The sequence below is a fragment of the Ceratotherium simum genome, chromosome X (assembly GCF_057802395.1).
Source record: "Ceratotherium simum simum isolate JZ-2026a chromosome X, ASM5780239v1, whole genome shotgun sequence".
NCBI lineage: Eukaryota > Metazoa > Chordata > Mammalia > Perissodactyla > Rhinocerotidae > Ceratotherium > Ceratotherium simum.
This window is the reverse complement of record NC_141940.1, coordinates 70,952,400-71,060,827: the sequence shown is the minus strand read 5'-3', so window position 1 is coordinate 71,060,827 and position 108,428 is coordinate 70,952,400. Positions and strand designations below refer to the sequence as shown.

The 108,428-nt window shown below is 36.1% G+C and overlaps 2 long non-coding RNA genes across 5 annotated transcripts; both read left to right on the top strand.

Moving 5' to 3' along the window:
- The first annotated feature begins 29,306 nt into the window (after positions 1–29,306).
- Positions 29,307–57,883, top strand: LOC147911884 (uncharacterized). Of its 3 annotated transcripts, XR_015550448.1 has the most exons (5): positions 29,307–29,465; positions 30,538–30,597; positions 37,978–38,145; positions 52,134–52,224; positions 53,044–57,883. It is a non-coding gene; the product is annotated as an uncharacterized LOC147911884 (long non-coding RNA). The 3 variants fall into 3 exon arrangements; XR_015550447.1 differs by lacking the exon at positions 30,538–30,597 and having other exon boundaries at positions 29,314–29,465; XR_015550446.1 differs by lacking the exons at positions 30,538–30,597; positions 37,978–38,145 and having other exon boundaries at positions 29,315–29,465.
- An 11,647-nt stretch (positions 57,884–69,530) lies between these two features.
- Positions 69,531–94,039, top strand: LOC147911883 (uncharacterized). 2 transcript variants are annotated; one of them, XR_015550449.1, is made up of 3 exons: positions 69,531–69,902; positions 79,746–79,781; positions 90,436–94,039. It is a non-coding gene; the product is annotated as an uncharacterized LOC147911883 (long non-coding RNA). The 2 variants fall into 2 exon arrangements; XR_015550450.1 differs by lacking the exon at positions 69,531–69,902 and adding an exon at positions 72,161–72,394.
- Positions 94,040–108,428: the final 14,389 nt, after the last annotated feature.

The window sequence follows — 108,428 nt, the reverse complement described above, 5'->3', positions numbered from 1 at the left end:
CCCAAAGAAATGAACATCTATGAATTGCTGGACAAAGAATTCAAAATAATTGTTTTTCTTTTTTTTTTTTTTGAGGAAGATTAGCCCTGAGCCAACATCTGATGCCAATTCTCCTCTTTTTGCTGAGGAAGATTGGCCCTGGGCCAACATCTGTGCCCCTCCTCCTCTTACTTTATATGGGATGCCACCACAGCATGGCTTGACAAGCAGTGTGTCAGTGCACGTCCAGGATCCAAACCTGCGAACCCTGGGCCGCCAAAGCAGAGCACGCGCACTTAACCACTGCACCACTGGGCCAGCCCCTAAAATAATTGTTTTAAGGAAATTCAGTGAGCTACAAGAGAGCAAAGATAGATACTCGGTGAAATCAGGGCAACAATACATGAACAAAATGAAAAGTTTAACATAGGGATAGAAATGATAAAAAGAACTAAACAGAAATTCTGGAGTTGGAAAATATAATGAATGAAACAAAAAATGCAATAGAGAACATAAAACAGTAGACTTGATCAAGCAGAAGAAATAATCTGAGAACTCAAAGGATGATCATTTGAAATTATTTAGAGGAGAAAAAATAAAAAAGAATGAAATAGAGTGAATAAAGCCTTGGTGAATTATGGGACATCATCAAACAAAACAATAGTCACATTATGGGAGTCCCAGAAGAAGAAGAGAGACAAAGAGGTAGAAAGCTTATTTAAAGAAATAAAGGCTGAAAACTTCCCAAATCTGGGGACCGATATGGACATCCAGGTACACGAAGCTCATAATTCCCCATACAGATTCAACCCAAGGAGGACTTCACTGACACACATTAAAATAAAATTGTCAAAAATCAAAGACAAAGAGAGAATTTTGAAAGCAGCAAGAGAAAAGAAACTCATCTCATACAAGGGAATCCTCATAAGGCTATCAGCAGATTTCTCAGCAGAAACCTTGCAGGCCAGGAGTGAGGGGGATGATATATTCAAAGTGGTGAAAAAAAAACTGCCAACCAAGAATACTTTAACCCAGCAAATCTGTCCTTAATAAATTAGGAAAGATAAAGACTTCCCCAAACAAATGAAAGGTAAGGGAGTACATCACCACTACACTTGCCTTACAAGAAATACTAAAAGGAGTTCTTTAAGCTGAAATGAAAGGATGCTAACAAAATGAAAACATATGAAAGTATAAAACTCATTGGTAAGTAAGTATATAGTAAAATTCAAAATACTCTAAAATTTATTGGTGGTCTAGTATAAAGGTTAAAAGATAAAAGTATGAAAAATAACTATAGCTACAATAATTTGTTAATGCATATACAACGTAAAACAACACTAGAAATCAGCAACAGGAGGAAAACTAGAAAATTCACAAATATGTGGAAATTAAATAATACACCCCTGGGTAATCAAGGAGTCAAAGAAGAAATCAAAAGGGAAATTTAAAAAAATCTTAAGACAAATGAAAATAGAAACAACATAGCCGAAATTTATGGGATACTACAAAAGCAGTTCTAAGAAGGAAGTTTATAGTGATAAATGCCTACATTAAGAAAAAAGAAATCTCAAATAAGCAACCTAATTTTACTTCCCATGACACCAGAAAAAGAACAAACTAAGCTCAAAGTTAGTAGAAGGAAGGAAATAAAATTCAGAGCAGAAATAAATGAAATAGAGACTAGACAAACAATAGAAAATATCCATGAAACTAAGAACAGATTTTTTTTGAAAGATAAAAAAATTGACAAATTTGTTAGACTAAGAAAAAACAGAGAGAGGACTCAAAATCAGAACTGAAAAAGGAAACATCACCACTGATATTGCAGAAATGCAAAGGCTCATAAGAGACTACTATGAACAACTATATGTCAACAAGTTGCATAACCTAGAAGAAATGGAAAAATTCCTAGAAACATACAACATACTAAGACTAAATCATGAAGAAATAAAAAATTTGAATAGAACTATAACTAGTAGGGAGATTGAATTGGTAATCAAAAGTCTCCTAAGAAAAGACCAAGACCAAATGCTTCACAATGCCAATTAATGCCAGTTGAAGAGGAAGAAACACTTCCAAACTCATTATACAAAGCCACCATTACACTGATACCAAAGCCAGAAAAGGACACTACAAGGAAAGAAAGTTACAAGCCAATATCCCTAATGAACATAGATGCAAAAATCCTCAGCAAAATACTAGTAAATCATATTCAACAGTACATTAAAAGGATCATACACTATGGTCAAGTGGGATTTATCCCTGGGATACAAGAATGGTTCAACATACGCAAATCCATAAATATGATACACCACGCTAACAGAATGAAGGCTCAAAATCACATACTCATCTCAATAGATGCAGAAAAAGCGTTTGACAAAATTCAACACTTTCATGATTAAAACTCTCAACAAATTAGATATAAAAGGAGGGTCGGCCCCGTGGCTTAGCCATTGAGTGCATGTGCTCCGCTGCTGGTGGCCCAGGTTCGGATCCTGGGCGCGCACCGACGCACCGCTTCTCCAGCCATGCTGAGGCCACGTCCCACATACAGCAACTAGAAGGATGTGCAGCTATGACATACAACTATCTACTGGGGCTTTGGGGGAAAAAATAAATAAATAAAATTATAGATATAAGAGGAACTTACCTCAACACGATAAAGACCATATATGAAACACTCACAGCTAACATCATGGTGAAACACTGAAGCTTTTTCTCTAAGATCTGGAACAAGGCAAGGATGCCCATTCTCACCACTTCCATTCGACATAGTACTGGGTGTCCTAGCCAGAGCAATTAGGAGAGGGAAAAAAAAGGCATCCAAATCAGGAAGGAAGAAGTAAAATTGTCTTTGTTTGCAGATGACATGATCTTATATGTAGACAACCCTAAAGACTCCACCAAAAAACTGGTAGAACTAATTAACAAATTCAATAAAGTTGCAGGCTACAATATCAGCATACAAAAATTTGCATTTCTATACACTAGCAACAAACTCTCTGAAAGAGAAATTTAAAACCTAATCCCATTTACAATAGCATCAAAAGCAATAAAATACTTAGGAATAAATTTAACCAAGCAAGTGAAAGACCTGTACACTGAAAACTACATGACACTGATGAAAAAAATTGAAGAAGACACAAATAAGTTGAAAGATATCCCATGTTCTTGGATTGGCAAAATTAATATTGTTAAAATATCCACCCTACCCAAAGTGATCTACAGATTCAGTGCAATCCCTATCAAAATTCCAATGGCATTTTTCACAGAAATAGAAAAAACAACTCTAAAATTTGTATGAAACCACAAATGACCCCAAATAGCCAAAGCAATCTTGAGAAAGAAGAACAAAGATGGAGGCATCACAATTCCTTATTTTAAACCATATTACAAAGCTATAGTAATCAAAACCGTAGAGTATTGGCATAAAAACAGACACATAGACTAATGGAAAAGAGTAGAGAACCCAGAAATAAACCCATGCATATTCAGTCAACTAATCTTTGACAAGGGGGCCAAGAACACACAACAGAGAAAGGATAGTCTCTTCAATAAATAGCATTGGGAAAAACGGATATCCCCATGCAAAAAATGAAGCTGGACTCATGTCTTGGACCATTCAAAAAATTAATTCAAAATGGGTTAAAGACTTAAATTTAAGATCTAAAACCATAAAACTTCTGGAAGAAAACAGGGAAAAAGTACCTTGACATTGTTCTTGACAATGATTTTTTGTATATGACACCTAAAGCATAGGCAATAAAAGAAAAAATAAACAAGTGGGACTACATCAAACTAAAAAGCTTCTGCACAGCAAAGGAAACAATCAACAATATGAAATGGCAGCCCTTGGAATGGGAGAAAATATTTCCAAACCATATATTAGAGAAGGGGTTGAAATCCAAAATATATAAGGAACTCATACAGCTCAATATAAAAAAAACAAACAATCTGAATAAAAAATAAGCAAAGGACTTGAATAGACATTTTTCCAAAGAAGACATACAAATGGCCAACAGGTGTATAAGAAGGTGCTTCACGTCACTAATCATCAGGGAAATGCAAATCAAAACCATAATGAGATATCACCTCACACCTGTTAGGATGGTTATTAAAAAGATCGAAATAACAAGTATTGGTGAGAATGTGGAGAAAAGGGAACACTTGTACACTGTTGGTGGGAATGTAAATTGGTACAGTCTTATGGAAAACAGTATGGAGGCTCCTCAAGAAATTAAAAATATAATTACTGTGTAATCCTGCAATCACACTTCTGGGTATATATACAAAGGAAATCAAGCCCATTTCTTGAAGAGATCTCTGCACTCCCACGTTCATTGCAGCATTATTCACAATAGCCAAGATATAGAGACAGCCTATGTTTCCATCAACAGATGAATGGATAAAGAAAATGTGATACATATATATATAATGGAATATTATTCAGCCAAAAAAAAAAAAAAGAAATCCTGCCATTTGCAACAACATGCACGAACCTGGAGGGCATTATGCGAAGTGAAATGAGCCAGATAGAGAAAGACAAATACTGTATGGTATCACTTACATGTGAAATCAAAAAACCAAGTCAAACTCTGAAACAGAGAGTAGAATGGTGGTTACCATGGGCTGGGGGTGAGGGAAATGGGGAGATGTTGGTCTAAAGGTACAAACTTTCAGTTATAAGATGAATGTTGTGAGGATCTAATGTACAGCATGGTGACTATAGTTAATGATACTGTATTGTTATACTTGAAATTTGCTAAGAGTTGATCTTAGGCATTCTCACCAAAAAAAAAAAAGGTAGCTGTGAAGTGATGGATGGGTTAATTAACTTAATTGTGGTAGTCATTTCACAATGTATACATATATCAAATCATCACATTGCACACATTATATACAATTTTATTTGTCAATGATACCACAGTAAAGCTGGAAAAAACAAAATAAAATAAAATAAGGATGCATTACATTTTTAAAAACCCAGACACTTGCATTGGTGTGTGTGTGTGTCTGTCTGTCTGTCTCCATGTGTATTTGTGTCTGTGTACAGGCAGAGTCAAGCAATTGTATATTAGTGTAGTTTTAGGATTCAGGGCCCTGAAAGGAAGAACAAGGCACTAAGAGAGAAAGAAGGTAGGCACCAGAGTGAACATCTTATCAGTGCTTGAAAATGAGGCCCACTCAAAAGCTACCCATCTTAGCATTCTTTTTATCCACAGAATTGAGAGGAAGAAGTAGAGAGGAGATGTACAACTATGAGGAGCATTGAGGGTTGAGGCAAGGTTGGAACTATGAATATTGACTTCTCACTCCTGTTTTCATGTAGTTACTTCAGGATTTAAGAATCTCAGATATGTTCACCAAACCCTGAAATACTTGGCCTCAGTGGCCTTAAAAACCTGTATATAAGGAAAAGTGCATCAGAAGACTATGCGGTATCACAAAGGTAGTGAGAAGGGAACTTGACCCTCTCTATGGGCTTCTGTCTCTCTCTACTGGGGCTCCTCTATCACACCTCCTAGGATTCCAAATTTCAGAGTTCTCTGCCCATTTCAAATCCTGTCTTTAAATAAACACATCTGCAGCATTGGCTTCCTGATCACATGATATTCTAGGTCCCTGAAAGCTAGCTCAGGTTTAGACCTAGTAGGCAAACCCAAAGAACACTTCCAGTGCAGGTCCACTTAAATCTTCTTGTACTCTAAAAGGGCTTTTGTTAATTAACTGAGTGGCTTTAAGCATAAACGCCCTGGAAACATGACAAACTTACACTCTGTCATGCAGAAGTCTTTTTCCATTTTCCATTTTCAAAACCAAAACTATCTGCAAGCCTCAAAGACAGGTACACATTGTTCAAGCCTTGTGCACCTTTCCTTGGCAACTTACTTCCTGCCTCGCCTTTTCACTGCTCTTTAGCATCATTCATTAAACCTGTCCTTAGTTGCAAGAGTAGCTGTTCTCAGAATTGAGTGCAAATAAGAGTCAATTGACTTTTTCATATCAAATTTTTAATTTTGAGATCATTGTAGATTAATTGACATGGAGTTGTGAGAAATAATACAGAGAGAGACCATGTACCATTTACCCAGTTTCACCCAGTGGGAACATCTCACAAAACTATGGTAAAATGCCACAACCAGAAACTGACATTGACATAGTCAAAATACAAAACATTTCCATCACCTAAAGGATGGATCCTGCCATCCTTTTCTATCCACAGCCACTTCCTTGTCCCACCACTCTCCCCAACACACACACACTCTGAGCCCTGGCAACCACTAATCTGTTCATTTCTATAATTTTGTCATTTCAAGAATGTTACATAAATGAAATCAAACAGTATGTAACTTTTTGGGATTGGCTTTTTTCACTCAGCATAATTCAGTGGAAATTCATTCAAGTTGTCATATGTATCACTAGTTCATTCTTTTTTCATTGCTGAGTAGCATTCCATGTTATGGATGTATCACAGTTTGCTTAGTCATTCACCTGCTGAAATACGTCTGAAGTGTTTACAATTTTTGGTTATTATGAATAAAGATGTTATGAACATTTGTTTACAGGGTTTTGTGTGACCATAAATTTTCATTTCTCTGGAATAAATGCCCAAGAATGTATTTGCTAGGTCATATAGTAGTTGCATATTCAGTCTATAAGAAGCTGCCAAATTGTTTTCCAGTGTAGATTACTATTTTATAATCCAACTGCAATATATGAGTGATCCAATTTCCCTGGCCCCTTATCAGCATTTGGTGTTGTCACTATTTTTTATTTTAGGCCTGCTGGTAGGTAGTTTTAATTGTGGTTTTGATTTGCACTTCACAATTGGCTAATGATGTTGAACATCTTTATATGGATTTATTTGCCATCTGTATAGCCCTTGAGGTGACATGTCTCTTCACATCTTTTGCCCATTATCTAATTAGATGTTTGAGGGGTTTTTTAGATTATTTGTTTTTACTGTTGAGTTGTGAGAGTTCTTTATATATTCTAGATACTAATCCTGTGTGAGATATGTGGTTTGCAAATATTTTCTCCTGATCTGTAGCTTGTCTTCTCTACAGGGTCTTTTGCAGAGCAAAAGTTTTAAATTTTGATGTGGCGTAACTTATTAATATTTCCTTTTATGGATCATACCTTCAGTGTCAAATATATGAACTCTTTGCCTCACCCTATATCCCAAAGATGTTCCTTATATTTTTCTAAAAGTTATATAGTGTTTTACAATTAACTCTGTGATCCATTTTGAGTTCATTTTTGTAAAAGACATGAGACTCAGGCAGAAGTTCATTTTTTGGCCTACGCATGTCCAGTTGTTCCACCACCATATGTTTAAAAGCTTATTCTTACTCCATTGAGTTGCTTTTGCAACTTCAATAAGAATCAGTTGGACATATTTGTGTGTGTCTATTTCTGGGTTCTCTATTCTCTTCCACTGATGTGTATCTATTCCTCTGCCAATACCTCATTGTTTTGATTTCTCTACATATATAGTAGGCCTATATAACTACTTGTAATCTATTCTTTTTCAAGATTGTTTTAACTATTCTAGTTCTCTGTAAGATATGTGGTTTGCCTTTACCTTTCCATATAAATTTTAGAATAAGCTTTTCTATGTCTACAAAACATGCTGTGATTCTGATAGGAATGTCATGAAACCTATAGATCAGTTGGAGAAAATTGACATCTTTACTATGTTAAATTTTCCAATTCATGAATATGGTAAGTTTCTCCAATTATTTAGATTTTCTTTGATTTTTTTCATCAGCATTTTGTAATTTTCACCATATAGATCCTGTACATGTTTAGTTAAGTTTATACCTAAGTATTATTTCATTGTTTTTGGAATGCTTGTAGATGCTATTGTGTCTTAAATTCTGTTTCTAAATATTCATTGTCATTATATAGAAATTCAGTTGATATTTGTATGTTGATTCTGCAGCCTTTGGCATTGTTGAACTCATTAATTCTATGAGATTTTCTGTAGATTGCTTGGGATTTTCACATAGACAATCATGTCTTCTGCAAAAAGGGACAGTTTTATTTCTTTCTTTCCAATTGGGATGCCTTCCATTTCTTTTTCTGGCCTTATTGCAGTGGCTTGAACTTCCAGTAATATGTTGAATGAGAGTGGTAGGAGCAGGCATCCTTTCCTTTTTCCCACTTTAAGGGGAAGTGTTTGGTCTTTCACCATGAAGTATAATGTTATCTGTAGGTGTTTTTGTAGACGTTCTTTACCAAGTTGAGGAAGTTCCTCTCATTTTCTGACAATTTTTATTAGAAACTGACGATGGACTTTATTTTGAAGGCATTGGAAACGTATTAAAGAGTTTTCTTGCTTTGTTTTTGTTTTTGTTTTTTGAAGGAATTTGTGCAAATGATTCCAAAGTTTATTTACATATTTTTCATTGTGAAATTTTTGTTGTACATCATTGTTTGTCAGTCACCATGTAAATGCATCCCTTCACCCCTTGTGCCCACCCCCGACCTCTCTTGCCCCTGGTAACCACCAAACAGTTCTATCTGTCTGTGTGTTGGTTTATCTTCCACATATGAGTGAAATCATGCAGTGTTTGTCTTTCTCTTTCTGGCTTATTTCGCTTAACATAATGCCTTCCAGGTTCATCCATGTTGCTGCAAATGGGATGATTTTGTGTTTTTTTTTATGGCTGAGTAGTATTCCACTATATATATATACCACATCTTCTTTATACAATCATCAGTCGAGGGACACTTGGGTTGCTTCCACGTCTTGGCTATAGTGAATAATGCTGCAATGAACATAAGGGTGCATAAGCCTCTTTGGATTGTTGATTTCAGGTTCGTTGGGTAGATACCCAGTAGTGGGATAGCTGGATCATAAGGTATTTCTATTTTTAATTTTTTGAGGAATCTCCATACTGTTTTTCATAGAGGCTGCGCCAGTATACATTCCCACCAGCAGTGGATTAAGGTTCCCGTTTCTCCATAGCTTCTCCAGCATTTGTTATTTTTTGTCTTGGTGATTATAGCCATTCTAACGGGTGTAAGATGATACCTTGGTGTGGTTTTGATTTGCATTTCCCTGATGATTAATGATGTTGAGCATCTTTTCATGTGCCTATTGGCCATCTGTATATCTTCTTTGGAGAAGTGTTTGTTCATTTCCTCTGCCCATTTTTTGATCTAGTTGTTTATTTTTGTTGTTGTTCAGTTGCATGAGTTCTTTACATATTATGGAGATTAATCCCTTGTTGGATATATGGTTTGCAAATATTTTTTCCCAGCTGGTGGGTTGCCTGTTCATTTTGATCCTGGTTTCATTTGCTTTGTAGAAGCTCTTTAATCTGATGAAGTCCCACTTGTTTATTTTTTCTTTTGTTCCCCTTGTCTGAGTAGACATGGAATTCGAAAAGATCCCTTTATGGCTGATGACGAATAGTGTACTGCTTGTATTTTCTTCCATGAGTTTTATAGTTTCAGGTCTCACCTTCAGGTCTTTGAATCATTTTGAGTTAATTTTTGTGTATGGCGAAAGGAGATGGTCTACTTTCATTCTTTTGCAAGTGGCTGTCCAGTTTTCCCAGCACCATTTATCGAAGAGACTTTCCTTTTTCCATTGCATGTTCTTAACTCTTTTGTCAAAGATTAGCTGTCCGTAGATGTGAGGTTTTATTTCTGGGCTTTCAATTCTGTTCCATTGATCTGTGTGTCTGTTTTTGTACTAGTACCATGCTGTTTTGATTACTATCACTTTGTAGTGTGTTTTGAAGTCAGGGATTGTGATGCCTCCAGCTTTGTTCTTTTTTCTCAGGATTGCTTTAGCTATTTGGGGTCTTTTGTTTCCCCATATGAATTTTTTTTTGTGACAATTTTTTTTTATTTTTTTATTTTTGTTTATTGCAGTAACATTGGTTTATAACATTGTATAAGTTTCAAGTGTACATCATTATACTTCTATTTCTGCATAGAGTACATCATGTTCACCACCCAAATACTAACTACAACCCATCACCACACACTTGTGCCGAATTATCCCTTTCGCCCTCCTCCCTCCCCCCTTCCCCTCTGGTAACCACCAATCCAATCTCTGTCTCTATGTGTGTGCTTGTTGTTGTTATTATCTACTACTTAATGAAGGAAATCATACGGTATTTGACCTTCTCCCTCTGACTTATTTCACTTTACATAATACCCTCAATGTCCATCCATGTTGTCACAAATGGCTGGATTTCATTCTTTCTTATGGCTGAGTAGTATTCCATTGTGTATATATACCACATCTTCTTTATCCATTCGTCCCTTGATGGGCACTTAGGTTGCTTCCAAGTCTTGGCTATTGTGAATAATGGTGCAATGAACACAGGGGTGCATGTATCTTTACGCATTGGTGTTTTCAAGTTCTTTGGATAAATACCCAGCAGTGGAATAGCTGGATATGAATTTTAGTATTCTTTGTTCTATTTCTATGAAAAATGCCCTTGGGATTCTGATTTGGATTGCATTGAATCTGTAGATTGCTTTAGGTAGTATTTACATTTTAACTATATTTAGTCTTCCAATCCAAGAGCATGGAATATTTTTCCATTTCTTTATGTCATCATTGATTTCACTCAATAATGTCTTATAGTTTTCATTGTATAGGTCTTTCACTTTCTTGGTCAAATTTATTCCCAGATATTTTATTCTTTTTGTTGCAATTGTAAATGGGATTGTCTTCTTGAGCTCTCTTTCTGTTAGTTCGTTGTTGGTATATAGAAATGCAACTGATTTCTATAAGTTGATTTTGTACCCTGCAACTTTGCTATAGTTGTTGATTATTTCTAATAGTTTTCCAATGGATTCTGTAAGATTTTCTATATATATGATCATGTCATCTGCAAGCAGCAAGAGTTTCACTTCTTCGTTGCCTATTTGTATTCCTTTTATTCCTTTTTCTTGCCTAATTGCTCTGGCCAGAACTTCCAGGACTGTGTTGAATAAGAGTGGTGTGAGTGGGCACCCTTGTCTTGTTCCTGTTTTCAGAGGGATGGCTTTCAGTTTTTCCCCATTGAGTATGATGTTGGCTGTGGGTTTGTCATATATGGCCTCTATTATGTTGAGGTACTTTCCTTCTATACCCATTTTATCCTAAATGGATGTTGGGTCTTGTCAAATGCCTTCTCTGCATCTATTGAGATGATTGTACGGTTTTTATTCCTCGTTTTGTTTATGTGGTGTATCACATTGATTGATTTGCAGATGTTGAACCATCCCCGTGTCCCTCGTATAAATCCCACTTGATCAGGGTGTATGATCTTTTTAGTGTATTGCTGTATTCGGTTTGCCAACATTTTGTTGAGGATTTTTGCATCTATATTCATCAGGGATAGTGGTCTGTAGTTTTCCTTCTTAGTATTACCTTTGTCTGGCTTTGGTATCAGGGTGATGTTGGCCTCATAGAATGTGTTGTGAAGTGTCCCATCTTCCTCAATTCTTTGAAATAGTTTGAGAAGGAAACGTATTAAATCTTCTTTGAATGTTTGGTAAAATCATCCAGAGAAGCCATCTGGTCCAGGACTTTTATTCTTTGGGAGGTTTTTGATTACTGTTTCAATCTCTTTACTTGTGATTGGTCTGTTCAGGTTCTCTATTTCTTCTTGATTCAGTTTTGAGAGGTTGTGTGAGTCTAAGAATTTATCCATTTCTATTGAAGAGTTTTTTATCAGCAGATTTTAGCGCTTGGGGTGAACAATCTGGCAGTTCTGTTAAGATGACTGATTGGAAGTAGAGATACCAGGTAGGAGGTTTCTGACTTCTCTTGTGGTCACTTTTCCCTTCTAGTCCTACTCTTATTACCTTAATTCAGATCATAGATGAATGAGGAGGGCCCAGGAGGTTAAAATCTGACAGAGAGTAGATGGTAATAAGCACCTCTAGGAAGAGAAGTAGCCATTTCCAAGCCTGCCTACAAGATGAAGTACAAGCTCCTTAGTCCATGAAACATATTCATGACTGGCTCTCAGAAGTTTATCTCCTAATTCAGGAGCAGCACTTTGAGATAACATATTAGACACTTGGTGGAAATAGCCACGAGCATACTAGAACCTCAAGTTGCTCTCAGCCCAGCTGGGAAAACAGTCTACAAAATTAACTATAATGTTATGCAAAAAGAAATAAGTTCTTCCTTTATTGCCTGGGGGGAACCCTTCCCTCCCTCATGCCATTTTGCACTCTGGCATACTATCCAACCCAGCCAGTGCCCCATGTTTCAGAACCTTTCAGACATTTCTTCAGCCCCAACTCCCCTATTAAATTGTATCTTCCCTTTCTGCCCCACTTCCTCCAACCAAGTCAGAGAATTTGAATAGAGCTAAGATTTTGATGACTAAGCATTAATTAATAAGTTTGTCCACCACTCTCAGATAAAATATTTGCATTTGGCAAAACCTGATTGAGATGAAATCCCAAACATAGGTGTCGTATATGTGGCTGCTTATTCCTCCCATATGTAGGGCTGACCTAGGATGATATACCAGATCCATCTGGTTCTGGGGATCATGCTGAAGTCAGATAACTCTCCATCGACTTGTTATAACAAGTAGAGGGATTGATTGGATCACAGAGAGGACCAGGGCTAGATTTTTAACTTGATGTTTGACTTAGCGCACAGACACTTTCATTTCTGAGCTTGTTGGCCCCCTCTGTGGTGCTCCCTGCCCCTTGAGCCCCACAGACCCCAACATCTTGTACCCATCTCTCTCTTCAAGCAGTGTTTCAGGAAAGATTCTTTTGACATTAGCCTTATATGATAAGGGAATGGAAGGCTTTGTTGCCTGTAAAAGAGATTTCAGGCATCAGGGAATGGGGGCCTTTCTGGGCTGCTCCATCCCATCCTATACTCTCTTTGTAGACAGGCTCAGCCTCCATCACAACTCTGGGCTCCAGCTATCCAACAGCATAAAAATTCAAAGTCAGATACTAGACTCTGAGGCTCAAATAAAAGGAAAACAAGAAAGTGAGCCCTTCCTTTGGGTACTGTGTTGGCAAGATCAGGGAACTGCTAGTTCTGAAGCCACTGTTTTTCATTTCTGTACGCCCTAATGCTCAAGCCATTCCCAAAAACTTCTGACTACTCACCTGACAACAAAGAACAAAACCTAGTCATACCTTCTACCCTTCACAGACCCATGGCTCACCTCACCATTGGGATTGCAGTAGTGGCCATTCTGGTATCACATGCAATCATAGAATTATAAAGAATAAAATGTCAAAACTGGAAGGTATCGTAATGATTACTGAATAAATTCCTCTTTCCTTTCACAGATGGGGAAACTGAAACCAAGGTAGGAGCAACACCCTTCCCAGGGTCATGCAGCAAGTTCTGGCAGAGCCAGAACAGTGATTTTTTCCATTACCCCTTAGACTATCTTCTTTGCTGCTTCCATTTCTGTATAGCACTGAGAAAATTTGTGTTTCTTTTGCCTCTAAGCCCCTGCTCCCATTCTAGTTTTCAGAACTCTAGGCTCCAATCAGTTTATCAACTAGCCCAGATCAGGTGTCCTCTTGCATGCTGATACCTTTCTTCCTTACCCTCTCCTCACCCCTACATATTCCCCTCCCTCAGGTCATGCCAAGGGGCAGTTTCTGTCACCTGTCTGAGCTGGACAAAGATTTATGTTGATAAAGATAAAGCCTTAGGGCCTGTCTAACCAGGACCTGCCACATGAATAAGACAGGCCTTGGGGCTCTGAGTCTCCAGCTTATGCTCTTTCTACCTTTTTCACCTATCACCCACTTTCCACATATATGTGCTTTCTACTTTAGCCAAACCTTGCATCTTCCCACCTCTATGCTTTTACATGAAATGTGCTCCCTCTCATTTCAATATAAAATCCAATTCAAGTCTTACTTCCTCCTTGTAGTATTCTCTGATGACCACGTCATGGGTGATTGTTTCCTTCTCTCAACTTTTCTAGTATTGTTTTAGTTCTCCTAGGATGCTTGCAGTGCTGTATCTTTGAAAGCAGGGGCTATGGCTTATTCATGTATGAACGTATCCTTGGTTCCAGTCCCAGTGGCTGGCACAGAGCAGGAGCTCTTTAATAAATAAATGGACCCTATTCAGTATCTTTCCCTTCTTATTTTTTACCAGGAATGGAGATTTTATGAGTTTCCATTAAAACAGCACTTCAGTCAAACTGACAGCCTCACTAAAAAAATAGTGGTCAAGATATAATGTATTTTACTGAAAAACAAGATGTATTTGCCATTTAATGTGACTCCTCCTCTGGCATCCACTTATCTGAGAAAATATTGAAATTTAGGAGCCAAACACTACTTTACGTAAATGCACACACATACACACATTTACAGAAATTCATCTGTTACCACGCTAGAGAATGATATCAATATGCTGCCTTGCATTTAGCTTTCCTCTTCATTTTATCATGCATATCCCATAGAATCTAAAATGGGAGGAGTGGTAGGCAGGAGAAAAACAGCTAAGAAACAGAAGCAAGAAAATACAACAGAGGTTTGGGGGAATGGGGAAAACATGAGTTCAGAAGCATTAGACCATGACACTGAGTTGTTTACCAGTTTGGGAGAGGAGACCCCTGGAATCACCTTGAGGAAAAGAAGAGGAACTCAAATGAAATCTCAGAAGCAAGGTCATATCTTTGACTTTAAAAATAAATGAATAAGATGGAGAGGAGCAACGAAAGACCTAAAGACCAACCACAAGTAAGGTGTTCCCTGAAGTACTGAGCAGTACTGACAATTTCAGGGTACCCAATTCTACCTTTTCCAAGCTAAGGACAGATGTGGTCTGATGGAGAGGCTATCAGGTGGTATGAAGGGATGGATCTTCTCAGAGAGCTTCTGCTTCCATAAGAAATAACCAATAAGAGCAGAAAACCACAAACTTAGAAATCAAGACATTCAGTAACACAGGAAGAGAAACAAAAATGCTTCAATTCTCAGCTCACCATTTCTGACTCTTCAGGTATGGGTAGTAGATGCCCTGCTCTTAGAGGTCAGGGCCTGCTTGTTTGTTGGGAGACTTGGAGAGAGAAAGGAGCCACCTCCTGTGTTTTTCCCCATTGCCCCTATTGCTGCTGTTCACACTGTTGGTGCTGCCCCCTCCCCCACTGACCTGAGCTCTGTTGTTGGCCCTGTCACCAGGCTGAATATGCCTGTGGTCCACCTCATGACATAGCTTCTGGAAGGTATCAAACATACTCCCTGGCATAGAGCTTAGAGTAAATGCTATCCAAGTCACTGGGAAGCTGCACAGTCTCTTCTGATGACAACTTGTGATTCCATAGCAGGTCACCTTTGTTGGCTACCAGTGGCATGGGGATGTTGGGGCTCAGGTCAATCAAGTGACTATTCTGGAACAGGGGGTATATGAGGTGGTAGCTTTCATAGTCAGTGACAGAGTAGACACAGACAAAGCCATGAGCCCAGGAGAGGGAACAATTGATTTGCTTAGGGAAGATGAGAACATTAATGTTCTCCTGCATAAATAAAAGAAGGTAGGGAGGAGAAGCAGAATGACATATGGTTGGGCTCCAGAGAGAGTTCGGTTTATAGGAGGAGACCCTGAAGCAGCATGATGCTGGCCTGGAGCTCTTATAGGCAAATATGTCCAGAGACCTGAGTTGGAATAGTAGAGCTGAAGGTAGGGGCATCCTGGGTGGGAATAGTGGGGAGAAGAAAATCTATTGATAAGACAATGGTGAGTTTATCCTTCCTTACCACATTAAAGAAGAAAAGTACCTGACACGTCCATATTCCATGATTTTGCCTACTCTCAACCTCCCAAGTCCTTGGCTGAGGGAGGTGAGAGGTAGCTGCTGCTCTGATCAAGCACTGAACAACTTCCTCTCTGCAAAGTCCTTGGGGCTACATTTACTAATGGAATATTTTCCACCACAAATACTCTGATCAGCTGTGCACCATTTTGGAAGTTCTTGGGGCAAATCCCAAGTAGAAATCTCTATTCAAAAACTGCAAAGATCCATTTAACTCATTTTCTCTTGTTTTGCTTCTTGGAAAAACATCTGAATAGAGATTCATTTCTGAGTGTGCCAGCAATCACCTCTGAATTCTAGGATGCCAGCCATTGAACTGGTCCACACACATACACACAAACACACACACACACACACACACACGAACACACATACTTCTGAACTGCAGTGGCTCAAACGTGCAGCGCTTGCTGTGGGACTAAAACCTTAGAGCTTCTCCCTCAACACTTCTCTCTCCTTGCTCCCTACCTCCCCTTCTACTCCTAACACTCGCTTCAGCACTAGTTCCTATCATTCTACTCTGCTACTTGGACCCTGCTACTCCCCACACTCACCTATTCCTGATGTTCACTCATGCCTCTTTTCTTCCCTATCTTTTCTCATCCTTTACTTTCCCCATTGCACAGTCCCAAATCTCTAGCCCTATGTGGGAGCTGACCTGAGTAGCAATTTTTCTCTTTATCAGAAAAAGTTCAGTCTAAGAAGAAAGATAAACACATTCCAAATTCAGTCTCCTTTCCTTCCATCTTCCCACTTCCTCATTTCTTCTCCAGGTCTCATTTAGAAGTGGCATTGTTTGCTAAAATCAGGGTTGTGCCATTAGAGACTAAGGAACAATCAAAGGTCTTTTGATGAAAATTATGACCCACCTACTCAAGCCAAGTGAAAAAATAGCTGGAGAAATAGAAGTCAAGGCTGGTAGAACAAACATTCAGACATGCATCTCAACCTTTTTTGGTTAATGAGTAATGAGTAAATTAGGAGGTAAGCCTGGAGGGAAGTGTGAAGTAAATTGGGATTCAATAGGAATTGTAATTACATTATGTGCCTGTGGACAATATACTGAAACTCTCTTGGAGCTTATTTTGTCTTTTGTAAAATGAGGTGCACCATTTTTACACTTTGTATGACAGGCATAAAGGATAAGCAATGCGAAGGAAGTTTCAAACAGAAAATATCTCCTGCTCCCCATCTAGAATACCTCACCTTACTGCTCAGTTCTCAGCCTTAATATTGAGGTATCTGGGCCTCTATGTGTGGCTTTCAACTGACTATCACACTTTTTGTAGTTTCAGAACCAGTTGTTCTTCCAGGGGCCAGTCCATTAAATCCCTAGGGAATCAAACCATGGGAAGAGTTATATAGGGCAGAGTCCCTCGCCCAGGTTGCCACTGAGAAGTCCCTTTCCCTCCTCATACTGGGCACTTGGGACCTTGACAAGGGAATGAATTTTGTTGGAGCCAGTGTGACATACATACAAGTAAACCAATGAGGAGACTAGTAAAATTAGCTCTTATGTGTAAAGACAAAAAGGGAGTATCCTGAACCTGGAAATAGAACTGTTCTCCATCCCTGGAAAGCCAACAGGAATATAAGGCACCTAAGAAACAGAACAGAGATCAAAATTCACTGCGTTGTAGTAGAAAACATGGGTCAAGGAATCAGGAGACATTTCCAGTCCTACGACTTGCTGTGTGACTTTGGGCAAATCACTTCCATATTATGGAACTCAGTTTGCCAGATGAAAATTGAGAGAGCTGGACACAGAATCTCTAAGAGCCTTCAGAACTGAAATAGCTGTCTAAGTGGGAAAATGGCCCACAATCCATTTATCAATAGCCAGGAAATGGGTCAGGTTTTAGATGTCAGATGAGGAAGTTGGGATGGGGGTGGACAGGGTGCCCGAGAGGGATGCATCTCCCTGGAAAGGAGAGATACAAGGATTCAGCTTCACTTCCTTTCTAATTTTTCTGAAGGCTTACTTCTCCTTTCCTACCCAGTGCCACCAACATCTTGTCTTTCGTCTGGTCTTATGGGTGGACACCTGGCTATCCCCTGGGGATGTAAGGTCTAGGCTGATACTTCTCAAAATGGCCTCTAAATAATTGAGCTACCCATGGATCTGTCACAGAAAATTCAGTGGATCTTGCTGCTGTAATCAGACCAGAGCAAAGATCCAAAGGAGAAAGCCTTCATAAGAGAGAGTGTTGGTTGAGCTTGGCTGCAGTGAGCCTACCACTCACCGCACTTGGGGCTTCCAGCACAGCACCTCTCTTGGCTCTTGGCAATGCTAGCACATCTTCTGCCAGCTTGCCATGGTACCATCCTAGAAAATCTGAGAAAAATAATTCTTGGAGCCATTTAATTACTTCCTGGAAAAATGATTGGCATAACTCCTAGAGTGCCAGGAAAGCAATGCTATGTGCAACTTAGTTTAAAATTCTTGTCTCATAACCACATACACTATACTTTAAATACACACATATATACACATTACATACATATTCACACACAGCAGATAGAGACACACACAGAGGGGAAAACTGTGTATGTGTGTGTATATATACATACACATGTATATACCGTGGCTTTCCTAGACAGCCCATTCTGACTGAAAAAGTATACGTTTGCCTAGCCTTACCCTTACTCTCTCAGGAGATTTTTCTCCTCTAACTTCAAATCATTGGATGAATTTTCCGGGAGAAGGAGGCCTATGGAGATCTGGGGAGACTGCTCCTCTCTTAGAAGGTTCAGGCTTGAATGCCTCACCTCTTTTGATGCTTTGCCCTCATCTGAAGGAAAGAGACAAAGGCTGAAGAGAAAGAATGGTAATAAATTGGAGAAATTCCAGGATGGGGAGTGGGGAGAGGTGGAGAAGGAACTAAAGGGAGTTCTTATTTCTCCACAAGGCATCTGTTCCCTATTTTTTGAGGAGGGCAGTGGTGAGAAGAGCCTCTGGAGCTACACTCACCAGTATTGGCTTCATATTCTCCATTGAAATGGTGAGTGAGGAAGCTGATCACCAGAGCTCTACAAGGTAAAGACAACACCTTATGCTACCCTACCATCCTCTTGACTTCTCTCTGCAGGAGCCCTTGGAGTGGGGACAGTTTCTTGGGTTTAAGGATTGACTTGTTTGATCCTGGGTAGAACTTTGTTCCTTCATAAGACAGGCAAGTCTTGGAGAATGGTGATTTTCCTAAAAATTTCTTAGCCAAGCCCCAGGAGAGAGCAAAAGGAGAGCAAGGCAAGTGACAGAAGCAGTAGGAAAAGCCACACATCTCCCCTCTGTGGGGAGAGGGTGCCTAGGGATGGAGAGCACTGCTGAGTTGCAGCCTTCTTTCCCCTAGGCAGCTGAGCCACCTGCTGAGTGAATTTGGAGAGGAGGGGCTGCTACTCCATGTCCCAGAGCTACTGCCCCTTGGACCAGGCTCAAATACCTAAGTCCCCTCTTTCAGTCCCAAACCCCCACCTCTCTGTGTTTCCTGCACAAATAGACCTATCCACAGGCTCTGGAAACTCACCACTCCCTTCAACCCGACTGGAGGCATCCTTCTCAGTGAAATTCCTTTCCCTCCCCTCTCATAGCCTCCTCACATCAGCCAGACCTCTCAGTTGTCCACTGTGTGGTGAGGAGAGGTGACCCCAGATTCCACAGCCCTCTGTCCCCCTACCCCAAACACACATACTCACAAGGCAATCCCTACCTGGCTTCCCCTCAACACTACCATCTTGATGCTCCTGCTGGGCGGGCTATCCAGGCACCAGGTGAAAGTTGATAGAAAACTAGGACATGGCTGAGGTGGATATGGGCCACATGTCTGCAGAGCAAAAGGGGCCAAAGGCCAAAGATCTCTCAGAGATCTTTGCAGCTGTCACCACCACTAATTTCCTCAAGTGTCACTTCTTTGCTTTCACCTCCTGTATCCAATCCCTCTCCCTTGCTTGCAGTGGCAAGGGATCAAGGACGTATTGATTGGTCTCCTCCTGCAAGGGTAGCCCTCTTCTCTGACTGATGGCAAAGTAGAGAGGAAAAAACTTTTTATCCAGTGAAAGCTGACTCCTCTGACTCTGAGCCAGTCCAAAGTTAAGTTGAGCTGTTCCCAGGATGAAGGCCAGGAAGGAATGCTGGGCATCGGTAACAAAAAATGAACTATCAGTACTCCATCTTCCTCATCCCAAACTTAAATACAGAATGTCCCAGCTGAAGAGCATTTAGGGATCAGAATTCAAGTCCTTTATTTTATTTATTTATTTATTTATTCTTTCTTTCTCTTCTTCTTTTTTTATTGTGGTAACATTGGTTTATAACGTTATATAAATTTCAGGTGTACCTCATTATATTTAGATTTCTGTGTAGATTACATCATGTTCACAACCCAAAGACTAATTACAATCCATCGCCATAAATATGTGCCTAATCACCCCTTTCGCCCTCCTCCATCCCCATTCCTCTCTGGTAAGCACCAATCCAATCTCTCTGTGTGTTTGTTTGTTGTTGTTTTTATCTTCTATTTATGAGTGAGATCATACAGTATTTGACTTTCTCCCTGACTTATTTCGCTTAGCATAATACCCTCAAGGTCCATCCATGTTGTCCCAAATGGCCAGATTTCATCCTTTTTTATGGCTGAGTAGTATTCCATTGTGTGTATATATATACCACATCTTCTTTATCCATTGGTCCTTTGATGGGCACCTAGGTTGCTTCCAAGTCTTGGCTATTGTGAATAATGCTACAGTGAACATAGGGGTGCATATATCTTGAAGCATTCATGTTTTCATGTTCTTTGGATAAACACCCAGCAGTGGAATAGCTTGATCGTATGGTAGTTTTATTCTTAATTTTTTGAGGAGTCTCCATACTGTTTTCCATAGTGGCTGTACCAGTTTTCACTCACACCAGCAGTGTAGAAGAGTCTCTTTCTCTCCACATCCTCTCCAACACTTGTTATTTCTTGTCTTCTTAATTATAGCCATTCTGACGGGCGTGACATGATAGTTTTTATTTGCATTTCCCTAATAATTAGTGATGCTGAATATCTTTTCATGTGCCTGTTGTCTGTATATCTTCTTTGCAAAAATGTCTGTTCACATCTTTTGCCCATTTTTTAATTGGATTGTTAGTGTTTTTGTTGTTGAGATGTATGTGTTCTTTATATATTTTGGGTATTAACCCCTTATCAGATATATGGCTTTCAAATATCTCCTCCCAATTGTTAGGTTGTCTTTTCATTTTGTTGATGGTTTCTTTTGCTGTGCAGAAGCTTTTTAGTTTGATTTAGGCCCATTTGTTTATTTTTTCTATTATTTCCCTTGCCCAGTCAGACATGGTTCTTGAAAATATGCTGCTAAGACCAATGTAAAAGATCATGCTGCCTACGTTTCCTTCTAAATTTTTTATGGTTTCAGGTCTTACATTCAAGTTTTTAATCCATTTTGAGTTAATTTTTGTGTATGATATAAGATAATGGTCTACTTTCATTCTTTTGCGTGTGGCTGTCCAGTTTTCCCAACACCATTTATTGAAGAGACTTTCCTTTCTCCATTGTATGTTCTTAGCTCCCTTGTCGAAAATTAGCTGTCCATAGGTGTGTGAGTTTATTTCTGGGCTTTCAATACTGTCCCATTGATCTGTGTGCCTGTTTTTGTGCCAGTGCCATGCTGTTTTGATTACTATAGCTTTCTAGTAAATTTTGAAATCAGGGAGTGTGATACCTCCAGCTTTGTTCTTCAAGTCCTTTACTTTATAGTTAAGGAAACTGAGGCTCAAAGACATACTATCATTTGCTGGGCAGGATATTCAGGATAGGGTACTTGGGAATAGGCATGTGGGAAGTCAGGGTCAGAGCTGGAGCTAAAACCCAGGTTTCCAGTTTCCCTATCCAGTATGGTCCTCACTGCCCCTGCCAGGCTCCACTTTCTTTAAGTGGAAAATTTGTAGAGAATTGGAAAGAGATTAGGCTGGGTGGGTGCCAGTCAGCCAAGAAAGAGATGAAAGAGCAACCAAGTGCCTTTTTAGGGTAATCTTTTGGGTAAGTGGACAGGTCTTTTGAGGTTTAGTGTTCAGGTTCACTGTTGCGTCAATTTTTAAATAAAAATTTCATCATATGGAGCATGCATTTTCTAGTTGCCCACAATCTCTACAACTCCCTACTGTTTTTTGTCTGGTGACTTAAGTCATATATGTTACTTCTCTGGCCCCGGGGAGATATTTGATTGGACAACTAGGGTTATTTGAGGGCAGGGACTAGGCCAAATTCAGATCTCTTTATCTCCAAATGGGAAATAGTAAGAAGAAGTCATTGGGAATTCCCATCCACATACCTCAAGGTATCTTTTTGTGACTGCCTTTCACAACTTTTAAAGACTACCCTTGATCTTCAGTAAAAATTGATTTCATTTGGATATAAATATGTGTATGTGTGGAGAGAGGCTGCCAGGAAAGAGAATGGAGGAGACGGGGAGCAATTTGCTCATTAAGAATCAAATCACCAGATGAGAGCATAAATTATTATGGAGAAAATGCATATCAAATAGAAATTAAGAAAATTATAGATGTCCTAATTTCACATTTAAAGTGGAGATATGAAAAATTCAATGAGGTGCTCTCACAATTTTCATTTTTAACCAGAGAAAAGTTATTTTCTACAAATCTGACTTACAAAAAGCAGCCAATGACTTGGCTCATAAATATTCTGATGACTTAAATACTGTAGAAATTTCATCTGAAATAGTTTTAAGTAGCATGCAAAATTAAAACAACACAAACTGTCAACAACTGACTCAAAAAGAAATAGAAAATCTGAATAGACCTTTAAAAGTGAAGAGATAGAATTAGTAATCAAAGAAAAGTCAATAAGGAGAAGCCCAGGCCCAGATGGCTTCACTAGTCAATTCTACCAAATGTTTAAAGAAGAATTAACAGTCCTTCATAAACTCTTCCAAAAAATAGAAGAGGAGGGAACAATTTCCAACTCATTCTCTGAGACCAGAATTACCCTGATACCAAAACCAGACAAAGACATTATGAGAAATGAAAACTACAGACCAATAGCTCTTATGAATATAGACACAAAAATCTTCAACAAAATACTATGAAACTGAACGTGGAAACATATGAAAAGGATTAAACATCATGACCAAGTGGGATTTATTGCAGGAGTGCTAGGTTGGTTCAACATATGAAAATCAATCACCCTATTAATAGCATAGAGCACAAAAACCACATGATCATCTTAACAGATGTAGAAAAAACCTTTAACAAAATCCAAACCCTTTCATGAAAAAAAGAAAACACTCAACAAAGGAGGAATAGAAGGGACCTTACTCAAACTGAAAAACAGCATCTTTGGTAGGCTGACTAATGGCCCCTGTCCTAATCTTCAGAACCTGCGAACATGTTACCTTACATGGTAAAAGAGACTTCACAGATATTATTAAGATCTTGAGAAGGGGGAGATTATGCTGGATTATTTGGTTGAGCCCAATGTAATCACAAGGTTCCTTATAAGAAGGAGGCAGGGGATCAGAGTCAAAGAGAGAAGATGAGAGGTGGGAAGCAGAGGTGAGAGATTAGAGATGATGCTACATGGATTTGAAGATGGAGGAAGGGGCTCATAAGCCAAGGGATGTTTGCAGCCTCTAGAAGCAAGAAAATGCAAGGAAACAGATTCTCTCCTAGAGCCTCCAGAAGGAGCACAGGCCCACTGAAACCTGGATTTTAACTAAGTGAAACTGTTTTCAGATTTCTGACCTCAGAAGCGTTAAGAGAATAAATTTGTGTTATTTTTAGTCACTAACTTTGCAGTAATTTGTTATAGTGGCAATAGGAAGCTAATAAAGCACCTATGAAAATGCTTTCTTCCTGAGATCAGGATCAAGCCAAGGATGGTTGCTCCTACCACTTCTATTCAGCCTCGTAGTGGAGGTTCTGTCCAGGGCAATTAGGCAAGAAAAAGAAATAGAAGTCGCTCAGATTAAGAGAGAAGTAAAACTATATCTACTTTCAAATGACATAATCCCGTATACAGAAAATCCTAAGGAATCCGTAAAAAACTACTAGAACCATAATTATTAAACAACTTTAATAAGGTTGCACAATACAAAACCAATACACAAAAACCAGTTGTATTTTTATACACTTGCAATGAAAAATCTGAAAATGAAACTAAGAAAATACTTCCATTTAAAATAGCATCAAAAACACTTAGGAATAAATTTAACAAAAAAGCACAAAATTTGTACATAGAAAAGTACAAAATGTCATTGAAAAACATTTAAGAAGAACTAAGTAAATGAGAAAACATCCATTCTGTGTTCATGGATTGGAAGACTTAATATTGTTAAGATGTCAACACTCCCTCAAATTTTCTACACATTCAACACAATTCCTATCAAAATCCCAGCTTCATTATTTCAAAAATTGTCAAGTTGATCCTAAAATTCATACAGAACTATCAAGGGACTGGAATAGCTAAAACAATCCAGAAAAAAGGAGTAAAGTTGTAGCACTCACACTTCTTGATTCCAAGACTTACTTCAAAGTTACAATAATTAAGACTTGTGGTACTGGCAAAATATTAGACATATAAATCAATGGGATAGAATTGAGAGTTCAGAAATAAACTCTAGGGCCGGCCCCGTGGCTTAGTGGTTAAGTGTGCACGCTCCGCTGCTGGCGGCCTGGGTTCGGATCCCGGGCACGCACCGACGCACTGCTTCTCGGGCCATGCTGAGGCCGCGTCCCACATACAGCAACTAGAAGGATGTGCAGCGATGACGTACAACTATCTACTGGGGCTTTGGGGGAAAAAAATAAATAAATAAAATTAAAAAAATAAAAATAAAATAAAAAAAGAAATAAACTCTACATTTATGGTCAACTAATTTTTGAAAAAGAAAGATTAGTCTTTTAAACATATGGTGCTAAGACAACCGAATATTCACATACAAAAGAAAAAAGTTAGATCCCTATTTCCCACAATATACAAAAATTAACTCAAACTAGATCAAAGATCTAAGTGTAGGTGCTAAAATTATAAAACTCTTAGAAGAAAACTTAGGTGAAATCTTCATGCCCTTAGGTTAGGTGATGGTTTCTTAGATATGACATCAAAAGCCCAAGGAACAAAAGAAAAAACAGATAAATTATACTTAATCAAAATCAAAAGCTTTTGTGCTTTAAAAGACACATGAAGAAATTGAAAAAAACCATAGAATAGGAGAAAATATTTTTAAACCATATATCTGATAATGGACATGTATCCAGAATATATACAAAACTCTTACAACTCAACAGTAAAAGACCAATAACCAATCGAAAAATGGGCAAAGGATTTGAATAGACGTTTCTCCAAAGAAGATATACAAAACACCAATAAGCACATAAAAAGATGCTCTACGTTATTAGCCATCAGAGAAATGCAAATCAAAAGCACACTGAGATGCTACTTCACCTGCTAGGCTGGCTATAATTAAAATGACAAATGTTGGTGAGGATGTGGAGAAACTGGAGCCCTGATACATTGCTGGTGGGAATGTAAAATGGTGCAGGGCCTTGGAAAACAGTTTGGCAATTCTTCAAAGGGTTCAACATAGAGTTACCATATTACCCAGCAATTCCACTCCTAAGTATATTCCCAAGAGAACTGAAAATATATGTCCACACAAAAACTTGTACATGAATGTTCATAGCAGCATTATTCATAACAGCCAAAAAGTGGAAACAACTCAAACATGAATATTGGATAAACAATGTATTGTATATACATACAATGGGATATTATTTAATCATAAAAAGGAATGCAATACTGATACATGCTATAACATGCATGAACCTTGAAAATATTATGCTAAGTAAAAGAAGCCAGTCACAAAAGGCCACCTATTGTATGATTTAATTTATATGAAATATTCAAAAGAGGTAGATCCATACAGAAAAAATAAATCAGTATTTGCCAGGGACTTGTCTGGGGGAAGAGGGAATGAGTGATAATGGGTACGGGGTTTCTTTTTGGAGTGATGAAAATGTTCTGAAATTAGATAGTGATGAGATTACACAAATCTGTGAGTATACTAACAACCACTGAATCATACTCTTTGAAATGGTGAATATTATGGTTTGTGGATTATATTGCAATAAAAAAAGAGAGGACAGGTCAACTTTACACATAGTGTAAGCAGTTTGATTACATATGTCTTATGATATAGCTTTCATTCTAATATATTGCCATCATTGGTTAGCAGTACATTCATAGATCTCTTTTTGTTGTTGTTGTTGTTCTTCCCATTCTCTACAACACTTAGTACAGTGCCTTCCAAAATGTATGAGTTTATAAATCATTTTAGGTGTTGAAATGTATGTATTAAATACTTTTTCATTTTCTTGAGTCCCTTAATAAAAAATATTACCCAACCTTTATGTTTTATTTTTCCCCACTAGTCTGTAAATTCCCTGAGGCTAAGAATCATGGTGGATTCATCCCCATATTCCCTTCCTACACCGAAACCTCACTTTTAGTCCCACCTTGTACCTAGTACAGTGCCTGATACAAAGATACTGCTTATAATTCTTTTAGAACTCCTCTTATTTTCCCCTCCCCAACTTGAATCTAATCTCCTTCAGGACCAATACTGGGTTTCATTCATATTTGTACTCTCTGCCACCCCCTTGTGTAGCCCTATTCTTTACATGTAAGTTCTTGATGAATGAATAACTTCTATATCTGATCTCCCTTTTGCCACATGAAATTGTACTTTCTCCCCTCATGTTTCAAATGAATATGTTCTAGTTTAACTCTGCATGCATCTATTATTTTGACTGTCATTTATAGGTCCGTTATTCATTTGTCTTAGATTATGAATGCAAAAGTAACAGAAACTCTTGTCCCAGAGGTCATTGCCCGTGCAATTATCTTTGTAAATTCTGCAACTGAGAGCCCTTTGTAAGTAAGAACCTGCTAAATATGGCCAGATGATGGTGAAATCCCAACTCTCCTTTTGCCTATTTGGATTTTATACCCTTGCAAAAGATAGTTTTCTTACGTTTGGAATAAGTACTTATGCAAGAGGAAAACTGGGCTCTCATAGAAAATGGAACAGGTACTGACTGGACCAGTAGTCCAGGAAGCCAAGAGGATCAGCCTTGAAGAGTAAATATTGTAGCCTGACCACCAGACTCTGTTTCTGGTGTTTTCTGGAAGCACTTGGGGGGTTGGGGTTAGAATTAAGGCGGGTACACTAGGGGAAATGTGAGTGGGTGAAGGCAAGGGTATAAAGTTTCAACCTTTGTGGTGAATTAACAGAGCTTTTCTTCCCCTAGGTCTCTTGGTCCAGCACCTTTAAATCTGAAACACCACTAAATAAAACCAGTGCATCAGGGCTTTTTTTTTTTTTTTTCCTAAAATTGACTAGCAGCTTCACAACCTATTGTTCGACTAACAATTCCTGCTGATTATTTACATGTATTTCTTTAAAATCCAAATAGTCATTTGTTCCTGACAGAAAAAGTCCTGAGAATCATCAGAGCAAAACTGCAATAGGTTTCACTCATTTTTCTCCACCTTTCTACTTACCATTAAATCACTGCAGAGAGATTTTGTGTACCTAGCTCAAAATAAATACATTTTGTAGTACAATTGGCACCAACTAGCCGCCTGGAGAAACTCAAAGGTGCGTTTGGAAGCAATTAACTATTTTTCCAAGTTGTTTCTTTCCCTTAAGATGTAAGCACCAACCATCCTTAAATTGACTAAGCCTCACCACAAGAGCTATGCCCTTATTTTTAATACAAAGATCTCTCCAGGAGGAGCTTAGGCCTCATTATGTGGAAGCATGTTCTCCAACTGAGCCTGTGCAAGCAAATACTCGCCCCTCCCTCTTGAATATTCATTACCCAACTGAAATAAAAGTTCCTGCTTCCTTTTGTTCGGGGATACCATGACTTTGGAAATGATTCCTTATGGCCTCCTATTTGCTGCAAATACACTTTGTGAGACAACTTCCACTGGTGTAGAGTCTTATTTAACTGACCAGGAAGCAAGCCCACTTGGTTCGGCAACACAACCAAGAGAATTGCCACTTGATGGGAAAAAATGATTGAAGTCACAGATCCCCTGCAATACTCAGAATTGATCCTTCATTTACTCTAGGTTGTCTGCCTGACTCCTTCCTCTCTTAGGATGAATTCTTTCTTTCGAGTTCAGCAGTTCCTTTTGCAACTGACTTCTGGTGTCTGCCCTACCACTAAGAAGTGCTCAAACATGTCTAAACCTCAGGAAATGACACACTTTAAGCTTAAACTAAGACCTCTTCACCTCACTACACTCATTGCTGACAACACAGATTGGCTCCATGCAGTGTTTCACACAGGAATTGCCATACATCAAGGCCCAGATGTTTACACAATTCTCTACCATTACCCTCTATTTGAGTGTGACTATCAAAATAAAGAAAGAAAAAGTAATGATGCAAATGAATACAATAAGAGGTGTTCTATGCTGAGTTTTGTAGAAAGCTAGAGATAACATTAGACCGTAGAAAGAAACTATACCTTTGGAAAGGGATTAGGACCTCTAATTTGTCTTCTACTTACTGTGCAGCATGAACCTTCTCCCACTAACCGTCCACACCATTCACAAATAGTGCTTCACAAACAAGTTTCGGCCTGGTTTTTCATTTTGTTTTTGTTTCTTTTTAATGTTTTGGGGGCTGGCATCCAGCTAGTGTATTTTCCCTCATGGACAGGAACCAAAAAAGATATTCGTTTTGATAAATATAGAGGCTTCTTATATGAGTCAGGACTTGAGCTGAGTCTAAAAGAGGAAGGACTTGTAGGCTGAAGAATAGCATCCCAACTCCTTTATGAAGATGCTTTCTGTTACCAGATTAAACAAGGAAGCAGCCTGTTTTGAAATCCAGTTTTGTCATTGATTCACTGTATGAATTTAGGTCCAAACCCTTCCCATCTCTGTCTTCAGTTTTCCCATCTTTTCAATTAGTTGGTTTAAGTAGACCGTCCTCTATAGGGGCCGGGCGGGGCGGGGCGGGGCGGGGCGGGGCGGGGGTGGGGGGGCTGACCGGAGTGAAAATAATTTCTTGTCCACTCTAACACTTACTGGCTGTTGCAGCTTTTGGGAAATTGGTTCATCTCTCTGGGTCTTAGTTTCCTCATTGATAAAATAGGGAAAATCAGTCCTCAGCTTACCTTATAATTTTGTGATAAATTGGTAAAATAACATAAAGACAGGTTTGTCTATTATAAAATGCTGTACATTTGTGAGGAGAACGAGAGACATCTACGAATGTGGAAAGAAGAAAGGTGTCGGGGCAGAAGTAAAAGAAATCTTGGATAGAAAAAGAAAAAAGAAATGAAGGGAAAGAAAAGGAGGAAGAACGAGGGAATTTCAACAGAGAGAACGGCTGTGAGAGGAAATGCAACCGGTCAGGAAAACTGGGGGAGGGGCCGCAGGGCGGCTGGGTCACGTTGCCGGCGGAGCCATTTGAGTAGTGCACGGCGGCTGGGCGCGGGGCCTATTTGGCTGTGACGCCCACCAGGCTTTTATCGCCCAGGGCTCATCTAAGAGCTAAGATGGCGGCGTTTGCACAGGAGGCAAGTGCTAGCGGCACACGAAGTGTGGAAAGGCTGCCAAAGGACGAAACTACTAAAGAAAGTCCAGAAACTCGCCAATTTTTTGTGTTGTGGTGAGTGCAGCACCTCACATCGGCTAGAAAAGTGGCCGTTAGCAAGGCTACGCACTTGGGGATCGCGTGGCCAGCCTGAGTGGGGGGAGGAGCCGGCCTGTATTTCATTTTTCTGTCTCGCCTCTCTTCAAAATATCGGAAAATAGTTTCTCTCTCCTTAGTCACCTTACCACCACTGATGAGGCTAGGTGGTTGCGGAAACTGGCTCCTAGGAGGGATTCTGGGTCGTTTTCCTTTTTACATGGGTTTTTATTGACACCGTGCTGCCCAAAAAGGAAAGATTCTGTCTCCCCAGAGCGCTTTCAGGACCAGCCTTACCTGTTAGGCCTACTCTTCCTTATTTCCTTCCTGCTGCCTTTCGCGTGCAAACTTTGTAGTTTTGATAAACTAATCAGTTTGTAACATTCATTATGGGCTAGATTAAAATTTTTTTTTCTATGCCCTTTATGATAACCTTTCTATACCCCAAATGAGGACTTGTGGGCATATAATAATTAATATATGTTCCGGAAGCATCTCAGAGGTAGAGGTGTGTGTTTGTGTATGTATGTATACAGGTAATCATTGGGAAAATTGCTACATTATTTTGTGAATTCTCAGCTTGATTACTTAATGAGTAAAAAAAGAGCTAGATTTCCCATGTTAAATCTCTTGGTGAAAAATTTATGTTAAGCGTAACGTGTTTACTATATGGAGAAGACAGTAAAAAATTACATCTAATCTATTGTTAAATGCTTATATGGTTAAAAGAAATTTCAGTTAAGAAGTGGCCATATCTCACTCATAAGTTGCTGGAGAGTATGAATTGCTGCAACCTTTTGAAAAAGTAATCTGGCATGATTTAGGGAAATAAAAAATACAGATATCACTTGACTAAATACTGGAAACTAGTAGTATGACTTTTTAGAATCCATCCTACAGAAATAAAAGTACCAGTATATAACGGCACATGTACAAAGATGCCTTTCCAGCTTTGTTTTTGTGATAAGTAACTGGAAACAACCTCTATATCCATGAATAGGAGAATGTAGGAATAAATTGTGGGACATTTATATTATGAAATATTTTGCAGCTGTGGAAACATTTACCTCGTTTGATCTAGAGAATGCTATAATGGATTGTTATGAGAAAAGTAAGTTGCAGAGTACTCTATCTAGTATGATCCTATGTTTTTGGTGGTGGGGGGGTGAGGAAAGCATGTAAGATTAACTGTCTTTTCTTTGTCTTTTTTGGGGGGCTTTCTATATATGTTATGAAATGCTTAAGACGTATACAGACATATAAAGAATAATACAATGAACCTCTGTTCTCACCAACGAATCAAAAAATAAATAAATAAAACATTACCATTATAGTTGAAGTTCTTGTGTATGCGTCCCTGATTGCATCTCTCTCTTCCCTCATCCCCAGAGGTAACTATTTATTTTAAACAGTGGTTATTTTCCCCAGGCATTTCTTAAACTTTTGTGACATATGAACTTCTTCTGACATGTGTTATTTTTTATAAATCTTGAAGAGTAATTTAAAAAAGAAAAGTCAATAAAAAATGAATTTTTAAGTGCCTGTTATCTGGATTACAGTAGTGGCGGCCAATTGAAATTTCTTCTAAATTGAGGGCAAAATCTAATTTTTAAAAAAACCAAAGCCAGGAAATAAGTGTTGGCAAGGAAGTAGAGAAATTGGAACCCTCATACGTTGCTGTTGGGCTATAAAATGGTGCAGCCACTGTGGAAAATATTTTGGCGATTTCTCCATAAGTTAAACATAGAATTACGATACTTCCTTGTCAATACTTGTTATTTCCTGGTTTTGGTTTTTTAAAAAATTACAACCATCCTAGTGTGTTTGAAGTGGTATGTCACTGTGGTTTGGATGTGCATTTCCCTAATGACTAATGATTTGGGGCATCTTTTCATGTACTTGTTGGCCATTTGTATATTTTCTTTGCAGAAATATCTATTCAAGTCCTTTGCCCATTTTTTAATTGTGGTGTTTGTCTTTTTGTTGTTGAGTTGTAAGAATTCTTTATATATTCTGTATAGTAGACTGTTAACATGTGATTTGCAGAATTTTTTCCCATTCTGTAGGTGTTTTTTACACTTTCTTGATAATGTCCTTTGGTGTACAAATTTTTTAAACTTGAAGTCCAAGTTATCTATTTTTTATTTTGTTGTTTGTGCTTTTGGTGTCAAATCTAAGAATTCTTTGCCAAATCCAAGGTCATGATTTATTTCTATGTATTCTTCTAAGTGTTCTATGGTTTAAACTCTTATATTTATGTTATTGATCCATTTTGAGTTAATTTTTGTATGTGATGTGAAGTCCAACTTCATTCTTTTACATGTGCATAGCCAGTTGTTCCAGTGCCGCGTGTTGAAGAGACTGTTCATTCCCCCATTGAGCGGTCTTGGCACCACTGTCGAGATCAGTTGGCTATAGATGTATGAGTTTATTTATGGTCTTTCAAGTTTATTCCATTTGTCTCTGTGTCTTATCCTTATGTCAGTACCACATTGTTTTGATTACTGTAGATTGTAGTAAGTTTTAAAATTGGGAAGTGTCAGTGCTCCAACTTTGTTCTTCTCTTTCAAGATTGTTTTGGCTATTTAGGGCCCCTTGCAATTCCATATGAATTTTAGGATCAGCCTGTCCATTTCTTTTAAAGTCATATAGAAAGAAATAAGAGGAGTTACAAACCAAAAATACAGTAACACTGGCTTTTATATTTATCTGCGTAGTTACCTTTACCCATGTTCTTCATATACTTTTGAGTTACTATTATCCTTCCATTTTAGCCTGAAGAACTCCCTTTGGCAGTTCTTGTAGGGCACGTCTATTAGCAATGAACTCCCTCAGCTTTTGTTTATCTGGGAATGTCTTAATCTCTCCTTTCGATTCTCTTGACAGATTTATTGAAATATAATTTCACATACCATACAAGTCACTCATTTAAAGTGTACATATCAATCGTTTTTAGTATGTGTGCAGCCATCATCACAATCAATTTTAGAACATTTTCCTCACCCCGAGAAGTCCATGTGCTTTAGCCATAACCACATACCCCCTGGAACTCCACTTCCCCAGCACTGAGCAACCACTAATCTACTTTTTGTCTCTGTAGATTTCCTAATTTTGAACATTTCATATGAATGTAATCATATAATATGTGGTCTTTTGTGATTGGCTTCTTTCACTTAGCCTAATGCTTCAAGGTTTATCCATGTTGTAGTATGTATCAGTACTTCATTCCATTTATGGCTGAATATCGTTCCATAGTACCACATTTTGTTTATCTGTTCATCCATTGATGGACATTTGGATTGTTACCACCTTTTGGCTATTATGAATAATTCTGCTAAAACACTTATGTGCAAGTTTTTGTGTAGACATGTTTTCATTTCTCTAGGTGTATACTTAAGAGTGTTATTGCTGGGTCATATGTAACTCTATGTTTAATTGTTTGAGAAACTGCCAGACTCTTTTCCAAAGTGGCTGCACCATTTTACACTAACACCAGCAATGTATGAGGGCTCTAACTTGTCCACATTCTCACCAACTCTTGTTATCTAAATTGGCTAATTTATCCAATTATAGCCATCCTAGTGGGTGTGAAGTGGTATTTCATTGTAGTCTCCTTTCCCACAAGGTTAGTCCCCTGATGTTGCTCCTTAGAGAGGTGCAATTTGAATATGCCCACAATTACTGTGGGGTCATAGTGGTTTTGTTAAGGCTGTCTTTCTCTGACCACACCCAGCAGCCAAACTCCATTTACTGTGAACTGATTGTTTAATTGTTTTCCACAATGCCCTGAGGCATAAACTACTCTGAAAACTAATGCAATCAAATTGTGGGTCTTTTGAAAGAATGGTTTCTGAGATTAGTGTTTGATATTTGTTCTGACCCCGGGAGGGCTCCTGCCCGTTGCTTTATTCTCCAGTTCTCTCCTGCAAACTAACTGACCTACAGTTTAGCCTGTGTTTTGAATCTTCTCCTAATTGCCTGTCCCTCCAACCTCACTGTTTTTTCAGGACTCCTCTAGGCTTGACTTTCTCCATGCTCTTGCAAATGAAGTCAGCTATCTGTTTTAATGTCTGCTTCTTCCCTCAAGCAAAAGCTCTGAGCCTGGTCTCTGGAGGTGGGGTTAGGGACAATGGCAAATTTCTTTCTGACAGTTCTGCTCTATTAGCTGAGTGCTTGGTGGAGGGGAGGGTGCAGGGAGAGGTCTTCTCAGTTTGACTCTCTCTCCTCACAACCCAAGGCAAGGGTGATCAGAGCCCCAGTCATCTCCATGCACCACACTCAATTAAAGCCCACATTCCACCAGTGAGGGCTAGGCAGCAGAAGGGAATCCTTACCTATCAACCACACTTGCCCAGGACTCAGCCCTAGCAACAGGCAGCTGGGGGTTGGATGAGAAACTGTTACTTTGTTTCTCCTGGGAAGAAAGCCCTCTGAATGGGACCTTGGGGGAGAGGGAGCCCTGTGTTCTTGGTTGCAGGAATCTTGAGTGGAGTCTCCCCCTCCTTGAGTTGAGATGAGAGAGGGAGGGAGTGTGAGTGGTCTTGGTTGAAATGCCACAGACTCACCTTTCTTAGCAAATTTTTGAAGGTGTTCTTGTATAGATATTTCATCATTTGCTATTTGTCCTTACAATCATTTCTAGAGGCTTTAAATGGTTGTGGGTTTTTTTTTTTTTAAATAGTTTTCATCAGTTTCAGTGGGGAGCAGGTCACTCAGACTCCTCATACTGTAATGCCATAAGTTGATCTCTTTCTTTATTTTTGAAAGATAGTTTTGTCAGATGCAGATTTGTTAGTTGACAGCATTTTTCTTTCAGCACTTTATGTCATTCCACTGCCTTCTGGCCTCTATGGTTTCTGATGATGAGTTACTTTTCTTTTCTTGCTTTAAGATTTTCTTTTTTTTCTTGGGTTTCAGCAGTTTGATTGTACTCCATTTCAGTGTGGATCTCTGAGTTTATTCTCTTTGGGATTCATTGAATTTTTAAGATATGTAGATTGACCATTGTTTCTTCAAATATTCTTTATGCCCCTTTCTCTCCCTCCTTTTCTTCTGGACCTGTCATTTTGCATGAATTGGTACACTTGATGCTGTCTGTAGGTCTCCTAGGCTCTTTTCATTTTTCTTCATTTTTTTCTCTTCCACTCCTCACACTGGATAATCTTAATTTACCTATCTTCATGGTCATTTATTCTTTCTTCTGCCTATTGAAATCTTAAGTTGAACCCCTCTAAAATTCAGTGATTTCTTTATTTCATTTATTGTACTTTTCCGCTTTGGTTCCTTTTTGTAATTTCTATCTCTTCATTGATTTTTCTGTTTATTGATACACTGTTACCCTGGTTTCCTTTAGTTTCGCCTATGGTTTCTGTTAGCTCTTGGCATATTTATGAATGTTGATTTTTCTAATAAGTCTATTGGCTGGGTTTCCTCAGGGACACTTTCTGTTAATTTCCTTTTCTTTCTGTGCATAGACCATACTTGCTTGTTTCTTTACATCCCTAATAATTTTTTGTTGAAGAGTAGGCATTTTGCATTTTGTAATATGGTGGCTCTGGAAATCAGAGTATTCTTCCCTTCCTCAGGGTTTGCTGTTGTTGCTTATTGTGGGCTGCAGTCATCCATTTGTTTAATGGCTTTTCTAAACTATTTTTTTGCAGACTGTATTCCTGGTTAAATATGGTCACTAAAGTCTCCATTCCATTATCTCAGTTGTCAACCAGTGACCTGATAAGATTTCTTTAAATGACAAAATTTGCAGCCCTTTTCTTTATTAAGCACTGTCCTGGTTGTAGTAAGTTTCTGATTAGATTCTAGAGTTCTGAAAAAGTTGATTCTTATAGTTTTTGCCAGCTTAATCGTTTCAGTGGAAGGATGGATCCTAGGAGCTCCCCACTCCACCATTTTTGGTGTTGCCCTCTCATCCCATACATTTTGATGCATTGTGATTTCATTATAATTCAGTTCATAGTACTTCCTAATTTTGCTTGTGATTTCTTCTTTGACTCATGGGTAATATAGAAGTGTACTGTTTAATTTTCAAATATTTGCGGAGTTCCAAATTTTTCTTTTTCTTTTGATTTCTTTTTTAATTCCACTGTATTGGAGAACATACTCTGTCTGATTTGAGTCCTGTTAAATTTGAATTGTTTTTTGGCTTAGCACAAAGCTCTTCAAACTGTGGCTTGTGGGTCAAATCTGGCGTGTTATCTGACTTTGTATCACCAACAAACTAAAAATAGTTTTTACATTTTTAAGTGGTTTAAAAACATTCACAAGCAGAATAGTATTTCTTGACTCATGAAAATCATGTGAAGTGTAAATTTCAGGGTCCATAAATAGTGTTACTGCCACACAACCATCCTTATCTGTATGTGTATTGTCTGTGGGTAATTCATGCTACAGCAGCTGAATTGAGCAGTTATGACAGTGACTATGTGGCCTGCAAAGCCTACAATATTTACTAACTGCCTCTTAGTGAAAGAGTTTGCTTACCCCTAGTTTAAACAAACATCTGTTGTATCTATATCTCTAAATTATGCTACCACCACTGCCTCATTAACAGTCATTGAAAAAAGATTTTATGCTATAGCTTTTCTCTTAAACATGGGATAAAATTATTCTTTTTGCATCTTACCATTTCACCAAGTTGAAAGGCAGAAATAAAAGGCCACTGAACAAAAATATTGCTTACTGATTTGAGAAAAACTATAATGATCTTATGCCAGTAATTTTTTTTTTTTTTTTTTGTGAGGAAGATCAGCCCTGAGCTAACATCTGCCAATCCTCCTCTTTTTGCTGAGGAAGACTGGCCATGGGCTAACATCCATGTCCATCTTCCTCCACTTTATATGGGACACTGCCACAGCATGGCTTGCCAAGCGGTGCGTCGGTGCGCGCCCGGGATCCGAACCGGCGAACCCTGGGCCGCCGCAGCGGAGTGCGCACACTTAAGCGCTTGCAACACCGGGCTGGCCCCTTATGCCAGTAATTTTTTGTATTGAATCTTTATGCACATCTCTTTCTTCTATTCTAATTTTCTTCCAAACTTAAATTTATCAAAAATAATAAATATTAAACCATTTTTATTATTCAAAATAATCTCTTTACTAATGTACATATAAGCGTTCTGCATAGTTACAGTTACTATAATTAATCTGTTACTTAAAAATATGATTTTATATTTCATTTTTCCTCTCTAATGTTATTTCATACAAACAATTTATTTTATATCCGTCAAGATGGCCACAGAGCTGTGGTTTCAAATAGGTTTTCAGTATTGAATTTCTTTTTTTTCCTTTTTACCTTTTGACCCTCTTCACCCATTTCTCCAACCCCCCCCTCCCCCCACCTCTGGCAATCACCAATCTGTTCTCTATGAGCTTGGTTTTTTTGTTTTTTTGTTTGTTTTAGAGTCCACATATAAGAGAGATCGTATGGTATTTGTCTATCTCTTTCTGACTTATTTCACTTAGCATAATGTCCTCAAGATCCATCCATGCTGTTGCAAATGGCAAAGTTTCATTCTTTTTTTTATGGCTGAATAATATTCCATTGTGTGTGTGTGTGTGTGTGTGTGTATGCCACAATTTCTTTACGCATTCATCCATCAATGGATACTTAGGTTGTTTCCATATCTTGGCTATTGTAAATAATGCTGCAATGAACATGAGGGTGCATGTATCTTTTCCATTTTCTTTGGTTAAAATACCTATAAGTGAAATTGCTGGATCATATGGTAGTTCTATCTTAATTTGTTGAGTAACATCCATACTGTTTTCCATAGTGGCCGCACCAATTTACATTCCCACCAACAGCGCACTAGCGTTTTCTTTTCTCCACATCCTCGCCAACACTTGTTTTTTCTTGTCTTTTTGATAACAGACATTCTAACAGGTGTGAGGTGATATCTTATTGTGGTTTTGATTTGCATTTCCTTGATTAATAATGTTGAGCTTTTCATGTACCTGTTGGCCATATGCATGTCTTTTTTGGAAAATATCTATTCAGATCTTCTGCCTATTTTTTAGTTGGATTGCACAACTATCCCATGCCAATAATTTTTGATTACCAATATGTTGGAAAAGAGTGGGATGGTAACAAAAGTTTTACTTTGAATAGTGAATAAAGAAGATTTGAAAAAAAAATGTCAGGCCTGCAAAGATCTGGAAAATATGAGGAGAAAAAATCTATCAATTGAAGCTGACTGTGAAATGACAAAGATGATAGAATTAATGGTTTAAGGACTTTAAAACAGTTATTATGAGTGTAGAGCAAAGACTGAAAATGTTAAGTTGAAGTATGAAAGATACAAAAAAGATTTCAACTTCTGAGAATGAAAAGTATAATTGATTTTTAAATTTTAACTTATTTAGGGAGTTTCTTATCATCTTTCTGGTATTAATTTCCAGTTTAATTATATTATGATTTGAGAAAATACTTTTTATACTTCCAATTTTTTTAATGTATGTTATGCTTTGCTTTATTTCAGTGTTCAATATGTACTTAAAAAGAATGTGAATTCTGCTGTTATTGTGTGGAGTGTTGTATAACCACTGAAAAGATTTCCTTGGTTGATGATCTCATTCCATCTTCTATACTTTTGCTGATTTTCTGCCTGTTAATTCTGTCTAATACTGACAGAGAAGTGTTGAAGTCTGTAAGTATACTTGTTGATTTGTCTATTTCTTATTTGATTTTGTCACTTTTTGTTTCATGTATTGTGAAGCTCTGTTAGGTGCATATGCTGTGCATTTAGCATTGCTGTGGCTTCTTGTTGAATTGACCATTTTATCATTATGTAATTCCCCTTATTATCCCTGGTAATTTTCTTTGCTTTGAAATCTATTTTTGTCTTTAATAAATATAACCAGTCCTGTTGTTTGGTTGGTGTTTGCATGGTGTATATCTTCTCATTCCTTTACTTTTATTCTGCCTGTATCAATATAGTTGAAGTCTGTTTCTTTTAGACAGAATATTGTGTCATGGTTTAGGGTTTTTTTTATCATTCTGACAATTTCTGTGTTGAATTTTGGTGCTTAGGTCATTTACATTCAATGTAAATATTGATATGTTTGGGGTTAGGTTTGCTACTTTATTCTTTGTTTTCTATTTGTTCCTTTTTTGTTCCTCTTCCCCCTCTTTCTGCCTTCTCTTGGGTTATTTGAATACTTTTTAGTTTTACATTTTAATTTTATTGTTATTTTTGACTATATCTTTTTATATAGTCTTTTTTAGTGTTTGCTTTAGGGAGTTACACAATACATGCTTAAGTTTTCACTGTCTGTATTTTACCTGGTAATTTGGAATACAGAAACATTAACATCTTATAGGTCTCTTAACTTTCTCTCTTTTATAATTGTCATATATTGTATTGGCATACATTGAAAAGTCTATCAGAAAATGTTTGTCTTTTGTTTTCATCCCTCAAACAATTTTAAAGAATTCAAGAGAGATAAATAATCTATTGTATTATCCAGATAAATATTTCTATTGCTCATTTCTGATGATTCAGGTTTCCTTCTGGTATTTCCTTTCTACATGAAGAATTTCTAGTAGCAGTTCTTTTAGAGAAGATTTCATGGGCTACATACTCTTAGTTTGCATCATCTGAAAATGTCTTTATTTTACTTTCATTCCTTCAAGTAATTTTTCTGGGGAGATTATTTCAGGTTGACAGTTCCTTTCTTTCAGCCATTTAAATTTATGTGCCACTTCCTTCTGGTTTCCATGGTTTCTGATGGGAAATCGGTTATTTGAATTATTATTCCTTTATGTGGTAATATTTTATTTGTCTCTGTTTGTATAATATTTTCTTTGGCCTCAGTTTTTGGCAATTTTATTATGTATCTGGCTGTGGATTTGTGTTTATCTTCTTTTGAAGTATTTTTAGTTTTTTGAATCTGTAGGTCTGTGTTTATTGCCAAACTTGAGAAGTTTTCAGGCATTAATTTTTTCAAATATTTTCAGTCCCATACTCTTTCTCCTATCCTTCTGTTATTGTCTTGAAGTTCCCTGAGCCTTTGTACATTTATGTTCAATATTTTCTCTATTAGTATTGGATAGTTTCTATTTATCTTTTTAAGTTCCTTTGCCATCTCCATTGTGCTGTTGTGTCTGTCCATTTATTTTTTAATTTTAGTTATTGTATTTTTAACTGTAAAATTTCCATTTCTTCTTTATATCATATTTATTAACAAGATTTTCTGTTTCAGTGTTTTTTGCAAGAATATTTGTGATTGAACATTTTTATAACAGTTGTTTTAACATCTTTATCAGGTAATTTCAAGAACTGTCGTCTTGTTGACATTTTTTATGACTTAATTCATGTTGTGCAATCTTGGCAATAATGCTATGGAAGTAATGCTGTGCTATTCTCTGTGCATCATATGTACATGATGTGAGTATGTCTTAATATGTGTGATGATAACTTTGATCCCTTGGTTCAAGTATATTAGTTTTCCATGGTAAAGGTACTGTTTTTCCCTTTCAGTTTTATATGTATCTTGTGGGAATATACTTGAGATTATGCAAATGTCATGTTTCTCATCATACTTTCACCCACTGACTTTATCCATCCATGATTCTTACCTGCCACAGTGATTACGTTAGTGTCTGTCTCATGGTTATTTTGACTTTCCATTATTCCTTCTATGTTTATTAATTGGAATTCTGCAAGGAAGAGCTGTCTCTTCTCCCCATTTTGTTTATTTAATCAAATATTTATGTTGGTATGGACTCATCAATATTTATTTCATTCTTTTGGTTATAATTCAGTACTATCATTATTTTGTTGCTATGGCTCTCAGGTTTGGCCATTGGACTTTCCTTCAGGTTGGCTCCTGTATCCTTTTACTGTGCCTCCATGCTTTTTGAGCATTGCTCTACTTTCTAGCACCACAGTATTTTCTAGGCACGTCTTGTTTTTTCCCCACCCCAACTCTGGAATCAACCATTTCTCTAAGGAATCCTGGTTCCTGTTGTTAGAGAATGGTTTTTAGAAAACAATATTTGTGTGTTCATTGTTACTCTTTCCAGGCCTTCTCAGTCAACAGAGTTAGGAAGTATATGTTTATATTCATATACATAGATGTTCCTGTTTCTGTATGTATCCTTCTGTATGTATGTGTTTATGTGCGATTGTGTGTGTTTCATGTAAAACCATGAATTCATATTAATATATCTGATTCCAATGAAAAGCACAGGGTTAATTCTCTTCCAGTCTTCCTGTCTTTCTTAATTGTAGTTCCTTTTTTTGAAAGTGAGAAACTTGACTCTCATTATCCTTAATATATATACTTCTTTGCTCAATTTTAGAATGTTAGAATTTTTTTTTGTTTTTATATTTATGTCTGAAACAAAGAATTTCAGAATTACTAAGACATACCCCTCTGAGAAGCATATTTCCTAACTTGAGTACAGTATTTGTGTACAGTTCTGTTTGTCTTTAGTCTTACAGTATATAGTCAAAAATACTGTTTCTAAAGTTACTTCAGTCAATTCCTTTCTTATCCACTCAGTTCAATTTGTTTATGTTATCCATTTGTTTTACAGTTAGTTTTGTTATTCTTTGTATTCTGTTTTGGGGTTTACCCCATATTCTGGTTAGGTTGAAATATATATTTATTTTTTGGTTATGTGAAACATTGCCATGGTTCCAAGTGTTAGGCCTATACAAAAAAGGTTTCCAAAGAGAAGTGTCAGTCCCTTCCTCATCTCTAATACCTTTTCCCCATTCTTTGATTCTTATTGCTGCATTCCCAACCACCTCGAGGAGGTAACCCGTCTTAGTAGTTTCTGCTTTATCATCCTTGCAATTCCTTTGCAGAAATGAACTGATACATGTATATTTTTGTAGACTCCATTTTTTTCTTACGTGAAAGGTTGTGTACTATAGCTATTCTTTTGGAATTTGATTTTTTTTTCATTTACAGTATATCCTGGAAGTTACTCCATATCAGGTCATAGAGATCTTCCTCGTTCTTTTTTTACTGCTGCATTGTACTTCATTGTTTGGATGGACTATAGTTTATTTAACTAATCTCCTGTGTATGGGCGTTTAGATTCTTTCCAGTGTTTTCTAATTGCAAACAAGGCTGCAGTGAATAACTTTGTGTAGACATATTTTTGTATTGTTGAAGATATATTTACAGGCTAGACTTCTATAAGAGTTATTAATTGCTTTTACTGCTTTGTAAAATAATGCCAAATATCGCTCCAAAACTACTGTACAATTTACGTTCACTCCAGCCATGTATGAGTGCCTGTGTTCTCACAGCTTCATCAACTGAATGTTTTCCTTATATATATGCACATATGTGTATGTTAAACAAATGTAGGATCTTACCAAATGTGCCATTTGTGTTTTTTGCATTTAACAACAAACCATGGTCATAAGTGCCTGTATGTGCATGTGTGTATATATATATATACACACACACATGCATACATAATGCATAGATGCACGTATATGCATATATTTGCAGTGACTTCTTATTTTTCCCTTATACATATTTACCATATTTAACCAAGCCTCTCTTAATGAAACTTTTTTCAGTCTTTTCACTGTTATATTCAGTGATGTGACTAACTTTATAGTACGTGTATTTTTGCATCATTGTTGGAGTCATATCTGAGATTAAATCTTTTTTTAGTTGAAGTATAATTGAGATACGACCTTATATTAATATAAGTTTCAAGTGTACAACATAATGATTTGACATTTGTATTCATTGCAAAACAATGACCACATTGTCTGTTTACCACCTGTCTCCATACAAAATTACAACATTTGTTTTTCCTGTGATGAGAACTTTTAAGATTTACTTTCTTAGCAACTTTCAAATTTGCAGTACAGTATTATTGACTATAGTCCTCATGCTATACATTACATCCCCATGATTTATTTTGTAAGTGGAAGTTTGTACCTCTTGATCCCCTTCACCCATTGTGCGCACCCCCAACCCTCTTCCTCTCTGGCAACCACCAATCTGTTCTCTGTGTCTTTGAGTTTTGTTTTGTTTGTTCATTTGTTTGTTTTTTTAGATTCCAGGTATAAGTGAAATGATGCAGTATTTGCCTTTCTCTGACTTATTTCATTTAGCATAATATTCTCAAGGTTCATCAATGTTGCAAATGTTAAGAGTTCATTATTTTTTATGGCTGAATAGTATTCCAGTGTGTGTGTGTGTGTGTGTGTGTGTGTGTGTGTATCACATTTTCTTTATCCATTAATCCATTGATGGACACTTAGGTTGTTTCTATACCTTGGCTACTGTAAATGATGCTGCAATGAGCATAGGAGTGCATATGTTTTTCAAATTAGTGTTTTTGTTTTCTTCAGGTAAATACGCAGAAGTGGGATTGCTGGATTATATGGTAGTTCTATTCTTAATTTTTTTGAGGAACCTCCATAGTGTTTTCCATAGTGACTACACCAATTTAAATTCCCACCAACAGTGCACAAGGGTTCCCTTTTCTCCACATCCTCGCCAATACTTGGTACTTCTTGTCTTTTTGACAGTAGCCATTCTGACAGGCGTGAGGTGCTAGCTCATTGGGGTTTTGATTTGCATTTCCCTGATGATTAGTGATGTTGAACATCTTTTCAGGTGCCTGTCGGCCATCTGTATTTCTTTGGAAAAATGTCTATTCAGATCCTTTGCCCATTTTTAATCGGATTGTTTGCTTTTTTGTTATTGAATTATATGAGTTCTTCATGTATTTTGGATATTAACCCTTTATCGAATATATGATTTGCAAATATCTTCTCCCATTCAGTAGGTTGCCTTTTAATTTTGTTGATGGTTTCCTTGTTTGTGCAGAAGCTTTTTAGTTTGATGTAGTCCCATTTGTTTGTGTTTGCTTTTGTTGCCATTGTTTATAGAGTCAGATCCAAAAAGATATCACTAAGACCAATGTCCAGGAGTTTACTACCTATGTTTTCTTCTAGGATTTTTGTGGTTTCTAGTCTTATATTCAAGTCTTTGATCCATTTTGAGTTAATTTTTGTGTAGGGGTAAGATATTGGTCCAATTTCCTTCTTTTACATGTGGCTGTCCAGTTTTCCCAGCATCTTTTATTGAAGAGACTGTCCTTTCCGCATTGTATATGCTTGCCTCCTTTGTTGTTAATTGACCATATATGCATGGGTTTATATCTGGGCTCTCTATTCTGTTCCATTGACGTATGTGTCTGTTTTTATGCCAATACCATACTGTTTTGATTACTATAGCTTTGTAATCAGGGAGCATGATGCCTCCAGCTTTGTGCTTCCTCAAGATTGCTTTGGCTATTCAGGATCTTTTGTGATTCTGTGCAAGTTTTGGGACTGTTCTATTTCTGTGAAAATGCCATTGGAATTTTGATAGAGATTGCATTGAATCTGTAAATTAGTTTGGGTAACATAGATTTGTTAATATTCTTCCAATCCATGAGCACAGAATATCTTTCCATTTATTTGTGTCATCTTCAATTTCTTTCATCAATGTCTTATAGTTTTCAGTGCACGGGTCTTTCACCTCCTTGGTTAAGTTTATTCCAGGGTATTTTATTCTTTTTGATGCAATTGTAAAGGGGATTGTTTTCCGAATTTCTCTTTCTGATAGTTCATTGTTAGTGTATAAAAATGCAACAGATTTTTGGGTATTGGTTTTGTACCCTGCAACTTTACTGAATTTATTTTTTAGTTCTAACAGTTTTTTGGTGGAGTCTTTACAGCTTTTTATGTATAAAATTATGTCATCTGCAAATCGTGACAATTTTACTTCTTCCTTTCCAATTTGGATGCCTGAGGTCAAATCTTGATCAGTAGAAATAGGGTCTGTGTCTTCTTTTAAAAAAATTAACTTTTTTATTTTGAAATAATTGTAGATTCACATAGTTATAAGAAATAATACAGAGAGAGCTCAATGTATTGTTTACCCAGTTCTCCCCAGTGGTAACATCTTGCAAAACTGTAGGAAATATAAGAAAGAAATTGACATTGATACAATCCACTGATCTTATTCAGTTTTCCCAATTTTCATATTTTTGAAATATTGCAAATGTGGTGAGGAATGGCATCCCAGTGATTTTTAAATTTGTATTTTTTAGAAATTTTGAGTGAGTTTGAACATTTTCTCATTTAAATATCATCTTTGTAGCTTTTTCTTTTGGAAGTAGCTACTTGTTTTCCCATTTATCTGTTGGACTTTTGGTAATTTTTCCTGCAGTTTTAAAGAATTCTTTATATGTCTAAAGGGATATGGCCCTATGTGGAAATAAATTAGAAATATTTTCTCCAAGTTTGTTAGTTGTCTTTCTTCCTTTTTTTCAATTTAGATACAATATACAAATAATTTAAAACTGACAGCACTATAGTTTCTTTGTTTATTCGTTCACTGGTTGAATGACTTTTTGGTTTTCTCCAGTTTTTGGCAGTGAATAAAACCTCTATGAATATTTGCATACCAGTTTGGTGTACAGATATATTTTTATTTTTTCTTGGGTAAATGCCTAGAAATAGGATTACTGGGTCATATTGTAGCTTTCCAAAAAAGCTTTACCACTTTGCTTTGCCACCTGAAATGTATGAGAGTTTTCAGATGTTCTGGATCTTCACTAGCACTTGATTTTTTTAAAGCCATTCTAATAGGTGTTTAGTAGTATCTTGTCATTTTAATTTGCATTTCCCCAGTGACTATGATGTTGAGTATCTTTTCGTGTGTTATTTAACATCTATATTTTCTTTGGTGAAATGTCTGATCAAATAATTTTAATTTGGTTGTTTGTCTTAATATTGAGGTAGAATGTTTCTTTGTATTTTCCAGATACAGGTCCTTTGTCAGATATATGTATTGTGAATATTTTATCCCATTCTCTGGTTTTCCTTTTGGTTTTCTTAAGGATGTCATTCAAAGATCAGGAATTTTTGTATTGAAATTGTATGAAAAAAATTTCATAAATTTTTTCTTTTATGGTATGTGCTTTTTGTATTTTATGTAGGGAATATTTACCTGTGCCAAGGTAGGAAAAATATTCTGTGTTTTCCTCCACGAGTTTTATAATTTTACTTCTTACATTTAAGTCTTTAATCCATTTCAAGTTAATTTTTATATTGGGCATTAAGTAAGGGTCAATGCTTATTATTTTTGCATATGGGTATTCAATTGTTCCAGCATTATTGCTTGAAAAGACTTCCCTTTTCTTATTGAATTGACTTGACACCTTTGTCAGAAATAATTTGCCTGTATATTTGTTGCTCTAGTTCTGTTCCATTTTGTTCCATTGATTTATGTTTTTTTTCCTTTTACTAATACCATACTCTTGATTGCTGTAGCTTTTTAGTAAGTCTTGAAGTCAAGTAGTTTATGTCCTTCACCTTTATTTTCTTTCTGAAAAATTACTTTAACTATTCCAGGTTATTTCCATTTTCATATAAGTTTTAGTAGCTATTTCAATTTCAATTTCAGAAGTGATGTCAATTTCATTTTCTTTCATAAAATTCTCATAGATCCTCTAGTTTCTGAGTATTTTAAAGTTGGATAATGACTTTCTTTTGTGTTTATACTTAACAACTTGGTTGGGCATAATTTTAGTTCACACTTACTTTCCCTCAGAACTTTGTTATACTTGCTCTGTTTTTCTGTGGCATTTCAGTATTGCTGTGGATAATTCTGGGGATAGCCTGTCCCTCTCCTCCCCACTAGTTACTTACTTCTCATTTTTCTTAAACTAAAAACATTTTTAAGTAATAGATTTTATTTTATAGAACAGTTTTAGATTTACAGAAAAATTGAGCAGGTAGTACAGAGAGTTCTCATAATACTACCCCTCCCCTAGAAACACACACAGTTTGCCCATCTTGCATTAGTGTGGTACATTTGTTACAATTAATGAACCAATATTCATATATTATTGTTAGCTGTAGTCTTTATAGCTAAAGACTACACATTAAGGTTTACCTTAAAGTTCACTTTTTGTGTTGTACAGTTCTCTGGGTTTTGACAAATGCATGATGTCATGTATCCAATATTACAATATCATATAGAATAGTTTCCCCTGTGCTCCCTTTATTCATGCTTCCCTCTCCTCTGCCCCCCCAGCCACCCAAGCTCCTAGCAACCACTGATCCTTTTACTGTCTCTCTAGTTTTGCCTTTTTTATGTCGTGTAGTCAGAATTATATAGTACGTAGCCTTTTCAGACTGGCTTTTTTCACTTAGCAATATGTATTTATGCTTCCTCCATGTCTTTTCATAACTTGATAGCTCATTTCTTTTTAGTGCTGAGTAATATTCCATTGTCTGGACATACCACAGTTTATTTACCATTCACCTACTGAAGAGCATCTTTGTTGATTCCAATTTTTGGCAATCAATATATTATTATTAACTAAAGTCCACAGCTTTATGAATAAAGCTATCATAAACATCCGTATGTAGGTTGTTGTGTGGATCTAAGTTTTTAGGTCCTTTGGGTAGATACCAAGAAATATGATTGCTGGATTGTAGGGTCAAGAGTATGTTTAGTTTTGTAATAAACTGCCCAACTATATTCCAAAGTGGCTGTGGTATTTTTTATTTTCACCAGCAATGAATGAGAGTTCCTGTTGCTCTGTTTCCTTGCTAGCATTTGGTATTGACATTATTTTTTATTTTAGCCACTCTAATAGGTGTGTAGTGGTATTTCATTTTTTTTTATTGAGGTTATAATAGGTTATATATAGCATTGCAAAATTTCAGTTGTACGTTATTGTCAGTCAACATATAAATGTGACCCTTCACCCCTTGTGCCCACCCCCAAACCCCCTTCCCCCGGGTAACCACAAAACTGTTGTCTCTGTCCGTGTCTTAGTTTATTTTCCATATATGAGTGAAATCATATGTTGTTTGTCTTTCTCTGTCTGCCTTATTTTGCTTAACATGATACCCTCAAGGTCCATCCATGTTGTTGTGAATGGGACGATTTTGTCTATCTTAATGGCTGAGTAGTATTCCATTGTGTATATAAACCACAACTTCTTTATCCATTCATCAGTTGTTGAGCACTTGGATTGCTTCCACTTCTTGGCTATGGGGAATAATGCTGTAAATGAACATAGGGGTGTATAAGTCTCTTTGAGTTTTTGATTTCAAGTTCTTTGGATAAATACCCAGTAATGGGATAGTTGGGTCATATGGTATTTCTATTTTTAATTTTTTGAGAAATCTCCATACTGTTTTCCATAGTGTCTGCACCAGTTTGCATTCCCACCAGCAGTGTATGAGGGTTTCCTTTTCTCCCCAACCTCTCCAACATTTGTTATTTTTTGTCTTGGTGATTATAGCCGTTCTAACAGGTGTCAAGTGACATCTTAGTGTAGTTTTGATCACTTAGCAATATGCATTTAAGTTTCTTCTGTGTTTTTTGCTGGCTTGATAGCTCATTTCCTTTTGTTGCTGCATAAAATATCATACTATTTTATGGTATTTTCTATACTATTTGGAAGATTTACCAAGATAGATTAAACCTTAGCCATAAAAAAACCTCAATAAATTTAAAACAACTGAAATTATACAGAATATGTTCTGATTATAATTGACTCAAACTAAAAATTAATAATAGAAAAACAACAAGGAAGTCTCTAACCACTCGGACATTAAGCAACACTCGTAGATAATCCCTGGGTCAAAGATAAAGTCTCAAGGGTGAAAATTATGTATACGTGTGTGTGTGTGTGTGTGTGTGTGTATGTATATCTGAAAGAAAATGTAAGCACAGCTATCAAAATATGTAAGACAGTATTAAAACGTTGTATGGAGGGGAATTTATACCACTAAATACTTTCGTTAGAAAAGAGGAAAGATCTCAATTCCATAATCTACTTCCTGCCTCAAGAAACTAGAAAAAGAAGAGCATAATTAACTCAAAACTAGCAAAAAGGAAGAAAATAATAAGGAAAGAAATTAATGATTTTTAGAATAGGAAAACAATGGAAAAAGAAACTAGAAAAAGAAGAGCATAATTAACTCAAAACTAGCAAAAAGGAAGAAAATAATAAGGAAAGAAATTAATGATTTTTAGAATAGGAAAACAATGGAGAAAACCAGTGAAACAAAAAATAAGGTTGGTAAACTTCTAGCAAGAATAACAAAGAGAGAGAAGACAAGTCATTGTCTTGACATGAGTACAGCCATGTTTGGCTGCTCCATTGACCTACAGCCACCAACACAAAAAGAAATATAAAAGCTGCTTTCTCTGTGGTGGGAACTGGCCCTTCTCCCATGGAGATAGTTGGAATGTGTTAAAATTCCAAGGCTCTTTGGGCACCACAGCCTGGGACATACTGGCCATCTATGCTGGGCTGGGACGATAACCAGGGTAAACAATGCACGTACACAACTGCTGGGTTGGGGCGACAGCCAGGAAGCTCAGTGCACGTATGCCACTGATAACCATTTGTGCATGGGAACACTGAATGCTTGCTCTGTAAACTCTGTAACTGCTTATATAAACTGCTGGAAACTGAGGCCTGGTGAGAGTTCCACCTGTGGAAGGGATGCCTTGCCCAGGACGTGTGATTCCTGCCCAGCCGTGTCAATTGAAGGGACTCTCCCGACAGTGGGGCATGAATGTTGTGAGTAACCGATCTGATGTGTTCTCTTTTCAGTCAACCTGGTGTTTCTCTTTCTGGTTGATTTGTGTCATTTCCCTTCAGTTGATCTGGTGTTTCCCTTTCCGATCAATCTGATGTTTTTCCCTCTCATTATATGACCTATTTGAATCTGCTGCTATCTCAACCGATCTGGTGTTTCCCTTTCCAATCGAGCTGGTGTTTTTCCCTCTTATTATTTGACCTATTTGGATCTGTTTGTGGACTGTCTATCGCCTTTACTATCCTCTATATAATAAAATATACCTTCGGTCCATTTGTTTGGGGTGAAAAGTTTCTTTTACATCTCTGATCGAATCCTCGAACCTCTCATAACATAATTGGCGCTGTGAGCAGGATTTGATTAAGGAGATGGCTTTCTTGTTCAAACAAAGGGTAACTGAAGCCAAGGTGGAAGAAATTCCAGGATGGGAGGACCCTCCCTCTTGCACTCTGGCTGGGGAGTGAGCTCATAGGTCAGGATTATGTGAATCTTGGGATGTTCGTCTGCGAGATATGAATCATTGGATGTGACCAAAGCTTTGCAGATGGTGGGGAAAAAAAAAAGAGAGAGACGATGTTTCTTTTCTGGCACGGGGAGATTGATGTTTATTGACTGCTTATCGTTGGGCTATAGAAGATAAGGATAAAATACAAGGGAGAAGGTGCTTTTGAAAAAAGAAGTTTCAGATTTACAGTCCCAGCTGATGTCACCCAAAATAGAAACTCTTTCCTTGCCATGAGCCTGGAATTCTAGCTTTATTTGGCCTCTCTTATGTGACAAATAGCCTAAATATGTATCCAATAAGAATTTGGCGAGCCAGCTGGGAGGCTCTTTGCCCGTGGCTCAATGGCCCTGGGCCCGGTGGGATGTCCTGGGAAACAGTCCAGCAGCTGCCTAGGTGATTTGCCCTAGGGACTGCTCCCAGTGCTTTCCATCTAACCTGGCACTGCTGACCCTGGGCACATTTTCTTATGACAGGGAAACAGGCTCTAGAATTATTTGTTTGTTTGTCTGTTTGTTTATTTTTGCTTACACCGAGAACTCCCTTCCCCTCCATCTGGGATCCTATCTCTTTAAGAGGCAGGGTTATCCCTACTGGAGTGGGAATAATTGTAGGACTTTTACCTAGAATCTGTTAGATGCATCTATCTGTTCTGTTTGGGATCCCATTTGACTGTCTGTTCTGTATGTTTGTAATTTTGAAGGGGGGGAATTCCATCTGTCCCCAAGAAAAGCCCTCTGGGCCACCTCTTGGCTAAATGGGCTGACTTCAGCTAGGAGCCCATGTCCAAGAAGATAGTTTTTTCTTGTAACACCACATGGCCACAATATTCCATAGACTCCAGAGAAAATGACCAAAATGGGGCAATTTCAGTTTACCAAAACTGATATATTTGCTTATGCAATTGGAAAAAGCCAACTAAAAAGTTAACCAATGGAAAGCCTATTTTAATCTTTTGAGGTTTCTAAATAAAATCAGGAATACTATACTGCCTCTTTGAAAGAGAGTTACTAGACATGCCAGCAGCTGAAGCTGAATCTGCTGCTCCTCTCTCCTCTCTTGCTGAGCTTCCCCACTTCAACTCCCCCGGAATTCCTGATCTAAAATTACACAAGTAAAAATAAGTAAACTTTCTAAGTAATTTAAAATTGTAATGGCTATTCTGGAGAATCTCTGTTTCAGATGAGTCCACCTTAAGTGTCACCCTTAAAAGAGAGGATTCAAAACCTCTCACGATGAAATGCAATCTTTAATTAATACACAGAGACTTCTAAAAGACAAAGTTATTTCAAAAACAGCTTCCAAAATCTTTTTGGTAACTTGAAGCTTTAGAGTTTTACTAAATTAAGTTGATAAAAATTTATTGAGTCTCTGGGTCATTTCCACATAAGATAAAACATTAAAAGTTGGTTACTAGCATAGATTTGTCTGCCTTTGGTTTCTTATCTCAGAAAAACTGAAAGATAACTTGGGTTTATTGATAAACATGTTCTATACTACACATGTTGAGGAATTTTCTATGAGAAAGTACATATTTCTGACAAGTCTATATACAAAAAAAACAAAATGTAAGTTGTCCATAAAAAAGGTATACAAAATAGAGATATTTTTGTTTATTTTATTAGAAAGATAAATTTGTCCTAAAGTACTAAGAAAAAAAAAAAGGCATGGGACAAATTCTAAATACAAAAAGTAAGTGACAGAAGGTTTATGAAAGTAAAACCCTGAGGAGTTTTATACATGATCAAATTGATCAAATTGGCTAAAGTAGGCTGATGAAAAATTAGGATTTGGCTTTCTCTCTTATAAACGTAATTGTCTTAAACTTTTGGTCTGCTCTTTATATAAAAATTAAAAGGTGTTCCTTTGAGTAAGTCTATATAAATAAAGACAAAACACCTATGTTTTGTTAAGATAATTTCCTATGTTCAAAAGGACTGAAGTCTCTCTCTTAAGGTTTTTGTTTTTGTTTTTTGACTGTTTTAACTCTCTCTTTGCCTTTGACTGTTTCTGTTGTCAACTTGATTAAATAAATAACTAGGCATTATTTCCCATTTGACCAAATATTTTAAAATCTTTTGATATTTTTGATAAACTTCTGCCAAAATTAAAGTTTTTACAAAAAGACATGATTATGGTGCCAAAATACAATTGTTACTATATTTCATGTTGATGCTCACAGTTCTTTAATTTCTACAAAACAAAAGTTATAATAACTCTTATGCTGATCAGCTGATACAAAGTCGTGCAATGCACAACCCAGGCTTAACATGATGGGTCCATAAAAAGAGTGGACACTTGGGAAAACAAACTTCATACAGGTGGGCACAACAAAGGGGAATCCTTGTCACCTGTGATGATATTGCCACTGCAATACAACAATGTCAATCATGCCAACAGTTAAATCATATTCAAAAGGGATTATTTCCCGCCCATACCTTGCAAATAGATTTTATTAGACCATTGCCAAATTCTTGTGGATATGTTTATGCCTGCACTGCTGTTGATACATATTCTGGTTATTTATTAGCTACGCCGGCTAAAGCAGCCACCCAACAGAGTGCCATAATGCTGTGAAACACCAAGGCAGATTCAGAGTGACAGCAGTTCCCACTTTATAGGTAAGTTGATTCAAACTTATACAAAAAAAAAATCATATAAAGTATATTAATCATATACCTTATTATCCCCAAGCTGCAGACCTCATAAAATAAATAAAAGCATTACTTAAACAAAAATTGAGAAAACTCAGTCATGGCTCATTAAAAGGGTGGCACAACCATCTAAGTACTGCTCATCTATCAAGGTTATTACCAGCAAACATTACAGAAATGGCAGCCACCACCCATGAGCTTATAACCTTAACCTGTTGGCCCTTGACTCAATCTGCTAAACCATCTTTCGTGCCACGGCTGAAGTGGCTGGATTGAATTTATCTACTGTTTATTCTATTCAATTGCCCCCTAAGAAGCAATCTATAATCCCTACTGGGATAGGGGTACAATTTACCAAAAACACTTTTGGTTTGTTAAAAGGACACTCTGGACTGGCAACAAAAGGTATTGATGTACTAGGAGGAGTTGTTAATCCAGATTACCAAGAAAAAATAAAATTTATATTATATAATGGTAGTGACACAGTGCTAACTAACTATAAAGTCTAAAAAATAAATGGCACAATTATTGGTACTTCCCCTCCTGACTCCAAATGTGTCACAAGGGCAACCTCCAACTAAAGTAACTGAAAGAGGAATACAAAAATTTGGGTCTACAGATGGATGGAAACCTGGAGCAAAAATGTGGGTGACACACCCACCCAATGCAGCTCCCCGTGCCGCAGAAGTAATGGCCCAAGGGCCCACTGCAACACTCATAGTTATGTATCCAGAAAATAAACAATTATATCATGTTCCTAAAAATTCTGTTTCTTTACGTAAATAGATATTCCTGCTGTGCTCACTATGCTATGCTGCGACTCCATGTCTGCTGCAGACCTACACACCAACTAATGTCTCTGTAGGACAACCTTTGAACCTGCACTGTTAGACCAACTGCTCGACACCAGTGGGACCTGTAACCTAGACTATGAATGGCCGAGAAGTTTGGTCTCAGAAACATCAAGCAACTTCTCAATATAAGCCTATAGCTGATCAATTACACAAAACTAACTATAATTTCTCTATTACCCTGCCTTCTGCTACCCTGTGTGATGGGGGCTGGTCTGGACTTCTACAAGCTAATTTGTTAGGCCTAGGTGTTACCTTATCTAATGTTATCTTTGATGCTGTACGTGATTTGCAAGATCAAGTTAATAATATTTCATATTCTAAGGGATTATTTGATTGGTTACCTTGGGGTTTGGGTCCTTTATTGCGAAATAGTTTTGTAATTATTGTAGTCATTGGATTTGGGGTTCTTGGATGTGTCTTGTATACTTGTGTACCAAGTTCATTGTCTATACATATGGTGTCTTATGGTTAATGGAGACGGCCACGGCCGAAAATGTCTTGACATGAGTACAGCCATGTTTGGCCGCTCCATTGACCTACAGCCACCAACACACAAAAAAATATAAAAGCTGCTTTCTGTGTGGTGGGAACTGGCCCTTCTCCCATGGAGATAATTGCAATGTATAAAAATTTCAAGGCCCTTTGGGCACCGCAGCCTGAGACAGACTGGCCATCTGTGCCGGGCTGGGATGATAACCAGAGAAAACAATGCATGTACACACTGCCGGGCTGGGACGATAGCCAGGAGGCTCAGTGCTCGTGTGCCACTGATAATCATTTGTGCATGGGAACACTGAATGCTTGCTCTGTGAACTCTGTAACTGCTTATATAAACTGCTGGAAACTGAGGCCTGGTGAGAGTTCTACCTGTGGAAGGGACACCTTGCCCAGGACGTGTGATTCCAGCCCAGCCGTGTCAATTGAAGGGACTCTCCCGACAGTGGGGCATGAATGTTGTGAGTAACCGATCTGATGTGTTCTCTTTTCAGTCAACCTGGTGTTTCTCTTTCTGGTTGATTTGTGTCATTTCTCTTCAGTTGATCTGGTGTTTCCCTTTCCGATCAATCTGATGTTTTTCCCTCTCATTATATGACCTATTTGAATCTGCTGCTATCTCAACCGATCTGGTGTTTCCCTTTCCGATCAAGCTGGTGTTTTTCTCTCTTATTATTTGACCTATTCGGATCTGTTTGTGGACTATCTATCGCCTTTACTATCCTCTATATAATAAAATATACCTTCGGTCCATTTGTTTGGGGTGAAAAGTTTCTTTTACATCTCTGATCAAATCCTCGAACCTCTCATAACAGTCATTAATATATGATAGATCCTCCAGCCATTTAAAAGAAAATAAGGGCATAATATGAACAACTTTTATAGTCATAAATTCATCAACTTAGAAGTAAAAGATCAGTTCTTCAAAATCGGAAAAATACCAAATCTAAACCAAGATGAAATGGACAACTTGAATGGTCCCATAGCTATTAAAGAAATTGAAAGTGTAATTTGGAACATTCTAAAATAGAAATCTCAAGATCCAAATGATTTCACTGTTATATGCTACAAACTACTTAAAGAATAAATAAAACCAACTTTACATAATCTCATTCAAAAATAGAACTCCTTTTGACACTAGTATTACCCTGGTATGAAAACCATTCAAAATTAGTAGAAAACCCCTACAAAACTACAGACCAATATCTTTCATCGTCTTAGACCAAAACACTTTTAACAGAATAGCAAATTGAATCCAGTAGTGTATGAGAAGAATTATACACCCTAAGCAAGTGGAATTTTCCCAGATATGCAAGGCTGGTTCAACAATTGAAAATCAATCAATATAATGCACCTTTAGCCTTATCAACAGGCTAAAGAAAAAAATCATATAGTAATTGATGCCAAAAAGGCATATGACAAAGTCAAATACCCATTCATGATAATAATTCTCAGAAAATGAGGAACATAGGGTAACTCCCTTGACTTGATAAAGAGCATCTACAGAAAGCCAACATCTAACATCATATATAATGATGCAAGAGTGAATACTTTCTCCCAGGGTCAGGAAAATGGAAAAGATGTCCACTCTCACCCCTCTTATTCAACATAGTACCATAAATTTGAGCCACTCAAATTAGTAAGGTAAGAAAATGAAATAAAAGTTATCCTAATTAGAAAGAAAGAAAGAAATTTGTCTCTATTTGCAGATAACTTGTTTGTCTATGTAGAAAATCTCAAGGAATCTACAAAAACCCAAAAAAACTCCTAGAATTAGTGATTTCAGCATATCACAGGCTATAGGATCAGTATACAAAAATCAATCCCATTTCTGTATGCTATCAATAAATGTGTGGTAACTGAAATTTATAGATATAATTTACAACTGCTCCAAAGAAGTATAATACTTAGATATAAACTTAGCTAAACATGTACAGGCTCTGTATTCTGGAAATTATTGAATGCTGATGAAAGAAACTAAGGAAAACCTAAATAATTGAAGATATTTACCATGGTCATGAGTTGGAAAACTCAACATAGTAAAGATGTCAGTTGTCCCCAAAGTGATATAGGTTTAATGGAATTCCTGGTTAAATCCTAGTATGTTTTTATAAATATAGACAGAAATTATTCTAAAAACTTATATGGAAAGACACAGGCCCTAGAATAGCTAAAACAATCTTGAAAAAGAATAAATTGGTAGAATCATTCTATCTGTAATTAATACCTACTGTATACCTGCAGTAACCAAGACAGTGTTATATTCGTGGAGGGATAGACACATAGATCAATGTAACAAAATTGAGAACTGAGAAATAGGCAAAAACAATTATGCCCAACTGATTTTTGACAAAAGCTGAAAAACATTTCAGTAGGGAAAGAGAGCCTTTTCAACAATGGTGCTTGAGCAATTGGACATTCTTAGGCAAAAAAACGAACCTTGACCTGAGTCTTACACCTTATATAAAAATAAACTGAAAACAAATTACAGACTTAAGTGTAAAATGTAAAACTTAAAACTATAAAACTTCTAGAAGAAAACATAGAAAATCTTCTGAATCTTGGGCTAGGCAAGGAGTTCATATACTTGACCTGAACAGCATGACCCATATAAAGAAAAATTGATGAATTAAACTTCATGGAAATTAATAACTCTTATTCGGGCAAAGACGCTGTTAAGAGGATGTAAAGAGAAGCTACGGAGTGGCAGACTTTGTTTGTAAACCACGTATCTTGCAAGATACTAGTATTTGGAATACATAAAAACCTGGAAACCAAATAGTAAAGTCCAAGCAACTAATCCATTTAGAACGTGGGCAAAAGAAATTAAGGGATATTTCACAGAATAAGATATGCAGATGGAAAATTAGAAAAGGAGAAGATGTTCAACATCATTAGTCATTTTTGAAAGGCAAGTTAAAACCACAAGGAAATATAACTACCTGTTAGAATGGTAAAATGAAAAATAGTAACAATTATTACTACTTGTAACAATCTTAACAAATACTTGTAAAGGTGCAGAGAATCTGGATTACTCATATATGCTGATGGGAATGTAAAATGGTATAGCCATTCTGGAAAAGTTTGGCAATTTCTTATTAAACCAAACATGCAAGAACCATGTGACCCAGCAGTTACACTCTTGAGTGTAAAAAATACATCCCAGAGAAATGAAAACTTATGTTCACAAAAAAGCCTGTACATGAATGTTCATAGTATCTTTATGCACAGTAGTAACAATGTAGAAATGCCCAGATGTCTTTTAATGGTTGCATGGCTAAACAGATTGTGGGACATTCATTACATGTTGTTACTTTGTTAAATTAACATTTGTTAAGTAGAGCCCCTGGGGGGTGTTGAATGGTGAGCCTAGGTTCAGCAAGAGACCACAAGGGAAATTGAAATAGAGGAGTGTATGAAGGGAAGTAAACAGCACATCTTGAGGGGCCACATGGGGAGGTCAAAGCAGGGTGCAGGCAGAGAGTGGGGCAGGACTTGGGACACATGTGTTTATTAGGATCTATAGGTGGAGTGCTTTAGGGTTACTCCAAGGCAGGATTGGTCAATTCAAACCAAAAAGAGCGGGGTTTTGGTAAGCTTCTTCTGGGTCTAAGGGGTGCACAAAGGAAAGGCCCTGGGAGGCAAGGGATACTGTTTATCACAAGGGCTGTTGGGGAATTTATATCAGGACTTAAATTTACTTGTGACTCTGTGGGGCTGTTCTCTAGGGCATGTGCTTGCATGAGGGGCTAATGTTAGTTTAAGGCCCCCTCAGGCCCCTTGGCCAAACAAAATGGATACTGAGACAGCAATACCATGGAGTATGTTAGCTAATGCCACTGAAAAATAAAAAAGAACAAAGTTGATACACAAAACTATCTGGATGAATCCCCGGAGAATTATGCGGAGTGAAAAAATGCTATCTCAAAGGTTACATACTGTACAATATCACTTATATAATATTCTAAAAATGACAAAATTAATGAAATGGAGAATAGAGTAGTGATTGTTAAGTTTCAGGTGTGGAGTTGGCTGCAGGAGGGTGTTGGGTGTGGTCATAAAAGATCACATGAAGTATCTTTATCTTTGTGTTAAGGGAAATGTTCTGCATTTTGACTATCAATATCAGTGTCCTGGTGGTTATGTTGTAGTATAGTTTTGCAAGCTGTTACTGTTGGAGGGATGTGGATGAATAGTAAGAGTTATCTTTGTATTATTGCTTACAACTGTATGTGAATCTACAATTATCTTAAAATTAAAAGTTTCGTTAAAAACCACTCTGGTCATGAATTGTTGATTTGTCAAACTTTTTGTGTGGATTTCAAGTTATCTGGATAAGACTGCATTTTAAATGCAAGTACAATATTATTTTAAGTCTGGAACTAATCTGTTTAGCCAGTTAACTTGTTTTGAACACAACTGAGAAGTAGAATAAAAAGGATTTTAAACTAAATCCTTTGTACCACTAAAAGAGGTACAGCAATGTCTGTGCATTAGAACTCACATTGAATTCATTTCAATGTATCCCTCACTTGGAGCCTTTAGTATATAATTCTAATAAATCTGGTTTCCAAGTCCATGGCAGATTTAGAAAGTAGAAGAGGGGTGATAGCATAATATATTGATCGTTATTACAAGTGGCAGCTCATAGCATGACTGCAGGTGAGGAGACATATATAAAATAGAGTAGTCTGAGGCAATTTAATGTAGAGGACATCCAGAAAAGGTTAAGTTATAGTTATATCTTCTGTTTTGTTAGGCAGAAATGTACGTTTAATGTAAGTTTAAAAAAAAGTTTGCTTATGATCTAAACCCTCAGCTAATTGACAAAACTCAACTATTCAGAAGATACAGCTTTTATAATTCCTGGGAGAGGTGGAAAACTCGTATTGATTTGGAAATGAGGTGGGGTTTTTTTTTTTTTTTTTGATCCCTTGTTTTCCACAAGACATTTAACAAGGTTAAATAATAGTGAAGTTGTCATTGCTTAGACTGGTATAGACATCAGTAAGTACTGTTGAGAAAGGACAAGAAGCCATAATAGGGTGGGAGCAGATCTAGGGGAACATATTATCTTAGGTGGTGGCCAACATTATAAAACAGTTTTCAGTGTGGGCTTTTCAAGGGATCTGCAAAGTGGAAAATATTTTCATAATAGTTGTTACTTTCACTTTGTGTTGACATCTGCACTGATGGTGTCAAAGCAGCAGAAAATAAATCTGCTATGGCCTGGTACAAATCAAGATAGTGGCATCAAACTGTACCAGTAGTCATTGTATTCTTCACCATGTACCTGTAGTAAAAACAAAACAAAACAAAAGGCCAGTTTCTCTTTAAAAATGTCTTTGAGCAGTAAGTGTTACTAATTTTATTAAATATGGGCCTTTGAGTACGTCTTAATATTGCGTGATGAGAAGGGAAGTATGCATAAAGATGCAAGCTGAATTTTGATGATTATTACTATAATAATTGTCATGAGGAAAATCACCTGTAACATTGTCAGCAAACTGTGCTACTCACCTTTTTCACTTACAGCCTTTTACTTAGAAGAATAACTGATAGACAAACTATGGTTTTTCATATTTGGGTATTAGGCACATATTTTTTCTAAATAAACGAAGTGAGTTTATCCCTTCAAGGAAAACAACTGATAGTATTTGTTGCCCATCTTAAATTAGAGCTTTCAAACAAAATTTAGAATTTTTCTAAACTTGTATCCACCTGTGTGAGCTTTATAGCTTCCCAATACTTAGAAGATTTTCTGATGACATGAGAGATTTTAATGTGTGATTTTCAAAATATTGTTTAATGAATATGCCAACATTTTGAAGATCTGCATTACCAATCTGTTAAACCAATATTTTCCACATGACCTCTGTAGGATGTTCCAAAGTCATGCATGGGTCAAATATCCATTGAAAAGGCAAGACAGACCAGTGGATTTTACTATAACAGAGTATGAAAAGTTTGTTGATATGTTTTCAGATTCCTACATATCAACTAATATTTGAGAAACTACCAATTGTTGAGTTTTGGTGTAGTATCAATGAAGAATATTCATAATTATCTGAAAGGATATTAATATATTTTTTCCTTTTTAAACTATAGATCTGTTAGGCAGGATTTTCTTCGTCTATTTGAACCCAAGCAAAACATTTCATAGTAGCTTGAATACAGAAGCAGATAGGAGGCTCCAGCTGTCTTTTATTACGCCAGACATTAAGGAGATTTGCAAAAATATATAAATATATATAAAGCAATATAACTCATCACTAATATTATTTGGTTTTGAAAATACATTTTCTGCAAAAATTTATGTATGTTAACATGTAATATATGTAATATTTTTAAATGAAAGATGGAATTTTTAAATTAATTACATTAACCAATCAAGTTAATTACTAAATTAACAATTCTTCATTAATAAGTATTTTAAATATTTAAAAAGCTTTTTAATTTACTTTCTGATGTAGTGAATAAATTAACTAAAACTCTTTGGGCCTTCAGTAGTTTTAAGAGTAAACTATTATGAAAGCTTGAAAACCACTGGTCTGAAGTGTATATTTGGGGGTAGGGGACAAAGCAGATGTGTGCTGGATCTGGGCTGGCATTCAGAGGGTTGGGATCCAAATTGGTAGGTAGAGCATTTCAGCAGGAAACTTCTAGGTAGTTTAGCATGGTGATCTCCTGTTGGTTGGGTCAGATTGGAGCAGGACCCGAACCAAAGGTGTGAGGTACAAGGGCAAGACTCCTGTTCTAACAGGAATGAAGCCTAGTCATATAGACTGACAATAGTAGGTTAGAGGAAAGCTCCAGTTTGGTGGAAGCATAGGTAGTCAGGGCCCACCTTTGTCATAGTAATCAGGTTTTTGTAGTGAAATAGTTTGTCTTACCCATTGGTAGGGGTGGAACTCCAGATTTACTCCTTCTGTAGTCAGTGCCCAGCCTCAGAGACTCCATCTGATCAAGTTGCAATTTTATACTAGATGGCTGCCTAGCTGTTTACTTATAGTAATGTTGGACTTAGAGAATATGCTATTCATTCATATTTAGAAGTCTCCCCATCCCCATCTTGGTGCTTCTTTTAAATGATTCTTACCTTTATATAAAATGTAGTTCATAAGTTAACTGAATAATAGTTTAATGTACCAGTGAACTAGTGGCACATAGTACACAAGTAGATGTACTTTTTAAAATTTAAATTTAAAAATAAAAGTTTTATATGCATATAATAGAGCTGTATAGTTTTATGAGGTTGTTTAAAAAAAAAAACACAATTGTCTGATTTCCCTCACCCCTTGATTTTACATTTTCAAAGACAACCAAATTACTTTGAATTTTTAATTGATTCTTCTGTTACTTAGCTCCATAAATCTAAATAATATGCTAGTATAGCTTTTTTATTTTTAAGTTTTAGCCATTAGCTGTTGACTGCCTGCCTTGAATGATGAAGATTTAACTCTCCTTCATACATATACCCTTCTAACCCCCACCCTGAATTCAGCTATATTATATACATACTCACTGCTGGTCCTTCCCATTATCTTAATATATTTATATCATGATTTTGATTTTCTCACTATGTAGTGTCTAGTTTTTAAAATTTTATTTAGGTATATTGAAGTGTAATTTAAATAATGTAAAATTCACCCTCTTTAATTTACAGTTCTGTAAGTTTTCACCAAGGGATTCCATAGTGTAAGTACCACTACAGTCAAAATATAAAATTGTTCTATAACTTAAAAAATTTCTCTCATGCTCCTTTGTAGTCAGCCCTTTACATCCATCCTCTAATGATTATAGTACTGTTTGTTGAAAAGCCTGTACTTACTTCCTTGAATTGTCTTTGCATCAGTGCCAAAAATTAATTGACCACATTATATGTGGGTCTATTTCTAGATACCCTATTCTGTTCCACTGATCTGTGTCTATCATTTTGCTAATTCTGCATAATAAATCTTGCAGTAAGCCTTGAAAACAGGTAGTGTGAGTGCTCCAACTTTATTCTTTTTTTTCCAAAACTGTCGTGGCTATTTTAGTTTCTTGGTTTTTCCATAACTGCCCTAAAAATCCCTTGTGCTCTGCTGATTCATAATTCTCTCCCCCTTAGCCCCTGGCAACCACTGATCTTTTTACTGTCTCCATGGTTTTATCTTTTCTAAAATGTCAGATAGCTGGAATCATACAGTATGTCGCCTTTTCAGATTGGCTTCTTTCACTTAGTAATACGCATTTAAGCTTCCTGCCTGCCTTTTCATGGCTTGATAGCTCATTTCTTTTTAGTGCAAAATAATATTCCATTGTCTCGGTGTACCCAGTTTACTTATTCGCTTACAGAGGAACATCTTGGTTACTTCCAAGTTTTGGCAATTGGTGAATAAAGCTGCTGTAAACATCTGTGTGCAGGTTTTTGTGTGGATATAAGTTTTCAACTCCATTGGGTAAATACCAAGAAGTGGGATAGTGGGATCATATTGTAAGAGTATGTTTAATTTTGTAAGAAACTGCCAAACTGTCTTGCAGAGTGGCTGTACCATTTTGCATTTCCATTAGCAATGAATGAGAGTACCTGTTGCTCCACACCATTGCTAGCATTTGGTGTTGTCAGTGTTCTGGATATTGATTGTTCTAATAAGTGTATAGGTGTATAAAATATAGTTGTATATTTTAATTTGCATTTCCCCCATGACATATGATATGGAGCATCTTTTTATATGCTTTTTTGCCATCTGTATATCTTTGGTGGGCTGTGTCTGTTCAGGTGTTTTGCCCATTTTTTAATCAGGTTGTTTCCTTATTTTTGAGTTTTAAGTGTGTTTGTATATTTTGGATAACAGTCTTTTATTGGCTGTGTCTTTTACAAATAGTTTCCTCCAGTCTGTATCTTTTTTGACCGCATCTTTTGTAGAGCAGAAGTTTTTAATTTTAATGAAGTCCAAGTTACCAATTGTATTTTCATGGATCTTGCCTTTGATGTTGTATCTAGAAAGTCATCACCATACCCAGGGTCATCTAGAATTTCTCCTATGTTATCTTCTAGGAATTACATAGTTTTTTGTATTTTATGTTTAGGTCTGTGATCCATTTAGAGTTATTTTTTGTGAAGGGTTTAAGATCTGTGTCTAGATTCATTTTATTTTATGTGGAGGTCAAGTTGTTCCATCACCATTTGTTGATAAGACTCTCTTTTCTTCTATTATATTGCCTTTGCTCCTTTGTCAAAGGTCAGTTGACTGTATTTATTATGTGCGTCTATTTCTGGGCTTCGGCTCTCTTTTCTGTTCCATTTATCTGTCTATTCCTTCACCAGCAGCACAGTGTCTTAATTACTGTAGCTTTATAGTAATTCTTAAGTTGGATAGTGTCAGTCCTACGACATTGTTCTTCTTCGATATTCTGTTGGCTTTTCTGGATCTTTTGCTTCTCCATATAAAATTTACAATCAGTTTTTTGATATCCAGAAAATAATTTGCTGAGTTTTTTAAAAATTATTGTTTATTTAAAAATAGCTTTGTTGAGGTATAATTGACATTTGATAAATTGCACGTATTTAAAGTGCACAATTGGATCAGCTTTGATATAGACATACACCTATGAAACCGTCACAACAATCAAGAACATATCCATCACCTCCAAAAGTTTCACTGTTCCCTTTGTCATCCCACCCTCTTGCCCCTCCTCTCCCAGTCTCCCCACTCTAGTCATCTCCAGACAATCACTGATTTGCTTTCTGTCAGTACAGATTATTTTGCATTTCCTAGAATTTTATATAAATGCAGTAATTTAGAATGTATTCTTTTTTGTCTGACTTCTTTCACTGAGCATAATTATTTTTATTGTTATTTTTAATTTTTTGTTTATTGCAGTAACATTGGTTTATAACATTGTATAAATTTCAGGTGTACATCATTATACTTCTATTTCTGCATAGATTACATCATGTTCACCATCAAAATACTAATTACAACCCATCACCACACACATGTGCCAAATTATCCCTTTCACCCTCCTCCCTCCCCACTGCCCCTCTGGTAACCACCAATCCAATCTCTGTCTCTATGTGTTTGTTTATTGTTGTTGTTATCTACTACTTAATGAAGGAAATCATACGGTATTTGACCTTGTCCGTCTGACTTATTTCACTTTGAATAATACCCTATGTGTCCATCCATGTTGTCACAAATGGCTGGATTTCATCATTTCCTATGGCTGAGTAGTATTCCATTGTGTATATATACCACATCTTCTTTATCCATTCGTCCCTTGATGGGCACTTAGGTTGCTTCCAAGTCTTGGCTATTGTGAATAACGCTGCAATGAACACAGGGGTGCATGTATCTTTATGCATTGGTGTTTTCCAGTTCTTTGGAAAAATACCCAGCAGTGGAATAGCTGGATCATATGGTAGTTCTATCCTTGATTTTTTGAGGAATCTCCATACTGTTTTCCATAGTGGCTGCAACAGCTTGCACTCGCACCAGCAGTGTATGAGAGTTCCCTTCTCTCCACATCCTCTCCAACACATGTTGTTTCCTGTCTTGTTAATTATAGCCATTCTGACGGGCGTGAGGTGTTATCTGATTGTAGTTTTGATTTGCATTTCCCTGATAGTTAATGATGTTGAACATCTTTTCATGTGTCTGTTGGCCATCTGTATATCTTCTTTGGAGAAATGTCTGTTCAGGTCTTTTGCCCATTTTTTAATTGGGTTGTTAGGTTTTTTGTTGTTGAGATGCATGAGTTCTTTGTATATTTTGGAGATTAAGCCCTTATCAGATGTATGGTTTGCAAATATCTTCTCCCAATTGTTAGGTTGTCTTTTCGTTTTGTGGATGGTTTCCTTTGCTGTGCAGAAGGTTTTTGGTTTGATGTAGTCCCATTTGTTTATTTTTTCTATTGGTTCTCTTGCCCGGTCAGACATGGTGCTTGAAAATATGTTGCTAAGACCAATTTTGAAGAGCGTACTGCCTATGTTTTCTTCTAGAAGTTTCATAGTTTCAGGTCTTACATTCAAGTCTTTAATCCATTTGGAGTTAATTTTTGTGTATGGTGTAAGGTAAGGGTCTACTTTCATTTTTTTGCATGTGGCTGTCCAGTTTTCCCAGCACCATTTGTTGAAGAGACTTTCTTTTCTTCATTGTATATTCTTGGCTCCTTTGTCAAAGATTAGCTGTCCATAGATGTGTGGGTTTATTTCTGGGCTTTCGATTCTATTCCATTGATCTGTGTGTCTGTTTTTGTGCCAGTGCCATACTGTTTTGGTTACTATAGCTTTGTAGTATATTTTGAAATCAGGGAGTGTGATACCTCCAGCTTTGTTCTTTTTTCTCAGGATTCCTTTACTTATTCGGGGTCTTTTGTTGTTCCAAATAAATTTTAGGATTCTTTGTTCTGTTTCTGTGAAAAATGTTGTTGGAACTTTGATAGGGATTGCACTGAATCTATAGATTGCTTTAGGAAGTATGGACATCTTAACTATGTTAATTCTTCCAATCCAAGAGCACGGAATATCTTTCCATTTCTTTGTGTCTTCTTCAATTTCTTTCAGCAATGTTTTATAGTTTTCCGTGTACAGCTCTTTCACCTCTTTGGTTAAGTTTATTCCTAGGTATTTTATTCTTTTTGTTGCAATTGTAAATGGATGGTATTCTTAATTTCTCTTTCTGCTACTTTGTTGTTAGTGTACAGAAATGCAACTGATTTTTGTATGTTGATTTTGTATCCTGCAACTTTACCATATTCGTTTATTACTTCTAAAAGTTTTCTGGTGGATTCTTTAGGGTTTTCTATATATACAATCATGTCATCTGCAAATAGTGACAGTTTCACTTCTTCCTTTCCAATTTGGATCCCTTTTATTTCTTTCTTTTGCCTGATTGCTCTGGCTAGGACTTCCAGTACTATGTTAAATAGGAGTGGTGACAGTGGGCATCCTTGTCTGGTTCCTGTTCTTAGAGGGATACCTTTCAGTTTTTTACCATTGAGGATGATATTAGCTGTGGGTTTCTCATATATGGTCTTTATTATGTGGAGGTACTTTCCTTCTATACCCATTTTATTCAGAGTTTTTATCATAAATGTATGCTGTATCTTGTCAGTTGTTTCTCTGCATCTATTGAGATGATCATGTGATTTTTATTTTGCATTTTATTAATGTGGTGTATCACATTGATTGATTTGGGAATGTTAAACCATCCCTGTATCCCTGGAATAAATCCCACTTGATCATGGTGTATAATCTTTCTAACGTATTGTTGTATGTGATTTGCTAGTATTTTGTTGAGGATTTTTGCATCAATGTTCATCAGTGATATTGGCCTGTAGTTTTCTTTTTTTGTGTTGTCCTTGTCTTGTTTTGGTATCAGGGTAATGTCGGCTTCATAGAATGAGTTAGGGAGCTTCCCCCCCTCCTCAATTTTTTGGAAGAGTTTGAGAAGGATAGTTATTAAGTCTTCTTTGAATGTTTGGTAGAATTCACCAGGGAAGCCATCTGGTCCTGGACTTTTATTTTTGGGGAAGTTTTAGATTACTGTTTCAATCCTTACTGGTGTTTACTCTTCAAATTCTCTACTTCTTCTTGATCCAGTTTTGGAACGTTGTATGATTCTAAGAATTTATCCATTTCTTCCAGATTGTCCAAGTGGTTGGCATATAGCTTTTCATAGTATTCTCTTATAATCTTTTGTATTTCTGAGGTGTCTGTTGTAATTTCTCCTCTTTCATTTCTGATTTTACTTATTTGTGCCTTCTCTCTTTTTTTCTTGGTGAGTCTAGCTAAAGGTTTGTCAATTTTGTTTATCTTTTCAAAGAACCAGCTCTTGGTTTTATTAATTTTTTCTCTTGTTTTTTTAGTCTCTATTTCATTTATTTCTGCTCTGATTTTTATTATTTCCCTTCTTCTTCTGATTTGGGGATTTGTTTGTTCTTATTTTTCCAGTTACTTTATGTGCATTGTTAGATTGTTTCTTTGAGATTTTCGTTGTTTGTTGAGATAGGCCTGTATTGCTATAAACTTCCCTCGTAGAACAGCTTTTGCTGTATCCCATAAATTCTGGCATGTCGTATTTTCATTTTCATTTGTCTCCAGGTATTTTTGATTTCTTCTTTGATTTCTTTGTTGACCCAATCGTTGTTCAGTAGCATTTTGTTTAATCTCCACGTATTTGTGGCTTTTCTGATTTTCTTCCTATAGTTGTTTCTAGTTTCATACCGTTGTGGTCAGAAAAGATGCTTGGTATTATTTCAATCTTCTTAAATTTATGGAGACTCGTTTTGTGGCCTAATATGTGATCAATCCTGGAGAATGTTCCATGTGCATTTGAAAAGAACGTGTATTCTTCGCTTTTTGGATGGAATGCTCTGTATATATCTACTTGGTCCATCTTTTCTAGTGTATCATTTAAGGCCAATGTTTCCTTATTGATCTTCTGTTTGGATGATCTATCTGTTGGTGTTAGTGGAGTGTTAAAGTCCCCCCCTATTATTGTGTTACTATCTATTTCTCTTTTTATGTCTGTTAATAATTGCTTTATATATTTAGGTGCACCTACATTGCGTGTGCAGATATTTTTTTTTTAAATTTTTTTTTTATATTTTTTTTATTATTTTTTTCCCCCAAAGCCCCAGTAGATAGTTGTATGTCATAGTTGCACAGCCTTCTAGTTGTCGTATGTGGGACGCGGCCTCAGCATGGCCGGAGAAGCAGTGCGTTGGTGCGTGCCCGGGATCCAAACCCGGCCGCCAGCAGTGGAGTGCACGCACCCAACCACTAAGCCACAGGGCCGGCCCGCGTGTGTAGATGTTTACAAGTGTTATATCCTCTTGTTGGATTGTTCCCTTGATCATTATGTAATGACCTTCTTTGTCCCTTTTATATCTTTGGTTTTAAAGTCTATTTTGTCTGATATGAGTACTGCTACCCCAGCTTTCTTTTCATTGCCATTTGCATGGAGTATCTTTTTCCATCCCTTCACTTTCAGTTTGTGAGTGTCTTTAGGTCTAAGTGTGTCTCTTGTATGCAGCATATATATGGGTCTTGTTGTTTTATCCAGTCAGCCACCCTATGCCTTTTAATTGGAGCATTTAGTCCATTGACCTTTAAAGTAGTTATTGACAAGTATGTACTTACTGCCATTTTTTAACTTTTTTTTTCTCAGTGTTTTAGTAGTCCTTCTCTGTTCCTTCCTTCTTCTATACAGAATTGATGGTCTCTTTAGTTTGACCTCTGTCTGAAAGCTCTACTCGTTAACTCCCCTCCTCCCTCCTTTTATGTTTTTGATATCATATCTAACCTCTTTTTTGTGCATTTGTGTCCATTACCCTCTTATCATGGAAATAGATAATTTTTCCTATTGGTGGTCTTCTCTTTTCCCCTTAAATCAGTCCCTTTAACATTTCTTGTAGCACTGGTTTCTTGGTGACACACTCCTTTAATTTTTGCCTGTCTGGGAAATTTTTGATCTCTCCTTCCATTTTGAATGATAACCTTGCTGGGTAGAGTATTCTTGGCTGTAAGTTTTTTCCTTTTAGCACTTTAAATATATCATGCCATTCTCTTCTAGCCTGTAACGTTTCTGCTGAGACGTCAGCTGATAGCCTTATGGGGTTTCCTTTGTATGTAACTTGACTTTCTCTGGCAGCTTTTAGGATTCTCTCTTTATCTTTAATTCTGGACATTTTGATTATGATTTGTCTTGTTGTGGGCCTCTTTGGGTTTATCCTGTTTGGGGCTCTCTGTGCTTCCTGTACCTGGATGTCTGTTTCCCTCCTTAGGTTAGGGAAGTTTTTATCTATTATTTCTTGAAATAGATTCTCTGCCCCTTTGTCGCGCTCTTCTCTTTCCAGGACACCTATAACACGGATGTTAGTGCACTTGATGTTGTCCCAGAGGTCCCTTAGACTGTCCTCACTCTTTTTAATTCTTTTCTCTTTTATCTGTTCAGCTTGGGTAATTTCTTCTAGTCTTTTGTCCAGCTCACAGATCCGTTCTTCTGTATCCTCTCCTCTGCTTTTGAGTCCCTCTAGTGAATTTTTCATTGCCAGCATTGTATTCTTCATTTCTGATTGGTTCTTTTTTATATCTTCCATTTCTTTGTTGACATTCTCACTGAGTTCATCTACTCCCCACATCAGTGAGCATCCTTAACACTCTTTGTTTGAACTCTCTGTTGGGTAGGTTGCTCATTTCTGTTTCACTTAGTTCCTTTTCTGGGGTTTTGTCCTGTTCCCTTACTTGGAATGTATTCCTTTGCCTCCTCATTTTGCCTCTTTCCCTGTGCTTGTGACTACGTATTAGGTAGGTCAGCTAAGTCTCCTGTTCTTGGATAGGTGACGTTATGTAAGTGATGGCTTAGGAGGCCTGCTGTGTGCTTCCCTCAGTTCTCAATGTTCCAGGGGTGACCCCTATGTGGGCTATGTGTGTCCTTCTGTTGTGGCCTGTTTGTTCTCCCTGTAGGCGCCCAGGGAGGCCGAGTTATGCTCCTGGCCAGCTGTTGTAATGCTCAGCTGCTTGTAGTTGTTGTGGGCCCTTCAGTCTCTTTATCAGGTGTGGGGAGCCCCAGCACAGTTGGCTGTAAGTTCTAATACCAATACCACATTTGTGTTGCAGTATTTCTTTTAAGTGAGTAGGCCCCCAGTGTGGCAGGTTGTTAGGCTCAGGGCCTTAGAATTGCTGTAAACCTCTAGCCTATTAGGTCTCTTGTCAGCTCACTGAGGATTGCAGCTGGGTGGGGCTGGCCTCAGGCACAGGAGCACCCAATTGTTTCAGGCTTTGGAAGGTGGGGCAAACCCCCTATGTGGGTCTTTGAGAAGCACAAGTCTTCTGCAGCTGACAAGCCCTGCTGCCCACAGGTCCACACACACAGTCAACACAGTCCTGCCCCATGTGCGTGCCCCGACCTCCCCAAGCGGACCCAGTCTCTCCACGTTGGGAGCCCCACACACTCCACCACCGCCCCACACTCTCCACCCGCTCCTTGTGCACGCCCTGCCCCACTGAACTCGGCTCAGTTGCCAGGCTGCAGATAATCCAGTCACCAATCTATGCAGGCCCACTAGTTGCCTGAGGGCTTGTTGTTGGGTGGGGTCAGTCTCTAGGGTGGGCTGCCTGCCCTGGCTGAGCTGGATTAAATGGGTGCTCTAGTGGGTGGGGCAGACCCTGGGCTAGCAGGCCTCAGGGAAAACTCCAATGGTGTCTGTGTCAGCTCGCCCACACCAGGCCACAACAATAGCCGCCGCCACTGTCCCAGTCCCTGGAAAGGTCTCACCTCTCACCGTGATGTACTCAGGGCTTATTAGGTGAGTCTCTTTTCACCAAAGCACTGTGCACCTTTCTTTCTGGTGATTTTAGGGTGCTTTCTGAAAGGGGTGAGTTTGCGTGTGGGCCCTTTAAGAGCCGGTTTTCATTTCTTTGTGAACCAGCTTTTCTGGGGGTACTCCCCAATTCTTTAGTAGCAGGCAAAGTCAGATATTATGCCACTCGTCTCGATTGTGCTGGGTCCCCAAAATGCCCACAGCGGGGGCGCTCCCTGGCTCAGGGCCACACTCCTCCAGGGAGGGCTGCGTACCTGTGGGCTGCTCCCGCGTGGCCGTGAGGCGCTGAGGCTTGTGAAGGCGGCGTTTTTCCTCTCCAGAAGGGAGTTTCTGCCTCTTCTACCTCAGTTAGGATTGTCTGTTGTTGCAGGAGTTCCTCTTATCCAGTTTTCAGTTCTGTCTCAGGGGTAATTCTTCCAGGAGTAGTTGTAAATTGGCTGTGTCCGCGGGAGGAGGTGAGTTCAGAGTCTGCCTACGCTGCCATCTTGACTTCTTTTCCGCTGAGTTTTTCATTGAGATTGTGTTGAGTCTGTTCATCAAGTTGGGAAAAATTGATGTCTTGATAATATTTAATCTTCCCATTCATGAACAGGGAATATGTCTCCATTTATTTAATTGTTCTTTGCTTTTTGTCATTCGAGTTTTGTGGTTTTCCTCATATAGATCTTGTACATATTTTGTTGAATTTATACCTAAGTATTTCATTTTGGGCGGTGTGAATGTAAATAGTATCGTGTTTTTAACTTTAAATTCCACTTGTTTATTGCTGGTATATAGGAACGTCGTTGACTTTTGTATATTAATCTCGTGTCCTGCAGCCTGGTATGATTGCTTATTATTTCTAGTTTTTTGGGGTTTTTTTGGTCACTTCTTTAGGATTTTCTACATAGACGATCATATCACTTGCAGACAGCTTAATTTCTTCCTTCCCAATCTGTATTCCTTTTATTTCCTTTTCTTGTCTTTTTGCATTAGCTAAGAGGTCCACTACAGTATTGAAGAGGAGTGGTGAGGGGCAACATCCTTGCCTTCTTGATCTTTGTGGGAATTCTTTTAGTTTCTCACCATTAACTATGATGTTAGCTGTAGGTGTTTTGTAGATGCTTCTCATCAAGTTGAGAAAGTTTCCCTATATTCCTAGTTTGCTGAGAGTTTTTATCATGAATGGATGTTGGGTTTTGTCAGATGCTTTTTCATGTGTCTATTGATATGATGGTGTGATTTTTCTTCTTTAGCTATTGATGCAATGTTTTACATTCATTGATTTTTCTAATGTAGAACTAGCCTTGCATACTTGGGATAAACTCCACTTTGTCATGATGTATAATTCTTTTCTTAGGTTATTGGATTCAGTTTGCTAATTTGTTGAGGATTTGTACATCTAATGAGAGATATTGATGTGTAGTTTTCTTTTCTTGTAATGTGTTTGATTTTGTTATTAGGGTAATGTTGGCCTCATAGAATGAGGAAGTATTCCCTCTGCTTCTGTCTTCTTGAAGAGACTGTAGAGAATTGGTATAATATCTTCTTAAGTATGTGGTAGAACTCACCAGTGAACCCGTCTGGGCCTGGTGCTTTCTGTTTTGGAAGGTTAATTGTTGATTCTATTTCTTTAATAGATATAGGCCTAATGAGATTGTTTTTTCTTGTGTGAATTTTGGCAGATTGTTTCTTTCAAGGAATTGGTCCATTTCATCTGGATTATCAAAATTGTCGGTGTAGTTACTCATAGTATTCCTTTACTATCCTTTTTTTTTTTTTTGTGAGGAAGATCAGCCCTGTGCTAACATCTGCCAATCCTCCTCCTTTTTTGCTGAGGAAGACTGGCCCTGGGCTAACATCCGTGCCCATCTTTCCTCCACTTTATATGGGACGCCACCACAGCATGGCTTGCCAAGTGGTGCGTCGGTGCACGCCTGGGATCCGAACCGGCGAGCCCCGGGCCACTGCAGTGGAGCGCATGCACTTAACTGCTTGCACCACCGGGCCGGGCCAGTATTGATTTCTTAATTTGATTTTTGGATTGTTCATTGCTAGTATATAGAAAAATAATTTATTATTATATATGGATTTTCTGTCCTGTAGTCAACTCTCAGCTGACAGAGGAAGGAAATATACACATGCATACTAATCCATATGTGTACACATATCTACAAATATTTTTATATTTACCCTTCTGTATTTATGTTAAGCTACAGATGAATTCATATTGATGTTTCCAAATCTAATCCATTATCACGTAATTCTATTCATCTCCCTTTGTTTATAATCTTGCACTTCTGCAGGGAGCAACCTGGCTCGTCACATTTGCTGTCCATTTACTTAATTGTTCAATTCCGTTATATGTCAGAAGTTTCCAAAAGACCTTATCCACTGGTGTATAGTGTTTATGTATAGCTCCTTTTGCCTTTAGTCTTACAGAATCCATTTGTTAATGGTGAGAGTCTGGACACTTTCCTCCTAGGATCTGAGGCAAGGTAAGGATGTTCTTTCTCACCACTCCTACTCAAAATCATACTGGAAGTCTTAATGCAATAATACAAGAAAAAGAAATAAAAATGTTGATTAGAAAGGAAGAAATAAAACTATTTTTCTTTGCATATTATAAGATTATCTATGTAGGAAATTTCATAGCCTCTCCAAAGACCTAGAAGTAATAAGCAAGGATAAGAAGGTGCAAGATACATGGTGAATATACAAAAGTCAATTGTTGTCTTGTGTGCCAGCAATGAACAATTGGAATTTGTAATAAATAATATGATTTCCAATTGCACCAAAAAAAAATGAAATACTTAGGTATACATCTCACAAACATGTACAGAATCTGTTGATGGAAATTTAGAAAACACTTAGGAAAGAGATCAAAGAAGATCTAAATAAATAGAGATTTTGTGTTCATAGACTAGGAGACTCAATATTGTTAAAATGTCAGTTTTTCCCACCTTGATCTATAGATTCAATGTAAATTCCATCAAAATTCCACCAAGATATTTTGTAGATATTGACAAGCTGATTCTGAACTTTATATGCCAAGGCAAATTATCTATAACAAGTAACATAGTAGTGCAGAAGAAGCACAAAATTGGAGGACTCACACCACCTGGTTTCAAGACTTAGTATAAAACTACAGTTCTGAAGACAGTGTGCTCCTGGTAAAAGGATAGACAAAGACACTAATAGAACAGATTAGAGAGCTCAGAAATAGACCCATACAAGTATAGTGAACTGTTCTTTGACAAAGACAGAAAGGCTGTTTAATGATGAAAGGATAGTCTTTTCAACAAGTGGTGCTGGAACAATTGTATGTCACAGGTAAAGTGAACCTACTTAAAGAACTTAAACCTTTCACAAAAATTAACTCAAAATGGATCATAGACCTAAATATAAAATGGAAAACTGTAAGACTTCTAAAAGTAAATACAGGAGAATATGTGACCTTGGGTTTGGTGATGAGTTTTAGATACAATATCAAAAGTATAATCCATGAAAGAAAAATTGATAAGTAGGACTTTATTAAAATTAAAAATGTTTGCTCTGAAAAACACTGTCAAGAGAATGAAAAGACGAAGCACACATTAGGAGAAAATTTTGTCCATATCTGATAAAGGACTTTATCTAATATACAAAGATCTTTTAAAACTCAACAATAAGAAAACAACCGAATTGAAAATTGGGCAAAAGATCTGAACATACACCTCACCAGCGAAGATACAAGATGGCAAATGAGCAAATGAAAAGATGCTCAGTTGCAATTAGAGAAATTCAATTAAAAAGAAAAAACAAATGGTATATCCCTATGCCTATATTAGAATCATTAAAATGATTGAAAACCTGAAAATACTGGGCTGGCCCAGTGTCATAGTGGTTAAGTTCGCGCACTCCACTTTGGTGGCCCAGGGTTTGCGGGTTCGGATCCCAGGCGCCGACGTATGTACCGCTTATCAAACCATGCTGTGGCAAGGCATCCCACATATAAAGGAGAGGAAGATGGTCATGGATATTAGCCCAGGGCCAATGTTCCTCAGCAAAAAGAGGAGGATTGGCAACGGATGTTATCTCAGGGCTAATCTTCCCCACCAAAAAAACCCCAAAAAACAAACAAAAAACTCTGAAAATACCAATTGCTGGCTAGGATGTATAGCAATAGGAACTCTCATTTTTAGTGTATTTTTTAGTTTGTTTTAAAATACTTGCTCAAGAGGTTATAATATGCATATTAACATTAAACCATCTACTTCAGATTAATACTGGCTCATGTCCAGTATTCTATGGAATCTTCCTATATTGCTTTCTTCATTTTCTCTCCTTTGTACTATTGTCATACAAATTAGGCCTTTTTATGTGTTACAGCCCAATAGTACTGTTTTCTAATTGTTTTATACTTAGGTCTTTTATGCAGTTCTCTTTTAAATCATTTAAGAAGAAAAGAGTAAAAAAATATGTATATTCTGTCATTTATATTTACCTAGGTAATTAGCTTTTCTGGCCCTGTTTATTTCTTTATGTAGATTTGAGTTAAAGTCATTTCTTTTCATCCTGAAGGAATTTTTCTTTTCTTTTAAGGCAGGTCTACTAGCAATGAATTCTCTTAGTTCTTTTTTGTGAGTCTTAATTTTTCCTCATTGAAAGATAGTTTTTCTGAATATGAGATTCTTGGTTGTCATTTTTTTTTTTCTTTTAGCACTTTTACCATGCACTGCCTCTGGTCTCCATTGTTTCTCATGAGAAATTACCTGTAAAGTTTCTTGGGGTCACTTATATGTGAGGTGTTGTTTTTCTCTTGCTGCTTTCATCATTTTCTCTTTGCTGAAAACAACAGAACATTAATGAAATAAGTCAAAGATCTAGATAAGTAGGGATAAATACTGTGTTCATGAATTAAAAGATTCAGTAAGACTTTCAAATCTCCCCAATTTCATCTACAGGTTCAGTGTCATCCCAATCAAAATCTCAGCAACCCCTTTTTGTAGATAGTGTTCTAAAATTTATATAAAAATGCAAAGGAACCAGAAAAACCAAACAATTTGAAAAAGTAAAAATAAAAGTTTGAAATCTCACACTACCTGATTTCTAGGCTTATGATAAAGATGGAGTAATCAATACTATGAGGTATTTGGGAAAGGAGAAACAAAGATCAGTGGAACAGAGTAAGGAGTCCAGAAATAGAACCACACAAACCTAGTTAATTATTTTCAACACAGATGCAAAAACCACTCAATGTAGAAAAGATAATCTCTTTAACAAGAGGTGCTGAAACAATTGGAGTGACACATACAAAAAAATGTGAACAGGTACCTCACTTGTTATAGAAATAAATTAAAGTGAATCATAGAGAAACTATATGACATCTAGAAGGAAACAGGCGAAAACATCTGCATTTTTAGAAGTAGCACTGAAGGCAGAATATTAATGCCAGTTGATAAATTTGTTTCCTAAATGAATATGGGCAGTTTTTTTTTTTAACAAACTTTATTTTTTAGTGCAGTTCTAGGTTCATAGCAAAATTGAGAGGAAAGTACACAGATTTCCCATATACCCCCTCCCCCCACAATCCATTGCTTCCCCTATTATCAACAACCTCCACCAGAGTGGTACATTTGTTACAACTGATGAACCTACATTGACATTGACACATCATCATCCAGAGTCCATAGTTTACATTAGGGTTCACTCTTGCCGTTGTGCATTCTGTGGATTTCAACAAATGTATAATGACGTGTCCATCATTAAAGTATCATGCAGAGTCTCTGCCCTAAAAATCCTCTGTACTCCACCTATTTATCCCCACCCCCAAACTCTGGCAACCACTGATCTTTTTACTATCTCCATAGTTCTGTCGTGAATGTTTTTTTTTCCCTCTATTTTGTTTGCATCTTAGTTTGGATAGTTTCTGTTGACCTATGTTCGAGTTCCTTGGTTCTTTATTTATGTTGAGTCCACTTATGAGTCCATTAAAGGCATTCTTCATTTCTGTTAATGTGTTTTCAATTTCTAACATTTTCATTAGATTCTTTCTTATAGTTTTCTCCTCTCTTCTGGTATTACCTATATGTGATCTTGCCTGTTGTCTACATTTTTAACATATTATCTTAGTTATTTTAAATTCTGCTATTTTCCACATCTTATATCTGAATCTGGTTTTGAAGATTGCATTTTTTCAGTCTTCTTTTGTCCCTTTGTTTTTGTATACATTATAATTTTTGTTGGAAGTCAGACATTATATAAGATACTAGATACTGAAGTAAATATTTTTATTCTTTGAGAAAAGCACACCTTTCCTTTGTCTAGGCTATTAATGTAGAATTTTGTGTCAAACTAGTCAGTATTGGGTTGGTTTTGAAGCTTGTTACTATTGTTTCCCTCAGTGTACCTGAGACTTTGGACCATGTAATGATACTTTGTTTTTGTGTCCCTACTTGGCTTTGGGTTTTCCCCTTTGTACTGCTCCCCCAGAGAGGGTCTGTCTCCTTCAGCTTTCTCTTGTGTATTATGCTAATTTTACTTCCTGCTTGTTAGCGTGTGGTTGTGGGTAGGAAGTGGAGGACATTCGCTAATGTTTCTGATTAAGACTGTCTTAAGCAGGCACTGTGAATCTGGGTCTTGGGTATCGTCTTCACAAATCTTCTTGCACCTTCAAATGCAATGCTATTCTTAGCATGTATTCCAGTTCCTCCCGCAGGGCTAAAGCTTTGTTTTTTCTCCCCTTACCTAGATGTAGTTGGTTTCAACAAGTAGGTATCCCCACATTGTGCACTTAGGCTTTTATTCCTTAGGGGAGATAGGCCTGGTATTAATTTTGGTCTGCCCTCTATTTCTCTAACCGAAGCATAAGGCTACAGGTTCTAATGATTTTCTTTTTAGATTAAGAACTTTTTTGTTAAGCGAGAGAGGAGAAACGCATCTGGGCAGAATTTCAGCTATAGTTGCTGCTTTCCTCCCCCAGATAGCACCAAGGGAATCTTTCTCTGTTATCTTCCCTCTGGCCACCTGTTGGTAAAGGCTGCAGGTGAGTGCAACCTGACCTCTGTTTTTGAAACCCTGAGGGGGCTTCTCATTCTCATGTTAACCCCTACTTGGCCTTCAACAGTTTATTATAATTTTTAGTTTAATCTTCCTACCTGATTTTATATGACTTTTTGTGCTATTTCTTCCAGTAATCAAATGCTCAAATTCTTTTTCCTTGCAGACATCTTCCTTTCTTTAAATTTCTATATAATTTTTTGCCCCATGACTTCGGTCTAGGGTCAATTAATTTCCAGTTGTCAAGCCTTTTTCTTCTCTTAAGGAATGTAGTGATACTGTTTTTACATGTTTGAGCTTTGTTGTCTTTGTTATGTTTGTTTCTCTATTTTTCATTTTTTTCTTTTGCATTATTGGAACATTTTTTAGTATTCCGTTTTAATGTTATTTTAAACTTTTTGGTTACATCTCTTAAATTTGTTTTGTTGTTGTTGTTGCTGTAGAGATTACAATATACATACCTAATAGTCATCTAACAGTTTATATAGATTTAATTAATGTTTTACCACTTCAAGTAAAGCAGAAGCCTTACATTCATATAGCTCTCTTTATAGTCCCCCGTGGATTTTTTTTTTCGAGAGTTCAGATTTTATTTTAGGACTTTTGTCATTTTCTAGAATGTATACACCATTGAACCCCTAATGTATTTTTTCCCCTAAATATTGAAGACACCCAAATATTTTTCTGTGTTGTTCGTGACACACAGTTCTGACTTAATCGCAAAGATTGATAGTATATTGTCATTCTTCTGTCTTTATTTATGAGAGTTAAAAGGCAAATAACCTATTGCTCTGCCTGGTTTCTGGTCAGCCACATACCAGAGTTCCATTTTTAAGTCATGGCAGAAGTGGCTTTATTTAGCCACTTTATGCAAATCCTGATTTAGTTTTTACCAGTATCATGTCAGAGAAGTCATCTCGGATCCATCCCCCATTGATTTTTTAATAGTTGCCATGTGTTTTACATTTATATGTTTTGAAAGCCCACCAGCCTGTGTTATGATTTCTGCTTTCAAGAATCATACATATTTTAAAGAACTTAAGAGGAGAAAAATAGTCTTTTATTTTTACCAGTTCCGTTCTTCATTCATTTTTGAAGATCTTGTCTTCCCCTGGATATAGTTTACCTTCAGACTAAAGAACTCTTATCATTTCATCTCAACTCTCCTTAAGATGAATTCTCTTTATTTTCCTTCATCTAAGGATGTGTTCATTTCACCTTGATTCGTGAAGGACATTTTCACTGGATAAAGAGGTGTTTGTTGATGGTTTTTCTTCTGTCAGCACTTTAAAGCTGTTTTTCTACTATCTCTGTTCTGCATGGTTTCTGATGAGAAATTGCTTGAATCATTGTTTCCCCATATGAAATGTGTTGTTTTTTGTAGCTTTCAAATTTTTTTCTTTATTTTTGGCTTTTCACAGTTTGTGATATTTATGGGTGTGTTTTTCTTTTGATTTATCTTGTTTGGGTTTGCTGAGGTGGTTGAATTTGTGGATTTATCTTTCATCAGATTTGGGAAGTTTTCAGCTGATATTCCTACAAACATTTTTTTCTGCACATTTTTTTTCTCATTGTGGCACTCTGATGACTTGTATGCTAGACATTTTGATATTACCTCATAAGGTCCTGAGTCTCTGTTTTGTATAAACCTCTTTTTGGTTGTTTTGTTGCTCAGATTGGGTAATTTCTATTGATCTGTCTTCAAATTCAATGATTCTTTTTTCCTGTCTCCATTCTACTATTGAGATCTCAAGTAAGTTTTTTTAATTATAGATGTTGTATTTTTTTTAGTTAAAAATTTTCAATTTGGTTCTTCTTAAGCATTATTGAGGTATAATATACCATAAAAATTATCTGTTGTATATCTACAATTCACTTATTTTTAGGAAATTTGTATAGTTTGCAGCCATCACCACTGTTAACCTACAAAAACAGAAACCAGTTCAAGAGGCAAAGTGTTTATTTGGGATCAAAGAATTGCATTTCAGGGAGCACAGATTCAGGTAGAAACCTAAATAATGTCCTGATTACAGGAGAAGGGCTCAGGGTTTTTTAATGGGAAAAAGAGAGGAAGATGAGGTAAGTTGTACTAAAGAAGAGTTCATTGGTGCTAGATGAGGTAAGGCTAGGTTTGTACTTCATAGATTGGCTTGAGATTCGATCGTCAGGCAAAAGGCTAAACTTGTACATCATTGATTGGTTAGCGATTCAGTCATCAGCAAAGTCCATTTTCATCAGTCCTTACAAACAGGATATTCTTGTCCTTAGTGAATTCTTGGAATGTTGGCAGTTTGATCTAGTTTGGAAGATAAGGAAAACAAGATGTGCAAGGCAATTCCTCTGAAATGGCTGCTCCGGTTTTATTTTAATATGGTTCCATTCATGTCATCTTTCATACCACAATCCAGTTTTAGGACATTTCATTAATTCCAAAAATTCCCTCATGCCCATTTATAGTCAGTCCTGTTCCCATCCCCCGTCCCAGGCTACTGCTAGTCTCTGTCTAACAATTAGCCCTTTTTGGTTATTTCCTATAAATGAAATCATATAATATTTATTATATTGAGTTTGGCCTCCTTCACTTATTAAAATATTTTTGAGGTTTATCCTTGTAGCATGTATCAGTATTTTATTCCTTTTTTAGAGCTGACTATTAAATTTTATAGATATACCACATTTTTGTTTCTCTATTCAGCACTTGACGTAAAGTTGAATTGTTTCCCTTTATTTTCTTTTGTCTATTATTAATAAATGTTGTTACAAACATTGATGTGCATGTTCTTATATGTTTTCATTTCTCTTGTGTAGATTCTTTGGAGTGGAATAGCTGGGTCATGGGATGGGGTAAGTATTTGTTGAGATTTTAAAGAAAGTGCCAAACTGTTTTTCAAAGTGACTGTACTATTTTACATTCCCACCTGCAGCATATGAGAGTTCATATTTCTCTACATCTTTATCGTCACTTGTTATTGCCTGTCTTTTTGATGGTAGCCATTTTAGTTTGTGTGAAGTGGTATTTCATTATGGTTTTATTTTGCATTTCTTTAAACTCTAACGAGGTTGAGCATCTTTTCATTTGCTTATTGCTCATTCGTATATATTTGGTGGAATATTATTTAAATCTTTTCTCCATTTCTATTTTTTCTTACTGCATTGTAAGAGTTTTATATATATATATATATATATATATATATATATATATATATATATGACACAAATACTTTGTCAGAAATATGATTTACGCATATTTTCTCCCACTATGTGGCTTGTCTTTTCATTTTCTATAGTGTCTATCTGAAGCGCTAAAATTTTTAATTTTGATGAAGTCCAATCTATCAGTTACTTTCTGTATCTAATCTTTCATCAGTGTGTTACACTGTTTTGATTACTGTAGCTTTGAAGTAAGTTTTAAAATCTGGTAATAAAAGACCTACTACTTGGTTGTTTTTCAAAACTGTTTTGGGTATTCTGCATCCCTTGCATTTAGGATCAGCTTGCCATTTTCTGCAAAAAAAGCCTACTGGGATTTTGATATGGATTGCACTGACTATAGATCAGTTTGGAGAGAGTTGTCTTCATAATAATATTGCATTTTCTAGTTCATGAACATAGATTTCCATATATTTCTATTTATACATCTACTTCAGTTCTCTCAGGGAATGTTTTGTAGTTTTTAATGTAAAAATCTTTCTTTTGTTTTGTTAAATTTATTCTTAAATGTTTTATTCTTTTGATGCTATTCAGAATGAAGTTCTCTTAATTTCATTTTTGGATAGTTTATTGCTGGTATGAAAATACAGTTGATTTGGGGGCTTTAAATCTCGTATCCTATTTCTTCCTAAACTTCTTTGTTAGATGTAGTAGTTTTATTACAGAATTTTTTCTACATATAGGATCATTTCACCTACAAATAAGGACAATTTTAATTTCTTTTCTAATCTCATTTAGAAAAGTTTTTTTTTTTCCTTATTTACTGCCTAGAACTCTCAGTACAATTTTGAATAAAAGTCGTGGGAATGGGCATCCTTGTCTTATTCCCTTCAGTAGAAAGCATTCAGTCTTTCACCATTAAGCATGATAGTACCTATAGGTTTTTGTTTTGTAGATTTCCTTTATTAGGTTAAATCAGTTTCTTTTCATTCTTAGTCTTTTGAGAGTTTTAGTCTTAAATGGGCTTTGAATTTAGTCAAGTGCTATTTTTGTGTTAGTTAAGATGATTCTGTGGTTTTTCTTTTTGAATTCAATATATTGAACTACAATGATTGTGTTTTAAATTTTGAAACAGGCCTGCATTTTTGGGATAAACTCTATTTTATCAGGATATATTACCCTATTTATATATTGTTAAATTAGATTTACTAAAGTTTTGTGAAGAATTGTTAGATTTATGGGGCCAGCTCAGTGGCGTAGTGTTTAAGTTTGCGTGCTCTGCTTTGGTGGCCCAGGGTTTGCGGGTTTGGATCCCGGGCACGGACTTACACACTGCTCATCAAGCCATGCTGTGGTGGCATCCCACATACAAAATAGAGGAAGATTGGCACAGATGTTAGCTCAGGGACAATCTTCCTCAAGCAAAAAGAGGAAGATTGGCAACAGATGTTAGCTCAGGGCCAGTCTTCCTTACCAAAAAAAAAAAAAAATTGTTACATTTACTTTCATAGGGGAGATTAGTTTGTAGTTTTCTTGTGATGTCTTTGTGACGTTTTAGTATCAGAGTGATTGTGGCCTAATGCATTAAAAAGAGTTAGAAAATAATACCTCTTCAGTTTTCTGGAATAACGTTTGTAGAATCCATATTATTTCATCCTTGTATGTTTGGTAGAATTCCAGTGAATCCATCTTGGCCTATTGTTTTCTTTTTTGGAAGATTTTTAACCTTTAATTCAATGTCTTTAATTGATAATAGAGGTGTTCAGGTTTTATATATATATATATATTTTTTTTTTTTTGGTGAGCTTTGAAAGTTTATATCTTTTAAGGAATTTATACATTTCATCTTAGTCATTGAGTTTATTGTCATAAAGTTGTTCATAAAACTCTTATTATTTTTTTATGTCCATAAAATCTCTCATGATGTCTCCTTTGTCATTTGTGATTATACTGTCTCGCTTTCTCGCTCTCTTTCCTGATCAGCCTGACTAGAGGTTTATCAGTTTTATTAATCTTCTCACAGATCCACATTTTGATTTTGTTGAGTTTCTTTATTATTTTATGTTATCAATTTATTGATTTTTGGTCTGATTTTAATTTTATTTTTTCTGCTTACTTTTAGTTTAATTTGCTCTTTTTCTAGTTTCTGAAGGTCAGGTCACTGAGTCAAGACTTTTCTTTTTCATATAGGCATTTTATGCTGTTTTCTCCTATGTGAAAATCATTTAGCTGACATCCCAGAAATACTGATATATTGTTTTCATTTTCATTTTATTCAAAATAGTTTCTAATTTCCATGTTGATTTCTTCTTTTATCCATAAGTGTGCTGTTTAGTTTGCATATATTTGGGGAATATTCCAGAGATCTTTTTCTGATTATTATCTACTTTAATTCTCTTGTAGTCAAAGAATATACTTTGTATGATTTACATTCTTTTAAATTTACTTAAGATTGTTTTATGGCCCTGATTATGATATATCTTAATACATGTTCAGTGAATGCTTAAAAAAAATGTTTTCTGTTGTTGTTGGCTGAAGTGTTGTATAAACATCAGCCAGGTCAGATTATTTGATTGAGTTGTTCAAGTCTTCTGTATCCTTACTGATTTTCCGTCCACTTTTTCTGTCAATTATGGAGAGAAAGGTATTGAAATCTTTCAATGTAATTGCTAATTAGTCTATTTCTCCTTGAAGTTCTATCAATTTTTGCTTAAGTTATTTTGAAACTGCATAAACTTTTGACATTGTCTTTCTTAAACTTTGTCGTTATGAAATGACCTTCATCCATGGCAATATTCTTTTTCAGAAATCTTTGCCCAAAAGGCCCTTGGTCTCTAGCAAATTAAGCCATGACAAAAAAAAAAAAAGGGAAAAATTGAAAATATGATCCAAATGATTGTTGATAATACACTTGTTCAGGCTTTAAGAGTTGCATGAAGTAGGAATTGATGAAAATGTGAGGACTTGAAAATTTTTAATATCTCTGAAAATTCACTTTTTCACTTGTGAAAATAGCAGCCTCCAACTAAAACAGAAACTTTTGAATCCTTTTAAAAGATAGGTTTTAAGTATATAAAGTTTAAAAATGAAAACTTTTATGTTAAAATATAGCAAAAACAGAATTTGGAAGAAAACTAATTTGCATTGCACACCAAAGATAAAGGTTTACTACCTGTGCTGTTACAGGGAGTTAGTAAGAAAAATAGTAGACAAATGGGTGAGAGATATGAATAGATAATTCCAGGGAAATGTGTACCCAAATCAATAATAAATATAGAAAAGATACTGAAGGAAATGCAAATTACACTATTAGTGCAATATCCTTTCTCATCTAATAGAATGGGATAAAATTAAATAGACAGCTGTTGGCAGTGATGGGTGAAGGGTACATTTATATTTTGTTTGTGGAAACTGAATTGTCAGTCTCTTTTTTGGATAGATAGGGCCTTGACCTCATGCAGAAAGCCCTGCCCTAAGCTCCTCTTTTTTCTAGAGACCATGTTTCTTGCTAAGGCTTCATAGCAGTGGCTTTGAGTTCTGTCTTTGTTTTGGTACCTGAGGAATTTCTTCTCTTCTTTTTGATTTTTCTCATGTATTTTTATTAGTGTGTTCTATTTTATCCAACATTTCTACATTGAGTTGGGTCAGGGGAGGTTTTCCATAGCACTTAAGTTCACCATAGTGACTGGAATTCACCCGAAGATTTGTCACCAAGTCACTCAAAAAAAAACCAAGTTGCCTTTGAAGTATTAAGGAGACAGGCAGAAATGATTAAATATAAAATAACTCATGGAATTAGCATCCATGAGCCCTTCTTCTTTTTTTTTTTTTGTGAGGAAGATCGGCCCTGAGCTAGCACCTGCCAATCCTCCTCTTTTTGCTGAGGAAGATTGACCCTGGGCTAACATCCATGCCCATCTCCCTCCACTTTATATGGGACGCTGCCACAGCATGGCTTGACAAGTGGTGCATTGGTGCGCACCCGGGATCCGAACCGGTGAACCCTGGGCTGCCGCAGTGGAGCGTGTGCACTTAACCGCTTGCGCCACCGGGCCGCCCCGTGAGCCCTTCTTGAAAAAGGTATTTGACAGTGAAATGTAGTCAACCCAAGAAGTAAATAAAAATAAAGAACCCAGGATAGAGAAACTGTGATAAAAGGGCTAGAGCTAAGCACTGAATCTATGTCAGTGTTGAACTAGAGGAAAAACTGAGGGAGTTAAGGTTACACAACAAAATGTGTTATAAGTGCTGACAAAGTAGAAATACATGAGCTGCAGAAATTTGTAGTTTTGTGAGGAGATGTAGGAGTAATTATCCTCCTTCTTCTAATGTCTTTCTTCATTGTAAGGTGTTAATACTTACTCTAAAGTTAACATGTGGTAAAAATATATATAATGTTTGCACATTAATTATTTCTCATCAGAAAAACATTTTAGGCTATCCTTTTGGAAATTATATTTCTTGTGAAATAACATCTGGACTTCAGTAATTTCTTCACTGTTCTTTTTCTTCTGTTTCAATCAAGTAAAATAAAATTGAATCACTTAAAATAAAAGCTCATATAATCCTGTTTTAAAACATTGAGATATAATTCACATACATTAAAATGCATCACAGGTGTTCCATTTGACAAAATAGAATACATTTCCATCACTCCTGAAAGTTTCCTTGTGCTCTTTTCCAATCACTTCCCCTCTCCCTAGCAGCTACTTTGTGATATAATCCTAGGTTAATGAAATTCTTTGTAATTATGCTTTTAATCAGTCTACGTTTTTCTTTCTAAATTATATGCAGAGAGATATCCAAAAGGTGTTCATTAAATGTCAAGACTGTTTTTTTTTTTTTAATTTTATTTATTTTCCCCCCCCAAAGCCCCAGTAGATAGTTGTATGTCATAGCTGCACATCCTTCTAGTTGCTGTATGTGGGACACGGCCTCAGCATGGCTGGAGAAGTGGTGCGTCGATGCACGTGCACGCCCGGGATCCGAACCCGGGCCGCCAGCAGCGGAGCGCACGCACTTAACCGCTAAGCCACGGGGCCGGCCCAAGACTGTTTTTTAATGGTAGTGTTTTTAGTAATTTATTGCTTTTTTATTTGTCCTTTTCTGAATTGCATGATTTTAAAAAATTATCATTAGGGCCGGCCCTGTGGCTGAGTGGTTAAAGTTCTGCATGCTCTGCTTCGGTGGCCCAGGTTCGTGGGTTTGCATCCCGGGCATGGACCTACTCCACTCATCAGCCATCCCACATACAAAATGGAGGAAGATTGGCATGGATGTTGGCTTGGGGCTGATCTTCCTCAAGCAAAAAAAAAAAAAAAGAGGAAGATTGGCAACAGATGTTAGCTCAGGGTGAATCTTCTTCACCAAAAAAAAAAAAAATAGCATTCTTCTTTTTTTTTCTTTTTATAAAATATCATTATTTCTTTACAAAAGAATTTTTAAAAAGGAAAGTCTTCAAAGCAAGACTACCTTCCATCTTAGGAAAGGTATGAACTGGAAAAAGATCAAGCTTAGAAATAAAAGGGGTAGGAGGTTAAGAAACACCTCCTACCCCTTTTGGTGCTTGTCATTTTGACATGATGGTCTCCATCCAAGAAATGGAATCGGGAAAACTACAAAAAAATGAGGTGCTTTGCTATTTTCATGGAATTAGTACTTTTTTGTTTTGTTTGGTTATATGTAAAACATTGTAAGTTTCTGGAACTATCAAATTATAACATTTAAGTATTTTTCAAAGCTGAATACAAATCATTCTATTTTTTATATTAATATATAGTGTTTTCTGTATGTATATGTTGAGTGAATTTTCCCCTTAAAAAGTCTTTATTTACATCTTAGAATTGTCTGGTTTTATTCATTTATTTATTCTACATTTTTGCTGAGTGCTGCCTCATTATAAGTCCTAATATGGGTACGCACTGAAATTGTAATTTGAGTAATGAGTTTGCAATATGATGTGAGGGGGGGAGTAGAGGATCAAAAAATAGAGAGGGCAAATAGAAAACAAATAAATAGGAGACCTACGCAATCATATCAATAATTACATTAAATGTTGACAGACTAAACATCAATTAAAAGGCAGAGGTTATCAGAATGGATAAGAAAAGCAAGATACAATTTTATGATGTCAATAGGAGATTTACTTAAAATAAAGACTCAGGCTGGAGAGGTGCTATTAGTATCAGATAAATAAGACTACAAATCAGACTATTATAAGGAGTAAAGAGGGATGTTTCATAATGCTGAGAGTCAGTTCCTCAGGAAGCCATAGATCATAAATGTATATGACTAATAACAGAGGTTAAACATACATAAAGCAAAAGATGATAAAATTAAGAGGAAAAAGAAATAATTCCACTATTATAATTGGAGATTTTCCTCACCCTACTGTCAGCAATTGATAGGATATCTAGACAAAAAAAATCCATAAAGACGTAGATGATCTGATGAATACTATCAAGCACCTTGATATAATTGATAATTATTGAACACTGCATCCCTAAATTGCCAAATCACATTATTATCAATTATACGTCATATGTTCACCTGCATAGTCCACATGGTGGGCCATGAAATATGTTGTGATAAATTTAAGATGATTGAAATCAATGTATATTCTCTGACCACAACAAAATAAAATAAAATCAATCAAAATAAGATACCTAGAAATACCCCAAAAATGTGGAAATTAGCTAATCTATGAGTCTAAGGGAAATCACCAGGGGAATTGGAAAATATTGAGATGTGAATGGTATTGATAATACAACATGTCAAAATTGATGCGATGTAGCTAAACCAGTGCTTAGAGGGGAAATTATAATGCTTTTATTATTAATGGTTTTATTTATTAAATGCTTTTATTATTAAGGAAGAAAAGTCTAAATATCAGTAAGCTAAGCTCCACTTTGGGAAGTTAGAAAAGGAAGAACAAAGTGAACCTATAATAATTAGAAATAAGGAAATAATCAAGAGCAGAAATCAGTGATATAGAAAACAAGCAGATAATAGAGAAACTTAACAAAGCCAAAATATCATTCTTTGGAAAGATCTACAACAATGATAAACTCCTAGCTTCAATGATGAACAAAATGACAATGTGATGTGTTGTAATAGTAAAGGAATATACTCATTGCTGTGGGAACAGAACACAGAGAAGGGCTCATTCTGAATGGAATTTTCAAAGGTGATTTCAAAGAGTTGGTCATATTTGTGTTTGGCTTTCAAGAATTAGTCTAAATTATTTTTCGTATAGATTGGGGAAAAGGGTATCCTAACTAAAGGGAAAGTAAGAGCAAAGGCATGTTTTTTTGCAAGTTTATGGCATATTTAGAATGATATATTGTTTGTATATGTAACCATAAGAGTTATGCGAGGTGGAGAGCAATAAAGTAGTTTGGAGTTAGAATGTACAGAACCTAGAATGCCTTCTTTAGTAATTTGTACTTCATACTGTGGAAAATAAAAAGCCATCTAAAGTTTTTAAATCCAATTTTTTCCTATTTTTTGATCATGGTTGATTTTTAATTTTTTCTTTATGCTTTTCTGTATTTTTCTATTTCTGTACTTCTAATAAATACAGATTAAAAAAATTTTTATTGAGGTCATAATAGTTTATAAAATCATGAAATTTCAGTTGTATATTATTATTTGTCAGTCACCATATAGATGCACTCCTTCACCCGTTGTGCCCACCCCCCACCCCCTTGCCCCTGGTACCACTGAACTGTTCTCTTTGTCCGTGTGTTAGTTTAATCTTCCACAAATGAGTGAAATCATACGGTGATTGTCTTTCTCTGTCTGGCTTATTTTGCTTTACATAATACCCTCAAGGTCCTTCCATGTTGTTGCGAAGCCTTTCCCCATTCTATAATTGTATCTTCCTTCTGTGCACAGTGAGGAAACTGGCTCCCACCAACATCAAAAACATTTACTCAATTATGCAATCTTATAGTATATCTAAAATAGTTTCATAATTGCTTTACTCAAAAACCAATAAACAAATCTACTAAAAACAGTTAAGGATTTGTATGCACTTCTCCTGCTTTTTGCCCCGACACCTGTGTCCCCCCCTTCCCAAAATACTGAGGGTATATTGTCAAATGCTGTGTTTATAAGATACTTGAATCCATTCTTCCTTCTTTCCTTTCCTCTCCTCTCCTCTCCTCTCCTCTCTCCCCTCCCCTCCCTTTCCTTCTGCCTCCTCCCCATTTTTTTTTTCCTGAGGAAGATTTGCCCTGAGCTAACATCTGTCGCCGATCTTCCTCTTTTTGTATGTGAGTTGCCGCCATAGCGTGGCCAATGACAGACGAGTGGTATAGGTCAGCACCCGGGTACCAAACCCAGGCCACTGAAGTGGAGCATGCCAAACTTAACCACTAGGCCACTGGGTTGGCCCTCTCTTCCCTTTTCCCATTCCATTCGCCTTCCTTTACTTCCTTACATGTGGTATAAACTCAGAATATAACTAGGTTCATTTGTTTAGTTTTAGTTTCCTTCTATCACATTCTTATTGATATAATTTTAATTTTTGAGTATTTAGAATAGTAATGTACTTTAGAAAGTTAGAAGTGTAGAAAAAGGTACACTCAGAGAAGTGTCACTCTCTCCTGTATCCTTTCTACCTCATTTGCCTCTCCATCCCTTATGGATAACCAATTTCATGTTCTCTGGTTTGTTCTTCCAACACAGATATATGTTTCCTTATTTTTCCTTCTTACACAATATGTAGCGTGTTAGCATATTGCATTTTGATTTTTCCTTTTAATACTATTTCTTGGAAACCACTCCATATCAGTTTATAATATTCCTTTATTATCCTTTCAATGTATGAAGCATCTGTAGTGATGTTTCTTTTAATTCCTGATATTAGAAATTTGTCTTTCTTTCTTTATCAATCTGGTTTTATCAGTTTTAAAATTTGTTTTATTTAGTTACTCTATTTTTTTTTTATTTCAGTGATTTCTGCTCTTATCTTTATAATTTCCTTCTGCTGACTTTGAGTTTAATTCATCTTCCTTTTCTACTTTCGTAAGGTAGAAGCTTAGATCAGGTGTTGGCAAACTTTGTTAAAGGGCAACATAAATATTTTAGCTTTATGGGCTATATGGTCTCTCACAATTCATCAATGCTGCCATTGTAGCCAAAGTCAGCCATAGATAATTCTTAAGGGAATGAATATAGGTATGTTCCAATAAAACATTATTTATAATGACAGCGCAGGCCTGGATGCTGTGGTTCAGTGATCCCTGGCTTAGATCATTGATTTACACCTTCTTTTCTAACATAGGCAGTTCAAGTTACAAATTTCTCTATTTAGCTGCATCCTACAGATTTTTTTATGTTATATTTTCATTATTTTTCAGTTCAAAATGTCATCTAGTTTCTCTTATAATTTTTTTCACTGACTCAATGATTATTTAAAGATATGTTGTTTAATTTCCAAGTATCTGGGGTTTTTCTGGTTATTGTATTGTTTTTGTTTAATTTAATTATATTATGGTTAAGGAACATATTCTTTATGACCTCAGTGTTTTTTGTTGTATTAGGACTGTGTTATGCTCCAGAATATTGTCCATCCTAGTAAACCTACCTTGTACAATTGAAAATAATCTGTATTATGCCATTTTTGGTGTAGTGTCTAAAAATATCAGTTGAATCTAGTTGATTGATAATGTTCTTCATACCTTCTGTGCATTTATGTGTTCCCAAATTTTTTTTAGTTCTATCAGTTGCTAGGAGATGGGCTTAAAATGACCAACCATGACTGTGGAATTGCCTGTTTCTCCCTTTAATTTTGTCAGTCTTTAGCTCATGTATTTTGATACTCTGTTATTGAATGGATATATATTTATGATTGTTGTCTTGTTGAATGAATCCTTTTATCATTGTGAGTCCTTGATTTCTAGTAATATGTTTTGTTTTGAAAACTGTTTTATCTGCTATTAATATAAACATTGTAGTCTTATTATGCTTCCTGTTTCTTTGTGATATCTTTTCCCATCTATTTACTTTCAATCTATTTGTGTCTTTATATTTAAAGTTCATCTCTTGTACTTCACACTTAGTTTATCTTAGTTTTTTAAGTCTCTGCCTTTGATCAATGCATTTATTCCATTAGCATTTAATGTAATTGCTATGCCTTGGCTGGAGTCTGCCATTTTACTTTTGGCTTTCTGTTTGTTTCTTCTGTTATTAGTTTCTCTGTTCTTCCTTTCCTGCTTTTCTGGGAGCAATTGAATATTTTTATAATTCTATTTTAGTTTTCCTATTTGTTATTTAGCTATTATTTTTTACATTAATTTTCTAATGGTTTTCCTGTGGGTTACAATGTTCATTCTTGACTTAGGAAGAACCAAGAAAATGTGACACATTCTCTAGAGAGAAGAGAATTAATTCCAACTTGAAGGTGAACCAAATGTTGTAACTAGAAGATGAGACTTTTAAAGTGGGAATTTGAACTATTCTCAGTGAAGTAAAGCATATTTTCAGTGCATGAAAATCTCAACAAAAAAATGGAAACTCTCAACAAGAAAGTCCAAATCATGAAAAGGAAATGAATGGAAATTCTAGAAAGGAACAATAGAATTTCTGAAGTGAAAAGTTCACTGAAAGGACTTAGCTTCTGTATGATGTACAGACATGACAGAGGAAAGAGTAAGTGAACTTGAAGCCAGATCAATAGAAATTATTCTAGGTGAAGGAAATAGTAAACAAAGATTGGGAAGAATTGAATAGAGCCTCAGAGACCTGTTAGATCACATCAAACAGTTGAACTTTTGTGTGACTGGGATATCAGAAGTGATAACAGAGAGAAATGGGGAAAAACTTTTTGAAGTAATGGCTGAAAATTTCTCAGACTCAATGAAATATAAAAATTTGTTGATACAGAATGCTAAACATGAAGCATTATAAAAGCAAAGAAGCCTACCTTGGGCACATTATAGTTAAAGTGTTTAGAACTGAAGACAAAGTATAAATCTTCAGTAACCGAAAAATGATGTATACGTGGGCACAATGATCCTACTAATTTCTGACTTCTCATCAGAAACCATTCCAGCCAGAAATGCATGGAACACCTTTAAATTGTCAGAAAACAAACAAACAAACCTGTCAATATTGAATGTATATCCAGTGAAAATATTTAAAAATGAAGATGAAATAAAGGCATTCTCACTAAAAGAAAACTAAGAATATTTGTTACAAACGAATCTGTATTACAATACATGATAAAGGAAGTTCTTCATACTGAAGTAAATGAAATTTCATGGAGACTTGGATCCTCAGAAAAGAATGAAGGACATTAGAGCTGGTAAATATCTGGGTAAATACACTTTTTTTGTCTTTTCTCTCTTAATAGCTTTATAAAACAAATGCCTTATTAAAGATTAAAATTGTAATGAGGTCTATAACATATTGTCATTAGTGCCATTGAGTCAATTACAACTCCTAATGACCCTGTGTACAGCAGAGTGGAACTCTGCCCTGTTTTTGTGCACCATCCTCTCATCTAGCGCTATATCAGACAAAGCTTCACTGCTATTCACAGGGTTTTCATGGCCAGTTTTTTTGGAAATGGGTGGCTAGGTCCTTCTTCCTAGTCTGTTTGAGTCCAGAAGCTTCACTGAAACCTGTCTACCATGGGTGACCCTGCTGGTATTTGAAATACCTGGCATAACTTTCAGCATCACAACAACACATTGCTGCCACAGTATGGCAACCGACAGGCAGGTGGTGTGGTTCCCTGACTGGGAGACGAACCCAGGGCCACAGCAGTGAGAGCACCAAATTTTAACCACTAAACCACCAGGGCTGGCTATCTATAATATTATGTACAAAAATAGTAACATAAAGGACAGAGGGCTATGACCTTATAAGACTGCAAGATGTTATGAACCAATACATTGTTAACTGCAAATGGACTGTGATGTACTAGACTTTTACATGTAGTCGGATCTAGTTCTGGACTTTTCTGTTTTTTCTATTGACCTGTTTATTCGGGTGCCAGTACCACACTCTTAATTATATAGGCTTTATAGTATATTATATTTTATCAGGCTAGTCCATTCATGGAGCTCTTCTTTTTTTTTTCTTCAGTGTTTTCCTAGAAATTTGTATAGGTTCATTTTTCCATTTGAACTTTAGAGTCAACTTGTGTACCTCAACAAAACTCATTGGGATTTTTTTTGTATTTTATTAAATTTATAAGTTTATGTTTATAAAATTTATAAATGATGTCTTGAAGTTTTTGAGACATCCTAATCCAAGAACAGGGGATGTCTTTTCTTTCATTTAAGGCTCTTTTTGAATTTTTCCTGTGTATTTTATAGTTATATTCTATATATTTTAAACATTTTTTTGTGCTGCTTATTCATAATATTTTAGGTTTTTGTGTTGCTATTGTATTTGAGGTTTTATCATTATGTCCTGTAACACAAGGGTCAGAAAGCTTTTTATAACGACCAGATAGTGAATATTTTAAGCTTTTTGGTCTCTGTCACACTACTTAACTTTGCCATTGTAGCACAAAAGTCACCTTAGACAGCAAATAAATGAATGAGTATAACTATTTTCCATTAAAACTTCATTTATAAAAACAGGCACCAGGACTTCTGTTTCAGACAGGATGATACAAACATATTTCTCCCTGTTCTTCCCCTCTTAAGCACAATATAATCCTTGGAAAGCTGGAGGCATCACAATCCCTGACTTGAAAATATACTGCAAAGCTATAGTAAAACAACATGGTACTGGCACAAAAACAGACACTCAGATCAACAGAACAGAATTAAAAGCCCAGAAATAAAACCACCCATCTACTGACAGCCAATCTTCGACAGAGGAGCCAAGAACATACAATGGCGAAAAGAAAGTCTCTTCAATAAATGATGTTGGGAAAACTGGACAGCCACATGCAAAAAATGAAATTAGACCATTATCTTACACTATACACAAACATTAACTGAAAATGGATTAAAGACTTGAAGGTAAGACCTGAAACCATAAAACTCCTAGAAGAAAATATAGGCAGTACACACTTTGACATTGGTCTTAGCAGCATCTTCTTGAATACCATGTCTCCTCAGGCAAGGGAAACAAAAGAAAAAATAAACAAATGGGACTACATCAGACTAAAAAGCTTCTACAAGGCAAAGGAAACCATGAACAAAACAAAAAGACAACCCACCAACTGAGAGAAAATATTTGTAAATCATATCCAACATGGGGTTAATTTCCAAAATATGTAAAAAACTCATACAACTCAACAACAAAAAAAGAACAACCCGATCAAAAAATGGGCAGAGGATATGAACAGACATTTTTCCAAAGAAGATATGCAGATGGCCAACAGGCACATGAAAAGATGTTTAACATCACTAATTATTAGGGAAATGCAAATCAAAACTACAATGAGATATCACCTTACATCTGTCAGAATGGCTATAGTTAACAAGACAAAAAATAACAAGTGTTGGATAGGATGTGGAGAAAAGGGAACCCTCATTCACTACTGGTGGGAAAGCAAACTGGTGCATCCACTATGGAAAACAGTATAGAGATTTCTCAAAAAATTAGAAATAGAAATACCATATGACCCAGCTATCGTACTACTGGGTATTTACCCAAAGAACATGAAATCAATAATACAAAGAGATTTATGCACCCCTATGTTCATTGCATCATTATTCACAATAGCCAAGATATGGAAGCAACCCAAGTGCCCACCAACTGATGATTGGATAAAGAAGATGTGGTATATATATATGATGGAATACTACTCAGCCATAAAAAATGACGAAATCATCCCATTGGCAACAACTTGGATATATCTTGAGGGTATTATGTTAAATGAAATAAGCCATACAGAGAAAGATAAACACTATATGATTTCACTCATATGTGGAAGATAAACACATGGATTAAGAGAGCAGATTACTGGTTACCAGAGGGGAAGGGGGTGGGGGTGTGAGCGAAAGGGGTAAAGGGGCACATATGTATGGTAATGGATAAAAACTAAACTCTTGGTGGTGAGCATGATGCAGTCTACACAGAAACTGATATGTAATGATGTACACCTGAAATTACACAATGTTATAAACCAATATGACCTTAATAAAGTAATTTTAAAAAATAAAGGTGAATTGAATCTGAGTGCAATTAAAAAAAATAAAGAAAAAGAAAAAGTGTATAATCCTTAGAAATAACTTGAGGCAACCCAAGGAGAACTCTGAAAAGTGGAAAGAGGAGCTCTATTGATGCGTTGGTAAGGTGTGCAGAGAAGAGTAGCATTCTGTAATCCTATGATTAAGTCTTAGTCTTTTACTGAGCCTGTATATCTTGTCTGTGACCTTCCTAAGTGATTCTTCTTTTTTCTTACTTTAGGTTAGACAGGAAGGCTAGAAAGGGTTGAACTGGGGTACTTCCCTTTCTCCCGTCAAAGGCTCAAGGAGACTGGAATTGGGTATTTTCTTTCCTCCATGTCAAAGTCTAGAGGGAACTGGAGTTGGGTATTTCCCTTCCTCCAAATCTGTTTGGCTTTGGTAAAATAGTTTCCCTTAAGGGCTTGCCTTTTTTAAGGAGAAAAGAATGCCCTGGGTGTATTTCAAAATGGTTACTTTCCTCTTGACCCTGATGGAAGCTTGAGGAGATTTTTCTCCAATCTTCACCCTGAGAATCTGATAGGGCTCCTGAAAGTAAAACTCACGAAAGTTTGGAGACCTCTATAAGACTGGGGACCTTGATTTTTTAACTCTTCAAGCTAGTTCATACTGAACCTCCAGCAATTCATGAAATACAGTTTGAGTTTATTCTAGTATTGACCCCAACTGCAGGCTTCTACTCCTGGGCTTTTGCCTCAGCAAGCTGAGATTATAAATATCTGCCTCTCTTTCCATTTTTCAGAGTAGCAGTTTCCCCTATGACCTCAATTCTCTGATATATCTAAAAAGAGTTGTTGTTTTCCAGTTTCTTAAGCTTTTTGTAGTTGTGAGGATATGAGTTATGAGCTCTAAGCTTTTTAGATGTCAGATCAAAAATTGGAAGTCTTGGAACACTTTTCTAAAAGCAATTTATTCATTTGTTCATGCAAGCATATGAATCTATTTAATAACTTTTCTCAGTGGATTTCTGAGCTTAGATTTTGTTTTGAAGCCCTTGTTCTTGGGCAGAAAAAAATATTTTCAAAATAAAACTAGTTTAATTTGATTAAGAAATGGCCCTATGGACTTAGCACATCATCTGATGGCGCATTCTCTAAAGTGTTATATTCTACTTAAGATATAATAATTATAGTCAAGACAATCTTTAAAAGCTTAAGTAATAAAGTAATATATATATAAATGAACAATAATCCAAGAACCTCTCTATGCTTAAAAAAGAAGTAATATGGTTAAGCCTTCTAAAGGAGAGGTGGAACTTGGGTTTGGCTTTGAAAGATAGGTACGAGTAGACCTTCTCTTCCCATATCCTGATTTTCAAATTAGTTTTTCGTTATCATGAATGGAATGGGATTAGTGCAAGTTGTATGAGAGGTAAGTGGAGACACTGTTCTTGAAAATAGTGTCAAACCTCCACACATATGTCTGCAGGTGTGAACTATGGGCATCCGGGTCCCAGGGTTCTTTTAACAGCAATACAATAGAAACACTTCCCTCTCAACCCTGTGTTTTACCACTTCTCCCAGCTTCATTGTTTTGACTCATTGGTACCCTCTCAATTTTTTCATGTGCCAGCCCTGACCTGAGAAAAGCCCCAATATTAGAGCTGCACTACTGTGGCAGCACTGTGGGTGCCTGAAATCTCGAGAGAAAATGTCTCTGTTTGGGTAGAGGAGCAGAGAAAATGGGCCTCTGTTCTTTGAAGAGTGGGTAAGATTCCTGTTATTTTATCTCATTTTGTCCCACTGGTTTGCCCCAAAAGTGGAGTGAGTTGTGCAGAGTTGGATGACAGCCTGGCAGGCTAAATCCTGAGAGAATCCCATTTTTCTGGCCCGAGTAAGTACGAAAACAGACTCCTGCAGTAATTTGTGTGTAAGGGAAATACTGTACAGGAGAAAGCTGGAGAAGGGGATGAATAGAAATGTTCTAATCTGACAGGGAGAGGAAAAAAAATATTATTAAAAAAATGGAATGAATCTCAGGAAGGTATGGAGTATCAAAAATTTAAAACTTCTGTCATTGGAGTCCCAAACAGAGGAGGAGATTGCTGTAGGAAAATATTTGAAGAAATAATGGCTAAAAAACTTTCCACATTTGATAAAAGACAAATTTTTAGATTCAAGAAGTTCAGTGAACCCTAGACTGTATTAGTGCCAAGAAAACCTAACCCAGACACATCACAATCAAATTGGTGAAAACAAAAGATGAAAAAAATCAAAAGCAGCCAGAGAGGGATGAAACATATAGAGTAACTGTGATTCAAATAATTGTAGGTTTCTCATCAGAATCAGTGGGGGTGAGGCGACTGGAACAATAGCATCTTGGTGAGAGCAAAGGACTGTAAACCTAGAATTTGATATCCAGCAAAAATATCCTTCAGAAATGAAGATGAATAAAGATATTCTCATATGCAGGAGATCTAAGAGATTTCATCAGCAAATCTGTTCTAAAAGAGATGCTAATTGATGTTATTTGGGCCAAATGAAAATGATTCCAGAGGGGATCTTGGAACTTAAAGTGTGATGGAAGAACAAAATAAATGGTAAATATTTAGGTAGATATAATAAATTTTTTTATCCTCTTTTGAAATATCCTTCTATAAAATGTCTATGACTCTTGAAAGCAAAAATTATAAAATTGTCACAGTTAGGGTTTCAACGTATGTAGATGTAACACATGGCAGCTATGACATAAACAGCTGTAAGATAGAACATATTGTAATGCTTCTATATTTGCATTTCAGTGGTAAAATGTTAACTATAAATAAAATGTGGAAATATATAATTTTATTAAAATCTCTAAATCAATCAATAAAATTCCACAGAGATAGAACCCAAAGCACACACAGGGGCACGTGTGCGCGCACGTGCACACACACACACACACACACACACACAAAGTATTTAAACCATCCAAAGAACAATAAAATATAGGAGGCAACCAAAATATAATAAAATGGTAGACATAAATACAAGCATTTCAATAATTATATTAAATGTAAATAATAAATAAAAAACAGAGCCTGTCATATCTGATTAAAAAAAATCATAACCCAACTATATGCTATCTGTAAGACACTCTCTTTAAATATCCTAACATAGGTTAAAGGTAAAAGATTAGAACTTGATATAGCATGCAAATACTAATAAAAAGTTTTAAGTGGTTATTATAGACAAAGTAGACTTCAGAGTAAGGGACTTTACTAAGGTTGAAGAGGGATGTTATTACCTGATGATAAATGGACAATTCACCCAGAGTAGACAATCATAAATATGCATGTACCTAATAAAAGACATCCCAAATACATGAAGCAAAACTTATAGAACCAAGGAAAGACATAGCATATCTACAATTATATACTCATAGATTCCATATTGCTGCCAGTAGTTGACAGAAAATGAGCAAATATATAGCAGACCTGAAAAAATTATCAGCAATTTTGACCTAATTGATAGGTATAGAATCCTGAAAAATAGAATATATTCTTTTCACATGCATGTAGAACATTTAGCAAGATAGACCATATTCTGGGCTGTAAAACAAGCCTTAAAATTTTTTAAATAATTGACATAATGCCAAGTATGTTCTCTGACCATAACAGATTTAAACAAGTAATATATAACAAATATTTGAGAAGCCTCCAAATATTTGAAAACTAAACTACAGATTTCTAAAATAAAACCATAGTATATAAAGGAAGCCTCACAGGAATGAAAGTCTAACGTCTCAAACTATGTGTGATGCAGCTACAGCAGTACTCTAGTGGGAAACTTACAGCATTAAATGTTTATATTAGTAAAAAGAAATGTCTCAAACCATTAATCTAGGCATCTACCTTAAGAAAATTAAAAAAAGAAGAGCAACTAAAACCCAAAGCAAACAGAAATAAGGAAATAATAAACATAGAGCAGAAATCAATGAAGTTGAAAGCAGAAAGACATTTTGGGAAAAAAATCACTTAAGCCAAAAGCTTCTTCCTTGTAAAGGTCAATAATATTGATAATTTTTTGTTATTGTTGTTCAGCTAGGCTAAACAAAAACAATCGAGAAGTCTCAAAGTACAAATATCAGGAATGAAATAGGGGCTCACTGTGGACCTTGCAGAAATTAAAAGAAGAATAAGGTGTAAACATGAATAATTATATGGAACAAAATGTGACAAATTAGATGGACCAATTCCTTGAAAAATAGAAACTACCAAAACTAACAGTACTAGAAATAAACAACATCTGACTATTTTTGTCACTCTTAGGAAATAGAAGTCATAGTTAACCTTCCAACAAAGAAAATTCCTAACCATAATTATTTCATTGGTGGATGCTTCTAAACATTTAAGGAAGATATAATAGCAATTCTATATATCTCTTTCATGAAATATAAGAGCAAGTTATATTCCAGCCTCATTTTATGTGGCCAGCATTACCTTGATACCAAAACCAGAGAAATATATCACAAATAATAAAGATGACAGATCAATATCCCTCATGAACGTAGACATAAAACTTCTCTACTAAATATTATCAAATAGTATCTAGCAATGTATAATAAGGTTAATACATGACAGAGTTTGGTCTGGTTCATAACTGAAAGAGTAATTGAATATTTGGAAGTGAATCATATAATTCATCATACCAACAAACTAAAGAGGAAAATATATCATCTCAATAGATGCAAAAAGAAAAGGATTTGACATAATTTAAAACCCATTCATTATAAAAAGTGTTAGCAGATTTGGAATAGAAGGCAACTTTATTAATGTGATAAATGGAATCTCATAAACACTGATAATAACATCATATTAATCATTAAAGACTGGTTTCCCTCCTATGAACAGGAACTGGGCAAATATGTCAGATTTCACCACTACCATTCAGCTTTGCCCTGACAGTTATAGCCAGGCCATAAGGGAAGAAAAGCAATAAAGGACATGTATTTTCATATATTAGCAATGATTGGAATGTTTGGAAATCAAAATTTAATTAACAGTACCATTTACAGTAGCCCCCCCAAAAAAACCCCATGAAATATAAGGAAGTCATGCTTTGCATATTATTGTGGGACTGTGAAAATGACTGCTAGCTAAAACCATGCAAAGCAATATTAATTAACAGAAAAATTACAGTTGTTCCATTACCTGAAAATTTTTTTGCCAAAACATTAAAAATTTTCTTACTGTCAGTTAAAAATGTATAGGGAAATGGAAGCATTAGTAAAACTAATATTTATTTATGATATTGTAATATGAAATGCTAGAGCCATTTAAAATTAAAATATTTCATTATAAAACATTATCAAGAGTAGTTTTAACAGTGTTTGCTTTTTTCTCCTTGTATAACTTATGATAAGGAGCGAGGATCTTTTCTGTAGTTTGCTGAATTGTCACCTTCCCTTCTAAATATGGATTTTCTTCCAGCGTTTTGTCCTTTATGCTTTCAATGTCTTGAAAGATTTCTGAAAGTTTCTTTAATACAAAATTTTTTGCTGGTGTCACTGCCTCTTTCACACTGTCATCCTTTTCAGCACAATCACTATTCTCATTTACATTGATAAGTTCCTACAGGTGCATGTCTAGAGGTCTCAAATGATGATAGTGTCAATATTCCCATTGTCAGCCAATTATGCTATAACTACATTTACAGTAAATTCAAACTTGTCATCCAGTGTTGACACTTACTGCATTTTCATTTTTCTTGGCCATTTCCATTTTTTGATTGTGTATTTTGAAAGATGTCATATGTGTTTATCACTGGGAGACAAGAAGGCAACATAACTACATGTTTTGTTTTATCTTTGTACATAAACTGTTGAATAACTGATATGCAGTGAGCAATGACTGATAGACTTTAAAAGAAGCGAGGTTTCCAGTTCCACATGTAAGGAGCTTGGAAGTTGCCACTCCATCCTAAAAATAAGTAAAAAGCTGAACAGACTGAAAAATCAACAATGCTTCTTGGATCTATAAAGGAGGAGAGGACACAGGGCAAACCATTGCCCACAAGATTGGAGAGAAAGACAGGTGAATACAGGAAGTCATGGCTTACTGGAGCAGGAACAGTGGAAACCACCACAGGAACCAGTGCCATGGTAGGGAAACCTGAACTGTAATGAACAAATTGCTGGAGGCTCAGTGTGGACAAGTCTAAGAGTTAAAAGCTCCAAGAATACCCAGTTGTAGCAGGTCCCCCACAATATTGTGAGATTTACCTTCAGGAGCTACATACTGGAGAGAAATACTCTTGTATTTCTGTTAGGGAGCAAGGAAAGGGAACTATTTTGAAATAAGCTAGAGTATTCTGTTCTACTTGACAAAGCCTGACCTCAGAGGAAGCTATCTAACCAGAGCCTAACCTGCTGTGGTATTATTAGAGCCTAACTTACCTGGGAAAGGGAAATGCCCTACTCCAGCTCACCCTAGCCATCCTGCCCCACCTAAGGGAGGAAGAATAAAACATGAGAAACTCTTGTGAGGTTACATGGTCCAGAGACATAGGCTCACTGAAAGATTGAAATCTAATTATAGGACTACAGACTTTTTAGATACAGCACCAAAGGCACAGTCCATGGTAGAAATAATTGATAAGCTGGACTTCATTAAAATTAAAAACTTAGGCTTTGTGAAAGGCAGTGTCAAGAGAATGAGAGGATAAACCACAGACAATATTTGGAAAAGGTACATCTGATAAAGGACTTATCCAAAATATACAAAGAATTCTTAAACTCAACAATAAGAAAATATAACAATCCAATTCAAAAAATGGGCCAAAGACCTTAACAGACACCTCACCATAGGAAATACACAGATACCAAGTAAACATATGAAAAGATGCTCCGCATCATATGTTATAGGGGAAATACAAATTTAAACATTAATGAAAATACCTCTATCCACCTATTAGAATAGCCAAATTCTGAAACACTGACAATACTATATGCTGGCAGGATGTGGAGCAACAGTAACTCGCCTTGATTGCTGGTGGGGATTCAGAATGGTACAGCCACTTGGGAAGACAGTTGATACTTTCTTACAAAAGTAAACATGCTGTTACCATACAATCCAGCAATCACACTCTTTGATATTTACCCAGAGAGTTGAAAACTTTTACGTCCACACACAAATCTGCACGTAGATGTTTATAGCAGCTTTATTCATAATTGCCCAAATGTGGAAGTAATGAAGATGTCCCCCAGTAGGTGAATGGATAAATAAGCTGTGGTACATTGAGACAATGGAATATAATTCAGTGCTAAAAAGAAATGATGCATGAAGCCATGGAAAGACATGGAGACAGAGTTCCTAAGTGCATATTATAAAGTTAGAAAGAAGCCAATCTGAAAAGGCTACATAATGTATGATTCCAACTATAAGACATTGTAGAAGAGGGAATACTATGGAGAAAGTGAAAGGATCAGTGGTTGTCAGGGTTTGGGGAGGTGTGGGATGAATATGTTCAGTCCAGAGGATTTTTAGGGCAGTGAAAATACTCTGATATCTTAATGATGGATATGTCATTATGCATTCTATGTACCCATAGAATATACAACACCAAGAGTGAACCATAATGTAATCTATGGATTTGGGATGATTATGATATGTCAGTGTAGGTTTGTCAGTTGTAACAAATGTACTACTCTGTTAGGGATGTTGATAAAGGGAGAGGATATACATGTTATGGGGGCAGTGTGTATATGGGAAATCCCTGTACCTTCTCAATTTTGCTGTGAACCTGAAACAGCTCAGAAAATAAAATTTTACTTTTGAAAAGTGATGTGAGTAGTCGGTATCATGATGTGCATTGATTATTTATGTAATAATTTTTGGAATAAAGAGATAACGGGGCATTTTTTTATTTTACCCATTTACTCAGTTTATTACACCATAGTAACTGAAATTTGAAGGGTGTTATTTGTGGACTGGTATTATTTAACTAAACCATGGTAACAGAAGTTTGTAAATATTGGAACTGTGCAAAGAGAATATTGCCTATAGAAAAGTAAAGATATAGTGAGGGATATGCTGAGTCTCTATACTGAAAACTACAAAACACTGCCCAAATAACTGAAGCAACAAATTATTCATGGGTTGAAAACTCAATAATGTTCATTCTCCCAAATAGATCTATAGGTTTAATGCTATCCTAAGATTAAATTAGGATACTTTTCTAGATATTGACAAAATGATTCTAAAATTTATATGGAAAGGCGTAGTCACTGCAACAGCCAAAATAATTTCAAAGTAGAAAAGTTGTAGGATACACAGTACATAATTTCAAATCTTAGTATACAAAACTTATAGTCATGACATCAGTCTGTTTTTGGTCTAAAAATAGAACCATCAATTAATGAAACAGAAGAGACTACATAAGTAGACCCACACAAATATGATCCATAGATATTTTACAAACGTTTGACGTTGATTTAATGGAAATATGTTGTAGTTTCAACAAATGATGCTGGTATTGATTGGCCATGTATATAGTAGAAAATTAACCTCAACGTAGAAAAAATTAATGCACTTTATAAAAAATTAACTCAATGTTGATCATATACTAAATGTAAAAGTAAATAAATCTATGGTGTTTTTAGAATAAAACATAGAAAGTTTTTCTTTTTGTGTATTAGGCAATGAATTCTTGAATAGGACACCAAAAGCATTATCTATAAATGAAAGAATAGATAATTTGACTACATCAAAATTAAGACTTTTCTCTCAGAGGAAAGTGCTTAAAAAAATGAAAAAAGGAGCCATAGAATGGAAGAGTATGTTTGCATCACATTTATCTGACAAATAACATCTATCCAGAATATATTCAGTGTTCTTAAAGCTTGACAACATTAAAAGAATCCAGTTTTTTAAATGTGCATAAGCTCAATAGATGCATATAAAGCATTTGGCAAAATCCACCTCCTGTTCATGTTAAAAACATTTCAAAAACTAAGAATAGAATGTAACTTTTAACCAGATAATGGGTATCTAGGAATAACCTACAGCTAACATACTTAAGGTTAATGACTGAGTACTTTCTCCCTGAGATCAGGAACAAGACATGAATGTCTGCTCCCACTACTTATATTTGACATTATACTAGAAATTTTATCCAAGACAGCTTGGCAAGAAAATCAAATAAATTGCATCTAGATTGGTAAGGAAGAAGAAAAACTATATTAACAGACAAAGTGATCTTGAATATAGAAAGTCCTAGGTAACCTAGGACTTAAAATGATTAGACCTAATAAATGATTTCATAAAGATTGCAGGATAGAAGAAAAATATAGAAAAATGAGTTGTATTTCTGTACAGTAGCAATGAACAATCTGAAAATGAAACTAAGAAAATAATTTCATTTATAATAGTATCCAAAAGAATAAAATTCTTAGGCATAAATTGAACAAAAGAAGTATAAGACTTTTACACTGAAAATCAGAAAAACCACATTGCAAGAAATTTAAGAAGAAATAAATTGAAAGATATCTCGTGTTCATGGATTGGAGGGAGGAGTAATGTTAAGATGATCTCATGGTTTGAGTTATGTACCCCTAAAAGATACATTAACATTCTAATGTCTGCTGTCTATGAATTTGACTTTATTTTGAAATAGGGGCTTCGCAGTAGATTGGGCCTTTAATCCAATATGACTGATGTCCCTATAAGAAGAGGGGAGGACACACAGAGACAGGATGCACAGAGAAAATGGCATGTGATTGATTAGAGTGACGTGTCCTCAAGAACAGGAACACTAAGGTTTGCTGGCAACACCAGAAGCTTAGATATGGAATATTTTTCTCATAAAGCTTTCAGAGGAAGCATGACTCTATGAATACTTTGATTTTAGACATCTATCTTCTAGAACTGTCAGAGAATTAATTTCACTTGTTTTAAGCTGACAAATTGATTTCAGACTTCTAGTCTCCCGAACTGTGGAAGAACAAATTTTTCTTATTTTAAGCTTTCCAATTGTTAGGCACTAGGAAGTGAATACAATTGGCAATACTCCCCAAATTGATCTGGAGATTTAGTGCAGTCTCTGTCAACGTCCCAGCTAGCATTTTTGTAGAAATTGGCAAGCTGATTCTAAAATTCATATGGGAATATGGATAAAAAATAGGCAAAGCAATCTTGAAAAAGGACAACATTGGAGAACTCACATTTTCTGATTTTAAAGCTTAGTACAAAGATCCAGTAATTAAGTCCTCATTGTAATGTTGTAAGGATAGACATATAGGTTATATAGGCATATGGAAGGGTAGAATTGAAAGTCCACAAATAGACCCACATGTATATGACTAGTTCTTGACAAGGGTGTCAAGACAATGCAGTGGGGAAAAATAATCTTTTCAACATATAATGTTGGGACAAGTGGGTATACCCATTCAAATGAATGAGTTAGTCCAGAGACTTCACGCTTTCCAGAAATGAAGACAACATGAATAAAAGACCTAAATTTAAGAGCTAAAATGGCAAAACTCTTTAAAAAACATAGTTGTACATCTTTATGACCTTGGATTTGATATGATGTCTAAAGTACAAGCAACCAAAGACAAAATACATAAAATAAACTCCATCAGATCCAATAACTTCTGTGCTTTAAGAGACACTATCAAGAAAGTGAAGTAAAGTATAATAAAAAGAATGAAGTATTCACACGTGGTACAACATGGATGAATTTGAATATATTATGCAAGTGACAGAAGCCAGACACAAAATGCCACTTATTGTATAATTCATTTATGTGACATGTCTACAATAGGAAAATTTATGGAGACAGAAGTAAAGAGTAGTTCCCAGAGGCTAAAAGGAGTGGTACATGGAGAGTGAAAAAGGTCAGTTTTATGGTGTGTGAATTATATCAAAATAAATGTGCAAAAAATGGAAATACATTTTTAGTAAGGATAAAGTGATATATAGGCAAATGGAAAAATACTTAGCATCTTTTGTGATTAAGGAAATGCCAATTAAAATCATTGTTATATCACTAAATATCTACTAGAATAGCTGAATGAAAACCCCCAATATTTCCAAGTGCTGCTAAAGATATAGAATAAATGGAAATCTTAGCATTGCTTGTCAAATGGAACAGGTACTTTGTAAAAGCAGTTACTCAGTTTCTTATAAATTTAAACATACATCAAGTAATTGTTCTCATAGATATATTCCAAGTTGAAATAATAACCTATGTTCCCACATAGAACTATTCATTAATGTTGTGTACCATCACAACATAGCAGCTTTTTTTGTCAGCCCAAACTGGAAAGAACCTGAATGGCCCTCAACAGAGTAGTAGATGAATACATCCATACAATGTAATACTAGTCAGCAATAAAGCATAATAAACTATTGATACATGTATCAATATAGATGAATCTCAAATGGATTTGGTAGGTGAAAGAATCCATAATGAAAATGTCTACATTACAGATGATGTTTTGGCAAAAGCAAAGTATAGTAACAGAAGAAATTGGTGTTTTCCTGAGGTTAAGTGTGAAATGAGGGGAACAAAGAAGTTACTTTATTGGTTATATAAATGTTTCCTGACTCTTGGTGCTATTTAGGTGAATCTATGCATTTTTGAAATAATAAAAGTGAACACCAGAATGCAGAAATTTTATTTTATATAAATTTGAAAATACATTTTAAAAATTAAATAAGGAAAACTTTTCTTTCTCAAGACCACACTGTCCCAATTTTTATTGCTGTATGATAGGTTTTGGATATTTTGTAGTTTAAATCTTCCAACTTTGTTATTCTTCTTCAATAATATCTTAATACAGGGGCCGACAACTTTTTTCCTTTAATGTTGCAGATGACAAATATCTTAGACTTTGTGGACCATATGTTCTGTGTCACACTAGTGAACTCTACTGTCATAGAAATTGTGTAAATTAATGAGTATGGATGTGTTCCAATAAAAATTTATTTACAAAAACAGGCTGCAGGGTGATGTCAGTGGAGTTGGGGCAGTAGAGGACACCAAAAATCTGTCCTGGTACAGAAATAACAAGTTAGTAAATACTGTCACAGCAAATCTTCTTGGAACTCTGGAATTTAACTAAGTACTTATAACAACCAGGGGAATGTTTAATGAACAACAGCCACCACCACAAAATGTGAAATTTTCATAAGAGAGATCTGTGCTCTTTTAACTTATAGCCTTTTACCATCCCCCACTGTTCAGCTCAGCAGCAGCCGTGAGGATGGTAGCCCACATTCCTGGGGCAGCCTGCTGGTACCAGAGGGAGCAGCATAGACCTTAACCTCATTGAATTATGGTTGTGGTTTTTAACTTTCTGGTGGCTCCCTGAAGGATGATCTCAAAGGCTTCCCTTTATTTTGCTTGCGTGGGATCTTATCCTACATGGAGACAAGTTCTCAGGTGGTGTTTCTTGAAAGCATTTAGGGGCAAGGGTATTTTGTACCACTGCCTAGGAGAAAGAAAAAATTAAGGGCAATACACAGACCAAAAAGCCCTGGAAGGAAGAGGCTAGGGAAGTAAATACTTGGGGGAATATAGGCTTTGAAAACTTTTGCATATATCCAGGAATCTAGAAGCCCATGTGAATACCTAAGGCAGGGTGCATGCTCACCAAATACCTGAGAAGTCCTTAAACTATCATCTCTGGCTGAACTTTAGTCTCTGTGTAAGTGGGTGATGAAGACTAAGGCAGATTTTGTAAACTACTGGACTAAGCACTGAGGGAGTGCTTTCACACAGAGCCAATATGCAAAGACTAGGAGAGTTTTGTCTTTTTTGTTGTTCCAGAAATTTAAGAAAATCTCATACCGCCACCTGAATGCTAAGAACAAATGTCATTTGGCCACACATAATCAATAATACAGACATCATAAGATTAATTCAGAAATATCATTTTCTGATTTTTCTTCAAAAAACCACAACATGCAATAACAACAGACCCTGAGGAGAGGGCACATTTAGTTTCTAGTGTTAACTGTCCCTGAGGAAACCTAGACATTTGATTTATTATACCAAGACTTTAAATGAACTATTTTAAATATACTCAAATAGCAAAAAAAAAAAAAATATGAGAATACAATTTGTGAACAGAACAAGAAATTCAATAAATAGAAATTATAAAGAGGAACCAATTAAAAATTCTAGATCTGATAATTACAATAGCTGAAATGAAAAATATGCTAGAAGTGTTCAACAGTAGACTTGAGCAGGTAGAAGAATGAAGAGAACTTGAAGATAGGTCAGTTATAATTATCAAGACCTACGATCATTAAGAGAAAAGAATGATATACAATGAACAGGATAAGGGACCTGTGGGACACCATCAAGATTACCAACATATGCATTTTGGGAGTCCTAGAATGAAAGGAGAGAGAAAGAGGCAGTAAGTATATTTGAAGAAGTAATAGACAAAAACTTCTGAAATTTTATGTAAGACATGAATCTGCACATGTAGATGCTCAATGAGCTTTAAGTAGGGTATCCTAAGAGATCAACACCTAGACACGTTATAATCAAATTAATGAAAGCCAGGCACAAATAGATTGAAAACAACAAGAGATGTGGCTTGTCATGCATAAGGGATCTTACATAAGATGAGCAACTGATTTTTCATCAGATACTGTAGAGGCCAGAAGGTTGAAGGAAGTTACGGTTAAAAAAAATGTCAACTAAGTTTTCAATATCTGGCCATGCTATCCTTCAAAAATGAAAGAGAAATTAAGGCTTTCCTGGATAAACAAAAAATAAGGGAATTTGTTACTATAGACCTGCTTTACAAGTAATACAAAAGTGAGTTCTTCAGGCTTAAAAGTGAGTTCTTCAGGTTTAAATGAAAGAACACTAGACAGTAACTCAAAGCCGTATGAAGAAATAAAGAATACTCTTCAAAATACAAAATTCAATATGAAAACCAATATTTTACTGTTTTGTGTATAATTAATCTTATATGATTTAAAAGGCAAAAGCATAAAATAATTATGACTCTTAATGGGCACATTATGTATAAAGTTGTAATTTGTGATATAACAGGATGAGGAACAAAGCATATAGTCACAGTGTTTTTGTATAATACTAAAGCTAAATCAATATTAATTCAAACTTGATAGTAATAAATCTAAAATATTAATTTCAGTCCTCAAGTTAGCCACTAAGAAAAAAAATCTAAATAATGCAGAGTTTTAAACAACCTGGCTAAGAGTCAAGGAATATCCCAGCAC